This window comes from Strix uralensis, chromosome 4, assembly GCF_047716275.1.
Source record: "Strix uralensis isolate ZFMK-TIS-50842 chromosome 4, bStrUra1, whole genome shotgun sequence".
Classification (NCBI taxonomy): domain Eukaryota; kingdom Metazoa; phylum Chordata; class Aves; order Strigiformes; family Strigidae; genus Strix; species Strix uralensis.
In genome coordinates this window covers 17,983,244-18,127,422 of record NC_133975.1, presented here as the reverse complement: position 1 = coordinate 18,127,422, position 144,179 = coordinate 17,983,244, and the positions used below count along the sequence as shown (strand labels likewise).

Here is a 144,179-nt window from a genome sequence, read left to right as displayed (position 1 = left end):
AAGCAAATATAAAGGAAAGAAAGTTCACCTTTGAAAAACCAAAGTCTCTCACACTGCTTCTTAAACAAAGAGGCTATATTTTTTTCACTGTTATTTAGAAACAATATTATTTTATAGTTTTATGCTTCCATACCTTTTTTTTAAACCTTTGAAGCCATGCTTTTGTAAGGAAAGAAAAAAAATAATTTTCTTCCCTCAAGACAACAGGAAGATATTTCTGTTGTGTACCAAAGTACAAAGTTCAAGCTCAGAAATAGATGATATATATTTACTTATTTATAATATTTTACCTTCTGCTGTGTATGGACTAAAATTACCCTCAGAGTTCTTGCACCTTTTAAACACTAGAAATTGTTCACATATTATGATATTGCTTGAATGGCCTTCTAAAAATTGTTTTAGAACTTCTTTTATAAAAAGTATGTGTCATTTTTAACTATAAGAATGTAATAAAACATTTAGTACAAAATTCTGTAGTTCTTCACTGAAAGGAATTATGAATCTTCAAAGGTCAGCTATAAATACCTTTCCTAATGCCTTTGTGACTGAAAAGAGCTTCATAATAATGAGTATAATCTTTGTCTGTCCAGATTATTTTTTTCAAGGAAATCACAATTTGGTAATTTCTACCTGTTAAATTGGTTTCTTTAACTCTCTTCTTTACAGGTGCTCTGCAAGATTCATCCTTTCATAGCAAAGGAATAAAAATATGCCTGTTTAAAAGGAGTAGCTGACATCATTGCAAAGTAGACTGGAAGTCTATCTTCAGGAGGACAGACTTCAGGAAAAAAAAATATCAGTTCTGCTTCAGCGTGTGAAACAAAGTGAAACATTTCTGGGTTAATATAGAGAAACACAGGAAAACCGGGTTAACAAGTAGGATTGCTGTTTTCATCATTTCCTTAGATGGACCTCACCCATAGTTTTTCCCAACACCACAACAGACATAAAATAAGTCCTGAAGGGCAAAAGAAGTTACTGATGTACCTTTCAAAATTACAGTCTTCAGCAGTTCTTACATTAAATCTATAATAATACAAACAGGTAGTGAAGTTGAAGACATTTCAGAGTTCTCATGCAAGCGTATCTTGTCTGCCATTTAAAAGATCTCATGGAGTATGTCTTTCTTCAGTTATTTAGTGCTTTCCTTAATGCAGTAAACCAAACAAGACACTGAAATATGGAGCAGAGTAGACCAGTAAGGTCCATGCTACATACAAGAATTCCTAACATCTAGGGTTTGGAGTCGTCTGAGTTTTTTTAATTATCAACCCTTTGTTAATATGGAGTGTAAAAATGTTATTTATTTCATGGCAACTAGCAAAGAGAGACAAATATATTGACATTTGTGGAACAGAAAGCTGTACTGGGATAGAACTTGCCAGTAGTCTTACTGGCTATCTCATTCTACCTTGGCTTTCTTGTGAAGCAAAAAATTCTTTGAGTTATATACATATAAATATCTTCGAGCATTTTCCATATATCTCAGATAAATATATACATATCTCATGTCCTTAGTTAAGATAACTATCACCAGAAAACAAACTACTAGATGCTTCTTGGTGACTCAAAAAGAACACTCCTGAAGGTTTTTATAACAAAAAAAAGGACCTATACAGATAAAAGTGACAGAATTAGAAGCCTGTTTTATGTGAGCTGACACACTGAAAACAGTTCGTTTAATCTGTATGTGAAGACATGGAAGAACATAATTTTTTATGCCTCAGCTACTTAGCCTTTAGACCCCTAGGGTATCAGGGTCTCTTTCAGGGCACTGGGTCAGACTTCAATGAGAATAGAAATCACCCTTCAGGTAGTTGTGATATATACATTTATCTGTGATATGTATATTTATCTAACAGTAACCAAATGAGGAAAGGCAAGATTTCTGTCTCTCCCCTTCAGTCTGACTCAAAACTAGACAGAAGAGTACAGCTGTTTTTTTTCCCCAGAAGTATTAGCACAAGTAATAAGTTGGCCCAAAAATCTTGCTTTCAAAGGCCTACTAGCAACAAGTGGTTCTTGAAGGCTGTGTAATGAGCTAGATAGCAGCTCTCAACAACCTGCCCAAGGAATGACAAGGATATAAAGCCAGAAGCAAAATAACACACCTCAAGGTAACGCACAATGCAAGCGTTGTAAGGGCTGAGTGATCACTGATCACCACATGATGCCAGATACAAAAAGAAAACCCAGTTACAAACAGATCATGCCCTATCAGAGCTGAAACTCTGGACATGTAAAAAACAAGCAAGGAAGTGCAAAATCCTGCTTAAGTTTTTAAGTACAAGCAATGGGGGCTACAAAAACAGGTTAACTCTTGCTCTTCCTTGAGATGGCTTTGAGGCATTCAGCACGTGCAGCTCTGCTACAGAAATCTCAGGATTTCATGTCAAGGAACTGTAAAAGGGTAATAATTTTAAGAGAGTACTAAATACTGATGTTTCCAGTGCTTAGGTCAGTGCAACAGCAATTTATTCTGTGTGAACCGTTGCAATTGGGAATGCAACATGATGCTTTATGTCACAATTCCCCAATTAGTTTAATTCAATATAGATCCACACTACTGCTGAAGGGGTTGATCCTGTCTCCTTCCCCACTTCCAAATTCCTGTCCCCTGTCTTGGGCTAGCACTAGCACTCAGGAAGATACATGGTGCACCAGAGATCTCACCTCTGTGAAAATTACATTTGGGGTGTTGGTTTCTAACCTGATCAGTGCCAGATCCAGTTCACCTTCCAACTGCGTGAATGCTCATGTCTGCTCAAGGGAAGGGGCAAGAATAAACAACTAAGGCTGTGCCCTTCAGTAGCAGTGATGATTTATGCCAGTTAAACTGCTGATGGATCCCCAGGTAATGGTTTCCACAGAAAACCTTAAAATGGAGCAAACAGACTGTTGCCTACTGTAGCTTTGCAGAGGATCAGTGACAGTGATTCCTCAGTCACGTCTCACAGTTTCTTTTACTGCCTGGCACTTCATATATTTTTCTGTTATTTAAGCTATTCAATTGCAGTAATAATAGTTATTCCAGCCTCATCAACTAATGAGAATTGCCTATTGTTATCTTTATTAAATCCCTCCTTTTAAATACTCATGCTTCTTACAGTGCTTCTTTCCCCTAAGTTGAATAGGATGAGTTGATTTCCATAGTGTCTGCTAAAATAGAATGTTGGTTTAATAATTATGGATTAAATCCATGTACAAATTAAATCAAAGCATCTCTTTCTTACTGCATTGCTCCTTTGATTAACCCAATGCCATTCAAATGGAAGAATTCTGCTAGAACTCCAAGCCTCTATTGTTTTCTGTCTAGGAATCAGTATCCTTACTTGCGCTGTAACTTCCCCAAGTCAATGCAGACTTTCCAGTGCCTCTGACCTACTGTGAAGGGAGTTGTATTTTCCACCCCTCAAGCGCACAGATCTTCCCTAGCTGCCCTTAGACTGATTTAAGGACGTGTGGAGAATTTGGCAGAGACTTTTACAGTGCAGTGAATGGAACCACTGTAGTTAGTAAGGGCTTCATGAGCAAGCCCATATTACAGTGTCATAATACAAATATATAACTAATTAACTAAATAATGAAGGGGAAACATAAAAACAGTTTCTTATGCCTGGGGAATTATAGAGCCTAAGGCTCAAATGGCAGCTTTAAATAAGTATTTCTTTGCTTTTGTTAAGACAGGTTATTTTAAAATACATTTTATATTAAAATTAATTATAATGTATATTGGATTCTGTGGTTATAATTTGTATTTTCTGCTTTATGTGTCACTCACTCATTAGTTGCCTAAATAACAGAGAACACACTTAGTCAGTTGGCATTTTCCAGTGTTTTAATTGCCTGCTGTGATATAATTATTGTGACATTTTGGGATGTTTTTAACATCCTGAATTAAATATTCTGACATCCCACAGAGCACTTCATGAAAACAGTCAAACTGTATTCAAGTCATTAGGAGTCTACAGTTGTCCTTTAATATTAAAATAATTTTTGACACAAAAAGTGCAGATAAAATTATTTAACAACTTCTATCTTCTGTCAGTTTTCATCTTTAAAATTGTAAAATGTTGTTGGAATATAATGAGTAACTATGGAGCTCAAAATACTGCCTTAATTTGTATTTTCTTTTCTTTTTTTAAATAGCTATCAAGGAACGTTACTTCTGAAATCCTATCTACAAAGCTTAATATTTGGTGAATTCTCACAGTAAAATATGCTACACTTATTTTTAAAAATAAAATAAATAATTTATTCTGATTCTTGTTTCGCAATGGTTGTGAAATACTGTACATCTTTAAAAATTATTTTACTTCCCACAAAAGTAGTTTACGACACAACATAAAATGCTTTGACTTCCAGATTAGACTTCATTTCTGCAAACATTAATTGTTTCATGGATTAAACAATGAGAAAGACGTACGTCAAATAAAATTTTGTGAATTAGCTCCTAACAAGGTACAAGAATACCTGAGAATAAGATAAATTTACACAATAAACAGCCATTTCCCTGTCTTGATCTTTTCATCCCTGTTTTGCAAATGGATTGGAAGTTTCCTGCTATGTGCTAGGAGAGCGTGGAAGAGATTTTGGGAACCACAGAGCCAATAAGGTCAGCTCTATTTAGTCCTCCAGTCCAGCCCCTTCTGTCTCTACCACCACCGCTACAGAAATGTGTAGGTCTTGTCAGGGATAGAAAGAGAAGTCAGGAGACTGATGCAGGGTGATATTGCACACTGGCAATCTCCAGTTGATACCCGGTCCCTAAAGACTCATATGCACAGCACTGTATTAAATTACACTACAGTCAAACTAGAAAACCAGGCAGACATAACCTGCCACTTAAGAGTATGGCTCTAAGACACAAATTGTGCTTGTTTATTAAAAATACTTTTAAAAAGTGAGTCAGTGTTTTCATATAGACTTAATGTTTCATTTATACTTAGCACTGATACCCCAGCAACTCAACAAAATCCTTAATTCATATTATCACATTTTAAGGCCTAAATAAGGATTTTTTATCTTAACCACAAATTTAGTTAGCCTATAACATTAATCAATTAAATTTCAAAAGATTGCCTGAATTTTCCTGTAATAATATTTAGAAATAAAGGCAACCCTGTAACACTGAAGTAGTATTCCACAAGTCTTAAATGTAATTATGTATGTTTATACAAAAATATATTGGGCAATTGAGTGACCAAGACATGGTCCATGCAAGGTGAGTGACAAGAATTTATACCTTGTGTGGAAAGACAGTAGTTGCTAGTTATCAGAACTGAAACAAGAAACAAAGAAGCAACAGTAAACAGCCCTATACTATGCTGGCATCAGTTTGATAGCAAGAATACAGAAAGAGAAGGGTTTTTTTCTATTTCTTAGGCACAATACAGCAAAAATCTTCTAAATCAAATCAATTATCTGATACAAGTGAAGAAGATGACAGCATTACTGAGCGCAATGCATGCAAAATTAATGTCCATCATAACTTTAGTGAGAACCTGGAGAGAGAGATAATGGAGTTATGACTAGGGGACAAATTTGCAGCAAGGATGTTACTTTTATGTATACGATTACCTGTCTCTTCTATGAGTTATAGCTTTACTTATATGAGTACTTATTTACTTTATATCTTTCTGATAGTACACTGATGATTCGTATTGACTTGAGCATGCCCTAGCGTATTTACTACAATCAAATGCACTGAAACACTCTCAATTATATGATCAAAATCTTCAATAACCCAGCTGACATTTAATGCTGACACTCCATCCTCATGACAAACTTCTATGCAGACTTTAGAGTCTTTTTTTTTGTTGAAATCACATCTCCACTTTTTACATATCTTTAAAACACTTTAAATGAGCTAATTACAGTTTCAAACAGGAGATGTGGGTTTTCACAGCCATAGGGTTTGCACTAACAGGATATCTGAGCAAATATCCTGTTAACTTAAGCAAAACTAGCTCTCTTGCAGAGCAGCAAGAATACGGAACCAAGAAATAATATATTACAAATAACATGGTTAAAATTAAGCTCACATAAACTCTGTCTGCATTTATAGCCAGGAGCAGATCAGCACTGGACTTATTTAACCCCAGCTCTGATTCATTTTTTAATATGTTATAAGATCAGTGTAAGTGTCCTCAACCTTACTTACTATATTGAAGACAAAAGTCCTACTACTTCATTTTAGCTGCTGTTTGGCCAGGCATCTAAACTAACTGTGCTAAATGTGTCCCGATCCAACACAATATTTAAGTACATGCTTCATGCAGCTGAACACAATGTAGACTTAAGTGCCCACTTATAATGAGTATGGTAATACACGGCCCTGAATTTGTTTTCCCTTCTACTTCTAAATATTGCCAAGCATGAAGATGGTGACAGATCACTGAAACTGGGAAAAGATTACCCAGAACAGCTTATTCAACTGGTCATTTTCAGGCATAAAAACTGAGGGGACAGAGTTGTTTAAATATAATCAGCTGACATTGTACTCCATTGTGGTGTAGTATTAAAAACCAAAGAACTGTTAAGTGCCAGAAGCAAGCCTTTAAAAAGGCTTTCCAAAAGTTTAATGAGAAATTTTTTTGTGGGAATATCTACTGAAAAAAAAAAAGTGCTTGTGTGTTGAAAGATGCTAAAAGACCATCTCTTCACTTTATTAGAAAATAAGCACCCATCTAACACAAAAACTTAATGCTCTAGTCATTTAATTCATGACTTGCTCTGAGATAGTATGGAGTTAACATCATATATTTACTTACATAGTTCTTTCAGATATATCAAAGTGACACCTGGGGTGATGAGTAAAATCACACTCATGTTTCACCACTGTCAGACAAGGTATTTCACTATTAATAAATTGGAATTGGATCATTACCTTTACTGAAGGAAAATTATATTGGGACAACCTACATTAGCATTTTAGTTCAATCAAAAGTTAGTGATTTCAAGCATGTCTCCTACTCATCACCACTTACTGTGCTCCACTTCACATTACAGAGCTGTTTTAGAGTACAAAAGGTGCATTATTCTCAGATGAAGCTAAGCTAGAAAGTATATTCCAGAAACACACCTAATAGTGTCAACTCCTGGCCAGACAACTAGTCCACGGGGCCAGACTACAGCAAGTCCCAAGTAAACCTCCAAAAATATGAATAATGGGGACATAAGACCTGGTCACCAGTACATAACACCACAGGTTTGATGGGTGAAGCCACTTGCTGGTGTGAACATAGCCATTCAGAAAAATGTCATGGGAGGTTTGATGTTTAAATGTACAAACCACTCAAAAACAAGATTTTGAAGATAAATCATAAGCACTACAGTGACTGAAACAGATGGCAGGAAGTTTTTCTCTTCTCATGAAGCATATAATAATTTAGTGGAACATCATGTCCTCCCTTGCTAATGGTTCACTTTCTAACTGGTTTCGCAAAATATCCAGTGATAAACCATCATTGAGACTTAAGCTTCCAGGTTATCTCTGACAAATCCTTCTTGTCAATGTATCTTCACCCCTTATTTAAGAAACCCAGCAAGGTGATCCAGACTCCACTGTTGGCTCCATCTGCAGGGACTTAAACCTCTCCCTATCAATAAATACCTATAACCACAAATCTCCGAGTAATTTGGAGGAGAAGGTGCTCTCTATCCATCCTACTGACAATACAATATCATGCAGAAAGGAATTTGTGATAAATTGCATAGTAAAGAGAGAGGACAACTCTCTTATTGATTAGGACATTTCCATTAAAGACAGGAATACTCAGTGACAGTCTGCAGGCAGTTGTAGCTGCCATTACAGAAAGCAATCCCTAGCATTGGTTTCAAAAAACCTTACAACTGCATTTTGTCAGGGGCCTAATCCTGTAGTAAATATTAGGTATGCTCCGAGAATGCCTCTCAGATCAAGCTGCTTAGAGGATTTGGTAGAGAGACAGTTCCCAGATCTCTGCCAGACTGAGGCAGAACATAAGCAAGCTCCAAGTAGCCTTGGACATGCACAAAAACAAAAGCCTAGACATGTTTACATCTTTAAAGGCAAAGAAACAAAGAAAGTCAAGTGCATCTAGAATGAAACTGCTACTGAACGAGGTCTTTCTGGATCATATTTTAAGATCCATTATCATAAACCCTTTATTTGAGCTACTGATTCTTCTAATTTTGAGGTCTATTAGTACTTTCCCTACAAAAGAAATAGAAGGACCTTGGGAAAATAGAGAGGCAACTGCTCTGCAGAAACTAGAGCAAACTAACAGAAGGAAGCGTAGACTCCAGGCTTCATAACATAACAGGCTTTACCAAGGCAGCTTGAGCACTGGAAGCAAGTCAGTGAAATCACCCCGAGTGCCAGGCAGCTGCGGTTATAGACTGTTTCCAGCCCCTGAGCAAGCTGCTTTCAAACTAGCTCAGATAGCTCTGTGCTCTGCTGTAGTCAACAGGCGTAGCATAAAACCAATCCAGGAAAGAACTTTTGGTATGTGCTTAAGTTCATAATTAGGAAAGTGGGTAAGTGGATGCTTGAAGTTAATCACCTACTTAAGTGCTTTCCTGAATTACAGCCATACACTGATATAACCGATAACTATATCTTTACGTAGACTCCATTTTATAATTCTATACAGAAGCAGAGAAGGAAAGTATTCAGATTAAAGGAAGAGGAATAAAGCTGAGTAAATTCTATTCATGCTAGTTTTGTTTAGCTTTCTTAATACTGTCATACAAGATTAACCTTTATTTAAAAATGTTTGATTTTTGTCATTTGAGATTGATATGTTTCTAAGCAATGGACTATTTCTGGAAGGAAAAACATTTCTTCCTTTCCCCTTTGCTTTTTGCTTTTCCTCGTATTATAACAATGCATACCATTTCTTACTTCTATTGCTAAATAGATGCGGTTGTCAGGTTTGCAGTAATTCCAACCATAACTGTTCAGTGTATACAGCAGAGAGCTGTTTCCTGTCCCTCACCCTGGTGAAGCAGCTTTCTGAGTAAATATTTACAAAGAAATAATTTCAGTATAGTTTAATTAAAATGTTAATTTTTAAAGAATGAGAAATACATAAAGTTGATATGATTAAATCAAATGAAAAATATCAAAACAAATAAGAAAACATGAGCTAGAGTCAGTATAATCCTTTTGATCATTGTAAACAACAGAACATTTATTGTTTAAAATGATCATTCAGCACAGAATATTTTATGTTCACTGAACTCATACAAAATCCCTTCCACACCTTCATGTTCAATAAACATTATCCAACATACTTCATATAAAGTGGAAACAATGTTGTTAGCTATTCTGAAAAACTCCCAGGTTTCAGTAAATACAGTTTATTCTACTCATACCAGAATCGATCCAGATGCAGCTTTAACATCAGCAGGGGCATCTATTAGTCCAAAGTTTGATCTTCACTCTCTGAAAGTGTTGTTCAGGTTAAGTACTCACTGCATTTTCTTTCAGGGACAGGAAAACCATCCCTGTACAAATTATATTTCAGATTTGGTGCTACTCTTTTCTCCAGAGCAAGAAGACACCATATATATAGCCTCAGTCTTACATATTTTAAAACCAAACTTTATTAAAAATTCACCTGGGAAAGAGTGACCAGAAAGTGACAGGGTGACAATAAAAATAATTATTTTGCAGATATAGATACAAGTAACACAAACAAGAACACAAATATCTTTATTTTTTAGCTATACGTATATCCATTTATTTGCAGTCAGATAAACTAGGGCAGAATTTTTGGAAGATCGCTACAAGAGCAAACACTTGTCCACATAAATTGTTTTACAGGATCAAGGCCTAAGCTTACTCAAAACAGAATCTAAATTCAGCCAGTTAGCTGATTAACTGAGCCATTAGCTCAGTTTCACTTTTTTTAAAGATAAATTCACCCAAAGATGCTACAGATTTATAATCCCTAAAAAGAGGTTCCATTGGACAAACAAGAAAGTAGAACAAACTAATCCTGTAACTAGAGCAAGATCAGAAATATTGAGACATACATTTAAAAAATGGTTTCAGAACAAATCCATCCCCTACCTGATGAGCCCTTTAGAGGCTACGACCTCCTTTTCAGTCCATTTTTCTTATCCAGAAGTTCCCCAAACTGAATAGATTCTGTATAATTTCCTCAAAAAAAACAACTTCTTTCTATTCTCTCTAAGACTTAACTCTTTGAGTGTTCACACTACTGTAACTTCACCCTAACTCTTTTACAGATTTGTTTCCAGGTGCAAATTCACAACATTCTCTGACCCAGTCTCTTTCTCAGCCTCCTAAAAACCCAAGATTTTTTTCTCATAATGTAGTAGGGAAATCACTTATTGTAACAATCCTATTCTTTCACACCTAAACCTTCTCCCAGGTGAACATCGTTAACTGCTCCCAGGGGAACTACCTCCCTCTCCCCTATGGACTTCACCTGAGCAGAGTGCAACAGTCAGAGCAGTACAGATAGGTAGCTCTTCTCTCTGTGTCAAGTCATGGATTTTTAACAAAACATAACATAGGCAAACAGTGTAGAAAAAGTTTCACTATCATAATAGGACTGGTTATAACTCTAAGCTTGGGTGATCAGATTAGATAAAAGTAACTTTTGTGTCCTATTTTCTAATCTGAAATATGTCTCTTTTACAGAAAAACAAAAAAGAGATGTTGATTTATAGCCCTCATTTGGGGAGTAATTAGCTTGTGTTTTGCATTATTCAGTGCTTGTACTGGGTGAGTATTTAAATATTTTTTTTCCTTTGCTCTGATTCTTTTTAAGATGGTATATTAAAGTTTTTTGATTCTGTTTTGTTTTTTAAAAAAAAATAAATCTGCTGATACTGTCTTCAAAGCCCATAGTATGTGCTGGAGATAGAAGTATTGGTTATGTTAGAGGCAAGTTAGAAGATTCTCAAGCAACCTTTCCATAAACTCCAGGATCCTTACTCCTTCTCAGGGAGAGAAGCAAGATGATTACCAGATCCCTTAATATTTTGAGGAAAGGTGATATCTAAGTCAGCATTTCTCAAGTGAGCTATATCAAAATGAAATGAAATCTCACTAAAATGAAACCTCAAGAAGCTTATGTAGGTTTGTAGTTTGTATCAAGAGGATTTCCTTACAACCTCTTCCTCTAGCTACTCTTGCCTGTCACTTATACAAAGAAGCTAAACTTGTTCTCAATATACAGTAGAAAAAAAATTGTCATAATGACCCTTTCTCTATATTCTTTTGCTGAATTGCTAAGACCATACTCACCTGTCTATCTGTCATTTATAAAAAGCAATGTGAGGGAGGAAAAAAGTCTAATAATATGTTTCAATATTCCTTTCTTTTTACTTTCATTTTCATACTGAGCTTTGCTTGCCTAATGAGGGATTGCTACTTGTTTATGTGTGCACACAGGGCTATGTGTGTGCGTGTATATATATATATATGGCTTTGTTTCTGAGAGAGAAAAATCTGTTCCAGATCATCCGGATTCTGCACAGAGTTGAACTGTTTCTTCACCTTTAAGGTTTGTTAGTTTGTTCTTAATGTTACAAACTGGCATTTTAAGGAAGCATATTGGCTCTGGAAGACTGGTCTTAAATGCATTCCCCTGCTCCAAGGCATATTACTGCTTGACTGAATACCTTTGTAAATAAGAGGAAATGTCTTTCCAGATGACAAAAAGGGTGACTGTTTTCCCATGTCTAGAATCACCACCATCACTTAAGTTTATATCTTTAGATAGGCCTACTAGATCATCTTTTTTGCTTCTAGTGGGAGCATAGCTTTGCTTCCAAGAGTAAATTTTAGCTGTAGATGGTATAGCCAATTCCTGTGTTGGCTAGAACAGTTGCATCACTGTATGAAGGGTCACTGTGAAATGTACAAAAGAAAAACAAAGTCAAATTAGATGTGATGCTTAAAACATCTCGAGTATATCAAAAGTTTTTGACAAGGAAGAGATGTAATAAAGGGGAGAAAGAAACTTTACATGCCTTTAGAGGAGAAGGTCTTAATGGATTATAAATTTATTCACCTCATATTAAGTCCAGAAGCCCAGACTTTCAATGGTGAGTCACTTAATAAACGTGACTCCAAAATATAAATCAATATATTTCAAGGTGAACTGTATTTCTTTCTGTATTTCTCTGAAAGTTATCACTGTTTACTTGTTTAAAAAATACAATTTTGAGGACTATCTGAAAAATCTCACAAATGTCAGTTATATCCATCCAGTATTTTTTGGCCTGAAAGTGATGATGGTCCCGAAATGATGCCTTCATGCACTTTTAACAAAGGCTGAGGCACAGAGGTAGGAGGAGAAAGAGCAGCCCTGCCTTTTGGTCATGTTTTCCTTCCAAAATAGTCTATGATGTTCACCCAGATCATGGGAGACACAAAACACATTATCCTCTGCCCTAGGAAGTTAGAATGGACATCTCTGAGTTCTGAGGAAAGCCTGATAGTTATCATACCACCAAGGGCTTATGGCAAGGCTTCCTTGTCTGCTGGTTCACATGCTCTTTCTTTTTACAGCTGTCCACTTTGTATGGGTTAGATAAATAGTCACACTGACTATTTGGGGACTAGCTGTATGTCCATGTAGGGTCTTACCATGAGGGCTGATCTTAGTTCAAGCTTCTGCTTCATTTGTTTTTCCAGCTTGGTTTTGCTTCATACCTTTCCTTTGGCTTTTTGTCCTCTATTGTGGATATGTTTATCATCTTATCCTAGACACAGTTCTTGTATCATCTATTACATCACTAACAGCAGCATTGTTTTACTAGCAAACTCCAAGGTTTCACTTCTGTGAAATAAATGAAATGCATCCCAAATAATATATGCTATACAAATTGGTGATAGAAGTGGTATAATAATTTTTAACACTTTTTTAACTCTCTTCATATCAAGACATCCTCGGGCAACATTGATTTGTCACTGGGTCACATGCTGTATAAGACTTTGTTTATGACAATTTTGATCAGAAGTACTCAAATTTAACAAACAATCAGGCCACAGATGGCAGTTAATATAGTCTTTGACTAAATTAATTGCTTTCATAATTGGGTACACATGGAGCTGTTTAAACATTAAGCACAGTGCTCTTCGGTATCTTTAACAAGAGACAGTATTGCTGTTTTAACCAAATGTTTTGAGCAGCTGAGAATAACGGGACAGTGTGTGTCATAGGAAGAAAACAGAATGCTGCGACTGCATTTAGCTCTGCGGAGACAAGAAACAGCAAGATTAGAATTGGTGTGTTTTGTTAAATTTGAGAAATGTTTTGTAATCGCACAGAGGTAGGAAACTTGTTATCCCCTCACTGGGCACAGAATTAGCTCAAATGTTTTGGGAGATAACATGTTTTATCAGCTTCCCCTACACTTAAGCAAGTGCCCGCATATGAAAACAAGGGGAGAGGAGTTTTAGTTGCTACTTGCACAACCTTTCCTGTGCTGAAGTGAGCAAATGTTGTTGAAGCTCTGACATATCTAGCCAGGGACCCATTGTGGGTAGAATGTGGGTGAAAAAATGATAGCTGCGGTAAGGGAAATCTGGTAAGTGCTAGAATACCAGGGAGTGGGGATTCTGTGCCGGTGAATTTGTACACTTACATAGCACTCTACATGTAAAGTTACTTGTGCATCGTAGAAAGTTGTGCTGATCTTGACTGGTTTCTACCTGACAGGCCAAGTTCTGTCTTAGCTCATCAGGTTGTTTTGGGGAGATCATTTTCATATATGCACAAGCTCCTGTCTAGCAAGCTACAGATCTATACAGAGCTACACAGGAATTCCCCAGCAGCAGACCAAGCTCCTGTCTTGCAGGCCACACCTGGTATGGCTGCAGCAAACCGAAAAGCATCTCCACTAAAAGTCCTAATATCCGTGATAGCAGCACAGTGAAAATTCTGTCACTTAGACTCTATTTATACTCCAGCTAGTATGCTTTTCCTATCCTTTCCTTTTCTACAAAGGAAAGGCAAGATGTTTTAAAATATGATATTTTCACTGATAAGAAATATTGATCCTGGCAGTGAAAAGATGCTATTTCCAATAATCTGTTGCCAATAATCATGCAAAACAGTTGTACAAGGTCAATGTGGAAATGGAGCTGAGATTTATTTTAGAAGTAGCACTTCATGTATAAAAGGAGCATTCACAGGGGACAAGGCCACTGCTGAGGAGCTTAATGAATTCTTTGCATCAGTGTTGGAGGTGGGAGAAGCTAGGGAGATCCTCTTGCTGAACCCTTTATTTCTGGGAGGAGGGAACTTGGCAGAGGAGTTGTCTGAAATCAAAGTGGCTATGCAAGAGCTATGGAACAAGTTGCTGAAATAAACACTAAAAATAAATCACCAAGACTTGAGTGTTTACTTGAGTTCTAAAAGAATTCCAGATTGAGATAGCTGAATTACTGGTGGAAGCGTATGACCTCTTATAGACTTTTTGAATCTGATGACTGGAGGTAGCATCCCTAGAGATTTGCTACCTTCAAAATAAATAGAATCTTTTAAAAAGATCAAAATCAAGATCAAAATTGCTTTGGATTTTAAAAGCTGATGTGCTTTCTACAATGAGTTTGTAGCTAAATCTATTCCAGTTTCATAGTCCTGTAGATATAATGATTAGATATAAAGATTAGAGCCCATTTTAATCAGCAACCGATGCTGTTGGTTTAAGACATTGCCAGCTCCTCCTTTGACTCTCCAGTCTGAATGACTAGTTAAATCATACTGGAATCTATTCCATGGAAGCAACACCTAGTTGACAAATGCCAAGAAAAGCTGATTGTGAGACTGCCTAAAACCCTAAGAATATGAGAAATAATCTAAATGGGGAGGGTTTGTTACAAGGGTCTGAAAAGGACTTGGTATGAAAACTTGTCAACCAAATCTGATGAAGTGGTCGTACAGCCTTGGCTTGTAACACTTAAGTCTATGGTTATTTTTTTGTTTTTAATAGAAAAACACTACAGTTAAGATAGAGTCCCTACCTTAAAGAACAAAACGTTGCCAGCTCTCACACTCGCATTACAAATTTTGTTCTTTCTTTATGCCCAAGACTGTAGAATCAGTGAAGACAGGAGCCTCTTGGCTTCTTTTGAAAGAAATTACGCACATAATAGTGCAGAAAAGGTTGAAAACATACCTTGATTCAAGAGAAGGTAACAGAAAGTCAAGAAAAATTGCACAATGGAAAGTAATACAATAGATGACTGGATGGAGAAGGAATATGAGAAGGAATATATCTGAATCACTGTGGCACTGTGCCCAAACTTGAAGGTGCAGGATCCCAGCACTGTTCTGAGGTGGTTATAGCACTTTTAGATCCACACCAGTCTCTTAGCCATCTTCATCTTCACTGTGGGGAGGCATTGCCAGGGAATATAGATATCTAGCTGTGAAAACATCCGTCAAGGCAAATGGTAGAAACTTAGACACTTAATTCTTTAAACAAGAGGAGGAAAGGGAAGAAACAAATGTTTGGATTTTTAGAGGAAGTGGACTTGCTTAAGAAAGAGAAGGAAAAGATTAATTCTGTTTGCATCTGAACTCATGAATACTCGGAATGAAAAAGGGCTTTCCAAGCATGATCAAATTATGGGAAAGGACAACAGCAATGTTATGCTTTTTTTTATGATGATCTGCAGTAGATCTATTCTGCCGTCTGCTTTTCTCAGCAGGAATCCAACGAGGAACTGTTCACTCTGTCATATTCAGTCTAGTGTAACTTCATTTTTTTATTAGCTGAGGGAATTACTTCATGTGGTCCCAAAAATAATATTTAATGTGAATCTATAATTGTTCTGTTAATTCGAATTAACCTAATACAAAAATAGTCTCTAAAAATTAATGTGAAAATGGTCACACAATGTAAGAAAATCATAAAATCGTTTTTCAAAAGCTACTTGAGAAATAATATGAACAAAAAAAATCATTCCATGTGTTTCATTTTAAAATCTAAGTATGAAAAAGGGGACAATAAGAAAATATCTTGGTTATGTTGAATTAACTGCCTTTGCAAAATAGAAATGTTCTTTTCAGTCCTTTTACAGCACTACTGAGATTGATTAAAACCACATGAAAAGATACCTATCGAGAACCAGCAGAAAAAACCCCAAACATTTCAAGAATGCAGTTATGTGAAGAAATATAAGGCCATAGCAAACTAAACTTCACAGCACTGATCAATCTAGTGAAATGGTTGCATTTCAAGAATAATCATGTCCTTATTTTCAAATTATTTTGGGTCTGAGAAATCATATTGCTCTGTTTTACTAAAAGGGTGGTGAATTTCATCCACAGTGCTGCTTCTTTCTTTTTCTTCTACTTTTTTTCAGTTTGAGATGCTTGGCTTGAAAATGGAAGAGATGGAATTGGTGGGAAAGGAGGGAGAAGGGAGTTGAGAGGGCATTCAGAAGATAACCTAAACCACAGACAATTCAGCTAAAAGAAAGGTTGTACATAAAATTGATAAGATGAATCTTACAGGTGTAGTAAAAATAGTTGTTCTAAATCAAACCATGAAGAGCCCTACTTCAAGAGGCAATAACTCTGTAAGTGATGTTACAGAAAATAAACTGCTTCACTCAAGTGACCAATGAGCCATTCAGTCTCATTTCCTACCACCTCCCATGGTGGATGCTGGTTAAGTTGGCTATAAAATTGCAGCCTATGCTGGAAACTACAGCTGGAAAGAGGGGCAAAGGACTTCAAAACATTAATTTCTGCAGTAAAAACAAAAACCAAAAATCTTTTACAGACATACACCTTCCTCCTCCTAGAATCACACACACATCCACTCCTCGGGAGATGCTAGAGACCTAGGAGGTGGTACCCTGTGCTCTGCTTCCTGGGTAATGACTCTATCGGAGCAGTCAGCAGTCAGCTCCGATTGGGTGCTGCTTATGTGATACTCTCTATCTAGACTGTAATCCTTCTGGGAGAAGGAACCATGTCCTCTGTTTGATGCTGCATGTGTGTTGCATCTTGTCACATGCTCTGTTGGCACTACTGTCATACAGGGAAACCCATCCAGTGTAACGTTTCATGCAGGGGAGGGTAGGTTGAGGGGAAAAACTTCCTCCTTAAATAATAATTGATCTGTGGTCTGCAGCAGAACTAGCAGCCCTTGTATTATTTAGCTTTAGCAAGTTCTTAGCTAGTGTAACTGTAAAAGTCATTCATGAAGACAGTAAACAGTTCTTTGTCTTTTCAATAATAGCATAAGTTTGGATTACCAGCGCATGCTCTGATGGCTGGCTCAGTATTTCATGTCTATCTCTAATATTAAGCCGCAATTAGTGATCTATTCTCTCTGGGTTTAATAGCAGTATATTTTCAGCTGCAGAGTTGCTCTGGTGATGGCATACTTAAATTACTTGGCCACTTGGGAAACTTTAGAGAGAGTGAGTGACATTACTCAGCTGTGTGGAACATAGGATAACAGTTTAAATGGAAGGAAAAAACAGCCATATCTGATAGATAGCTCTATGGAGACATCACTTAGGAGTATATATCAGATTTTACCTTCCTCTAAATTTAATTTTAATAGCCAAATAATGACATGTTAAAACAGCAGTCTAATCTGTAGAAGACTAATTTGTTATTTTTTGGCATTTCAAGTTGGCTCCTTTCACTTACACACCTTTTTCTGTCAGGCTAGTACTGAAACATAGGATATATCATCCTCATAAGAACACTTTAAGAATAATAAATGTTTTAAATTAGTACCAAAAAAAATTGCTATATTTCTAGTTGCAAAGTATTCTAATTGTTTTTTATAAATTAACACCATAGTCTTTTATGCAGTTTGCATATTAGCATCTGATTTCACCTTACAAGCCTGTATTGTTTAAAGACCTATTTTTTCTACCTTACTGTGCACTGAAATGTAGCTCTGCTTTGAGCAGTGATTCTGTAAAGTAACATTTTAGATTCCACTCTAATCAAACATACTCATCTCACCATAGAAGTTGTGTGATTTTTTTTTTTTCTTTTTTCCTAGCTCTAGGGGTTTGTCTAAATGTAATGAGCCTTCATACACATGTGCTCTTGCATAGCAAAACATGTGTGTAAGACCATGGCCCTTTGGCCACAGTATCATCAGACTCTTAACCTCTAGAGTAGAGATAAACAAAGATCTATGAAAATGTCACTGTGTATTCAAAAATAGTATAAACTGAGAGCTTTATTCACGTTTTAGTTTCCTATGTAAAGGTGAGTGCATTGATTTTTATAAACATTTACTGTAGACTTTTATTATAATGCTTGCCTGGTACACACAAGGCTAGTTTGATACATGAAAGTGACATCTCAAATCAGCTAGTATAGTTAAAGTAGATGGGACATGAAGAACACTAGTGTTCTTGAAAGCTTGGTTGCTTTTCACTAAGCTAATTAGATGGTCTGATAAGAAAACATCCACTGAGATACAACTTTGTTTTACCTATTTATATCCTCACAGCTTCAAGAGCACTACTGCTAGAACATATGATAAGTAGTCTTTTCCCATTTTTTATCTTTCTATGCAAGGGATAAAGATGTTTGTGAAAAATGGTCATCTGCCTGCAATAATCATGTTTCATGTACTTAGAATTAGGTCAGTAATGGGGCACAAATACAGTGCTGACTTGATTGGCTTAGTGCTGCCTTTCTACTTGAGGAAAGCTTCACCTCATTAATTTCCTGGTACTTTTCTCTAGGTAGAGATTCAAGGAGCAGGTTTTGGCTAAAAATTTATATTGTACACTTAGAAATTCACCTTGGCTAGCTTTCTATTAACCTGTGCATAGATACATTGTGCACATATGTTGAAAGATAGTGATATCAACTAATGCTGATGAGATTCACAAAAGCAGACCGTGTAATTAGGAGACAGCAGTACTTTTCATTGTATATATTGCTGAAAATGCGGTCACCGAACACCAATTATTATACTCTGAGATTTCAGACGTAAACAAGTGCTATTTCTTCATCTGTAAGATACTTGTTATTAAATTATAGCCTCTCCACACATCACCATTTGTAAACTATTTCGAATTTTATACGCATGCAGGAGATAAAAGGCCTAAACCTCAGAGGCCTGGAATGCTTGCAAATCTTACTTCTTCCTGGTGATCCAAAAGCCAATGAGTAGTCCTGAAGTTGCCTGACTTTTCTGCCCTATTAAAAAGATCATGCTTTCACCTGTGTGTGAAATGGAAACTTCTCCAATTGCTATTTGAGTCTGAGCTTTCATTTTCACTACTAGAACTGATGGCAATGCAAGGAAATGTTTTGGGTTTAAGTTTCAAGGATCACAGGGCCCCTAACCCAGATGTCAGCAAATAACTGTGACGGATCTTAGCTTTAAAAAAAAAAAAAAAATAAATCTGGATTTTAATGATATTTTTTGTGTAACTGATTGAGGTTGTTATGAAAATTCAAAGTCTAAACTATTAGGCATAATCCTTTCACCTGGGTTGTGATGCTTGCCACCACAGGCAGGGAAGTGGTAGATAATGGGACAGCCCCTCTCTCACAGCATTCTTGCTGCACTGCACTACAGTTGCTGGTCCAGCTTCTGCTGGAGGTTACCTTCCTCCTCCAGTGGAGGAAAAAGAATAGGCTGTATATCAAACTTGGAATAGTGGAGATATCTGCTGGCAGTAGGTGAAATAGTAAGTGGAGCAGTAATGCCTCAAACCATACAAATCTGGATGAGGTGGAAAGTAATCATCATTCCCTAGCTGTCTGTACTTAACTCTCTTTTGGAGGTTGCCAGCCTACTCAGCCACAGTGTTTTACAGTACAGTGTATCAGTTTAAATCTCTGAAATTCATGGTATTCAAGCTGATGACATTGTGCTCTTTTGCATCTTGCCAGACTCTCCCAAAACCGTTATCTGCGCTGGCTGTCCACTCATTTCAGCCTGAATCTAAGGATGAGATTGTGCCAGAAAAAATCCTGTTGCTTTTGAATACATGTACTTTTCTAGGTCCTGAATTTGAACTCTGCTTTATGCAGGCAACTCTAGAGCAACATAAATACTTTGTATGAATGTGCCTTTAGGAGTGACCACAGGGATTCTGCCTTCAAAGCATGAATAAAAGCATATGCAGATTGCTGAACATAACTGGAGGGTTTTCTTCTCAGAGCTTCTTCTATGGAAGCTATGCGCTAAGTCCCCTAGCATTTTTTAAGATTAAGTGCTCAATGCTTAGTGATGAAAATATAGTAATTTTTTTAAAAATGGGAAAATGGCCTATGTAATAGATTGCTTAAAATGGCATTTCTCCTACCTCTGACACTGCAAAGAAAGTGGCGTATCTTATGAGCATCTCTGAATTCTTCATAATGTGATAAATTGTTAGAAAATGTATATCGCAAATAGGTTTAAGTAGTCATGTATTGGCAATCTAATATACATACTGATTACTAAATAACCCTTATTCACTTTGGCTAGATCCTGTATCTAAATGATCATGTTAGTGTTTATGGTGAAATCTCCTCTGGTGTCATTTTTTTTTACCCTTCCATTTTATGCTGTGGTATATCTTTCAAGTATGAATGATTCTCTGCAATACTCATTCATAAAGCTGTCACACAATTCATCATTTAACTCCTTCTGTTTTACCAAGACACTGACAATTTCCAGGTTTACAAATTCCATTCATGTGAGAGAGACAGAGCTCACCACTTCAGGATGTATTCAAGATAGCATCTGCAAAAGGCTTACTTACAGGGTTTTGACTGTTCAAGTTAGACTATTTTAATTACACTTCATCCTTACCCCCCATTTCTGCAAAGCAGTACTTACGTGACAAAGAGCCATGCAAAGCTGTCTGTAGAGGAGTGAATTCACCTTTGGGGATTAATTATAAAGAGGTTTTGGTGATGAACAATTTTGCAATGTTTCCATAAGATAGTTAAATCTCCCCAATGTGAGTTCAAAAAAATTAATTCAAAATGTAAGATTTTGATGGGATTGTGGTATCAAACCGTAAGCATCTGTGACTATTTTAATTTCTCTTTATCCCCAAATTAATATGAGGTGAAACATACAGAAAGAACAGCAGCAATAATTCCTGTAGCTTTAAACAACAGCTCAAACAGAGCCATTTCTAAGTAACTGACTCTCTGATCCCATAAAAATTAGCTAGGATAGGCAGCTAAAATTAACTAAATCAAAATTATCCCTCACTGCTCCAGCTTCTGCCCTCAGCCTTGGAGTTTTGATCCAACCCTTGTTCAGAAAAGTGGAATCACTTGTACAAAATCAAGTACTAATCCATGTAAGAAGTGACCTCTTGGCTGGAAAGTCATTTTCACAGAGAAGGAAAACCAGTACAGCTAATGTAAAAATAACACTCCTGATAGTCTGATGAAGCAGGATCCTTGGGTTACCTGGTTCAGTTTTAAGTTTGGAAGAATGAACCATCTCAAAGGGAGGGAGTGGTTCAAAACCTAGTGTCTAGAGCGTATCTGATGTCTAGGCGTATTTTCAGAAAGACTAGGGTTCAAAATCTAGGCAACTAAAATTTCAGTTTGAAATTCTTTCCCCTTTCTTCCTCCTGCTTTGTGAAATCTGCCCACCAACTTTGTTAGCCTGGTTTACTTCTTTTTTTCTTTCACACATGATGAGGTCTCTCAAACAGGAGGAACCTTGAAACTACAACAATTAACAAAAGCAGGGGGGCGGGGGGCAGTGTAGTTTCTTCTCTTCATTTAATCATAGATATCTCAAAACAAAACTCTTCAGATGTGGGGCATTTGTGTCCCTACAAAACTGATTCATGTCAGATAACCTCAGGGATTCAGTTAAATGAATAGTGTTTAAAATTCCTGTGTGTTGAATTTATTAAGCTCAATTAGCTGTTTTACAGGAGTGACAGTTTATTTTTATGAAATTTCTTTACAAAAAAAGACGTGACCTGCCATCTGTTACCAAAGTTTTGTTCATTCCAATGGAAGCAGAACTGATCTTCAGGGCTGTGCTCTGCAAGCAATCCCTGAATATGTCCTTCACCCACAAAAAAGAACATCTTTAAGAAGTTCAGAAGGAAATATCCATTGTGGAAGGTTTGCAGGAGAAGGAAATGCACAACAGACTTTTTTTTTTTAAGCCCATCTTATGGCAAAAAAAAAATAGTTTTTACTGGAGGATATTATTAGTTTGAAACTGATGCATTCTATCCAAATAAGGTTACATTTTAGTTTGTGTGGGTTTTGACAATGCCTTCCCAGAGTTGCCTTGGTTTTTGACATTTCTCTGAGGGAAGGCTGATGATTTTTGTTGCTGTTTGCAAGTCCGGTCCAAATAAGAGAGCCAAGGTACTCATGACAGATCTGAGGTGAAGAAAGAAGTAGTCAGGAGACTGGCAAGCTGCTGCTTGCTATTTATTGCTGGCTGCCATGATGAGAAGCTAGAAGAAGCAATAGGCTGCACTTCCAGTCTTGCCATTATCCTGAAATGCTCTACTGAAAGATAGTAGGGGCTCCATTCTTAAATAGCCCTGCTTCTGGTTGCACTGACACTCTACACAGATACATAGAGGGATGAATGAGAGGGAAAAGGTTTCCCGTTCTTTGTTCAAAGTTGAAGCCACTCTGCAGCTTTGACACAGTATCACTGTTAACTCTGCTCATCCCCTCTGCTCTAGCACAAGAAAAAAATTGTGCATAGTTAGGGGTGACATGATTCTTTCCAGTTTCCAGCACTGCTCCTTCAACCCTTATGGGGGAAGAAGGGGAGAAGCAAGGGTGTCTTGTTTTCTATGACCTTACAAAATCCTGTTTTCTATCACAACCTGCAAATAGGCACAGGAAATGCCATTTCTTGCTGAAGTAATGCTGCATGCTTAGAGAGAGAAGGGGAGCATGGGGGAGGAGGAGGCAAAGACACACCAGGATCTGAGAAAACAGCAAGATCTTGATTTTTCTGTCTGGGGAATTCAAGACTGCTAATTGCTCTCTTGCAAGGCACGGGTAGCAACTGTCACATTAGACTGGTGCTGAGGGATGTCTGTCTTGTGCTGGAGTCTGGAGGTACAGCATGGGGCAGACTCTGTGCAGAGCAGTAAAACCGACTGTCCAAGCTGTTGTCAAATGCTCCAAATAATCCAATCTGACATTCGTGTGTTAACTTTCTTGCAGTTACCTTAATCTGACTTTAGTTCCGAAGTCATTGGTAGGTAGATAGCAAGCTTTCTCAGGCATGCTCCCAGATCCTGAACTGAAGTGGCTTGCTTCTAGTTTCCATGCTAGCCTTTTCCAAAGAGGTGGTGGGAGATAATGCTGTGTTTTGTGTGACACCGGTCCCCAGCTCGCCTCCCTGTCCGATCAACACCCTTATAAAAAGCAGACTGACAGCAAAGCCCTTAGAAACAGTCTGGTGAACTGAGCAGTAGTTTAGAGAACTCTGGAAAATCTCCATAGAGTGAATGTGGCGAGCTAGTTAGGAAGGCATTGTGCCTTCGTTCGTGTGACAGCCACGTCCGTGCAGGTGGTGGAATAAGGAACGTAAGGGGGAGCGGGCTGCCATGATGGGCAGCAGCCCCGCGGGGGGAACGGAGGCGGCTGCGGGGGGACCGCGGGCCATGAACAAGCCCCGCTCCAAGCAGCACCCGGGGCAGGGCATGGGACGAGGGCGAGAGCTGCGCCGGTTTGTGAGATCCTCTTAACCCGGAGCTGCTTCTGCCCGAGCTGCTGCGGTGCTAAGAGGCGCGGGGCGAGGGCCGCCCTGCGGTGCTGGGGCTCAGGCAGCAGGGAGCCATTGGAAGAGCGGTGGGGAAAGCGCCCAGGCTGGGCGCCGATCCCCCGCCCTCCACGAACTACAACTCCCGGCGTGCACTGCTGCTGCCTGCCCCGGCTGGGCTGGGGCGGGCGGCGCGCTGCCCTGCGGGAGGTGTAGGCCGGGGGTACGCCGATGGGGACCGGGGTGGTGGGGACGGGGCGCGGCGCGTCCGCTGCCCGCCCGTTACCGAACCGACCCGCTGCCTGCGCGGGGGCCGGGGCCCGGGGGGGGCCCGCGGCGGGGCGGGGCGGGGGCGCCGCGGGGAGCGGGGACACGTGTCCGTCACCCCGCCAGGCGGCGCGCGCTCCCCGCCCCGGATGCTGAGCGGGGGGGGGGGGGGGGCGGGGGGGGCTCGGGCACGCGCTCGACGAGGCAAAGGGGGGTGGGGGGGAGGGAGAGAAGCCGGGGGAGCGCGCGCTCGTATGTAAATGAGCGGGCGTGAGGTCAGAGGCAGATGGAAAAGGGAACAGACAGAATGGCCGCCGCGGCTCCCGCTCCTCCTGCCGCCGCCGCCTCCCAGTGCCGGAGCCCCCGCTGCACGGCGGAGCGCAGGGGAGTCCGCCGAGAACTCGACTCCTGGCGGCACCGGCTCATGCACTGTGTGGGTAAGAGACGGGGGACGACGGGCTATCCCGGCCGTGGTGGGGGGGACCGAGCGGCGGGGAGGGGGCAGCGGGGCCCTTGAGGGGAAGGGGGCGGCCAGGCGGGGAGCGGGGTCTGCGCGGGGGCAGCGGGCGAGGCGCCCCGAGCGCGGGTCTCTGGGGTGGGTGGGGGGAGCGAGGATGGAGGAGCGGCTCCAGCGGCTTTCTCGGAGGGCGGAAGCGGAGACGGGGTCTGTGGGGGAGAGCGAAGGTCCTGAGCCGCCTCCGGGCAGCGGAGGGTGGGTGTTACGGCGTCGGCTGGGGCCGCTCGGTGCCTCCCTTTGCCGCCGGCCGAGACCCTTTCTCGGCTCTAGTCCTTTTGTCTCGGCTTCTCGTCGTTGGCGCGGCGAGTGCCGGTGGCTGCCCCCCTCCTCTCCTCCTCCATCGCCAGTGCCTGGGGGGCGGAGGGGGGAGGGAGGGAGCCCGCCTGTGTGTGTGTGTGTGTGTGTGTGCGCCTTTAAGAGGGCGCCGCTCCTGCACTGACGGTTGGGATTTGAAGTTTTCCCTCCCCCTGGAAGTTGTCATGGCGACGGCAGTTCTCCCCTCGCACTCCCCCCCCCCCCCCCCCCCCCCCCCCCCCCGCCCCGCGGGCTGCCCCCATGGCTCTCGTGCCGCCGGGGTGTCCGTCGTCCGTGTCCTCGCGGTCACGTGACCTCCCCCCTCCCCGCTTGTCGCCTCGGCGGCGTTGGCGCGCGGGGGGAGCCCCGCCGGGGGACGGCGCCGCGTGAAGGGCTCGCGCCGCTGCCCTTGGCCCCGCCGCGCGGGAGGCGGCGTTAGCCCCGGGCGCGGGGGGAGCGCTTCGGTGCTGGGAGCTGCTTATTTGTATCGTTTCAACAGCCACTTCCCTTCTGAGGGAAATAGATAAAATCTTCAAGTAGTGTGCTAGTGTCGGGACTGACCCTCCCTGATGGCTGAGCGGTGGAAGCACAGCTAAATGTGACCGGGAGGGTAAAGCAAGCAGTTCAGTCGGTGTTTCTGCGTGTGCTCGAGACGAGATCAAAGAAAGAAGTAAATACTTAACAAGGAGCTACATCTATAATTGCAGGAGATTAGCTTTGTCCGGGTTTGTGGGGCTTGTTACATATTTCCAGTAACTTGGTAGCTGCTTCATGCACATATGCTGCTTGTTCTTGCTCTGTTGCCCCAATAACACTTTTAAGCACCTGTTATAACACCTGTGTGCATATTATGATACCTGTGTACGCTTGCACCATCTTTTTAATCCTTCAAGTTACAATATGGTTTGGGAAAACAATGTTATGTATTTCCATGCACTAATGCTTCTTGTGGAAAGAATGCAGTTTAATTAGAATATATAGGGAGAACTAGTTTATTGGCATAGCAATAAACTGTTAAATCTGATGGACTGATAGCTCTCACAACATATAAGTGACTGTTCCTCTGGCTACCCGTTATGTAACGGCATTTCAACTTTAAATTTAAACTAAAGTCCTAAGAGTCTGCTTGACAATTGACAACTGAAGGGACTTTCAGGTGTTAGTGGTGTGCTGCCAGATGTGTTCGGGGAACACAATTGCACAGCACGACCAACACTGACAAGGACTACAAAGAAATGTAATGAATGCTCTGTAAGACAAAAATTCACCATACATTGGGTCCTCTGCTGGGCAGATCTGTTGTGTTTAGGGAACTTCTTCAAAGTCATTTTTTGGGTTGCTCTTTCACTGAGAATTGCAAAGTATAAAACCATAACATAATGACTTACACTTAAACAGATTGCGCTGTGGTGTTGCTTTTCTCCTCCCTGGAATAAAAGTTATTTAGGATGTGATTTCTCTGTATGTTCACAATGCAAAATTCAGTTAATAGAAAGAAGCCCTGAAATGATTAGCAACTGCTAAGGAGGAATGACATTGGTTGTGGTTTAATAGTTAGTCAAGAGCTGTCTTAGTTAAGAACTGTTACTTGGCATGCCTGTTGAGCAGCCCTTATCTGAGAGAAAGTGTAAACAAAGTGGTGAGAAAGTGAGTAGTCAGGATAATGGAGGTAGAGTACCCTTAACAGGTTTGGGATGTTTTTTCTTTACTCCTTTGAAATTCTGTAGCATTAGCTTCTGTAAAATAACCTCCTCCATTAGCTCAAATTAAATGCCAAAGTAGAAATCGGTAATTATTCTCACTCAGCATAGTATTCCTAAGGATTTGAAAAGTCTAACTAAAGTTAGTATTAACTGGAAGGTCTGAACAATTGTCGGGTTGATGGCTGAAATGGCAACATAGTGTGGAGAGGAGTGGTGAATATGATGGATTTGACATAACATTTTTTCTTTCTCCACCCTTCTCAAGAGTTATATATTTCTGGTAAAGTGTGGAGAACAATGTGGTAAAGTAGTAGCCCCCCAATTTTTGAATTAGCTTCCTGTCAATCCTAAAACAAACAAAGAAACCCACCACCACCAACAAACTCAGATGATTCTACCCTTAGCATTTTTTTAATTAAAAAAAAGTTGAAAGATGATATGGTTCTGTGGGCTATCATTTGTCAAGCATTATGTTCAGAGAGCAAAGCAAGAACGAACAGACTCCTTGAACATGTCATATTGTTTCTGCTAAACCCTTTGGATGAACAACATTTGTATTACTTGTATCGCTTACTGTATTGATACTGAATTTGGTATTTGTATTGCTGTAGTATAATCACTTGAGCACTTCAAAATCCTTTATCTGTAAAGGATTCCTCATCCACTTACTTTATGGAAATGGTAAACTGAGGCAGAGATAATACCTCCAAGACAGTGATTGCCCAGCTTGAGGCTCACAGTCAACAGATTGTTCATATCCACAACAGTGAGACAGAAGTAATACTCAGTTGCCTGCGGCATATCGTTTGCATGAGGGTCAGTGGTGGTTAGGGACCTCTACTTGAAGGGCTCGATTGCTTAATTGTTTGTTTGTCAAAACCTGAATATTTGCATGGGCTTTAGAATTAAAAGCTTGGGTTTTGCCAGCCTCTTATGTTAATTAGTGACCTTCAGAATATGATTTAAAGTCAGGTCAAAATGTTTAAGCATTTAAAGAATTTGAGAAGAAAAACGGTGATAAAATTTCACTGACATTACTAAGAATTTTCTTCTTTGGTATCTAAACATATTTGAAGGTATAAAAGACTTCACATTGTAAATGAATGGAATATATTCACAGAAATTCTAAATAGGTGTTCAGTACAAAATGGCTGTTCAGATGGTAATCTTTGTGTGCGTTATGTTGAGCACTAACATTCCTAAGATGCCTAGACTTGTGCTTATGGATGTATCTAACTCTTGTATGACTTGATCAGAGTTCAAAACCCCTGAAGATCTTGATTCTGTTGGTGTTCATACAGCATGCATAATATGGGCTAACAAGTACTGTTTATAGCAGTGCTCACTGGTATGTTTTGTCCTAGGTACAGTCTTTGTGACAACTAACAAACAGACTACCCTAATTCTGAATTCTGTGTTTATGGAAAAGTGCCAGAAAGCTCAGAGCTGAAGTACCTAACTTAGCCAGCAATTGAATGCTGTGGTGGTTTAAATTGCAAGGTATTTTATAGAGGTGAATACCAGAATGGTTAAAAATTGTTCTTTGGTGCTCTTTGATTAAAACTTTGTAATGTGAATTGGTTAAATGCATTCCATTGGATTGAGAGGCTTTGGTAGTAGTCTAGCTTCATACTGTGGTTAGCCTTAAGAAACAGGATTTATGCAGTTTTTCCAAGCAGTCATTGATCCCACTGACCGATTTCATTTGAACTTTACAGGTAGAGCGTTGGCAAGTACATAGAGTCCTCGTAACTTTCATGAATAGGCACAGAGGAGAGACCTAGTAATTGCTGGGGTGCAAGAAAAAGCTTCAGCATGAGGTGGTGCATTTTACTGTGTTATCACAGTATCCTATGGGTAAAGTTTGGAGCAGTAACTTGAGGCTTGGAAAGTACAAGGTAGCTCCAGTTATGGATGTTGAAATCTTCTTGCTAGGGCCTTGCATTGTATTGTGAAAATAGAAAAGCCTCTGAATAATCTTTCATTGTGGAAACAAAAGTTTAAAATATTATTTCAACAACTTTTAAAAAAATAAATACGTTGCTATTTGGGGGAAGGGTAGAAGTTTTTACTGTTCTCTGCTGCAGCCCAAGGGCACATATTTGACAGGAAATAGCCTTGGTATTGCTTTCTTATGAAAACTGAAATTTGATCAAAATAAAAATCCATTTTTGTATGCTTGTGAAATCTAGCATACAAATACTCCTTAACTCCTGTTGTATTTTTTCAGACTTTTTTCCCCTCTAAAATAGGATACATTGGTGTATCTGATTCTGTTTTGATGGATCTAGACTTCTGAGGGTTTTTTTTTAAACATTTGAACTTCTGCTCAAGCTTACTGTTTTTGAACAAACTGTGTCTCAAGTGCATTTTCCATGAAGAGGAATTCCACTGCAAACAAAAGATTTGTGGCTACTGCATTTGGTATTATACCCATGCTTGCAGCGCTCCTGCATGAAGTACTGTGTATCTTTATTCCTACAATATGCAGAAGTGTTCTGACTTTCACTGTGGCTGTAAGTACTTTGCAGTAGGTTAGTGTCACTTTCTTTGTAATACTACTGCAGCTGTAGGTGATTTTCTATAGCTGCCCCCAGTAGTAGTGGCAGAACTAGTTATTTTACTATACATGTATAATGTTCTTGTCTAGTGATTAATTTGATGGCTTGATGCTCTTATTACCTGTCAAGCCCCTACAGACTGTATGCAAGAATGATTTCAAACGATACCTGCTTTGAACTCTCTTGGTTCCTTGGTACTCCAGCCTCTTTAGATGGCAAACAAGCTTGCTGTGGCTGTAGTGCCATCATCCAATATGGTGCATCCAATATGGTTCCTGTGGATCTGTCAAGCTTTGAGCTGTGATGTGAAACTCTTGGAGTGATTCCAGTGTAAAACAGATCAGGGAAGTAATCTCAGTGTTACTGCAAACATTGGAAGAAGAACAAGAATTAAATCTAGATCAGAATCACAACACAGGTTCACAGGCAGTTTTTGATGCAGTGGAGGAAGATGGTATCATGTAAGGGAATAGCTCAAACGAGTATTGCAGAAGCAGGTGTGCAAGTCAGCATTAGCATTGAACACTTACTATGAAATCACAATCTAAGAATACAGTAAAGTGCCATCTTGTATCATCAAGTTTCATGGAACTATTACCAGAATGGAGAAATTGCAGTCCTGACTGCGTGCTCCTGATGCTCGTATGCCTGCATCAGCACTCATCGGACCCCTGTCTGATCTGCTTTAACTCAGCAGCTGGTCAACTGTCTGTTGAGAGGAGTTAGGGGCTTGCAAAAAAAAAAAATCTCATGGATGCTAGTGCTAGCACAAGGACAGGAGTGGGACTGTGCGACAGAAGGAGGATGGGTAATAGCAGAAATAAGCCTTTGGATTGGTTTAGCTACTTATGGCACTTTCAGTTGTCAGGAATGGAACACAGCCCTAAACGAACTGTCGCGATTTCCCCTGAAATAAACAGGTTAACAAAAGAGAAAATAATGGTCAGTCAGTGTGTGTGTATATATGTCATTGCAAGTTGCTGCTGTGTATGTATCACATTAACTGTCTTTAGATTGAAATAAGAGAAAACACATGGGGTTTGTTTTGCTTGTGTTGGACTACCTTTGTTTCAAATATGTAGTATTAAATCAGCCGCTTTTCCATGTCCTCGCATAATCCGTTTCAAGTCATCAGCTTTTCTCTCAGAAAGAAGTAATTGCCTACTGCTGCCGTTATGTGTTTTTGAGGGGATATCTCATGTTCGACTCTTGAGAGAAATTTTTAGTTGGGAAAACAGTACAAGAAACATTAATGACACCCAGGGGGTTAGTCTGAAAGGTAGGGGGAGAAAGTTCTGTGTATCTAGCAGTAGATGCAGTTCACTGATCTCTTGTGAACCTGCAATTACACAGGCGTATGGAGCATAATTTTATGAAAGACAAAACTGTACCTGCTACACAGACTAATCTATGGACCATGCGGGATGCAAGCAATGCTTTGTTTGAATTCTTTGCACTCGGAACAGAAATGTGTTGCAGAGCATGCAAGTAGATACATATCTTCAGTAGCGTTGATTAAAACCTGTGATTATGTTTTTGGTGCTCCTTGTATCTGGATATTGGTATGTGGAAGCAGTTCAATTTTTAAGCGTTCCAGGAACTATCATAATCTTTGTCAATGTTTTTAGGTATAGCTTGAACTTTCTTATTGTATGTTCTTATATGGTAGCTGTTTACTTTTTATGTGGCTGATAGTGAGCTGAGAAATTTAAGCTCTGATAGTCTTTCTACATTGTAGGCACTAAGAGTTTCCTAAGCTGGAACTTGTGTAAACCAAAAACATGGAGTATAGATATTGTCACTGCAACTCAGTCTCAGTTCTTCCCTTGAATTGGCATTCAGTAACTGTATACTAATGCTTGAGGTTGGTAACTTTTTTTGTTTATGCATAACACAATTTTATTGTCTTTCTTTCTGGACTCAGTGTACCTACCTTCATGATTTATGTCGACTGGTATGAGCATTCATTTATTAAACAGTTCAACAAACTAGACTGTAAAACTAATCTATCTTAACACTAACCTAGAAAACAGGAGGGGAAACGTGGCAGGAGGAAGAATAGGAAAGAAAAGGTCAGATCTAGTTTAACTTGGATCAGTTTCCTAATCAGGTTTACTACATACCTGCTTTTTCTCCCGAGTCAACTATAAGTAGCTTTACTGGAGAGAACAAGGCTTCTGAGTTTTAGTAACTGCCTATTTTAGCAACAGTGTTTTGGGGGTTTGAAGTGAGCTGGAAACTCAGTTGGCTGAATAGCATCCTAATCAACCAGACTGTTGACAAGAGCAAGAATGCAGTACCACTAACAATGACATCTTTCCACTTCTCCCTTTGTAGTGGAACTTGTCTGATGTAACAGTGAACTGCCCTTCTGTTTTAAGTTAGTCTGGGGGGCCTACTGTGATTATTTTGTCATTGTTGTTCTGGGTTGGTTTCCTGTTAGTTGAGTCTCCTGAACTGTCTTGCTGTGGTAATAAGTACTAGTAGTTGTGTAAAGGAAATAATAATAGGAATGTGTCACACTGATCAATTTATCAGATCAGTGTATGCTGTTGAGCTGTATTCCAGCGACTGGCAAGTAGCCAGGGCTTGTACTGCCTACAGCTAAAATGGGAAAAATTAGTACCTCTTCCCCTTACCCGCCCTCGCCTTTTTTATTTTTCAGCTGTATTATATGGGTGTTTTGAATAGGTAGTTACAATGGATCCCTTCTTCTTGAATATGACTCAAGTATCAGGGCTTCAAACAAGGTTGTTATTCTAACCTTTAGAGTTCAGTGTGTTTATGTAAAAGTGTAGAGGTCAGCCAGAGATTTATAGACTTCACTAACTTAAAATTCCTCGTCCCACTTAGGACCACTGTCTTTTATGTTATTGTTGAACCTTGCTTTCTTCCATGTGCTTGGAAGCTTATCCATAAGATAGGTTGGAACACTGATAGAGGTTGACATAGAACTGAATTTGTTTGATTCATGTGTCTAGTATCAAACTTCTGAAAAATAGGATGGCTTTATAAATTTAGGTACCATACATTAAAAAACAAAAACCAAAACACGTTGTTTGAGGGTGTAAGCTTACTATGTGATACATCCTTTTTTTCTTCCACTGCTAATCTACCACTTTATCCTTCCATTCACTAAAGGCACAGAGAAGCCAGAAGAAGGGAGGAGAGAGTAGGGAGGTGAAGGTGGATGGTAGTGGTTCATCTGTTTGAGCCTGTAAGGGCTCAAAGATGTATTGCAAAGAGTAGGGGGCTCTGAATCTGCAGACATGCATTGAGCGGTAGGGGTTGGATTCCTTTTTATGCAGTGTGTGACTCTGCGGATCAAAGACCTGTGTGTCAGGTTGTCATCTTTCTTTTTGTTTCCACTTCTGGCACAGACCAGGTTCCCGTGTAGTATCTTGAGAAGATTAACCCATTCTTAGATAAACATTTTATTATTTGCAACATCCTTCTGGAGTCTCAGCTGCTGCTTTTAATCATGTTTGGTTCTCAACATCCATTCAGGCTTGCATCTCCATAGCAGCATGGGTGTTGCATTGCAGTATTGTAGTGAGAGATGGGTAAAAGTCACTAGATGTGAATTATTTTTTTTTAAGTCTTGGTAAATGAAAGCTCGCTGAATTTGTGACCTCTAAGTTCCTCAGTTTTCAGTTTTCATATAACTTGGTAGGGTCCTGCTTTCCAATTATGAGACATCCTAGCTTTTGTGGCACCTGGGGATTGACTACTCATGTTTAAAGAGGTATTCAGTGGAAAAATTTGTTGTTTTGCGATGTGTTGTTTTCTAAAATGCTACTGCTTCTAAAAACGCTCAATTTTCGGATTATAAATATTTATCTTTCTCATTCCACAGTTCCCAGCTTCTTCAAATCATCTTAATTGAAGGCTAGTTAACAATCTTACATATGAATAATAGTACTCACCGTCACAATTCCACTGCTTTATAAACTAGCTGTAGTGCATTTCTAGTCTGCTGAGCCACCGGTAGGTCAGAGGGCAGTGTAATTAATCTAGGGTTGAATATGCTGCTGCTTTTCATAACTTCTGTCAAAAAGCTTTGCAAGTCTTATTTAAAAGTTTTATTCTCAATTCAGAAAGCATTACACCATTTTATAATGCCAGCTTAAAATACTACTGGTGCAAAACTGCTGAACATCTTTTGATTAACAGTGAACTAATATTGCTGCCATATATGATGTAGATTATAGAAGACTACTTTAAAGGACTCCAGCTTGTGATTGCAGCTGTCAGTTTGGCTCACAGAAAACAGAGCATGCCACAGCAAGGCCCAGTTAAATGTGAAGATTTGACTTTACCTAAGTGTAGTTATTAAGCCCCCTAATCTGAATATGGGGGAGGATTATGGCTACTGCTTTGTGACCTATAGTTCAGATGTAGGTCATTCTGGTGTTAGCCATCTGATGAGGGGGAAGAAAAATAGGATCTACTTAGGATCTACTGCTGCCTTAGACTGCTCTGTATGAGGGATCTAGTGCTCACAGTGGCGAACTCCGTCTCAAAAGTTTGCTGTGCTACCAGCTGAATAATGCAGTGACTGTGGACTTACCTGTGATTCTGGTTCATGCTCCTCCAATTTTCTTATTCTTCCTGGACCACCCTATCTCTCCATCCTTCAACATTAATAAGCAGTCATTTCCTATCTTTGACTTCTCCTTAAAACCACCCATTTGTCTTTGTTTCCAAACCTTTCCTTTTATTTATTGTCAGTGATATTAAAGCATTTTTGACAACTTTATCTGTCTCCACAAATAGTTTTCTCTCAAATTTTGTTTTTCATATGTTTCTGTATAGAGTATCTTCATAATTGACTTGCATTACACCAAAAACATGCTCACCAAGGCAAATTATACTTTCCATCTTTCAGTCCAGGAGACTTATACAATGTCCTCCTCTAAGTGTCTAAAATTCCATCTGTTTCTTTCTATATGTACTGCTGCTAGATACCCCATCTCATGGTGCTTGAGGAAGAGGTCAAAAGAGTCCTTTATCCTATCACTTTATTCAGGAAGTGTCAGTCTCGGGCAATCTTGCCCGGTCAAGAAGTTTGCTACCTTGTTATCAGACTTTCGCCTACTAATCAGTAGCCATTTGGAAGGACTTAATTGTTCTTTTGTTTTAAATTGATCCCAAACTCATTCTGGCTAGAAGTTAGGAGACTTCTAGCCTTAATTTATCCCCAGCTTTTATGTATTGTGGCAACACTGTCATTTAGGATTTTTCCCTTCTATTTTTCCCCTTTCCCCTTCCATATTTATTTCTGTTCAGATATTATCGCTTATTTAACATAGTAAAAACTGAGTGTTAATTGATAATGAGCACTAATGACTCAAAAGTCACTGTAGTGGATTTGAATTTTAAACAAGTAGTTCACAGACAAGTGAAAAAAATGTAGCTGCAAATGTATAAGCTAGTGCAAGCTGTTAATAGTGGATATTGTCCTGTCTGCATGGTGGTACAATCCCAGTTGCAGTGTAGAGGCTATAAGAAGTTCTCTGTTCTTGTGATCTATTTATTTTCCTTTCCTCCTGTTCCAGTTTGGGTTCTACAGAGTCATGCTAAACAGTATTTTAAAGTATAGTCTGGACCATGTTGAATGAAGATCATAATAATCTGTCTCTGCATCATCAGATAAGAACAGCTCTACTAGATCAGAGCAAGTCTGTGTAGTCCAGGATCTGTTGTCTGCAGCCAGTGGTGGACTGCTAGGGAAAAAATTATTAATACATAATGATATTTCTGAAATAATTTTCAGTCTTCAATGACGCTTGTGTTGATCCTTGGGAGAAAAACAGTTTTCTTGGGTTTTATAACTGATTTACTAGATTATTCTACCATAAGTTATTTTGATTTTGTGTGTGGGTGTGATTTTGAAGCAACATAAAATTTCAGTGGATCTCTAGTGTCCCTTGGTTATATTGTGTTATGTGAGTCTTCTGTTTGTCCTAAAATAAGAAGTGGAAGCACCATATGAAACCATTACTTTAAAAAGGTAAGGGATGGCAAAGGTGTTTCCTATTCATGTGGTTTTGGGGTTTTTCTAATTTTCTTTTTTTCTGAAGACCTGGCCTATCTTCCCTTGGCTGTCTCTTTCATCCCCCAAGGTGAAGAGTTCTTACATGTTCCTTGTAGAGAAGCTGTTTATTAAATTTGATAATTCTTCCCTCCTTTCTTATGTTTTCTTAGTTCTGCTCTCTTCTTGAGACAGAAAAACTAGAACTACATGTATTCAAGATCACATCAGTGTGAGTTTATGTGGTGACAAACCAGAGAACAATGCAGAAGATCTATCTTCAAGAAGTCAAAGCATTTGACATGCCCTTTACAGAGCTTATCCTTTCACAGAACTCTGTACTTGAACTTCAAGATAAAACCTGAGTGATAAGTCAGTTCAGAACCCACTACTGTCTATGTAATATGAAGATTTGCTTTCTCCACTATTTAACTTAATATGTACTTGCTTTTGGTAATCATCTTCAATTTTACCACTTTGATACCTCAGTATTTTGAAGTTCCCCTGATGTTCTCTTGATTTTCTTTGCTGTTAATACTAGACTGTACTGGGCAGTGGATTGTCACTTTATTAGAGCATCTCTTTGGGTGGAAGAGCAGAGGCAACCCTGGGACACTCTTGTTTGTGACCTGCTGTGAAAACTAACCAGTTACTTCTGTCTTTTAACCAATTACTTATCTGTGCAAGGACTTCACCTCTGCTTGGGAAGTTTTTAAAGCTTTTGGAGATGGTTGTCAATAGATGTCTTTCTGAAATCTTGATTTAGTGTTCCATGTCTACATGCCTCCTGGCATCTTCAGATAACTCATTTGTGTTTGAAGTATGACTTTCCTTCACAGAAGTTGTATTGCGTCTTCAGCAATATAATATAATTCTTTATGCTCTGATAATTCTGTTCTTTGGATTTTATTTGCTCGGTTACAAACATTTGACTTGCCGGTTTGTGAAATGGCCTCAAGTTGTGCCAGGGGAGGTTTAGATGGGATATTAGGAATAATTTCTTCACTGAAAGGGTTATCAAACATTGGAACAGACTGTCCAGGGAAGTGATTGAATCTCCATCCCTGGAGATACTTAAAAAGAGGTGTAGACATGGTGCTTAGGGACACGGGTTAGTAGTGGACTTGGCAGTATTAGATTTACAGTTGGACTCAATGACCTCTAAGGGTCTTTTCCAACGTAAATAATTCTATGTATGCATTTGCTGGCATATAGTCTAAGCAGGTGTCTGTCTGGTAGGAGTATACAGGCCAGTACAAGGTAGGCATACGCAGTTGCTGATTGGTTTTTGTTTATTGGTGTTAAGTTTTGACCCTTTCCTGTCCTCTGGTGTTGAGGTAATTAGCTTCCTGACTTCTTTATACTGAGTATTAGTTTAGGTGTATCATCCTCAAGTTCTTCTCAATTTTTCTTCTTGTTGTTACTTTATTTTTTTGTTCCTGTCAACAAGAGGCTGTTATTACAAGAAGCATGTTTTATTTACTCCTTAGACAAACTGATCACGGTATGACTGGGTCAGGCAGGCCCTCTGAGGAGCAGGAGAGGCTGCTCCTTCCCTGGCATCAACTGAACTTGCTTGGCAGAGGGAAGGTCCTAGAGACTATAGGGTGTAGCAGGCCATCATAGGAACAAGCTGGGAGCTTACAGCTTAAGCTGGAAGGTGAGTTAAATGGGGAGGCAAATGAAGGGATAGAAGGAAGGGTTAGCTGCTCAGCCTGAGGAGTTGAAAATGAAGACTTCCATAGATCAGGCTGTACAGAACTCACAGGTAGTATTTAGCTGTCTAAAAACAAGCTCGGAAGTGATATAGTACAATGGCTGCTGGGGAAATACGGCTTGTAAACTCACTTTTACCATTTTACCTATTTACTTTGGAATTCTGCCACCTGTTGTGTGTTCCACGCTGTTGTGGTACTTGGCTTTTGAGGCCAGAGATCTTCTGGTGATGTTTAGAGAGTTTTGTCCTAAGGAAGAGGTTCTGCAGGCTTTGTTTCAAAGCTCTCCTGATTGAGATCTTGCCACACCTCTTTTTGTGATCTATCAGGAAACAAGATCCTTTGGTCAAAGTAATTTCAGCTGTGTAACTCTTAGTGGGTTCTTTACTTGTTTCCAGGTGTATGTTCCTGCACTTCATATAATCAGATGTGAAATGAAATGTCATGTGTTTATCGTTGAGGTCTACATCCTATTCTGTGCTGGTGCAATCAGTCAGAACTTCAGGTATACTTACATGCTGCTTTTGATTGTTGGTAAGATGTATTTAGCAAGGTAAAACTTACTCCTAAGGAAATCGTCTTAATAACACTCCTCCAGGCTGGACCATCTCCTTCAGCTTTACTTGTTGTCTTTCTCCTTTTTTGTCAGTTCATGCCTGTTTTACATGCATTGTGCAAATTACCCTCAGACTTGACAAAGTTTTGTCTTGAGATGTCCATTCATATATCTGTCCTAACTCTTAACATGTATATGCCATAGGCACTTGGTACCAGTCTGCTACAGCGGTGTCCAAAAACATGCACTCCTCTTCCATGTCATCAGGTCCTCTCAGCTGTCTAAAGTGGAGCTGAGAAATGTGAGATGGCTCTTGATTTTGGCCTTTCCCTTTTTCCTTAGGTGCCTTACCATAGTTTATTTTAATCCCTTAGTGCTTTTTAAAGGGCAACAATAAAACCCTCTCAAACTGATACTGGCCTTCTCTGTTGGAGTGCTGAATGTTATACCTTCTTGGAGAGAATTTCTTCAGCAAGACCATCAGACTGGTTAGGATATATTGGAAAGTAGGTTTGTTTCCTGTCTGCGCCCTTGTCCAAGTTTACTGACTCCTGAACAAATGTGTTCTGCCCCAAGGAAATGGGATTTAATAAGAAATGCTCAGTTTATAACTTGTGGCATCAGGAGTTCTTATCTTGAAATGTTGGAAATGTCCAGAGTGCTCTGAGCTTAGTGCTAATATGAAAAACTGCACTTCAGCACTGACCCTAGATCAACTTCTGTGCACAGTCCTCAGAAATAATGGTAGATTACTTGATTCCTGGATACTTCTGCATTTAGTACCTCACTACCTCACTTGCACAAAGCAAGGTGTTTTCTTAAAATTAGGGCTTCTCAACAAAACATGAGGGTTTCAGTGGAGAATTCACATTAGAGAGAAACTGTTTAGTAAATCCTACAAATACCAGAGTTTTTGAGGAAACATTTGTCTGTAAATTGGTTATTGAAATCTGTGGTCTTACTTGCTGAATATGCCTTTTAATTGATGACTTTAAGAATACTTGTCTGGTGGTTCGGGAAGGGGTTTTGCTAGTCCAAGCCCAACTTTGTAAGCCCTTTACTTCAGGTTGTCACATATAGCGGTATTTTGAAGGCTGGTACTTGATGAAACTTGAAGTCATTTCTGCTCTTTCATATTGTCTGAGGAGATCTTGGTATCTTTTTAGAATCTCTCTTCTGAGGTATCAAATCACTTAATATCAGTGGAAACTGATATTAACAGAGCATCTTAAAGGCAGTAGAGCAACTGCTTGTTCTTTTGAAGCCTTTTTATTTATTTCCTAGGTAGGAACAACAGATTGCCCACCTTCTGCTCCCTTTGTCTCCTTCAACCACCAGTATCACAAACCATCACAAACTCAGAAGAGCCATAGCAGCCTCTCCTATTGTCTGCAAGAGTAGCTACTTGGTAGTGATTTGGATGGTGTATTTGAAGAGCTGTTAACTGTCCTTATTCTGTGTGGTGCTGTACTTCTCCACCTGCCCTTTATCAACCAACTGAACTGATTATGTGGCATACAGAACGATTACAAACTGGATACTCAACAGCTTCTGCAGTGGTACACCTCTAGTGGTACTCTGGCATTTTCTCCTTCTTCGTTCTCAACCTTGCAGATTAGTAATAAAGGGTGTTTTGCTCTTTGTGTGGGATATGAGTTACCATGACCTATAAAGCTGATTAAGAAGTTTGGTACCAGATAAGTAACTTCATATGAAGTTTTCCAGAATGTTGGAACTGAGATTTATCTGGTTCCTGCAAGAGTTTCCCTCTTGCTGGACATGCAGTCTGTAATCACACCTTTCTTTTAAGAAGTCCTGTTCTTGACCTTGGTGTTCAGTTGGCTTCCCTAAATGGTTGCTGTTGTTTTTCTAAATTGTTTCATTAAGAGGGAAAAGTACACTGCTTACATATCAGCTCAAAGTACTGAAGTTTCCTGTTTTGCCTCACATAGGGCTTGTGGGAAGCAATAGGATATGTCTGTCTTGGGTCAAAGAAACTCACTAGATTGTGAATGGAATGGTGAAACCTGGTAAAGATTCTACCTTTTCTATTTACCTTAAAATTCATGGTCCTTCTGAAAAAAAAAACAACAACACAACAAAAAACCCATCTGTTTTGCTTAAAGCTTCTGATTCAAATGATTTTTTTTTTAGCTGCTTAAACTTAGTACAGAATTTATGCTGAGTGTTTTAAGGAGCAAAGTAGGGACACAACTTTTTTCCTTTTCTGCATAGTATAAAATGAAGAGGTATCTCTTCTCATTATTTTTAAAGCAGACTAACATATTTAGAACTGACTGTCTGGAAATAATGCGTGTTTGTTTCTGCTAAGGAAGAGCCAGTGCTGGAATACAGAAGGAACAGAGTGTTTCTAAGACAGGATAGCCTACTGTTTAAATCCATCCGCCTTGTGTAAGAGCTGTTGTCTGTTCTCCACATGATTAAAGTATTCAGAATCTTGCCACTAGGTACTTGAAATATGTCTCTGTTTTTCTTTTGTGGCGTTCCACCCCCTGCTCCCCAGGTCAGGTTGGACAGTTGTTAGTAATGTGAGTTTTATAGAATGTAATCAGAAATTAACTACAGAATTGTTACAAAACATATTATCTCCCAATAAATTCTTGGAGCTGGTATGTGGTTTCATTTGAGTACTATACAAATTCTCTTCCGCAGTAGATGAAGAGTCTGAGTTCCACACTGAATCTTACCGGTTTGTGTTTTGTCTTGTGCCATTTAATGATTGGAAGGAAGTTTATCAAAAGTTTGTACAAATGTGTGCTAATTGCTTTAAAAAAAAACAAAAAACAAAAGAAAAAAAAAAAAAAAAAAAAAAAAACAAAAAACCCCACCCAAACACACCTGATTAATCTTTGAATTGTGTCAAATGCTAAAAGCAAAAACAAGAGACTAATTATCTTGTTCTCTTCTAATATCTGACCTCTTTTATCTGATGAGAGTGCCTAATGTGAAACTAAAACTTGTATTTAAAGTCTCCGTTTCTGTATTGTTGCTTTTTCAATCTCCAGTGGTAAATGAGGGAATTCAGCCCTCTTAATCAAATGTTAAATGATTAGAAACTTGTGTGTATTCTTTTCAGTATATATGAAAGTTCAGCAGAAGTACGCTTAGAAGATGTAGATTACAGATTGGTTGTCCATGATGTGCAAAGTGAGATACACTACTTGCCTACTTTTCTTTTATGCACTGAGTATGTTTAAGAAGTTATTTGAAATCACAGTTCAGCTGGATTTAGAGTCCTTCCAATCTAACTGGAGCATTTGAAGCACTTGCAATTTTAGCCTTGAATTCCAGAAAATCTTTTAGAGAAAGGAGGCATGGTTAATACTTTTCAAGTGAAGTTTTTACATAGATAAGTGTCCAATCCTTGTTGACCTAGTTGACATGTTGCCAGCTCTAAATTTTATCTAATATGCCAAGCCAAATTTTGGCTGGATACAAAAATTATGGCTGGCTGGGGGTTTTTTGGGTTTTGTTGATTTTTTTTTTTTTTTTTTTTTTTTTAAACCAGGTATTGATAAAAGTAAGCTGTAATTTAAAGGTGAAAATACATGGCTTAGGTATAAAATGCGGAAAAGTAAATTTATGACAAACTTAAATTAACTGCTAGTTTAAAGGCATGTTGCACTCATTTATTGGTAAAATTGTGGTATGTCTAGGATTATTAAAAATATTTTTTTAATAAACTAGTTTCAGCATTTCTGTTAATAATATGTTTGGAAATCAATACTTCGAAGAATACAGCACTGAGATTTATAGGGTTGATAGTTCACTTACTGTGTTATAATTTGGCACCTAGATACAAGATGCCTTTCATTCTGTAGGTTCAGCAGATAAGAGATAAATGTCATTTGATTTCAGGAACCACCATATTGCAGCCTAGTTGCAGGATTTCAATCCATTTCAAACCTTTTATTTTAAAATAATAGAAACCAACAAATAGTTTCTGAATGTGAAGGAGTTGGATCTACTGGGAGATAAGAATGACTTTTCTCTTGTTCATCGCTTCAAAACAACTTGCAGTTTGCAGAGAATAGACAAACTGTTTGAATGATGCAGAAATGATAATTGAAAAGAAACCTCCTGAAAATTCCCTTGGAACTCTGAATCCCTTAGAAAATTCCACTTGTTTGTTAAACTTACTGTGAGGCATCAGTTTCATGGAACACTCCTGAAGGCTTGCAACTTCATTAGCTTGCAGTAGACCCATGGCGTAGTACAGAATCTTAACCTTCAGTTTATCAAAAGCCCATCAGGCTAGGAATGTTCCGAATTAAATATTTTTTTGGCTCGGTGAACTGGTGTTTTCTGATAACTGTTTTTCTCTAACAGCTTTTAGCTAGCTCTCTCCTTAGCAGTAATCTTCATGTTCTTTGATTCTGATAATCCAGGAAGCATGCCAGACCTAGTTACTCCTTAGTTGACTGCTAGACTTTATCCCAGATGCTGGTTAGATGTGTGATACTACATAGTAGTAAAGCAGTGTTGCGACCTGTTCATTGTTACAGATTTGCTGTGAACTTTACTTTTCCATGATGATTTAGTGAATGTCCGATTAAGCCTTTATGTAGAAAAGAAACCTTTGTCTGGTAATCCTGAATTTTTTAGGTAAATAGCCAAACTTCTCAGTCCTCTTGTATGTCTTAAAATTATGGTTAAGAAACAAGAACATGTTTCAGGAACATGGTCTTCTGAAAATGACAGTTGTTTCTGTGTTCTTGTCTTAGGCATTATTCTCCTTATGTTGTAAAATGCTTAAATTGTTACCAAATGAGGAAGTCATGAGCATTTTTTCAAGCTGGATGGTATCTTTTACAGTGACTTAGTCCCTCTGAATTTCCCTCTTCACGTAGAAGCATTTTTCTCTCCCCCTATCCACAAAGCAGGACAGTCACTTCTGAAGTGTTTCCCTTATGCCTTTTAAATTATAAATAACACAAATCTCTCAAAAATATCTTGCTACTACATTAGAAATTAAATCTAATTTTAGTCTTGACAGTGTCTGGAAGCTACAGTGAAAGGTGTCATGTGGGTTCTCCTATTTACAAGTTTGCAAGGACACATTTTTACTGGCATAGAAGATTGCTTCGGAGTGTAGAGATGCTTCCTTTATTGAACCTTATTTTTCTTACTGTGAATTATAAGTACCTGAAAAATAGACCTGAACTCAGAATTTATGCTAATCTCAGTCTTTACTTAACCCACAAATGTTTGGTTTTTTTTTTTCCCTCTTGGTTGCCACCCTTATCTTTAAAATTGTTGAACAATTAGGGGGGAGGCAGGACATTTCCTCTTTTTGTTGTGCCTCTGAGGTATGGCCCATGTTGGCCTCCCTAGAACTGGACTATTACTCCCTCTTTGCATTCTGCGTAATGCTTATAACTGTTTAATGTTATAGTTATTTCTTTTGATGTATTTTGATGTTCTTTTTGGAAACTATGTTTGTCACTGTCTGCATCCCCTCAATAAAGCACAGCCTAGAGAGTTGAAAGCAAGGATTTTCATCCTAAGTGAAAAGTAGCCAGTTAGAACTAAAGATGTTCTGTAGTCTTATTTCATTTTTTTGGTTGCCCTATCTCTTTTCAGTGGCAGCAGCAGTGTCCTCAACTATATTAATTCTTGAAGTAAAGATTTGCAGAGAAGGACAAGTATCTTCTTAGCTATGGTTCAGAATTTGTATTGGAGTCTAAATAGAGGATTTCCTCCCTTTCACATTGGAATCTCTGGTATGTTGGTTCCTGTTTGCTCAGGGATCTGAATCAATATGGTAAAGAAAATGAGTGTATTAAGTTAAATGTTTAGAACTTTCTATTACAAGAATACTTTTTTTAGTGTTATAAGCAAAAAGTGGATTCAAGCTAGACAAGGTATTCAACAGAAGCCCTATCCCTACCTTACCCTTATGCAAAATTTGTGCTGAATTATATCCCAGAAATTTTTCTGCAAGAAAAATGGGCTGGTTTTTACCTAAGAATCTGGCCAACATTTTATTGAATAATGAATTTTACTGAATAGTTATTCTGTAGTGACATTACAAACAGGAAAAGGCAACATTTGGATCAAGATTTATTAATTTTTGCTTCTGCTGTCATACTCTATATCTTGAGTATTTTGCCCAGCAAGCTAATTTATTTTTTCTTACCATTTGTATAAATGGCAGAAAGATGATTGTTTTGAGTGTTTGCTTCTTTTCGTTTTGGTGTTTGTTTTGTTTTTTTTTTTTTAAACTCAGTGCTTCAGTGGTTTCATAATGTTGTTAGAGTAGGTATAAAAAAAACCCCAACAAACAAACCCACAAAAAAACCCTGACAACAACAAAAACCCTGTGAATGGTGTCAATATATAAACAAGACTAAGATTATGAATCCATCTATGGCTGGGGGAGAGGTGGGAGGTGGGCAGAGAGGACAGCTGCTGACCTGTGGAAGGAAGGGAGAGGCAGAAGAAACCGGGATGTTAACATCTAGTTTAAGTTAATTTTTTAAACACACTGATAAAATATGAAAATAACTGTCTTCTCTACAGAATATTCTCTTTTAACAAGTTGTAAGGGAGTTGCTGCTTGTATCCTAATGGTGGGATAAAGGTAACTAGGTGCAATAAAAAGATTGAAATAACTACTTAATGCTTTTCAAAATTTTGAATTAGTGCTACAGAAAACTTGGAAAATGTTTTCTAAATCAGTTGAGAGTGGTCTGATGTATCAAAGGAACTTGGTGATGGCTGATTAATAAACACAGATACTCTTAAGGGGTTTGAGTTTCTGATGCAATTTTTTTTTTACTGTCACTTGGAAGCAGAAGACCATTTCTTTATTTGGAGACAAAAAAATGCAAAACTTACAAGCAGATAACCATTTTTCAGGGGAACCAGTGACCTTCTGCAGTGTCAAATATGGTGGAACACAGAGTGCAAGCAGCACCTGTAAAATGGGGGTGTATATTTCAGAATACTGTAAGTTTATATGATCAGAAACTAAAAAATGACTGAACATGAGCTCCAAGTCCCTTTCTTATGGAAGGGATAATTTGTAAGAAAGGCAGATGACTTCTTTACCTTTTTAAGTAAGCCGAAACAAAATACTGCTTCCTACTCTTGCACCTGTATTTTAAAATAAATATTGAAGCACTGTTGAGAGAAAATTTGAAGAGAAGTGAAAGTTTTTCTTTCAGAGAAACTGAGACTTGGTGCTCTGTCTGCCTGGGTTACTTGTTTAAAAAAAAAATTAAAAAGCAGTTCTGATGCTTGACGAAAGTAATGAAGCTGGATTTTGTCTGTGGTATGATTGTTTAAATCCAAGATAGCTGGCTTAGTAATGCAAACCACAAAACTTCCTTCAGATATACTTCTGTACTGAGCCAAACTAAATAATGCGGTCATGAAGCTATAGAATGGGGAGAAGTAGGACTGAAGTCTGTCACTTTTATATAATACTTTTCTGAATTACATGTAGTTTTCAGAAGGGAATCACTTTTTAGTTGAGTGAAAGAGGGCAAAGTGCCAAGGAAAAATATCTTTTAAGTCCTTACTCTGGTGTGGAAGAACAAAGCTTAATGTTTCACATATGATGGGAAATTGTCACTTCTCATGGTAATGTCAGTACATCATTGAGTTTTAGCTCAGAACTGCATGTTTGTGTGTTGTACCTTGCCATGAAGTTACTGCTACTTAAATAAAAGTGTATGGGGCAAAGGAGGTTAGCAATTAAAGAGGTTACCCTATGGGTTAGGACAATAAACTGGGGTGTGCAGGATCTGTCTTTTAGTCCTTACTTGTCCATAATTTATTTCCAATGAGATTTTAGTTTCTGAGTCTCCTCATACAATTTATGTAACGGTTCTCATAGGTTAAGAAATACTGCCTCAAAATATGGGCTGTATGACTTCAGAATGGGAACACAATTTATATGAAAACTAGATTACAGTGCTCCTATGGTCAAAGGAAGATGAAGAAGCAGGAATTGAACTCTTAGTTGTAATTAAGTCTCTTTAACAACTAGGTAAAGTAACACTAACTACTATTAGAGAACACCAAAAAATAAAAGAAGGAAGTTTCATTTTAATGTCGTGTCTGGTGGTACTGTGCCCAATCTCAGAAAATGTAATCCTGTTCTTTGGATTTTCCTAATTACATTTTAAAGACCATTTGTTAAATTTTACAATCCTCTAAAATTGAAATCAGCAATTCTGAACCTACTTTCACATTGGTTTTAATTTAAAAAGCGGCATTAATGGGCTAAACGCACTGCTGAGGATGTGCAATTTTTTTCTACTTTAACTTTTCATTCCCTTTACTCTGCTTAGAATATTGAATAAACTCAAAAAACAAGGAGACATGAATCTTCCTTGCTGACGCATGTTACTTAACAGCATCTTTTTCTTAAATAGGAGAAGGGGTGAAGCCTGATTTTGCTTAAGAAGCTGAATAACAAGTGACTTGGACTTCAGTAAAACAACTTGAACTACCATAATTCAGATGTGAATCTTGGTATAGTAAGCCACAAAGTGGAGGGTGATGGGAGTTCCTGTGATAAGTTAATTTTTAGGCACGTGGAAGTTGTGAAGATTCCCACATGTTTCTGCTAACTTTGTTAGGTGGGTTAACAATGTTTTACAGAGCCTCAAGATCCCTTTTTTCCTGTGGTGCCTCCAGAGGCTGTAGTGCTTTAAGCCAGAAGTCTCATTTCATTGTAGTAAAATACGCATGCATGCCCTGTCCTTCAAAGCAGTGTGCAGCAGTATTACCCTACACCTAACTGAGGATATGATGGAGAAGAAGGGAAAAAGCAAAACTTAATTTGTATGCACCCGGTATTTTCCAAATTCCTTAACACATAGTTAGAACAATATGATCTCTTCTAATGGGTAACCTTTCAGCATTAAGATGAAAAATAGAGTAGTAAATCTGAATCAGATGAGCGGTATTGTTAAGCATCTCCCTCTTCCATTGAAATTCTGTCTATCTACGTAAGGATTATTCATCTACCATTTCTGGTGTATGTCCAGAGATATGAATAAAATCGTCTTAATGGCTTTAGTGAATTTATTTAGTAATATTTCAACTGAAAGCTTTCTATCAGCTTATCTGCTCATACTTTCCTAAACTGTAAAAAGCTGCAGGAGATCAGGGGAGCGGAGAGCAAGTATAAGTGAAGGGTTTTTCTAGGTGTCTTATTGTGAGGTCATTGGTCTTATGACAATTTGAATTATAGGGTTTTCCTTCACCAATATTTTTTTTTTTTTTTAAACTCAGTGGCCACAGTGTGGTAGCTAGTTACGTGGATTCCCAGTTATCCTGTTACAAGTGACTAGGCAAGTACCTCAATATGCCCCTGCATCAATTGCAATTATTTTAGTTTGCCTAAGTCTTGTGAGGCCCCTCCTTGAGATCTAGTATTATTGTGTTCTAGCACTGGGTAAAAGAAAAAGGCTTCTTTTTTAGTAGAAAGGATTAAATTTTAGTAAAATGTCTCAAATACAGTGACTTTAACAAAAAAAAAAAAAAAAAAAAGCCTTGTAGCTAAAGCCCTGGAATTGGATTACTTCTGAAATAGAAACATACACATTAAAAAAAAAAAAAAAACAAAAAAAAAAACCCACAAAACTACTTGTGAAGGAGTGAAGAGTCAAAGGTGAATGAATGGGATTATATCTGCTTTTTTGAAACAAACTTTCTTATGAAAAGAAGATACAAATACTGGAGTTAATATGGCCATAAACGAGGCTAGGGGTATCAAAAAAATTACTATGATGTAGAGTGTACCAAACCTATCAAAAACATTTTAATATAACCTGCACATATACTACTGTTCTCTTTCCCAACTGTAATTACCTCTCCTATCTTCAGACCTGCCAAGTGGCGCATTAGAAAGCAGACTCAAATGTCAGGTTCCATTTATTACATGATATTTATTCTTTTTTTGGCTCTTCTCCTGACATGTAGTCTGAGTCATTCAAACAAATTTGTTGCAAACATTCTTGCAGTCTCAGTTGTGATCACCTAGAGGATGTGGGGAAGGAAGGAGAGGGGTGGTTTGAGAAGGTATTGAATTGGAGTCAGCGGTGAGGCTAAAATAACTACTTCTTCTCAAAACATTATGGAGATACAGCTTTTGGAAAAACAATAGCCAATGTGTAATCAAACCTGTTTGACGTCAATTTGTATTATAAAATTGTTCAATTGCAACGTCTGTACAAAGTTAACCTAGGCCAATCTTGTATTAAAAATACTCAAGTTCCTCACTTTCCTTGGGATCTTAAATTCCGTCTCATGGGTGCTGAGGCCAAGACCACTGTTAACTGTCACATCACTGATCAGTTCTTACTTGAATAGCAGCTCTAACAGAGTGCCTCCCCTATTGAGCTTGTCTACCACCTCAATCAGGTTTGTCCTCCAAGCACTCTAGAAATCTCTCAGGTTGCTTATGCGCTACTATGTTGTGTTTCCAGCAGATGTCAGGGTGATTTGCATTTTTGATGAGAGCTAAGGCATGCGATTGTGCAGCATTTTCTCTAGTTAGTTTTTGAAGGCTTCATCTACTTACCCTTGATTGGGCAGTCTGTAATAGATGTTCGCCACGACATTCCCCTGGTTGAATCCTGAGCCATGGATTTTCAACTGTCCTGTAGCCTATTCCACACTAAAGCTTCATTTGTTGAAGTTCTTTGCATAAAGTATAAATACTGTCCTTGACTTCCTCACTTCTCCTTTCTTAAACACCAGTATGCGTCCACTGCAGTTCTCCACTTGTGTGAACTATCTCACCATACTGTGTACTCCTAGTGAGATTGTTATGCACTCTGGTTTCTAATCTCTTGTGCTTGCTTCCAGTGCATTCATGTACAGTACTTAAGATGTGCCCCTGCTTATGCCATTTTTCCAGGGGGACTGTAAGATCCTCGCTGTTGTGTTGTCCTGTGCATTTACCCTCTTGCCATTCTCCACTTTTCTGGGCTTCAGTCTCCACTTCTCTGTCAAACATAGTTTGAAGTCCTCCTTATGAGGCAAGCCTGTTGACAATGATGATTTGCGTTATCAAATGGATCCTGTCTCTCTCAAGCACCCTTTGTTTCTCAGAGGATCTTAAGAGCTGAAGTTCTGCCTGCAGCCATGTAGTCAGATGTCGTGTATTTATTCCTCTCAAAGCCTTTCCTCTGGACCGACACCTGGGCTCTGATGTCACTCACCATTGTCCCTGGACTGCTGTAGTTAGCTGTGATCTGCTGAAGGTCTCCTTTGGCAGTATCATGGTGGCCATGTAGATGGACAACACATGATAATATAGCACTGGCCAGATAAGCTGTAAGGGTTTCTCTGCAACATTCCAGATTTGGACCATGGGCAAGCATCAGCGCTTTTAAGACAGCTAGTCTGGCTGCTGTGCAGAAGCCTTCATCTCCCTGGGAGTCTGCAATTACTGTTACCCATTACTGCTTTTTAGTGACACTACTGTGACCCATGGATCAGGCTTAGATGCCAAACCTGACTTAAGGAGCTTGTTCCTCCTCATCTCTTTCCTGGGCTTTGTGCCTTTTTAGCCGAATAGCTACCAATGGAAAAAGACACCCTTTCTGTTGCTGGAGGTCACAACTCCCAGCCTTCCTGGTCCTGGGAGTCCTCATCCTAGCCCTGAGGGAAGAAAGCAATAGACTTGGTAGAGGGTGGTTGTGGGGCAAGGGGAGAGTTAATGTGAGGAAAGAACTGGTCACAACTTTGTTCAGGAAAGCAAACTGTGGAAACTTAACTGGGTTAAGAGACTAGATGTATCATGAGTTTCTGCTTTTGAAGACTGTTGGAGGAACCTGGCTTGGATTATAAAGGGTGTCAGGTAATGAAGAAAGCTGATATCCTTTTTACGTGAAGATACAAGAAGTAAGACTAATAACAGAAGAAATTTAATAGAGGTAAAGGGAGTTTGACAGATTGAGGCATTGCAAGTTAATAGAGACAACCGTGTTTCTTTTCAGTTTGGAGCTAGAAAATGTCAGGGCTCAAGTAACAATAATTTTGAAAGGCAGTTTGGAATCAAGGAAGCAATTGGCCACCAAGAGACACAAAAAATTCTGTAAAATTAAGAGCAGATTTTTTTTTATTGGTGAATCACGAGAGGTATAAACAAAGTATATTTCTGACTGGTATCTGTAGGCTCTTAAGGTTCTGAAGATTTTCAAAACTACTACCGCTATTTGCTTATGCGTACTGGCTTAAGTAAAACAAAAGGTTTATTAAACTGCCTGGGTTCACATGGTCACATTTTATGAAACAGTGCCATATCAGTAGCTGTACTAGAAACTACTAGAAACCTGTTTAGGCTAAATTAAAACTGTATCAATCCTTCTGAAAAGCAGCAGCAGAACTTTGTAGAAAACCGACAAAGTGGAAGTAAAACACATCTTTCCAGGAAAAAAATTCTCTCTCTGTTGTTAGGTTGTACAAGTAAACTTTTTTTTAAGAGGAAAGATCAAGTATCCAGAGGTGAGGAAGCAAATGTTCACACTGAGTAAGACTAAATTGTGGGTTGATGGGGAAGTTCTGAGAGGACTTGGAAGAGGAGCATTGCTTTGGATGGGTGGGATGGAACTAAGTTTGGTGAACTAGCAGAGAAGTGGGTTGATGTGTACTTTCCTCAGGGGGAAAAAAAACCCCACAGGCTGCTAATTGCCATCTTTAATACAAGCTGTATGGAAGTCTGTTTGGAAATTGCATTCTTCCTTAAACTGCTGTTTCACAGAGCTGGATTTTCTGTGCTCATTTTTTGCATGGGTGGGAGCAGGCAGTAGGGGAAGCAGGTATAAGTAAAAGGCAGAAAGAAGTAACACCTCTCACACCCAGGGAGGAGGGAAGGAGAAAGTAGGTGTCCAAAAAACAAGGAGGTTTTGGGTGCTGATTGGAATGGTAAACAAGCTTCCTGTTGTTTGATTTACAGAGTGTTAAGAAATGGGAGTTAGTGTTTGTTCTTTTGGAATAAGTACAACCGTCTCTAAGAGATACTTCACTCCATTTGTGTCTTTACTTAGTGACAATAATTTCAAGAACCTAAGTATTGGCTATCTGCTGAGCTAAAGTGGCTTGCAGTTTATAACATTAATGATCATTATAATACACAGTGTGATTTATATTTCTAGACTGTTGTGTTTGAGGAATTGCTATCTTAACTTCAGACTTCTTCATCTCTCTTGCTTTTTTTGTCCATAACCCTTTGAAGCCAGAAGAACTGGGAATTTGTGCAATGCTAATATGATGTGAATTTATATTACATTGAATCTAAGAGTCGGTGGATAATGCTTTAAGGTAATTTTCAGTGTATGCTTGGGCCCTGGATTTTTGCTTTATAATTTTTGTAGATTGTGTTTAAAAACTGTGTGTGTGTATATATATTTATGAGAGGACAGTGGTTTTGTCACTTAATTTGTGTTCTCACGTAGTACTATATTTATTACAAAGTAGAAAATTGAAATAGTTACATTTATAGCTGAAATCATAGATTTATAACAAGTATAACTATAATCAATTTGATTTAATAATATGAATATAATTCATGTATTAACCTTTCAATTTTGTATTATTTTATAATTTTAACTTTAACAAAATGTGACCTGTGAAACTGAACAGCTCCTATGTGATAAGATAGCTTCTCTTGACTACGTTAGGATTTTCATATATTATTTAACATCCTACTTAAGATATGGTACATATTTATTGTTCCTTATACTAGTGTACATACACTCTAAACCAAAAAGTAAATGTTATTTTTGATAGGAGAGTAGTATGTTGTGTTGTCTTAAAGGGCATCACAACTGATGAGCAAATTTTATGATTCTAAATGTTCCTTGTTGATGGTAGTTAGTTGTTTCCTGAAGATATTGGTATCTTTTATGTGGTGTGGTGATAAAACAAAGTACTGTAAAATAGCTACATCTTTAATATAGACAGGTCTTGAGTATGATAAATTAGAACCCTCAAATGCTGCTTTGAATTATCCTCTTAATTGAAAATAAGATTATTATTTGGAAGAAGAAAAGAAGGGACACTTGGAAACTCTTTCTATATTGAACAAAACTTCTGTTATATTGAAAATGATGTAAATTCTTACCATATTTCATCGGTTGTCATGCATCTCTTCTTCCGTTTTTTTTCATTGGGTTTTTTTGTTTGTTTGCCTTTCTAATCATCTGGTTTGCTCTGTGTCTCTTCACACAGTATGTGATTTTACCAAATACCTAAACAGACTAGCTGGTAAATCTGGAAAATAATTGGATTTATCTAATCCTCAATTTTAAAATGTTTTTGTACAGATACAGAGGACTAGAGAGAACTGTTATGATATCAGAAGCAAAATAAGCTTGCTTTTTTATATTTGTGGAAATATTAACCTATCAGATTATGTAATTTCAGGTGATCATACATGAGAAATTTATGATTTTGAAGGCTTTCTCCTTTTTTCTTTTTTTCTCTCCCCCCCCCCCATGATTCTAATCCTCAGTGTAAGAGAGAGACTACTTCGCTTGTGCTATGAGGCTAATCCTCCCACCTTTAAGATTCTGTGGTAGTTATTTTAAGTCTAATGAGGTTGTTGGGGCATGGCTTAATAGGCTGATTGTGTGCAGATGGCAGTTGCCTTATTTTTATCTTCTAATTCTGTTGAATAGTACTATAGTGGAAGGAGTAAATACTTGTGCCATAAATGTAACAATTTTTGGAATTGCTCTCAGAATTTGAGAATACTAGTTGCCAATGTTCTCGAATTTGCTTTCATTAACGACACTTTTGATTTACTGTTTTAAATGTTTCTTTTGTCTCCAGGTTTTGAAAGTATCTTAGAAGGGCTTTATGGACCAAGGCTACGAAGAGACCTCAGTTTATTTGAAGGTAAATGAGCCAGCTTTTTAGTCCACTTACCTTTATTAGTTTTTCTTTTAGCATATATTGAATTCTGTATTGTATTTCATCATGTTCTTGTCAATACTGTGTGCAGGCAAAACACTAGGTAAAAATGGTACCTAGGTTTTGTTCCTGTGTGGGGAAGTTTTGGATTGCTAAGCTTACCTGAGAAAGGTTTACTTACTCTCATGAGAAAGATTTACTTTTCTGAAATACTGCATCTCCTACTTCATTTTTTGGACAGCTTTTAGAAAGGGAAGACAAGCTGCTCTCAGGTTCTTACCAACATTAATTGGGAAAATTAAGGTAATGAATGCCAGTTTGGTTTTCTTGTAGTGGTCAAAGAAAATTAAAGCTTTGTTTTACAACTTTATATGTATATAAAAAAGTTAAGCTTTTTATTTTTGTATATTTTTATATATAAGTATATACATAAATACAAAGTATATTTAAGTGTGTGTGTGTGTATAAATATATAGAAATATATATTTTCCATTACTGTTATAAGACCTATCTATATTCCAAATGGTTTTGGTTTTGCTGGAATAGCTGTCAATGACACCTGAGTGTTTAGTTAGTTAAGTATGAAATAATTTATCTGTCTTTAACAAAAGCAGAGGAGGAAAATCCAGCACAAAATTGCTTTGAAATGTTCTGTCAAGTTCTTTTTCATGGCTTTAAATAAGGTTCTTTCTGTTACCGAACCTTCACAATGTTCCATTTAATTTCTTTACAATTTATTATCTTACAGTGTAATTCGTAAAGCATGTAACATACTACTAGTACATGAGGCAGAGTGGCATATACTGTTTATGTTTGCTTAGAATAGGTTTGGAATTACTGCTTTAACTTGTTTATGGTTTTGTTCATACTGTGCAAGTTTCTTAGCCTGTATCATATGCATATTTTCAAGGGAGAGGGGGAAGACTTGAAATACTACTTTACTGATGTTTTAAGAATATTTTTTCACCACTTACAAAGCTAAGCATGCCACTAGTCAGACTTAAAAACATTTTAAAAGTGTGTAAATTTGGGTTGAAGCTTATTTTCATGAGTAGTACTCCCATCTGCTGTGATAAACAAGCAGGGAAGAAAGCATTTTTATAATAGTGTACAGTATCTCTTTTTTTTCTGTTTGTAATTGCAATGTGTTCCTATGTATTGGGCTTTACATTGTTTAGTGATTAAGGCTTTGTTATTCTTTTGCATCGAAGAGTTTACATTTTGAAAGAAAATTCAGGACACTTTTTTTTTCTTTTGTGTAAGAAAGCAGAAAGTACTGAGCTAATGACCAGAATATGTATTAAAGGAGCCTGACAGTGCACAATAAGGTGTTATATTGCTCCTTTAGAGTTCCTGCATGTATATATTTCAGCTGTCTTGAGAAGTTTTAGTTAATTTACTTCATGCTCTTGAAGATTTCCTGTAACCTATTTAAGATCTGCCATTTCCATTGCGTCCAGAGGACCTTTGGTATTTGATGCCTCAGTGACTTTGTCCTGCCAATTGAATTCATGTTTATCTAAAATGTAAAGTTTTAAAACTATTTTTTTTCCAATTTGCAAGAATGTCTGTCAGTAATGTGCCTGGATTTTTCAAATGTTAAAACTTGTTTCCATGTTTGACACATCTGTAAAATTCATTTTATTTCTGGAGCAACTGCAGAAGAGATGAAGGAGTGTTAGGTTGGGATACCCACCTTACCTTACTATTTTTGTTTCATTTTTATAGATATAGTGTCTGTAACTTCAGTAAACCCGTTTGAAATGGCTACGTTTTGTACAAACACAGTAGAGGAGGTAGACTTTCTAGTATAGGATGCAAGGCTATTTCTAATTTGAAGTCTGAATTGCATTAGATTTGTTATCAGTCTTTTCCACTGTCTAATTTAAGGACCATTTTTCACTTTACAGATAGTGAAACTAAGATGCAAAGTAAAAAATTTGCCTTAGTTGACAAAATATATGGTTGGCAGAATCCGAATCCAAGTTTTTAGACTCTTAGCAACATGCCTAAACCACTGCTTCTTGTAAGGTGTCCATTTTTCTTATCATAACCACTGAACCAGTACTGTCAACATGCAGCATTATGCCTAATTAGCAAGAGTGTATGTTTCTTGGAAGAAACCTCAAGAAATTATATGGTTTCTTATCCAGAAATGTGTGATAATCAGTTGAAATACATGCCTCTTATCTACAATAGTTTTAGCTACAACAGCATTTTCTTCTCTTAAATTGCTTGTTTTATGTGTTTTTAACATAACAAAAAAGAATGTGTATAGAATGTAGCATGTGTTAATTGATATATGTCTTCCATAGTTCTGTCTTGAACATAGTATTTGATCTATAGATTATTGTATTCTCTCAAAGTTGCCTGAGAGAAAAATTGTAATGACCAATTTAGATATTAAAAGGTACACTTCAGTTTTACTAGGTTTTTTTTTTACTTTTCAAACCAAATATCTTGCAAACCTCAGAAACAATCTTGCTGAGAAGCCAAACTAATTAAACTGAAATAGCCACCTACAACAACTGATAGTTACCTGAAGATGGCAAGATTTCTTCAGTTATCTTGAAATTCTTATATGATATATAGGTAGGACTTACCTTGGTTTGCTTAAACGGTTCTCATCATCTCTGTTATTCAGTACCAGGTTTTTTTCCCTGACTGCTTTGATAGTGCAAGGGTTGCAAAGGTGTCAAGTTCTATATCTTGGCATCTGACCTTAGTTGTGCTCTTAACCAAGCCCAAGGCTTCTTCCGTCATTGAATCCTTAGGGCTTTCTAATCCTTCACTTATACCCATTTTCACCCAAGTAGATTCACATGTAAATTGTTATTCTTTACATTCTGCCTATGGATAGTTAACTAAACTGGTAGAAAGGTTTTCCTCTAATCATCTGCTGTGTGTATATTTCCTTTTTTGGGATTATATGCTGAAGTTCTGTTCTTTTATGGACAGAGAAAAAACAGTGTGTTGTGGGGAAAAGCGGCTCTTATCATTCTTTCTGTGCTAGGAAACCTCTTTATACAGGATGAAAGGTTTATTTGAAGGTGTGATTTATTTTTCCTTAGGTGGTTCTGGAATATTTATTCTTAAGTGATGGGGTGAAAAATTATATTAGAAATACAGATCTCTAATATCATTCAAGTTTTTATGAAATTAAAAAGATGAAGGAACATGATAAACACCTCGGATATTCTAATGTACTTATTAAGAAACAGTAGTGCTGTGTAAAAAGGAAGGGAGTGTTTTGTTCAGAATTGTGACAAATAGCTGGAAAATTTATTGGGACATTAATGTAGAAAATACTGGAAAGTAAGTTGACTTTTTAAAGCTATTTCATGTTTAGATTTACTAGACAATTCACATTTTAAAGAGGTAAACATGGAATCTGTTCAGCACTACAGATGTCTAAGTAGTTCAGCATGACTTCTTGGGAAAAATTGGGGAAACAAAGATTTTAATGGCTTAAGAAATGAAAAAAGGGAGTAGTTTTTGTCAAAATTCACCATTTTATTCTTAAAAAATGGAAATAGGTTTAACAGCTTTGTACTAAATGGTTTCAAGTAATGCTCAGTATTAAAATCCTCTTTGCACAGTCTTTTTCTCATGGGCTAGCCAGTGTTATAAGTTGTCAGCAAATCTTTCTTCAGCTGACCCCGAGCAAGGTAAAATGGAGAGGGGAGATGATCATGATCCCAAACTGAGTGCAGCTAAGAGAAAGCTTGTTCTGCTTAAACTGCCATCTGTGCCTCTGATCTTTCTGAGAGTATGGTTGTCTATCTGTAGTTAAAAGCTAATACTGGTCTTGGTATGTTTCTTGTGGTGGTGACCTGAGACTGTTGGATGCCTGGTATTTGATATATCCTGGTATGTATGTGCTATCTGATGGCAGTTTTCCTTAGTTCACTGGCATACTTAATGTGTTATGTTGTACATGGCTTATACTTCTTTGAATAAATTTGGTGTTATGCAGAGCTGATGTTTCTCAAGGTTTGCTTTTTTGGTAACACACAAGGATTGTTCTCTAGTTAGACTTTTAACAGTGGAACTTCAGGATTCCAAGGCAGAAGAATTTATCTGAAAATATAAAACCTGTGTTGGAGTTATGCACAGAATTCCAACATTCATAAGGAGATGTACAGTGGGTGCAAGGAAAACTGTGAAAACATGATCTTGTTATAAAAAAATAGTGTGTGGGTTTATTTCATCTGTGGACATCTTAAAGAAATAGTTCTAACAGGTTGGGATAGCTAGATTAATTCAGCAAAAATAACTTGTTATCTTTTGTTACTGTCCAGTCAAGAAAAATCCCATTTCTGGTTTTAATCATCAGCTGTCTGACCTATCAAAACTGCTGGTTTGCATCCCTGGAAGCATATAACATGTTGTTAATACAGAATTCTGTTCTAAATTAGTATTTTAGAGTTGAGTAAACTAGACTTAAATAATAATACAGAGTTACTTGGGTTATGTCACACTTAGCTTAAGAACCTGTTTTTCAGATTCATTTTATTTCTGATGGTGCCTCTGTAATATCTTTAAGAAAGAGTAAAAGCTCAGCAGTGGTGGGGCCGGGGTGGGGGATGCGTAGTGGGAAACAACCCTGCAGACAGCAAGGTCAGAGAAGAAAGAGGGGAAAGGACATGCTCCAGGTAACAGAGCAGAGATTCCCTGCAGCCCATGGAGAGGACCATGGTGAAGTAGGTAGAACCTGCAGCCCATGGAGTACCACGTTGAAACAGATACCCACACTGGAGCAGGTGGAGATGCCCTGAAGGAAGCTACAGCCCGTGAAGCGCCCATGCCAGAATAGGTTCCTGGCAGGAATTGCAGCCTGTAGAGAGGAGCCCACACAGGAGCAGGTTTTCTGGCAGGAAGTGTGGGCCTGTGGAGCGGTCTCTTCCTGAAGGAAAGACACACACTAGAGCAGTTCATGAAGAGCTGCAGCTGTGGGAAGGACCCACACTGGAGCAGTTCATGAAGGCTGTAGCCCATGAGAAGGACCCAACACTGGAGCTGGGGAAAAATGTCAGGAGGAAGGAGCGGCAGAAAAGAACTGTTATGAAGTGAGGACAGCCCCTGTTCCCCATCCTCTGTGTGCTATTTGGGGTGGGGGAGAAGGCAGAAGAGTCAAGAATGAAGGAGTGAAGTTGCAGCCTAGGAAGAAGGGGTGATAAGGTGGTTTTAGTTTTGCCTTTCTCATTATACAAATCTATTTTTATTGGCAATAAATGAAAATCATTTTCCCCGAGTCTGGCTTGCCTGTGACAGTAATTGGTAAGTGATCTCCCTGTCTTTATCTTGACCCACAAGTGGTACAGAGAAAAGGAGGAAACATATTTGGTAACGAATAAGGGGGAAAAAAAGGTTGTTTAGGTTGTAAGCACATGAATTGGAAATTAATGGGATGGAGAGGACCTTGGTGGTGTAGTTAATTAGGTTCGTATTCATCTGCCAAAATGCTGCAAGTAGGATACTGTAGGGAAACGTACTGTCAACAGTTTAAAGAAGTCTGGTGTAGATGTAAAAGAAAGGCATCATCTTGAGTTCTTGGTCACCTCTGTTCAGGAAACAGGCATTCAAGTGAGAACTGTGCAGAAAAGATGGGGTTGAATCTCAGGAGAGAAACCCGGGTGGACTAGATTAACCTAGCAAAATGAAGTGTAAAGGAAGGATAATTATATTCTCTGTAAATACATCAAGGTACTAAATACCTAAACAGTTATTGTTCATGGGTATAAGAACAATGTTGTCACAAGACCAAACTGGAATAATTTGCCGTGAGTTACTTTAAACAGAATATTAGAAGGTTAATTTTAACTATTAGTACAGTTGCTTTGGGAAGAGCTTTAAAGCAGTTGGTGGTTTGGGAAGAGAAGGGTATATGGCGGAAAACTCTTAACTTTTGAAATTGGAGCTTAATAACTTGTTTAAAGAAAATAGATGGAGTGTCTCCATTCAGTATGAGAAGACTGGACTTGATATAGGTAATCTGTTTAAATCCTGTGTTCCCTCAAGACCAAAGTACATCTTCTGATAAAACATATAAAGTTACTTCAAAGTTTTCTAAATGAATCAAGTGCTACAAGTGAATATAGTGGTTTGGTTTACCTGTCATGATGGTATCAAATCAATTAAAATATTGCAAGTACAACACATATAGCTCAATGGTGAGGAATCCATATCCTAATTCCTAGCTTAGCTTGCTACAAGTTTGCACACTTTTTGTTAAAAGTGTGACTAAAAATGACTAGAATTCAGAGCTTTATTTACAGTATTTGGATGCCTCTCGTAACTGTGATAGGTAATCAACTGAAATCTATGAGTTTACCTTTCCTTTTAAGAAAAGTGTGCTCTGCTATTTGAAAGTTGAGCCATGTGAGCCAGACAGGACTTTGGAAATATCTGAAGAATTGGATACTACTAACTATATTGTACCAATAAATACATGTTATATTATGACGGAATTTATTTAAGAGAATGTAGGATGTGTATTTTGTTCTCAAAATGCATTTTTACTTGTTTAAAACATCTACCTTTTTTTCTTCTTTTAAGACTGTGAGCCGGAAGAGCTGACTGACTGGTCTATGGATGAGAAATGTTCCTTTTGTAATTTACACAAAGAAACAGTCAGTGTAAGTATGAACATGATATCAAGAATGACTCCCCAGTGCCCAGTTTGTGGTATGAAAGTAAGAATTGGAGAACTGAATTTTGCAAATAGGTTAATACTGCATTTTGACTCAAGATAGTTTGAGAGGGAGTGAGGTGGTTTGGCTTTACAGTATCTTTTTAGTGATTCTTTTTCACTTAATAGCTCAATAATAGAATTGTATATTGTACTATCAGTAGACTAACTTCTGAAAGATATTATAATCTTCATATATCTTCCAGGATCGTGCATCAATTATCGGTTCTTCACAGTCAACGCCTACAGAGGAACTGTCATCTCAGGGCCAGTCCAACACTGATAAGATTGAATGCCAAGCAGAAAACTATCTAAATGCACTCTTTCGAAAGAAAGGTAATAAAAGCGTGTCTCTTACATCAAGGGATATGACACAAATTTAGAAGAATCAAATTATTTAGGGTTGATTTTGATTCTTAAGTAGTTTTTATTTATCTACCGAATGTTGTTTCTCTTCTTTATTCCTTTGGCTTTTCTTAATCTTTTTCTATGCTTACTTGAATCATCAAAGGAAGCACTACTCTTCCTACTTGCCTATTGCATTGTGTGTTATTCTCTTGATTTCCTTTTCATTATATTTTATTGGGGGTTTTTTAACCATGAGCTGCTACTTTGTTTTCATGCCAACTTCAGGTGCCATTCTCTGGAACTTTAAGCATCTAAACATTTTCTGTTCCTAAACTTTGCCTTCTAGTTTTCAGCAGGAAGACCATTTTACGTGAGAGAATCTCACAGATGACAAAATGGGATTTGGGATCTTCTCATGCAAAAGCTGCTACTTCAAATACATCCAAGTCAGAGGTTGAAACTTCTTGTCAAAATATAGTATTTAGTAGCCCATTAATTCTTTGACTGTCCTTGTTCTTTGGCACTCAGCAAGTTATAACAGTATGTGAGTGACTGACAAGTCAGCTTGGTTCACATAAGTTACTTAGCTAGTCACTGTCAACAGCCACAAAAATACTCATTTTCTTCCTTAAATTTCTGTGTGAGGAATGTGAATGCAGCTCTACTCAGAAACTAAAACTTTCACAGGTTTTTCTTGGGTTTAGTAGGTGTGCTTGGATGTCAAAATATCTGAGTATGACTAGGGTGACAGCCCTCTCTTGCTCTAACAAAGAATTAGAGGGAGTCAGACACATTCTCTCCCTTCTCATAGGTGAGAGAAAAAAACAAAGTTAATTTTCTCCCCTTTATGTTGCTGTAGCAGGAAGAGATTACTATGCCCTTGAACCTAGGGTGAGTGGAATCTTTTTCTGTATGGGGCATCTGTCTGTTCAGCCGAAGTTTTGCTTTAGGGTTCTAAAGAACTTTAAATGGAGTGCAACAGCATTTTGAGTCCATTTTTGTTCCTTAACTTTCTTTGAAACCAACTGTTTTACATTTGAAATAAAACATCCAGTGAAGTTGCCACCTCATTACTTCTGGAATTCTTACTATATTTTCATCACAGGCCCAGCTGCATGGCATCTCCCTAGGCAGGTATTTTAATTCCTTCAAATTTCTACTTTCTCAGATCTTTTCTTGGTCTTGATGTACAGGTTTTTTTTCAACATTTGCCTGCTTTATGTTTCTGCTGGAGATGCTGTCGTTTGATACTCTTTAAGAGGAACCTTTATCAAGGGAGAAGTGAAACTTGGTGTGACCTCACCTTACTGGAGTGGGTGACTTCTGTGAAGTTTTTTGCAAAGAGCATTTGGCTTTTAGCATCTTCCTTAGGTTTTTTGATCTGCCAGATCAGTAACACTAGGTTAAAAAGGTTTTCTCTGAAAAACAAAACCAAAGTCTTTTCCGATTGTTTTTGTGATTCTCTGAAGTATTTATGTATTCTTGCATAAGAGTTACTTTGCTGAAGAGTTTTCTAAGAATATTGTTTCAGTTCAGGTTCCAGCAACATTTCTTAAGTTGTTCAAATTATGGGAAGTGAAAAGGAAGAAAAATTTTGTATCTGGAAAGGGCATGTGAAATCACTTTATGAGGTATTTAAGTAATTGTCTTGGCTTTGTAGGGGGAAGATGAAGAGTTTTACTAGGAAAATCCCAAGTCTGCTTTCTTAATTTTTGTAGGTTTTTATTAAGTTATCAACTTAAGAAAAAAGGAATAAAAAAATTTCAAGTAATTGTTTGGCTAGGTTCTTATACCTGGTACTAAAACAGATGCCCTTTCAGTGTCAAAAAAATGTAGAATTCTTGGTTGGTTGTCTTTAAAATGGAAGTAACACTTGTTCACTTGTTTTGATTGCAAACTCCTTGAGATCATATACTGTCTCTTACTATAGCTAGTACAGTTTCATTTAGGGCCTCTCTGAACAACTTCTAAGACTGGTGAGCAAATTTGAGAGTTGCATTTATTGGTCTCATTATTCTTTTATTTTAGAACAAGTTAGTATGTGGCTGGGTTTTATTTTGCAGACTTTTTTGGGTTTGGTTTGTGTTTCTTTTTTTTTGATGTTGGAAATCTAGTTCAGAAGATCTCAAAACATGCAGCCATGTTATATCATTGTCTACAGTATACAACCTTCAGGCATTCATAGATGAGGATTTATCTGTAGAATCTAAGAAAAAGATAATTCCTCTGTCCTTTTAAGAGGATGATAAAATTACTGCCAAGATGGGTAAACTCTTGAGAGGCTATAAGGCCTTCCTATGAGGAGCCTATCTTCACTATGTGCTAGCGAAGGACCAGTTTGGTAGGTAGTTGTCTGTAGGAAAACCCTGTCATCAGCAGGCATCTCAGTAAAGCCAAAGTAATTTTTGTCATCGAACATTGATTGTTTCCATTAAACAACATATCTGAAACCCAGATGCTTTCTTCCTAAGTATAATATCTCTCTTTACCCCTTTGGTGTTGTAAGCAGAGTAGACTGACAACAGAAAATGGATGTATTTTAATGTTATGTAAACGGAAAAGTGTCACAAAGAAGCAGTTACAAGGAAAATCAATGATGTTCTTTAAAAACCACATATTAGTCTTTTTTTTTTTACTATGAATATCATAGAATGTGACATACATGATCATCATGACATGGCAGAACCGTCGTTTAAGAGCTTGATGAGACATTTTGATAATGGATTATTAATTTTCTGGGTTTCTAGTGATCCACACTGTATCTTCTTGAAAGTTTTTTTTCCATGCAGTATTAATGTGACCCCTTTAAACAAAACAAAAAGAAAGGTAATTTAAATACTTTCATGATTGTGAATCAGATTCTATCTTCAGAATATTATCCACCAGAAGAAGATAGAAACCTGGAAAGCTATTGTAGAAATTAAGGAATTGAGGCACAAAATTGGAGGGAGAAAATTGTCAGAATGACTCGAATCTTTCCAGATTCTCTGGGCAGCTCTGTCAAGTATCTTCAGTGCCATGTTTTCCATACCAAAATAATTTCTCTAAGTTTTTTGAGGTTCTTCCTTGTTTCTAGGTATGTCTCGTATTCTAAAATATTTCCATTCATAACTATGGCTTTCTTACCCCATATCATATACCTGCATTTAACTCTCAGTTCTCCTGTTCTTTGCTTAGTTTACACCTCAGGCACATAGATGTCACAAGCTGATTACGCTTCTTGGACAGTGTATATATAATTTGGCAGACCTATGAAAATGTAATCTTGCACACATAGTTTCAGACTACAAAAGAAGCGTTACTTTCTGAGGTGTAGTTTTCAGATGTACACACTACTTGATCCAATACCTGCCATTTCTTTTTATTAATAATTTTAAGAACTCTAATTTTTCCTGTCACAGCTTGTGGAGTAAACTTCTGTGGCACCCTTGCTATTCCTCTTCCTCAAGTTCACTGGGAAGGAATGTTTAGCAGGTTTTCAGCTGCTTTCTTGCAGAAGTAAAACACTTTTTGTGTTTACTGCCCACCTGCCAGTGTTACTGTATTCACTGACTTAAGAATTTCTTGGTCATTTTCAACTTAGAGATATGACTGTGTATAGAGTAATGAAAATTACCATCTGAGTAGAGGAAGGAAAAACATTGAATGTTTACAAGAACAAAACTAGAGTGAACTAGGCTCTTATTCCTTCTGTTTGTTGATCAGTCCAGTTAACTAAGCTTAATCATGATACATGGCTCAGAATAAATTGCTGTACTGTGTTTTTAACTTGCTGGTGATCTAACAGTGAGGTGGACAAGTTTACAGGTAGAGCTGAGAATATTGCTGTGATGATTTGGCTGTTGAAGTGGACTCATTCTAGAAAACGTGGCCTTTTTGTGAAAAGGGAAGAGCTGGAGTGAATACAGGAAACAAGCCAATAAGCATCCAGGTGTTCTTAGTTCTGCCACTCACACAACAGGGTTGTAAGGTACAAGGGGGGTTGTGTACCTGCCTTTTGGTATTGTATCAGAAGAGAAATTAAGTCACTATTCTGACTTTTTAATGAAAAAATACTGTTTTTCAAGAATACTATTGTGGAACACTGTTATGGGAGCTTTTAACTCCTTGTCTGTTGTCCTGTGAAATACACGTGTAAGTATGGAATATCAATTAAATTTGTTATGTTGTGCATTGCAGTCTAGTGATCACACATAGTGTTAATGTACAGAATAGTTAAGAAGATTGATTTGAATAGTTACAAGGTGGTGCAGTACATAAACTGAGGAAGTCTTAATCCTAAATATGAGCTTTGAATAAAATCACTGCACATCATCTTTATGCAAATTAAATCATCTTTATTACTGCCTTCTCTTGCATTCTGACTGTAATCCTGACAATCACAAGCAGAAAATATCATTATATCATACAAATGTGTCATTTAGCCTTCTCTTATCATAATAATATCAGGAGGTCTACAGTGATCTGAGAGAAACTAGAGGAACATCAGAGCTACCTTTTACTCTATATCCTTAGAGACTGTTCTGCTGGGTTTGAAGTAGTATGCATGTGCGTACATGGTCCACAGAGTAAAGCAGGCAAATCAACTACATGAAAAATGGAAGTTTAAACATATGTAGGCATGTAGATTTAAAACTCTATAAGAAGCTATAATCATGACTCCTAATAAAACATCTTAGAATAAAAACCTTTTAGGTAATACAAAGTATATCTGGTGCCATCTGCTGATAATAATTATGAAATATTTGCTAGTGATACTAAGTTCAGAGACCTAATACTTACCCTAAAATACATTAAACTACATTTAAAAATTTTATGTGACTAATTACAAATTTCTCTCGTGTAGTGAAACTTTACCACTGTGAACTTAAGATTACAGGTCTCTACATGTTTCCATTGCATAGTGTAATAATACAGACTTACAGCCATTGAATGGAAGCAATCAGACTTTATATATACACTTCAAATGTGTGTACTCAAGAGTCTTATAGTGATAAAACATTATATAAAAGTTGCATTTACCCTTAGAGTACTTTCTTTCAAAAACTTACAGTGTTTAAAAAGAAAATAGTATATGAAACCATATAACCTTTTCTTTTTTCTTCTGAATAACATCTTTCTTGTTTCGTTTCTGTTCTGTATCATTTGGAGAGCTGTGGGAAATTATTTCTGACTTCAAAATACTCTGCAAGTTAGGCATCCACAGCTTCATTCTCCATTAGGAAGGAAAGCAGCATTAATAGGAATGGATCAAGAGCAGCTTTCAGTACCTCTGAGGAGGTTACTGAGAAGGCAGTGTCAAACTCTTTACAGTAGTGTATAGCAGTACAATGGAAGATTACAGACAAATTGAAATGAGTTCTTTTCTGTGTAAGGAAAAATGAGGACAGGCAAGCAGTGGAACATGCTACCCAGAGAGGTTGTACAGTCTCCGTCCATGGAAGTATTCAAGACCTAACTGGATAAAACCCAGAGCAACCTGATTTGATCTCATAGTCGACCCTGCTTTGAGCAGGCCGTTTTACTAGAGACCTCCCAAGGTCCTTCCAACATAAATTACATTTTAATGACTTACACAATAGAACAGTCAATGTGATAGTGACACAATTGGCATTTATGGCAGTTAATCTTAGACTGTGTGATTTAGTCCTGTAGATTGAATATACATTAGCAGTAAGAGCACTTTGGATGCACCCCTGGAACACATCTTCCAAATTATATGCTCTGAGATACCTCCCCATCTCCACCCCAGTATTACCTTTTTAGAGTAAATTAACTTAAAATCTGTAAACTGCCAGTAGCTGTAGAAGCTGAATAGATGAGAAATTTTGCTGCATTTATTCTTCCATAGGGAGTATTTGGAAATTATTAGAAAAAAAAATAAAACTAATAATAAAGAAAATATTATAAGAACAGAAAAATAAATCCTTTGTTATCCAAACTAGGTCAAAAGATCAGTTTACTCCTAATGGAAAAGTGGGCTTCTCCTGCAAGTATCTAAAAGCAGTTCATGTGTGAAGGGTCTAAAGTGGAACAGAAAGGCAACAGAAACTTGGCAGTTCTGGAGGAGCTTTGTTCTTGCAGTTCTATAATAATTGATGGTGAGGTTGGTGGTTAATAAGCAGATATTTATTCCAGGCTGTTGTGTTTTCCAGCTAATGGTAGGTGTACCCTGTGCTCTATGACCTTTTGCTTTTTAAATGCACAGGATATAAAATACCTGTCTTTCCCATTTGGACTGATGATCACCTGTTCTTTAAAAATCTTTGAAGATGTTTTTCCTGTGTGCATGCAACAAACTACTTTCTCTATATAAGCAGGGTCATTCCAGACCAGATAGCTGGTAGGCTATTCAGTGTTGATGATGTTTCATGTATCTCATTCTGTATGAGTTTCTTGATTACTGGCTGTCAGATTTTTGTTTGCTTGTGTCTGGGTTTGTTTTGGCTCTGGTGGTTTGTTTTGGTTTTTTTTTTTTTTAAGCTAAGCTATTGATCGGTAGTTTTCGTTGTCTAGACCTAAAATTCCCCTGTCATGCAGACATTTACTTTTGTTCCTAGATAATCCAGTTTTTCAACTCCATTGCTTAACTTTCCTTGTTCTTTTGTTATTTTTTGCATATACATTAACATTTTTACACCTGTTGCCTTGCTGCTTCAGTATCTTTTGTTGAGTTTTTTCTTTCCTTGTAAGTGTGTCTCTAGGATGATAAAATTCCAGTTGAACACTGATTGATTTCATTATTTAAGAATTGGGGAATACCAATAAATAAAGAATACCTGTGCCTGGGTGTTACATGATGGGGAGACATTTTTTCTTTGTAGGTATTCTCCATCATTTAGAATTTTACCTCATACCTTTCCTCTAGAAACTCCTATCAATTGTAAAAAATTTTGTTAGAGATCTGGTTGAAAGATTGTCAGAAGATGGGGCTTCAACCATAAGCAGAATTGTTTTGTCATGCCTTAGATAAGGTTTCTTGAAGTCAAGAAATCTAGCATATACTCAGTGTTTGAAAATGGTGGAGCTTCACGTATATCTTAAAGCATTACTGAAAGGGCGACCAAAAGGTATTGACAAGAAGCATCTGAACAGTAGGCTGCCCTCTTGTATGCTTTACACAGCAGATCGCATATGTGCATGCTTGTAATTACTTGCCATACTCTGTTGGTGAAAATGAAGTCTCAGAATGGAATATGTTTTGAATAAACCTGAAAAACAACAACAGAAAAATCTTTTACACATTCATCCTAAACTTGAGCAGCATTCTTTGGTCTGTCTCAATGGTCACTTCATTACTAGTAGATGGATAGTTTCATTGACATAAAATGCTTGAGCAAATACACTGTGTGATCCTCCAAGCTACCTATTAGGAAATTTACACTTTGCGTGCAAACATCTACCTGATCCAGTCCTTTTAGTTTCTCTACCTCCTTGAAAACAAAACTCGATTTATTGTCTGTCTTATCTGTTTCAGATGAATTTAAGTATCCCGGTAACTGACACAATGTCATTTGGCATTTCTTTCAGGCAATCAAGGCTGACCTAAAAGCTAATTCTGCTGTATCACATTCACACTTACTTTTAAATCTTTAAATCGCTGTCCCTTCTTGTTGAAATCTGTTTCAGTCATTACGTGTGAACTCAAGGATGGGCAGTGGATGGGCAGTGGTTAAAACATTGAAAGGGATATTTCTGTGGGGTGTGTGTAGAGACGAAGAAGAGAAGGAAGAGGGGAATAGTGAAATGAGTACTACTACTGCCACTTTAAAGAAGAACATAGATCTTTGAGTATGGGCAATTGTGCTTGTCTTGTGAAATGAAATATTGCAGTCATCAATGCAGTATTGCATTGATGAGCAGCACAGCTTACTTAAATAACAATGTAATTAAGAAACTATGCTAAGTTACATATCTTTATTTTGTTGATCTTTCTGGTACTTCTATTTATATTAGGGTTCTTTCTTCAGTGATTCACAAATGTAGTTTCAGGTATGCTCATTAATAAGAGGTTTAACTTTTTTCTAGATGACGGATAACATTAAAATAAAGTCATAGGTATCTCATGTTTGATCCTTTTATATTGTATTTTTCAAATGCTCCTTTCTATGGGACTGATAACATACACAAACAGAAAAAAGGGTACATACAGTTTAGCATAGGCAATAAAGATTTTCTTCCAGCTGCTTTCGTTGGTAGCACTTTGAAAATGTCCTAGAAATGTCCTGGAAATCCTGTAAGATTTTACAATAAATGTTTACAACTTTATTGTAAAATTGAATTGCTTGTATTACTGCAATTTGTATGGGACATTTTAAGTAGCATAATAACAGTTTTGATATTGCAGTCCTGAACCTAGAGTGGGGATTATAATCTGTAGATGAATATAATATGTAGGTGAAACAGATTTTTTTTCCTTTTTTTTAAGATCAGCTCCTCAAAAGTCCAACTGTTCTGTTATGAAAAGGACTAATCTATAGAACTGTGCTTTAAAATTATAGTTTCTTATAGTTGTGCTTTGAAAGTAACTTCTTTATGTATTAATTCATAGCTTTATTTAGCTGTCACTGGTTTGATTCAAAATTCTTTATTTTCTAAACTGAAAATGAACAGTCTGCAAATGAAAAGTCACTTATTTATCAACAATAAATACAGATTCTGACTCCCGTACTTGCATTATTTATCTACCCATATAGTTTTACTTGCATGCTATGACAGAGGAATAAGGTAAAAATTACTGATGTGTGCTAAACATGTTCTTCCAAGTGACCTCTAGTTAGGAATGCTCATAAGAAAAACTTAGACATCTGAATTAATCTGTTCATTACACATGTACTTATTACACACATTTATTGTGCTTATAAGAAATATTTATTTAAAGAAAATTAATTAAATTTAGTTTTTTTTAATATATCTGTTGCCTGTGTTGTTCTTTTTTCATTCCTAGATCTTCCTCAGAACTGTGATCCTAACATTCCCCTAGTTGCTCAGGAATTAATGAAAAAAATGATCCGTCAGTTTGCGATTGAGTACATTTCAAAAAGTAGCAAAATTCAAGAGAACAGAAATGGTTCATCGTTTGAACCAAGTCTGATATGTAAAAGTATCCAAATGAACCAAACGGAAAACTCCCTTCAGGAAGAACAGGATAGCCCTCTAGACCTCACTGTGAATCGAACTCAAGAACAGAACACTCAGCAAGGTAAATTTCTGTATCTGCTTATCTGTGTTTTGCTGTCATTTATTACCTTATTACGTCTTACTCCCTTTAAAAAAAAAAGTGTCTGTGTCAAATATCTATATGTTTTGTCTTTCCAAAGTAATAATCAGTATAAAGGGGGGAAAAAAATTACATTATTAAAATAAGGTTGAAGGAAAATTGGCATTGCATCAACTTAACACCTAAAGAAATAAAGAAAACTCATACATTTTCCTTTAAACACCAGGAAAAATGTTATAAGGGAACTGGGGGGGAAAAAATAAAAACAAAACCAAAGCAAACCAAACCCATGTTCTTTCTAGAAACATTTTTCATATTGTTTGTTAGCAGATGAATATTCTCATTTTTGAATGCCTGCGTTAATTAGATGGCATCGGAACTTCTCAGCTTTAGAATACTGAATCTAAGACAGCTCACCTGTGGCTGTCACAAGTACCAGTGGTTCAAAATTTTGTTGAAGTGGCTGTTAAGAGGCCTTCTAAGAAAAGGAAGAAAGATACTGGAATTTCAGAGAGCAAAGGTCATTCCATCTGTGTCAGCCCTTGGACACTTTGATTCTTTAAATACAGAGTGGTTAGAATGATGGAAAGAGAAGATTAATTTGGGAGGAAATTTCCATACTTCATGCCTTAATCATTATAGTTCAGTGCAACTTTCTCAATTGAGAGTAAAGCTAGAAAAAGAAAAATAAAGTCTTATTTACAAAAATAATTTCTTTGCCTCAAGAAATATTGCTATCCAAAACTGATAACAATATAATCACAAGGGTGGTTTGGACTTTGAACTTGATTTGGATTAGCAGCAATTTTCAGGAAGGGTTGTGACTGTCATGTGCAACTAAAAGCAGTGGCAAAAGCAGCTTTTGTCTTTTATACATAGAACGGTCCCTGTTAATCCAATAATACTGCAGACCAAAGGGAAAAGTTTACCTGTATGTCATGTACCATACTAAAAAAGTTAAAAGAAGGTAGAACTGCAGAATTAAGTTTATAAAAAAATTATACATTGGTCAAAATGAAAGCAGATTTCATATGTGTGTACTTAATGGTGCAGTCTTTAATTAGATGACATTAAATTTAGGGCGGGTTGGAACTCTGACATGGATTTACCTTGCTAAACATACCTATTCTAGATTAAATTTTAAGCATCCTTTCTCTTTGACAGCAGAAGCATTAAGAAATTGTGGAATTCCTGCTTTTATTCTGCATGGTCAGCAGAAACCAGTTCACACCTGGGTTTAGCAAATACCTTGTGCAGATTAAATCCTGAGAAAATACCTGCTATGCTTTGACATACCTCTGCTATGGATGAATTACAGATTTTAGAGATATAAAATTGGTGAAGTTTAAGCACATTTCTTTTTCAGGGGCAATAAAAAGTACTTTCCTGATATCGGCACTATAGCCTGTTGTTTACTTCGACAGCTGGTTATAAAGAATAACTAGTATAAAATGTCTGTGAGGGAGAAAAGTCCCCAAAGACAAGTTCTGGTCCTCTCTGAGCCCAAATAAATCTTTGAGGAATGAAAGGGAAGGCAGATGGTGAACAGGGCAGGGATGGGAAAGAAATTCTGCTGCCACCCTCAGCTATTTGAAAATCCGTTGATCTTTTGTCTGAGAAAAAAGTATAGAGAAATTGAGGTATTTTCTTTATTTTAATTTTTCTTATGATGAGGCTAAACAGCAAGTTTAGAATTGTGCATCTTCAGCAAAAAATCTGAGGCTAAAATAGTTGCTCAGCATACATAGTTTACTATGTAAAACTTGTATACCGTGTAAGATATTGTAGATTCTCAGAAGTTACACTGCCATGTTTGCTGGAGTGCTTTGCCGATGTTAAAGATACTAGTTTTGCTGGGAAGATTAGAGCTACTGAAATGAGAGGAAGTGTTAAAACAAGACTGTAGCTAGAGAAAGATTTCAAGCCATCTTATCTTATCTACCAGGGAAGTTGTATTGTGCTTCCTGTTTCCCATGAACATACCAATTTTGAGCTATCTTAGCTTTCCACTGTAGTGGTAGCAACACAAGCAAATAAGATCAAGATGGAATAAGTCAGCCTGCTCTTTTTATTTGCATTGTGTTCTAGGTGCAATGATTCATGAAAAGTTCTTTCAATTAGCTGTTGTCAGAGACTATGTATTATTATTCTACCTACCACTTACTTCAGTCCTTTTCCTGAGGAAAGCTTGGATGTATTGAAGTGTTATATGCTTACAGTAGGGAATTGTGAAATTTTTTTAATTGGATTATTTTTTAAAATATATTATTCTGTCTAACAGTGTAATTCTTCAGTCTGGAGACTTGTAAAAACTATACCATGGTTCCCTTCTTAGTAGCATCTTTTAATTGTCATGCAACTCTTTATTATTTGCTATTTGTAATTCCTCTTACAATTTCCAAATGAAGTGGCAGTAACAGAGTAGGAAGTTCAAATTTGTACATTGCTCTGATGAATCCTCGAAGCTGAAATTTTTTTCATTCAAATCCTGTGAAGCAGATAATGACCTAAATATAAATGCTTCAGGTTCATTTTGTATTTAGGCAGGTGCTTTATATTTACAGTAGTTGTCTTTAAAATTAATGATCTAAAAACAGATAATCTTGTTCTTTTACTGTATCAGTGATTCTTGGACTTAAGTTGAGAGGAAGGTGTAAGCTTTATTTTCCAGACCACTAGAAGCATTTTTTTACACCGAACAGATCTAAGCGAAGTGCTAGCTCAATACTGGAAAAAGATTCTGCCAGTGAAGATGTCTGGATGACCTTATCTTCATTTAAGAAAGCTTCTTACTTTCCTCCCATGTGTGTGGGCCATCTCTGAAGTACTCCCAAAATACTCAGCTCTGACACGTCCAGACCTGATACCCCTGTGTATTGGGTTTACATGTCAAGGTTTTTGTAGTTGGGGAGGACTACAGGGGTGGCATCTATGAGAAGAGGTCAGGGGCTGCCCTGTGCTAGGCACAGCCAGCTTTGCAACAGGCCCACAACAGGCCAAAGTGGAGCACACCATTGAGGTTTGTGGTGTCTCTATGAAAACATGTTTAAGAAAGAGCAAAAATGCTGGGCAGGCAGAGGAGTAAGAAAGAGCAGGGTGAACAACAAGGTTGGAGGAGAAGGGGGAGGAGACACTCCAGGCACCAGAGCAGGTATTTCCCAGCAGCACATGGAGAGGACCACAGTGGAGTAGGTATTCCCCTGCAGCTCGTTGAAGAGACTCTGGAGCAGATATTCACACTGCAGCCTGTGGAAGACCCCACATTGGAGCAGCTGGATATTTCCAGAAGGAACTGTGGACTCTGGAGAGCCCACAGTGGAGCAAGGGAAAAGTGTGAGGAAGAAGGAGCTGTAGAGAGGAATCGTACAGACTGTAACCCCCATTCCCAATCCCATCTGTGCTACCTGGGGATGGGGGAGAGAGGTAGAGGAGTTGGGAGTGAGGTTGAGCCTGGGAAAAGGTGGGGTGGGGAGGTGCTTTAATTTTTGTCTTTTTTTCATTATCCAAATCTGTTTTAATTTGCAATAAATTGATTTTCCCTGAGTCTGTTTTGCCCGTGATGGTAATTGGTAAGTGTATTTATCTTGATGACCTTTTTCATCTTATTTCTCCCCACCCCTCTGTTGAGGAGGGGAGGTGAGGGAGGGGCTGGGTGGGGGTCTAGCTACTGGCCAAGCTCAACCCATTGCACCCCTGGTACTGAATCATCCAGTACTGAGTATTTTAGCACTGGCATCCAGTTACAACCAGCTGGCACCTGACTGATAGCAGAGTCCCAAATGATGCTCTGCTTTTTTCCACATGTGGAAGTGTGATAACTTAACAAGGTGCTTTAATTCCTGTGCACCTTGCTGGTAACTAATTGGGCGATTGCTTCACTGTTGGTCAATTAGAAGCAGCCATCTCCAGAAATACCTGTATCTTGCTCCTTTTTGCTAATCCATGTAACTCTAAGGCTGTCCAGGCCTTGAATAGGAAAGATGATTTGTTTTGTGTGCACTGCGTCTAACAAAAAAGGGTGGTATTGTGTATTTTTGCAATATTACTTGTCCTCCAAACTAAGCCAATGAAAAAGCAACATTCCTGCAGAATAAAACATTGAGTGAGGAATAGTCTTGGAAATATCCTGCAACTTACTATTTTCTTGTGCAGCCATGATGCTGAGCTCTTTGGGGAGTGTTCCCAGCAGCAGCTAACTTTGCAGAGGCTTCTTTCCCTTGATAGATAACGGGAGACTTGATTACTCTCAAGCTGCCAAGCTTGACTTACAAGAGGCAGAAGTATAAACTGTACAAATAATCTGTTAGTTCAGCTACACAAGCTTATTCTTGTTGCTGTGTCTTCTAGGAACAATGATAGTGTGTAAACATAGCAGAAAAATGCAAGAGAACTGACAGATTTCTTTGTTTCATTGATCCATCATAGATTGGAAGACATCAGAAGGTAGCTGGCAATGTGTGACATTTTGCTGCATGAACTTTTTACAGCAATCCTGTAGCTTTGTCATTGTTGGCTATTATTGAAGAAGTAGGAAAAGGGTAATCTAAGTCAAAAATTGTTTAAATGATTTAAAGTAGCATTTTACTATGCAGTTTAACAATGTGCATGTCATTTCACTAAAATTTATAGTAAAATAAAACGATTTCTGAATAATGGACAAGAATTTGGAAACCATTCTTGAATTTTGAAAAGTAGTTTCAAATCTCTTGAAAATCCACACTGAAGTTAGTATGGCAACTGGGGTCACAGTATGTGTGGCCTCTTGATCACTATGTTCAGAGCTACTGACAGAATTCCAAAGAGTATATTAAGAAAATAAAAGGTTATTTTCAGTACTGTTCTTACTGTATGTATTGGGTAAAATACTATGCTTTTTGAAGGTACACGTGCTGTGTTCACAAAGATAAATTGTATGATCTGTAAACATATACAAGAGACAGTTTAATATTTGTACCTCTTTAGGGTGACCTTTTAATGCACATTTTTGAGGGGAGTAGGTATTTATTTCTTCCTTGGCTGCCACGGTGGCTAACAGCCAAGCTCCTTGTCAGACACTCACTTGCTTCCCTCTCAATGACACGGGAGAAAATGGGAAGAACAGGAAAGAGAGCTCATGAGTTGAGATAAGGACACAGTCATTGCTTATCATTTGCCATCATGGGCAAAACAGACTCTGCTTGGGGAAAATACCATCATTTATTACCTATCAAATATTTAATTACCGATTCAGGTAGTGGAACCAAATAGACACATTACAACACCACCTTTTCTCCCCCCTTTCCTAGGCTCAGCTTCACTCCAGATTCCCTTGTGACCACTAGCCACCCCAGTGTGGGCTGTCCACAGTCTGTGCCTAATGGTTTCTCTCTGCTGTTTTCCTCTGCCATTAGGCTTCCTTCTGCTGTTTTCTCATGCATTTTGTTTCCTCCGCGCTCCATCGGGCACTTTTTGCCCTTTCTTAAATATGTTTTCCCATTGGGCTCAGCTGTGTGCTGGAGTGGGTCTGTGGAACCAGCTGGAACTGTCTGTTTCCAGCACAGGGCAGCCCCAGCCTCTCCTCACAGATGCTGCCAAGACCTTGCCATGGACTCCCAATATAGAGCCATATATTTTTCATCTGGCAGGTTTTCATTTTATGAAATAACACATCAGGTTGGCAAAAAGGAGCTAGTCAAAGCAGTAGTTAAGAGTTAATAAAAGAATTTTAAAAATTAAGTTACTGACAGTTCTCTGAAAACATTGTTGCCATGTGCAGCAGCACAGAAAATAGCCAGCAAAAAGCAGTGCATCATCAGGAAAGATATTGAAGACAAGACAGTGTCATTTTTTTGCTATGAAAAACCTTAAGGTTTACCACAGTATGGTGGATAAGAGAAAGGCAGAGTTTTTACTAAATCTCACGATATTAGAACTAGGCAGGGCTTGCTGAAACTTCGATGTGAAAAACAGATAAGGGGCAGCTTTTACACAGCAGTTTGTTGACATCAGGAACTGCTGTGACAGGAGGTTGTGGAAATGGACAGTGTCACTGGGTTCAAAAAAGGCCTTGGACAACTTGTCATGTAACAGAACCAAGGCCAGAAATGAAAGCTACGGTAGGCAAGGGTGTATCTCTGAGATCCCTAATCCAGTGATAGCAGCTGCTGGGAGAGCAGGAGAGGAATGAGCTGCAGGTACTGTCCAGGCTCATGTGCTCTCCCACACTAGGAGTGGGGTTTTTCTGATGCCTGGAGACTAAGGACTGGGTAGAGTAGGCAGTCTGGCCTACTAAGACAGTTCATAATAGCTAGTGAGAACTTTCCTGACACCTAGAAAAAAACAGAGAAGTTTGCTAGAATCAGTACAGAAATACCAACTGTAGGAACTCAAGGGTCACCCAGGCAGTTTCTGTTACTTGCTCTTACCACCCCTGTTTCTCTAACATCACTAGTCTGGAGAAGTTTCAAGTGATTGTAGTCCTGATTATTTTGAAGATGACCTTTGATCACAGTTATATCCTGGTACTGCTGTACCTGATGATCAGATGCTGAGAAGCAAAGGCCAGAGGTTGAACCATTTCTATGAAGATCAAAATAATTTAATTTGCACAGAAATAACTTCATCAGAAGACCATGAGCAGCAGACCAGATTTTTTTTTTCTGTTTTATCTGGTGTTACATAGTATTGTTTATGAAGACTGTGGTGTTGGTAGTCATGGCTTCAGCTGAAGAGTAGAAGTAATTCCATGTCTTTTATTAAAACTACCTTACAGAGTGGTTTTTCTGTTCCTGATACCATTCAGTTCCTGTCCAGAATTCTTGCCTAAATACCTGTTTTGAGTGATTTGATAGAAATAATCGAAGCTTCTGGCTCAGTTTGAAAAAAACCTATTCCTACCTTGCAAGTAACAGATTTTCAAGGTTTATTGTGCACCTGTAGGATGCCTCCTTGCAAACTTTTTGCTCTGGTACCTAGTGAACCAAAGTGAACATCTCTACAGTGTATATATACATACATTCATTTCATTAGGTAGCATTTCATTATGTCTTAAAGCTTTATAGCAAATGCTCTCATTTTCCTACCAATTTTGCGTGCTTCGTTATAATAACAATAATTGATAGTACTACAAAGCAGGAAGATATGCCAAAACCAGGAGCTACTCTGTATTTTTAATGAATCTTTTTGACTTATCAGTCCTTTCTGCATTAATTTGGGGGGGTTTGTATTGTTTGGTTTGTTGGGTTTTCTTTTTTTAATTTGAGTGAAATCACTGAATAAAAGCCTCGTGTGTGGTGACTTTATCTGGTATTTCGTATATACAGCAAATCTCTCACTTTTTACTGAGGATTTTCTTCCCATAACACATTGTCTTCAGAGGGAGGTGTCATATACTTAATGAATGTATTTGCTTTGGTGGAGGAACCAACTGTCTTGAACCTGAAATGACTCTTCAGTTCTGCTTACCCTTTAGAGGCTTAAAATCTTATCTAATTTTTTGTTTCAGGAGCCTACATTTTCAGTACTGTGTACTTTTTAGTCATTTTTCAACTTACTGATGGCCTTGTGTTGTCAAAGCCAATTCTCAGAGATTAGAAATTAAAATTAATTTGCTTTGATTTCGTTGTGGAATCTTGCGAGAGTCTTTCATTTTGTTTGTTGGGTTTTCCTAAAAATCTAGTTAGCTTCATTTTTTTTGTAGCGTGACTAGAGAGATGGTTAGCTCTTCATAACTTAATGAGCTGTGAACTTTGAGGTAATTTTTTCTCCAGTGACTTTGTCCAGTGATCTCTTCTAAATTTTTTTTATCATAGTGCCTATGAATATCAACTGAAGATGGAGAAACTGTTGTGAAAGGGAACACACAAACGCTTAAGAAAGGGAGATGTACTTTGACTGATGGGACACAACAGATGAAATCTGTCTGTTGCACAGGACTCAGGGACATTGCAAGCTTAGGTACTCAGGATACTTTACAGCTGGGTAGACCAGATAGTCCCTGTAGAATATTTCTGTAGTGTTTTTAATTGGCTTTTCCTCTGGAATATCACTGCATCGGAAAGGTTGATTAACATACCTAGTCCTTCCTTTAACTTTCTTAGAGTTAAGGAAGACTGTGAAAGAAACATATTCAGGAGAAAAGGAGCATCTTTGATAAGTGGCATATTTATAAATATTTTTTTCCCCTTATGCTGACTTATGATGCTACCTTTTCTCTCATTACCCTTCTTCAAATAATACAAAATAGTTGGGGAAAAACAATCCAAAATTGTTAAAAACATTCCAAAACAAATAGCTGGATTTGATTATTACAGAAAATTCTATTTCTTTGTAGTATTGGTATAAAGGAGAGTTACCCTAACCATTTTTCTGACTTTTTATTTGAGTGTTGACATTTGGATTATTTGGCCAAAGCTTTGTGTCTGCGTCTGAGGCTGTGGGAAAATATATATAGTTGATTGATATTTTAGAAATAATATGCAGTAACATGAAAATGACACTAATGTAAAAAGGGCTAGCATAAGGTTGCTTGTAGAGTTGAATGTTGGGCTATATGTTGAAACTCAAAATTGGATTTGCAGAGCTCAGGCACACAAAACAGCCCAAGTTTGAAACATAACGAAGGAAGAAAGGTATGAAATGAAATATATTTAGGGGATGTAGCTATAATTTAAATGTGATTTTTTTAAAAAAAAACAGAAACTTAAAATAGAAAGAGTATTTCAGGTGCTAATTAGTTTCTTTAATTTTCAGTGTTCTTAAATATTGATTTTTAAAAAATACGGGTTTCTATTTCAGCACTTCATAGACTTCAACAGCCAACTATAAGTCTGGAATTTTAACATTTGCCAGTGACTTAATAGATCGGACTCCCACTCTGGTTTAGGTCTTTCCATTTCTCTAGTTTCACGAGGTGGGCAGCAGGGGGAATATGTATAAACAAATTATTAGAACCTTTAATGATATAGGTCTCATATGCTTAAAACTCTATATGGAGTTCGAGCTTGAGCTCTCTTCCCAGTTACTGGGGTACTACTTTCTCATCCAGTAACCTGTTCTGGTCTCATAGCTGATCTTGCTCGGAGCAGGAGGTTGCTCTAGAGGCCTCCCAAGATCCCTAGTAGCCTAATTTATCCTGTAAGCCTATGATTTAGTTATGTCAATTTTAACTTCAGTATCAAGCTTGTTTGTTTACAGTATGTAAATATGAATATATTAATAATATCATGTGCATTGCTTTGGTTGCCTTGAAAGTAAACAGTGCAGTATATATGCATATGTGATTTTTAGGAAAGCAGTCACATGTTTCTTCTTTTATAGACAGATTCTTCTTCTATATTTTATTATTTCTGAATGGGTTTATTTTTTACCTGTTTCTTAATTTTAAAAAGCTTTGTTACGAATCAAATATATAAAACCGTTTGCTGACAGCTGATATTGTTAAAGGAATAAGATGTCAGAAATTTTTCAAGAGAAAGTAACTGCTTAAAAATTGTGCCATAGGTACAAACATTTGCTAACAAAATTTCTGAGATCATCCTTAAACAACTGCTATCATCACTACTCGTTCTTTGCAGGGGATGGAGTGCTAGATCTCTCTACAAAGAAAAGCGCAAGGTTGGAAGAACCAAAATATGATCCATTGTGTTCTGAAAACTCAGTGTCTGGGTAAGCAATGTTTAGGACTCTCCTTGGCTTACGTAAAAGACAATCCAGGTTTCTCTTCTCTGAAGTCAGGTTTTATGTTCATAACATATTTGTATATACTGACACACACGTGTGGTTCCTATTTTGCTTTCAGAAGAATTTTTGTCACTCATAAGTGTGTGTCTATGTATATATCATATGTTTCATTTGTCTTTTTCCTTTTTTTCTGTTTAAAGAAAAGTTATCAGAACAATCACCAAACTTTAGTTCATGTTACTAAAAATGAACTGAAAATTGATTACATAACACCTTAAGAGTAATAGGATGGTAGAAGAAAATGTAAATACATTCTTTCAGAGTTTATTTAGGAAACTTCAATTTTGCACAAAAATGACCATGTTAATATTTAGATTTAAAATATTCTTCAACTAACATGAACAAGTTAAATGACTATTATCTATAATATTCCTTAATAAGAGAGAGAGAGCAAGTGCGTGAGAGAGAGAGCTCTTAATCGTCATACGTATACTTACATCATGGTTCTGACTATGGTGTGTGGTGGCAAATGGTTAAATTTCTTCATTCAGCAAGAAAAACATTATTGCATCTGCTGAAAGCTACCACAAAACTAGCAAACACATTGTTTTGTTGGATTTTGTTATGATCTTGGCATCCTCCCATCCACTAGCCATAGCAGGACCCTTTTTGTCACCTGTACGTCTTACCAAATAACTTATTGCAAATAGGACTACAATAGCAGTATTTGTTGGATGATGTAAAATTGCATTTTATTAATTTGCTGATATGAAGAAGTTTTAAAATGGATGACTTTGTAATTAGAGAGCTGTAAATAGTGGCTAGAAGTTTTTTAAACTGTGTTTTATTTTGCCAAAATGGACTTGATTGTTAACTACAGCACTTTATCTTATTGTTGTAGAAAGCCTAGTTTTGTGTAAGTCTGGGATGTTTGTGTGTAGTTATGTACTTATTGCTGCAAATTTTCTATGAGGGGGTTGACTCTTTTATTACTTGTTTAGCGGTAACGTCACGTTTCTACTAACAAAAACTCCTTCAGGATTTGGGTATTAAACAGAACGTTAATTGTATAACTAAAATTATAACACTGTTGCTCTGCAAGCATGTGAACAAGGGAATATAGCAAGCACATGAGAATATTATCAAATACTGAGCTAGGATATAAAGTTCTTGGAAGGGCTGCTGTAGAAGCCACCGTATGATTTTTGATGCACTGTCCTACCAGAACTGTAACATTTTGCTAGGATAATCATTTAACTACCACATCTCAAAGGCTTAAAAGTATCAGAAGCAGTGATGTTACCGAAGCAAGGAGTATAATAAAGGAGTGGACCCTTCCCTTCCATAGCTGTGTGAGAGTCTCTCATACATCAGTTTACCATCGTTTCATTCCATCCATCCAGGAGACTACACAGACACAGAGAGGACTATGTGGAAAGAAGTGCTGAGTTTGCAGATGGTTTGCTCTCAAAAGCTTTGAAAGACATTCAGTCTGGAGCACTGGACATAAATAAAGCAGGCATACTTTATGGCATACCTCAAAAAACTTTACTTCTCCACTTAGAAGCCTTACCAGCAGGAAAGCCTGCACCTTTTAAAAACAAAACTCGAGATTTCAATGATAGTTATTCATTTAAAGACAGTAAAGAAACTTGTGCAGTCCTACAAAAAGTAGCCTTGTGGGCAAGAGCTCAAGCAGAGCGCACAGAAAAAAGTAAACTCAGTCTACTTGAAACCTCAGAATTAAAATTCCCAACAGCTTCCAGTTACCTCCACCAGTTAACTCTACAGAGAATGGTCACTCAATTTAAAGAAAAAAGCGAAAATCTACAATATGAAACTTCAAGTCCTACTGTACAATTAAAAATTCCTCAGCTAAGAATAAGTTCTGTGTCCAAACCACAGTCTGATACTGCTGGTCTTCTGGATGTTATGTACCACGTTTCTAAAACCTCCTCAGTCTTAGAAGGATCAGCTCTTCAAAAATTGAAAAATATACTCCCTAAACAGAACAAAATTGAATGTTCTGGACCTGTAACTCACTCAAGTGTTGACTCCTACTTTCTGCATGGGGACCTCTCTCCTTTGTGTCTTAATGCTAAGAATGGGACAGTAGATGGAACCTCAGAAAATACAGAAGATAGTTTGGATCGTAAAGATAATAAGCAACCAAGAAAAAAACGTGGCCGCTATCGGCAGTATGATCATGAAATAATGGAAGAAGCAATTGCAATGGTAATGAGTGGGAAAATGAGTGTTTCCAAAGCACAAGGAATTTATGGGGTACCTCACAGCACTTTAGAATATAAAGTAAAAGAAAGATCTGGAACATTGAAGACTCCACCGAAGAAGAAACTCCGATTACCAGATACTGGCTTATTTAATATGACAGATTCAGGGACTGGCAGCTGCAAAAATAGTAGCAAGCCTGTGTAGAATACTTGTTAGCAAATTGTTTTGTGTGTGTGTATGTATGTCTGTATACACACACTGTGTGAGAAATACATATGCTCACTCTGACAGAAGACGTGAAATTATACAGTTCAAAAACCACATACATGCCTTTTGAAAAATAGTTTTATTCAGGGTTTTCACTGTGGACAGAATTATAGAGTTGCTCACTTAATTCTGATAGTGTGTATTTAATATAATCCTTGTATAAATAGGTGAAAAGATTCAGGTTTTATTTAGTAGTCAATAGCATAAAGATGTTTTGGGAAAACAAGTATTTGTCATGTGAAGCATAATTTTTAATTGGTGAAGAACCACTCTACCCGTTCAATAATCCATCTTATTATGGAAATACACAACCAAGGGTTAGCAGACTTTTATACTTCACAGAATACTTGCAATAAATTGTAAGTAACTCAGATTATACAAATCAAGGGATTTTTTTTAAAAAGCTAGTTCCTTACAAGGAAGTGGATTTGTGAAGTATTAGTAGGATATAGTACATTCTGTGAAAGAAAAAAAGTTCATCGTTACTTAAATATCCAATACAAGTAAGAAAAACATTTCATTACTAAAAATGTGTGTTTAGCAGGCATAAACTGCATTTTTTATCATTTTAAGAAAATTTTGTTGTTGGTTTAGAAAGAAATTGGTGTTTACAAAGTGTACACTTATGAAACCTGAGAAATTACTGTAGTTATAGAATTATTAAATATGAAATAAGATGGAATACTAAGAGCATAAAATAATTTAAACTTTAACATAATTTTCCTTTTTAGTTTGACAAATAAGGTAACTTGTAAGGTTTAAAAAGAAGGTTGGAATGCAATTTAGCATGTTCATAATGTGCACAGAATGAGCTTGAGAATGGTTTGGGTTTGTTTTTTTCGTTTAAACGTGCTGGTTAGTTGATGTTATGACTACTTAAAATTTATTTAAGGATTGTGTCACACTCCTATTGAAAAACCTCACTGTAACTGTAATGTATTTGCTGCTGTGACATTTCAAAACTTTTTCAGTTTATCAAAATGAATACCAAGTTACATTATCATTTTGCTAATAACCAAATTTGCAGTTCAGGGTCTTGATAGAAATACAAATATTAAACAGTGAAGCTGTTTTGAACTTTCAATAATATAAATTCTTTATAAATTTGGTAGTTAGAAGTTAGGCAGTTCACTTTAAATACGTAACTTTTAATAGAATTTAAGGGAGACCAATTACCTTCATATTGCAGTTTTTACATGAATTTCAAAGTACTTGCATTGAACTTTATATCATACTTAATTTTTTTGTGTAATATCACAAAGTATATGTCTACATATGAAGAATGGGGGCTTGCTTCATACATTCAATACTGACCATCAATGCCCTTTTCCTCTCAAAATGTAATTTTTTCTGCATGCATCTAATTTGGCATAGAAAAATACTTTTCTTCAACTTTTGTACATTTGGTACGCATGCATACATTTTTTTTCCCCACTTAAACTTGCTTGTGTATAGGTTAATTATATAAATGAAACGGGACATTAGATACATATGGGCCACATCAGGTAATTTGATTTATAGATAAACTTGCCATTAAATTCAGTGGATAGCATACTGAAATATTGATGGCAAAATCTAGCCCATACTTATTAACGCTACTAAAAAGTAACAACTTCCATTTTAAAACAGAATAATCCTTTGAAACTGCACAACCAGTGTCTCAGTTCTTTGGTCTCTCAGATCTATACTGAATCTTCTTCAGTGGCTAAGGTTTACTTGCATATTACAGAATGAATCCTTTTTTTAAGCGGAACTGTACCTGATAACAAGGAGGTCACAAAACAGCAGATGTCAGGGTCATCTTTCGTTTTAAAAGAATTAAGCCATATTTTGTGAGGGCCAGAAGGATTAATTTGTGAATATATCCCCACTGAAAAATGAAGTTGAAAAAACCTTAAATGTTTCAAGATCTGTCTTTATACAGTTTTACTTGCAAAAATTTTGGGCTTCAATTACATTGCCTAATATTTGTACCATACTGATGTTTTCTACTCCTCGGACAATGTTATAAACTTGAGTCAGAAGTTTATACTGAAGGCAAGTTACAGTACTCTTTTTATATCATTTAAAAGATGACCTGACCAAAAAATTAACAGGATTCATAAAATCAGGGATCATTTTACTATTGACTTAACAGTACTCAGTAGTTTTGTATGTAATATTATAATTAATTTTCAACATTTTAGTACTTGTATTTATTTTTTGGTCAGAAATAGTATATTAAAATATTTTTTGATAGTTTATAGATGATACTCAACCTGTAAGTGTTTAAAGGAACAGAGTTATTTGTTTCTAATTATTAGGCTAACCTTTGATTATACAACTAAGGAAAGGCAGGGAAATGTGTAGATTCTCCTTCCCCAACCCCTATGTATTCCATTAAATGTCATTTAAATTACACATTTTGAACTGTTTTATAAATTCAGTTACCAGTCACTACTTAGTAATTGACAAATTTCTGAAAATTCCTGTTTCAGCAGAATTTTAAATGAAGGCGAAAGCAAGCCCTACATGCTTTCTACTTATTTGAATGTTTCTCAAGTATTTTATATTAAAAAACAGTGCCTCTGTTTTTAGAACTACTGCTCAGTAAAGCTGTTTAAACCATTTCTGGTAGCTAATGACAATTTTATATTAAATTGTATATTAACTTTAGTGAGACTGATTTTTTTAGTTGTTTACAGTACAAATACTTGTATTTGTTTTTTAATTGCAGTATTTCCATTGTCGCAGTAATTTAGTAAAACTCTGTGGCTGCCTTGATTTTTGACAGATTTTTGTTAACAACTGATTTTTAGGCAATTAGTTATATTTATGCATAAATCAATTGCACTATAATTCATGAATTATTTATTACAATATTTTCTAATGAATTCCATGTATTTGTCTTGTGTTGTAAATGTACTGTAATTCTGTTTCTTCTTTGTGTTGTTATATTCCTAAATCTGATTGTATGAATTTAATTGTTTAGTTAACGTGTTTCTACGTTGTAATTTGTAGTAAAGCACTTCAATGCTTTTGCACATAAATTTACAACACTGATGTGTGATTGATTTGCTCATTCAGTAAAAAAAAAAAGAAAGAAACAAAAACCTGTACACTGACTCATTTGACTTACTCCTGAGGCATAAGTTTATTAGCAGTGGCATAAGATCAAGAACTGTACAAATTAAGCACATAATGACTAATTTACGATGAGAATTTTATGTCTCAGAAATAGCAGCTTTAAGGAAGCATGATTTTTCAGAATTGATGCATTACTCATAAATGAGAAGAAATTCAGAAAACTAATTTTGTAACAGTTACATCCTTTAGTCTGCAGCTAAAAATTATTTATTATATACTACAGATAATATATAGCTTTTTTGAGGGATTTATTTACTTAGTAATGTCAGAAAACAAACATTTCCATAAGATAAATTTATATTTGTATAATAGTTCTATGCTGTTCATATAAGTACTTGAAAGTATGTTGTGTTCCCAGTTTTGTTACTGTTTCCAGTCTGCAAAGAATTTGCTAGATTGATCCATCTTGTCTGTGGCTGAGAGGCAGAGGGTAGAATGCTAGGGGAGTCTTTTGGGAGTCTTCTGATAGCGCTCTTTCCTGATAGTTTTTTGGGTTTGTGGAGGAGGCAGAGGTTTACTTTTTCATACATAAAATAATACGCTGAAAGGCTAGTGCTTAACCTTATCACATCTCTGCCTTAGTGGCAGTTTTGGATTCCAGTCAGTCTCCACTCCATGGTATTAACTGCCCCTGCCCTCCAGGAGAGAAATAATGTCATTCCGTGCTTAACTTTAGTCTTCAGAGATACTGTGCACCAAAGGTACAGGGGGAACAGTGCGTATTGATCCTCTCACCTCTCAACCCCTCCATTTCTTACCCACTTTTTCTAGCCCTCCTTTTGTGTGTGATTTGTAGGAAGTGTAAGGCTGTTCTGTGAAGGAAGTATGCAGTTGTGACTTCCTTTTATGAAACTATTGTTTAAGCCTTTTATCTTGAGGATAGTCTAAACTACTGTGTGACAACGCAGATATAAAGGGCTATAGGAAGGAAATACAGAAAACTGAAATCTAAATCCATAATTGTATTGAAAAGCTACTAAAAATTAGTTTGTTTAAATATATGGACATCTCTACAGAGAGACACTTCAAAGAAAATGTGTTGCTTTAATATTTTAATTTGTTTGCATTCCCAAATGGGTGACTGAGTAAGGGCTTGGTGTGTTTTCACGACCTTGGAAGATCATTTGGAGTGTGGTACTATTACAATAGAATAGGTGAAGTTAAGTTGTCCATCAGCTTTAGAAACTAACACACGCTAAGGGAAAGCAGATTACAGATGTTGCACAATGGTAGATAACCAGGAAGGAAATTGTATTAGAAGAATGTCCAGTATGTCTGTGATAACCAAGATACTACTTTGTACAAGTTGATCTCCACATAGCAAATTCAAAGCAGTTTTGAGGCCTTTGGAAGTTTTGGTTACTGACTTAAGAGAAGGCTTTAGGGCTCTGAAAGTTTCTTCCACCAGTGAGCATATTTTAAATAGCAGTTAGGAGTACAGGTCGTCTACAATTAAAGCTCTCCAGTGAAACTCCATTAGACATAGCTTGCAAGTCTAGACAGACAGCAGGATATCTGTCTAGAGATTCAGTCTAAAAAGACTGTACTATAGCCATCTTTTTAGCAAATTAATACTTAAAAAAATTACTGTGATTTACAAACAAAATACTGAAGACCTAGTGATGTGTTGAATTTTTTCTATCTGGCCTTTCAAAACATTATTTAATTAAAGTCATGGTGGTGGGAAGGGCAATTAATTATTTTTTATCCATAGTTGTATTACTAGAAGAAGCTTTGTTTTCACAAGTGTAGTGGTACATGTCAACACCTCGTGACTCCTGAGTTTGTTGCACTAACACTCAGACTCTACGCAGTGAAGTGGCGTTTCAAAAACAGTTAAATCCTGACAATGACATGCCCTTGAATAATGCTGGTTTTACTTTAGATTGCAAGTGCAAAGAGTTTTTTTTTTTCTTTTTAAGGCTTTAATTATTTCATTTTAAACATAATTTCAACTAGTAGTACCATCACAATTATCTCACGCTTTTATGAGTTAGTATCATCTAGATGCTTGATTTTGAATATATACCATTTCATACTAAATATTACAGGAGAAGGAAAAAAACTGAGGAATTATTAGGCATAGTTGGCTGTCTTTGAGCTCTAAACTTTAAAATCCATGTGGGACAATAGAAATACAGATTTGTATGTATAACTTCCAGTAAGAAACCTGAAGCTAAAAGTTGTTATTGATGCCAGTAATAATGGGTATGAGCTAGTTAATGAATAGGTAACTTTATATAAATACAGCATATTAAATTTTAAATATGTTTGTTCCTTGATCAATACAGTTGTAAACCCAATCAAAATGAATTTTTTCCAAAGTACAGGCTTAAATGCAAAAAATCACAGGAGATAATAGGGTAAAAAGTTAGTGTCATGTTCAGAGTTTGGTGATATGTTTAAACAATACATACTTTTCTAAAACAGAATTCTTCTAACATTTTCTGCTTATGCGATTGGTTTCAGTAAAACATTTGAATTAGATGTTAACTATCTGTTGATAGTTGCTATCCAACATAAGGATTTTGTATTTAATTGAAGAAATATCTGTATTAATTTCTACCATGGAAAATTTTCAGCTTTTCAGTATAAATGATTGATTAGGTAAGTAGTGACAATAGCTTTAATAATTTATAAGAAATTAATTAAATAGTTTAAGATAGTATTTTATAAGTTATTTTATTTTGAGTTAATATTTTTGAGAACAACTGCTCAGAAGTGTTATTTAGATATAGGCCTACCCTGTATTTGAGATTTAAAGGATATTAACCTTTATCACGAAGTTATTTATTCCAGTGGTGATTATCTCTGTTTCTGTTTAATGAAGGAATCCATGTGTGTGTGTATGTGTGCGTGCACATGTGTGTAATATATTTCAATGAAGAGCCTATGATACACCACTGCAATTTATTTTAAAACTAGAAGGGAAACTTTTATCTGCAAAGAACAGTAACAGTAGCAAGTGGCTATTTTTTCCATCTTCTGTTAGCCTATTAAGTGTTCTTTAAAAATAAATATATAAATAAAAATGTCTTTAGAAGGATCTTTAAGAGTATCCTGAAGAGCATTCAATACACTTTGGTATATGAATATATCTTAGGGTAGGATTCAGGAGAGATGGATCTATTCTTGCCTCTGCCACAACCTTGAATTGTGACCTTAGGCAAGTAATTTGCCCTCTCTGTGCCTCAGTTTGTGAAATGGGAGTAATAGTAAGCTCCCCAGGTTCTTGGTGAGGTTTTCCTTCATTAATGACTAAGGTAGTTTGAAATACCAGAAAGTTAACATTATTGTAATTACATTTAGATATGAGAAGCTCTGTTTCAAACTATTCCTTTTGTCCATTAATTTCTTCCTGATTATTTTTCTTATGGTAGGACTGTCACTGCTATAGATAAGATGCATATCATTGTTAGTGACCCTTGCAAGTATGATTGAATAGTGCAAATAGAACAGGACTGTTTTGCAGACTTCAGGTTTTTAGGCTTGAGTTTAACCATTATAACATTAGATATGGTATTTTACTGTAATTTATATTTTGTTTTGATTTGTTTTCATTTTCAGTTCAATCTCAACAGCTGATGCAAATTCAGAGGAAACAGCTAATTTGGAAAAAGGAAAATCAACATTAAACAAAGTTTTGGAGTCTTTTTGTTCATATCACTGGCAACAGACTTTGGCTATGTTAAAATTTTTAATACAAGATGAAAATGTTCCTATAGTTTGCAGTTGCAAGCAAACACATTTGTTCCACTCTGAAACTCCCAGTTCCCTTACTGAAGAGGATGTTCACATTTCATTTTGCAATTGCAATGGACATATGCTGACAAAAAGGTGCTGTTTACAAAATCAAAGACCAAACACTAGTTTACCACCTCTGTCTGTTTGTATTAAAGATTTCCATTCTTTGTCATGCCAAGCTGTAGCAATTGGATGTATTAAGACAATGGTGAACAAAGCATGTAGTTCTCATAAGTATTGTGCTGAACAATTGCAAAATTATAACAGGCATTCTGTGAAAGCAGCAGCATGTACATATTCCACTAAGGACTGTGATCTCTTGAACAGCATTAAAAATTCAACTAGATCTCGCAGCCCATCACCACCTCCACTCTCACCTGTACAGAGTAAAGAATTTGAATCATTGGAAGGATCGATCGTAGATTTTCCAACTTTAGACAGTAACAAGCTTGAAATATCCATCAATCAGCCTCCATTCCTCTTGCCAGCCGAAGGAAGCAAGGCAGAATCTGAATATGAAGGTAAAACACGTAGAGGAAAAGACACCGAATATTCAGATGGAACGTTGCTATCAACAGACCAAGAAAGCAACAATTATTATATGAATTCTGAGAAGGGTGAACATTCTGCCATTTTTCAAGATTTAATGGACCGTATTAATGAAAAGTTAAAATCAATAGACACTACGGATATAGCAACAAATCTTGTAAAACTTCCTAGCAGTGACAGAGCACCAGAAAAGGATGTCAAATTAGGAGACTTCATAACCTCTCTTTTGCATAATGCTAAGGCAAGTGATTACAGCTTTATGGAATTACTTCGCCAACATGACAAACAAATGGAAAGTAAAATTATCCAAACAAGATTTCGCAAGCGTCAGGAAACTTTATTTGCAATGTATAATTCTCCTGATTCACCATTCATTCGACGACAGTCTTTGCAAATCAAGAGGGAGCTTGCAAGCCTCGATGAAACTCTTGTAAGAAAAAAGTCAATTTCTGAGAGAAATGCAAAGAAATCTACAAAAAAAAATGATAAAATATATCCAAATAAAAGACACAGTTTCACTGTGATAGAAGATGAGGCTATGCAACATCTTGAAAGTAATCCATGCATGAATTGCCAAACCAAACCAATGTGCTTTCCAGTACACCAAACAGAGTCCTTCAAACTACCTCTTAATAATTTTCAGACCAGCTCCGGCTTTCTAGTTCTTTCAGAAAACAGTGCTATTGCAGCCAGCCAGACAAAACTCACAAAAACACAAGGAGACTGCGCAACCTTGGAAGACACTGATCAGACTCCCCTAAAGGATGAGAGTAATGGAATCTTGGGCAGAACTAAACGTAACATTGTGCCTCCTGGATGGTACTCTGTGTATGTAACGAACAATATTGTGTTTAGAAAGTCGTCCAGTGCAAAAAAGTCTTTAGAAAGTTTGGAAAAAATGAAAATAAATAAAGATGTTCATGCTGAAAGATGCAGTGACATAAGCAAAATTGTGAGAGACACAGACCTGCAAGTTGTTGTAGAGCGTTTAGAAGATACAATAAACTTAGCCAGAAAAACTAACAACTCATTGCTGGATAGTTACAAAATAAGCCAAAAATTAAATGATAATACTTATGAACAGATTATGAACCCAGCTGCTAGAAGAGGCCTACCTTTCACTCTGAGTGAAATGGGATACACAGGACAAAGCTTCCTTTCACATTCACATGTGCCAAACAGCAGTAAAATCAAAACTCTGTGTGTGACAAGCAAACAAGAAATGGTTATAGATCAAGAAATTAATGACAGCCTTTTGAAATCTCTGACCTTTGATCCATCCAGTTCAACTGCACGTAATGGGGACTTGCATACAACTTCTGAAGCTGGGGACATCTCTTCTCCCTTAAACTACTCTAGTCCTATTAAGCTTATGTTTGTCTCAGAAGTTAATAGTAGTGAAGGAGTTAAATATACTTTGACATCTGCAGCTGCATCTTCTAAAGGAAACACAGATATTTGTTTGTTTCAGGGGCACACAAACACTTTGTTAGACAAACAGGCCACCGGAGATCTTCCTTGTGCAATCTGTGTCAAGGATTGTGATTGCAGTGAAAATGATACCAAGGAGGAGTCAAGTTGTGTTTATGCGGAAGCAATTACAAGCTCTTGTCCAGTTGGCCAAACTAATTTAAATGACTCGAAACAAAATGACAAAGCTGGGGAGAAATCAAGCAGTAGCAGTGAATCAGTTTTAAAAAGAAAACCTGGTAGACCAAAGAAAATAGGTCCTCAAGTTGTTAAGCAGGTTAAGAGACCTATTGGACGGCCTCCAAAACCAAAAATAGACATGACTGAAAGCACAGAACCTAGACCTGAACTTAGCAGTGATGGTAGAAGTACCAAATCTGATCTGACAGTAATGGAAGAAGTTAACAGCAACAAAAACATTACTGTGACAGTTGTTTTTGGAAGGTCAAGAAGAACGAAGAGACATGTTTGTGAAGGTAACCTAAATGTAATCAGCATTCTACCCACACAACACATTGATTCGAATTTTGCCAATGACCACAGCAAAGCGAGGCACAATGCAGAAACTGAAAAGGCTTTGACTGAAATGGTAGAAGCCTTAGAGAACTCTTCTACTGAAAACAAGGTCTCTGGTTATGACTATGTCAGACCTATCAAGAGTAACCTAGCATCACCACATCCTTGCAGCAATATTATACGGCCAGTTAAGAAACCGTTAACCACCATTCGAAAACCTGGTAGGCCAGCAAAAGTAAAAATCTCTGGCATATCAGTGACTGTTAATAGAGTTTCACCTCAGGAAAGAAAAGTGAGTATTAGCAACTGTTTGCCTCCTTTACAACAGCAGAATGTATTAGAAAAAAACATACCACAGGAGGGAAAAAATCAACTGTGCAATAATGTGGGTCAAGTAAATAGCATGCAGAAAGATTCTAGAGAGGATGGATCAAACAATGTTCTTACAACAGTGTCAAGAAAACGTGAAATTCCATTGAGACATTCTGCTAGAGACAGAAAACCCTCACTGCATTTTTTGCATTCATTAGCATCTTCTAGTGCATTTACTTGTAGAAGTGCCTTACTCCATAAATCTTACAAACTCCATTTGAAAAAAGCTAAAGATCGAAAGGAAAAACATAGGCAATCAAATCAGAGCACAGTATCCAAAGATACCTCAGAACTGAGAAATTCAGGAAATGCAAAAAAGGATCTTAAGGATAGTGAATTCAGGCCCATGAATGAAGTATCATCAGATCCCATTTTTTCATCGAATCCCTCTCTCAGATGGTGGGCTACTTCCACTTCAAGTGACACTTTGTTAGAAGAACTAAATAATAGATTTGAACAGATAACTAATACCTGGTTGCGAGTGGGGGGAAATGAGTTTGATAAATGTGTATGTGGAAAAAGGGATCCCATTGAACAAGACTGTAATACTGAAATGTCAAACCCTTTAGACTCCTGCCTTGTAGAACTTGAAACATCACCTATAAAAATGCTTTTTCAGAAAAAATGTAATATGAATGAACTCTGCACCTGGTTTATGCAAACTACAGAAACACAGTCTCTCTCTCTGGTGAGAAAGGCAAATGCTCGCAATCCTTCAGAAGTAGTTAGTACTAAAGAGATAAAGATGGAAACTAAACAATCTGATCTTAGTACTTGCCCTTTCAGAAAGCACTTTAAAAAGTTTGCACTATCCTCTCCTTCAAAACCAGCAGGGAAATTACAAATATTACATAACATGGTGAGGTCTCCAGTTTTAAGCATGAAAAGTAATTTCACGTTAGCCAGATTAAAAAGAAATGAATTTAAGAAGTTACAGCGTGATAGGTGGGAACAAACGAAAAAGCTCTATAATCAGGCTCCTGGAGGCTGGAAAGCAAAAAAGAAAAATTTGCAGTACTTTTGCCAAAGCCAGTTGTTTAAAAGTACAGCTGAGGAAACCAATGATGAAACGCCCAAGCTCCAGGAAAAAAATACAGTAGAAATCCAGCCCACTCAGACTTTGGTAGAATCTCAGAGTAGCCTCTTGCCAACTGAAAATGAAGCCAGAGGTGCATTTGTTCAACAGATGATGGGATCTTCTGACTTTAACCCACATCCTGGTTTAGCAAATATACTTAAGTCACATGCAGAGACAAATGGAACAATTTGTTGCCAACAACATGTTAGCAAAGAACAAAGCCAAGATAAACTGTTTCAAAATACTTGGAAAGCCAAAACCTTTAAAGATTGTAGGATATTTCTGAGAAAAATCAACCATATTGAGCAGCACAACTCATTTAAGTTAAATAATGTAATTTATTCTCCTGAAGCTGTTGAAAGTAAAAGCAATCAGGCCTATATGGAAGAAAAAAGACATCCTCTCTTAAGGTCCCATTCTACTAAGCAAAATGCATTAAAGAAACAAGAAAATGAAATGGAAACATCTAAAGGATCCAATTCTTCTAAAGTGACTGAAAGACTGGATGACCAGTTTCACAGCAGAAAACTAAGTACTGGTGTAAACCATGATGATAATAATCCTGCTGGTAGTTCTGAAGTTCTTATCAGAATAAACAAAAGAAAAAGTCCGCAATGGGAGACCACTGATACAAATATAAGAAAAAGGCATAAGAGACAATCATGCAGTAGTGGACAAATGGCAACTTATTACACAAAGTACCAAGTAGGTAAGTTCCTGTTCCCCCCTTCATCTTAAGATTTCAATCTTAAAAGAATTGGAGAAGTCAAACAACTAAGCACTTTGGATTTTTTTTTTTTAATTGCATGATACTCATTTTAATTTCAGAGAAGTCATGAAATTAAACATTGTACAGCATCAGAGTATTGCAGAAAGTGCAATTTAAAAATGTATATAATATTTTACACAAATCTTTCGGCTACAGTAGTTGTGTTCCATACTGTTACGGTTATAACACACCAAGATAAAAAGAACTAGCTAATATAGTTCAGACAGACAACAAATTGAGTTCTGACATGTCTGAAGTCAGTCACAACTGGTGATTGATTTCAAAAGGAACAGAATTTCATTTCACTGTGTAGTTTTTCATATTGTGAGAAAGAGTATAAAATTAAGCAGAAATTCAGTATATTAACATATAGTTTTAAAAAATTGTTATTGAATGATATCTAATACAAATCTGTAATGGTTTTATAATTATACAGTAAAAATAGTACGATGTACTTCTGAGAAGTATTCAGTCAGAGATCCGTTTTAGTATCCATTCAATGCCAGATGAAATCTGCTGACTCTAACGGGTTTGCGCATTGAATCCTTATAGAACAATTTAAAATGCAAAATTATTCTAGACGAGTACAATATATAGTTACTATGCTAAAATACATTGGCTTGGAATCTTTTTAGGCTAGTGTGAAATTAAATCCATTTTTGAAGCTAGATGTTTATAACACATTTTAATACAACTGTGACCTCAGAAAGGCCATTACATTACTTATAAAGAGGGTACACTTGTGAAATGATTTCTTCTCTTGGATGGAGAAATCTCCTTAAACTGGAGTCTCAACTCATTTCAATGAAATAACTAAAGTGAAATAACTAAGGAAATACCAAGTAAAAAAAAGTTCTGCAATAGGAATTAAATTACTGCAGAAGTATTCATTTGTAGAAACAATATTGTATTAGCTAATCTGATTATATTGCCCAAAGACTAAACAAACCTATCCAAAATATCAGAGCAAAGTCTTATGTCCCCCTTTGTATTCTATATTGTAGAAAACTATCCCTAATAATAAACTGAAAAGTTAATTTAAGTTGTAATATAAACAATATCATAGCTCTTGTATACTTTATTTCTTTTGTGCTTTATGCAATATATAAAATTCTTCATATTAAGCTCATTCAGTGTAACCCTGTTTTTCCGAAGTACATAATTTTTTATCTTTAGACTATTTATTTTGTATTTTAATTCACTGATTTGGGGCCAAACTCAACATAAAAAACATGTTTTTAAGAAGTTCAAACCTTGACACAATATTGCTGTAAAAAAGCCAGAGAAGTAGAAAAGGAAAGTGTAACATCTATCTGTTTCTTTTTTGCAAATGAAGAAAGAGCTCTCTCATACTTTTATTTCATAATTTTGACTGTAGTTGAGAAAATTTTGCATTCAAATCGTATTTATCTTTAAACTTTTCCTCGCTACGGCAATGTAAGGCCTATTACTGTGATATGGTCTCATGTTAGTTTTAATTTGGACTCAATTTTATTTACCTGATAACTTTCCTCCTTTAGTTTTGGATCTTCAGGAAATCTGATAACTATTTTGATATTTTACATTATTTCATTTACAATTTTTGTTATTTTCCCTTTTACTCATAGTTTCTCATATCAATCGTTGTCTTTAGAAAGGATGACAGGAAGTTCATTGATAAAGGAAATGTTAAAAGACAAATAATTATTCTGGAATTTTCTCCACACTTGTAACCCCATACCTTTTTTAGGGGTGCTGTTGCAATATCAGGGGATTGTCTGATATAGAAAAGGATGTCTTACTTTGGCATGGTGATTCAACATTGTGTACTGTCCGCACTAGCCAAGGAAATCATATAAACATTTTTAGTCTAAAGTATAGCTACTAGCTAAAAAGAAGGAACATGATTTCTAGCTGTGCATGCATATGTTTTCAAACATAATTCCTGCATCTGGAAGTTTAATGCACATGAAAACATCATTATTCATTCATATGTTCTTTGGACTGTATTTTTGTTGATATGGTATCATAAATTACATCATTGTTCTGTTGTCATGCTTGAAATGTTTGTATATAAACATTTACGGTAAATATTTAAAGTTTTTCTTCAAGTTTTACTGATCTTAGTGTCTTACCAAATATTCTTGAAAGAAAGAGGTGTTGTGATGCTGTTTTATTGTGAAGCATTGCGGCAGGTAGGCAGAACGTTGTTATCAAATTTTTTTGTATACTCAGTTTTTGTTAGAATGTGCAAGTGGGAATAAAGCAATTGAGTTCTTACAACTGAGGGTAGTATCAAGCAACCAGAACTAGCCATGTACTCATTGTAGTAACAGAAGAGAGTTAATCACTTTTTCATATTGCCTGTTTTATTCAAGACAAGGTGGATGGTAGATACATTGGTCTGTATGCTGTTTGTTACTACTTGACTTCAGAACTGTTGCTTCAACAATGCATTTGATGTGTTGAGGGGCAGTTCCCTTTTACTGTAAAGCTATGTTCTGACTATTTTAATTGCTTTAGAAACACTGAAAAATTATTACTCTCTGTGGTGGCAAAGAAAATTACGTAAGCATGTTTTTAGGAAAGCATTTTTGTTTTCTTTCCATGAGAGTGGTTCAGTGTGTTTCCTTATAACACTGAAGACCATATTCATGTGCTTTGGACTTGGCCAAACTAGATCCAAAAAGGCTTTAAGAGTGCCAAGCTAAAATAAGAGAAACTATTATCCAACAGTAAAATGGGACACTATAAAAGGCTCCATTTTAGGAACTTACAATGTACTGAGTATTTTTAAAATCTACTTCAGAGGGGATGGTTTTATCACAGATGCAAAGGAGGCGGTGGACCTACTACAGTAGCAAGCAGTACTGCATGCTGTGAGGACGTGACATACCTTTTACTTACTCTTTGTATCAGGGTGGGAGTTCACATAGAAAAGTTTTTAAAAATCAATTCCAATCACTTTGAAGCTAGAATATTTTCTTCATCTAAAATGAACTTTTTCGTTTTCTCCCTTATAATTTGGCTTTTCAGGTAGTCTGGAGTTTTAGAAGAAAATCTATTATTGTATTTGTTGGCAGAGAATAAAAATTTCCAAATTTAATTTTTCATTATATTTGAATGCTGGTTTTCAATGCTGCCTTAATGAGATCAGGTTAGTGAAGTACTTAAAATGAGAATTTGCTAATCTTTGTAATCATTTCAAAGTTGACCACAAGAGTTAGGAATCTCTTGGTACTTTTATGAGTCTAATTGGTCTTTTGATTGTGCACGTTAAATACCATATATATTAATATGACAACAGACAAAACTTTTCTTAAACTTGACTTCCATTGCCATAAATTTTCTTGAAATTGGGAGGGAAAATTTTGTGAACTCTTCTTACACATCTGTATTAGCATGGCATTAATATTCCAGTATTGTTGCTTATTTGTCTTATGGTAGTGCAATCCAGTAGCGATAGGGCTACACAATGTGAATCGCTTTCCTACTGCTGTGGAAGACATTAGTCTCACCAATGACCTAGTGACAAAAATGATTGTTTTAGCAAGTCTCTTCAGCTTTCTCTCTCATGAAGAAGCACATTCTGCACTCCTAATGGGGAACAAATTTAAAATACTAGGTTAGGTAAAATGCAACAGTCATTAAATCTGTTGATTTTGAGAAATCCTTTTCAACAGCCATGTCTTAGCTCTTTTCACAAAGGCATTTCATCAGAAGGTTACTTGGCTTCCGAATAAGTTTCAGCAGTGATGCAGAGTAAGCAGATAGAAATTTTCATAACTGTAATTGCCAGACAAGAAGTTACTTTTTCACAGCCAGCCATAAAACAAAGTAAGAAAATTAATAGAATATGTAGGAACAATATTGGAATGAATGACTCTTCCCAGTAAGTGGGCCATTTTTAATGCAGAATTATAAAAGCAGAAATGTAGACTTGATATATAGTTGATTATACATGTATAATAAATCCTGCTCATTTAATGAACTTAATGGTCTCTGCCTCATTCTCCTTAATGCAACAACAGCAGCTCTAATATCACAGTCTAATACTCCATCTTGTTTTACACTCTGGAATTCCACTTGCCAGATGCAATTATATAGTCTTTCTTTCCCTTGTCTTTTTCTCCCATCATGTGATCTACTGTGAGGTGTATAAATTTTGAGTGCCATTTTGTTTTAAACTGTGGTCATTCACATACTGCCTTATGGTATGTTGTTCCTCTTGTTCTTTTGAGGGTTCTGAGCTAAGATTTTTACTTTTGTTTATTCAGATAGTAGACTTCTTTGAAAGAACTCAACTCTGAAGTCTTTCATTTCATTTACCTGCAAGGAAATTTCTGGGGTTTAGTGTCACGACCATTAAGTCTTTGTGTAGGATTTATATATGCAGTTTTATATGTAAATTGGGGGTGGGCGGGGTGGGCATGAGTGTTCATCAGTTTATTCAATATTGTTTTGCTGTCTCTTTTTTATTTCCTCAAAAACTGAGAAACTCATGCTTTCCTATTTGTCATGCATCCTGAGGAAATGGTTACATTTTTCAGTTTTGTTTAAGGAACTGGTAATACTATATATAGACAGGCTTCTGTCTTTCTGCTTAAGCCTTTCTCTAGAAAATAATAGTTTTCCCAGGCTTGCCTAGGCTTTTTAAAATATAACAAGTACACATCCTTTTTAAAACTCTCTCTTCTGTTAAGAGCTTACGGCCTTAAAGCAGAGCTTGGTTGATGTTAGATAGAAAGGGATAAAGGTCAATCAACACAGCCTATGATGACGTAACTTGTAAATAAAGTATTTATGTAGTCTGACCATCACAAAGAAGGTTAATTATACTGAGACAATTCCACATTTTGTTGTTGAGCTCTGGAAAAATATTCCTGTTCAAGAAAGATGCTTTAATTCATAGAGGCACGTGTGCTCTGCCTTAGTTTGCATTTCTCTATCGCATATACACTAAAGCTAGTGGTGGTTTTTCTTCTTTCACCAAATTTTTGTAAAGTGTCTTATACTAGAATCTTCAGTTAGTTATATTTAAAAAGTGCAGATTCTGGTTCCAGAATTGAGGGGAAGATTTAAAATGGTGTGAGATGACTGGGCTTGGGCTGTTGTTTGCATGTATCCTTAGGTAGATTTTCCTTCCCTAATTCCTGTTTCACCCAGTCAAGGTAGTTGTAGTCTGTCCTGTGATGATCTGACACCTTCTTCAGATTTTCAAGCCAAATATCATGCTGCATTTATTCATTGTTTATCCTTTTGCTGGCGGTGTCCTTTCATTTTGCTATAATTACACAGTTGTGCCTTAAATATATTGTTTAGACAAGATTTGAGACTAGTAGAAATGTTTTCATTATTTTAAAGTATTTCAGGAGAAAGTTAAATATTTGTTTGCAGGGCTTTATGGAGTGGTGCTAAATCTTATCTGAAATTTTGTTTCAAATGTAGGTAAACATTTGGTAGCTGTTAGAAATGATATTTCATTTTTTATCTTCCTTGTATTCATTTGGTAACTGGATAGTAATTTAATACAAATAAGATTTTTGCCATATGTTAGGGACTGCATTTTCTTATCGTAAGGCTTTTTTTCTCTGGTGTTTCCTATGGTCAACATGAAACTCTGCCCTTTAAAATGGCCTTGAATCTTGAGTATTCCCAAGCATACTGAGTGTTTCTGAAAGCTGTTGACAGCCTTCAGGTTTTAATTAAGCCAGATATTTTTACAGTGGTCAACAACTAATTAGGTGGATGTATCTGAATGGAAATTGTTTTATATGGGAAGCCCAAGATTTTAAGAACAGCATTTTGCATTCACATGCACACACCACTACAACATCACAGCTTGACGCTTTTACCCTTAGTGGTAATTGAGGCAGGGCCATGCTTTGTGGTTTCAGTGTAATATAAAACATGATGATGTTCTTGGGTGTGTAATCTAGCAAAGAAAGTTTATGGGAGTCCTCATTAACAAAGTTTACTTCCTAGTTATTTAAAAGGTACTATTAAATATTTTAAAATAAATTAAAAGAAAATGTTTGGAAATCCAAGTTATTTTTTTTTAATAAATACAAGTATATAGAAATGTATGATTTATAAACCTGTACCTATATATATTTGTATAGGGATATGTGCTACCTATGAACTGAGAACATTCCTAATGCACCATTTTAAGAGAAAATCACCCCTTTGAAATACTGCATATAGAACCTAGATTGAGGTCCCAATTTAGATAACTGGAGTTTTTTAATTACTTTGTTGTTCGCAAGGATTTTTTTAATATTGCCTTACAAAAAGCTAGAAAAGAAAATAGAAATTCTTTCACTGCTAATCAAATATTGAAGTTCTTGTAACTGAGCAATAATTAAAATGTACTCAACACATTTTTATCAGGTTCGTAACCAGCTTATGACTCAAAGTAATGTTTTGATTGGTTGCAGTATACCGTTATAAAATAACGCTGTTCTTGAGAACCATCTTTCTCCATCTTCTCCTTTCAATGCATACGGTATCATTTTGAATTTCGTATCTCCTCCCATCTGGGTTTTTTTTTTCCTCCAATTGGATTGCCATCTTTCAGCTGACTTCTCATCTAAATGCTTACTTTATTTTTTTTCTCAATGTGTGATTTTTGTCAACACTATTTGTTATGTTACTCACTTTAGTAAGTCAGACTAGCTATGTTATAGACCTGCAGCTTTCTACCTTTTTTCCTCTCTCACAGAAGCATAGAAAATGTGCAGAGTTTTTCAGGGAGGCTGATGAGCCCAAACAGGATGTCTAACCACTTCCCATAATGGCTTAGCTCCCATAATGAAAATTACACCATTGTCATTGGCTATCTCTTCCAGTGTTAGCTGTCCCACTGCTTTTTCTATATCATTGATACTTGTATTTTTACAGCTATTGACTTGTGCTTCTTACGTGATCCACTATAGCCACCTGTGCCTTTGTTAAAGATGCCTGACCTGCATTAGTACTTTGCCGTGGTCTCTGCTGAACTGTTGTTTATTTCATGTCATTGCTTTTATTCATTTATTTTATTCAGACCTATGTCTGAACCACTGTTCAGACTGTTCAGACCATTACACTCTGATTGTTTAACATTCATCTGCATCCTCTCTTCATACTTTGCTCTCCTTTAGTACCAAACTTTAATTGATTCTCAGATCATGCATCAGCTTTCTTTTTTTCTAAGCTGTGTGTTTGTGAGTGCCAAAGCATACTCTTAAGGAGTGCTGCAGAATGAGTGCAGCCCAGTTTCATTCCCTGTTTTGTTTTTTACTCTATATTTATCATGGTGTAGTTCTGCTGGTCCATACGATGTCTTACGCCTAAGAAGAGATTCTTATCATATGAGCAAGATGTCAGTCAGCTTTTGTTGTAGATTTCTTCAAGCCCACGCATGGAAAATCTTTTCTAAATAGCCATGCCTAACTTTTAATCGACTTTTTTCTTCTTGAAGACCAGGCAACTTTTAATTTTTTTCCTACAGTGTAAAGATAAATGTCTTTTCCAAAATCAGGATGTATAAGCAGACTTTGTCTTCCTAGCTCCATGCTTTTGTGTCAGACAGCTCTGGACACTTCATAATTCTAGAAAAGTTACTGTTTCTGCTCCCATTCTCATGGCAAATTGCACATTCTGTTCTTGTGGAACAGGTCGAGCAATTTGTATTTCTCTTTCCATTTTTTCATAACTGAAGGAAGGGGACCTTTTTCTGATGCTGATTTCTCTCATGTTCTAGACATCTGTAAAGGCTGCTTAGATTATTCTTCAATGTTCTTTGGAGTACAAACAATGGTATGTCTTGCTCTATTAAGAGGATGTAAATCTTTAATGAGAAACTTCATGCTTTATGGAGACCTAGGCTTTTTTCTGTATTCTTTTGTTTGGTTTTGTGTGTCTGACAGATATTACTGTCTGATTTGTTCTGTCAGTATCAGAAACTCACCTGACTTACGTCTGCGTTCAGCTTTATTGGTTCCTTACCACAAATTCAGTTTAGACAGGAGATTCACAAACTTTCCCTTCAGTGGCTGTGCCAGCTCACCTACTCTCCATCCTCTACTTACTGCCACATGCTCCTGTCTCCCCTTCTAGGCACACATAAAAGGAATCTGTGCTTCTGTCTTTTATCGTGGTTTATCTGTAGGTGAGCCAGGTATCTTAACTTGACTGGAGCACTTTTTTCAGTGATGATTGACTTTAGACCTGCTTTTCTTGCTACATGCCTACCAGTAGAAATGGCCTTAATTTAACATTAGCTTAGGACTTAAAATCCTTTCAAAATTGTAAGCCTATGCATTTCTACTTGGTTTTGAATGTATCAGTTGTCAAGCCATTAGTGAGTAATGCGACTACATTCATGTTTTTCCGAGCAGGTTGAGCAGGTCTTATGTAAGTATTCTTTGTTTTCACTTTGCAGCTCAGGGTTGAATATTTCTAAATTGTGGTCCCACTAGGAATTAGAATGACTTTTACATTTTGTCTTAAAATACATGCATACATAAAATTTGAGACGCTTAGGAAAGTCAGTCTTTTCAGATGGATCTTGTCACAGGTTTCTATTATGTAAGGTGCGGATTTTACAAATATGCAGAGATTATACTTGATATTTTACTGACACAGGGTTGCTCTCAAAGTTGTCTATTTCAAACTGTTGAAATCTTGATTATTTGCTTCAAATAATGGATTCTTTTCCTGTATGTGAAATCGAAGCCTGGCTGAAAAATTGTCTAGAAGCTGTAAGAATGCCATATGATATTTTTCTTAATCCAAAAAAGTATTCTTATACTCACTTAGATGGTGCTCTTTTATTTCTGTGTCATGTTTTTCATTTGGAATGGAGGCTAAACTTTGGAAAAAAAGTACCTAAAGTTAGGTTTTGGTGTTTTTATTGGGGCATTTAGCATAAATTTCAAAACATTCAGCAACAATGTTTTTTAAATTTAAGAAAATCTACAGTGCAAGTAAAGATTTAAGAGCTATGCTTAAGGTATCTATTCTTAAAATTGTGGTGGTTGTTGTTACCTGTGTTTCTAGTTTAAAGTTCCAGAGATGTGTTCGAAGAAGTTCTTTTGTAGATCATATTTGTTGCTGAGACATTTCATATTTATCAGTTTACTACTCACAGCTGTTTTTAAATTATATTTAAGTAGTAGAAATCTCAGAAAAGGAAATGACTTATTTGCAAATTATTGTTTGACCTTCCTTAATTCAGAAGTCTGGTGGGTTATAAACCACCCAGGGACTGTCTCATCCTATTTCTGAGATGATGTCCCTCCATAATGTAATTGCATTTGTAATGTCAAAAAACCATTATGAATTAAAGATTTGAGATTAATCCAGCACAAATGACAAAATCTAGATAGCTGCATTCATCACAGTATTGAGATGGTGGCATTCTGTTTCCTCTGAGAACAGGTTGAATCAACATATGTAGTTCTGAACCTCCAAGCCTTAGCTTTATTGTACGTTGTTCAAAACCATTTTTTATTATGATTAAGTAGAATAAAAAGAGCAAAAACTTTTTTCTGTTATAGTATGTTTCTAAGGCAAATGCAACAGTACTCATCAGCACAACAGGTGTTTAGGGTTTTTTAAATTTATTTGCATGCTACTTCTTCGAATAATGTGTAGAACTTCGGTAGTTTTCTTTCATGGAACTGATGATCAGAGGCAGACTTGTTTCCCAGTGGTGCCTAGATGCTAAGAATTAATTGTTCATCATAAAATTAATGGTGCTCCCTTTCAACTGTTACGTTATTAGCTGGTTTTTGTTTCCAACATCTTTGAAGACAGTATGCTATGAACAATTTGAGATCATAGGGCTATTTTTTTCTTTTAACAGGTTTAATGCTATCATCACTAGTAAATTATGCTCTAAAATTTTATCACTTCTTCGTGCCCATTTCAGTGAGAGTTTACATTAATATTTTGCTTCCTTGTTCTTTAAGAACCCTGTGCCTTCTGTGGACTGCTAAATAATCTGTATTACCACAAAACATAGTGATTCTTGTGAAAAGGATCACAGTTCTAAATAACTTAGTAAGTCTGCTTTGAATAATTATAACCGAAAAAGGAGGCAGGAATGTTGTCTATATTTAAACTTGACAACATCTGTTCAACTCTGGCCTGTATTTTGGGGAGCCATCAGGACTGAGCTCTGTACTTCCATGACTGCACAAGTCTGATTAATTAACTTTTTTTTTATACTAGTTTCAGTTCCATATTTCTGTGGTGAAGTTGCAATTTAAACCTTTTATATTGCCTATGATCTGTTGTGTTTAAGGGAGTGAGAACATTTTCTATAGCTGACTGGTTTTGGGGAGAAGGTCATGTTATTTCTGTGACTGCACTCTGAAACTGTTGTCACCTATGCCACTTGCCAAACTTTTACATGAAGATGCATACAATATGCTGTTTGCTTTTACTGTTGTGCTGTGTTCTTTGAAATGAGTTAGTGATGTGAAAGGTGCAACAAACATCCACTGCTATATAATTTTGTCTCTGTGCAAGTTAATCTTAGAGCTTGAACAGTGTGTGGATATTTCAATATATAGCTTCAGGAAATAGCTACCAGTAAGTAATCCTCTTTCATTGATGTGCTGCAAGTGCTCAGCAAATTCCTACTAGCCTCTTTTAGTTATCTTTCTCATATATTTCATACATATTTTATTCCTATTTCCTTTCTTCTTCCCATCCTTTTTTTAACTCAAACCAAGAAAACATTTCTGAGTTAGTGTGAAGAGCAAAATGAACTTTTCCACCACAATTTCAGTCTGGGACTATGGCTAGTTCTGACTTCAGTCTTTTTGTCTCCATTCAGTTCACCTATTGTCTTGGTTCTGTCTTGTGTTGTTTTATTTGTCTTAGTATTCCAGCTGTGTTAAACCCAGTACTTATGTCTAATTTTTAAAAGACTCCCTGGATATTGCTTATTTCTCCAGCTTGCTTTGATCTAGTTGAGTATGCCATCTATTTCCTGGGCATTTCTTTCTCCCTCTCAGATTTCCAAACGGGATTCCGTCCACTCAGCTGAAAAATGTTATTTCTTATTACAAGAAGAATCCATCTGATAAATGGAAATGAGAGAGACATTAAAAAAAATCTCTTTCTAGATTTCTTTGTTGTTGCATTTGGCATTGTGGAAAGATGAGTTTATATTTTAGAGACAATAAATTGTGCATGGTTGGTTTACTTTAATTTCAATGTATGTTGCATTATTAAATCAATCTCTGTTGGAAGGCATGCTGGGGCTACTATAGTCATTGTAGATTTTAACCTAATATATTCCACTGTTTACTTTTCCTGGAAATGTTTGAGTAGTTTGTACAGAGAAAATTTTTTTATGCTGCTAAAGTTTTATTATTTCTACTCAGTACCTTTGAAACCTTTCTGTAAAAGCCTCAAATCAGTGCTATATATCACAAATGCTTTTACACTTTCCAGGCTATCAATTTGCACATCATTGATGATGGTGTTTAACAAATGCAGTTTGCAGAATTTTTGTCAGACAGGAGGGTAAAAAACAGTTTGTCCTAGCTCTCGGCTAGTTGGGAAGGAGATGTTTTTATCCATGAAATAAGTGTTGCAAAAGAAAGATTTAGAGAACTCTAACCCTACAGTGATACTTTCATAGTCATTTTACAGCATACAAACACACAACACTTGATGGTAATCTCTTTGATAGGAAATGCTGAGGAGACACCTAACAGATAAGAAACATTTATCCCTATTCCTACTTTTTCTGCACGGCCTTGACTTGTCGTAGACAGATTAATTCAGCAAATGTATGGACTTGAGCTAGCCAGATTTTTTTTAACTTTGTCATTTTCATAAGGCAGGTGTCAAATTCCCATTTTTCCCGAAGAACACAGTTCCAAACTGCACAGAAAATAAGAAGCTCAAAGAATATTATTTTCTTGTTGTGCTTGGCAGCCTATCAACTTCTATAGTATTGTTCTCACATCTTTCTGTTAAAAATCAGTATTTCTGTTATCATAACAATGATTTAGGTAAAACTAAAGAAAGAAATGGAAAGGACTGTTTTCTTCTTTTTCACTGGGCTTTTAGCATTGTTGGCCTGTCTTCAAATTCAGTAGTGAAAACTGAACTATTGAATATGCCATGGCTGGAATTTATGTTCCATGTTACAGAAGCACCTGTACTTGACTTCCACAAACCACATGGGATTGACTGTTAATCAGCTTCCACACAAGTGAATAAAAACAAAACAGAGGATAATTGCTGGAATAGTAAACAGATGGCTTCAGAATTGGAAATTCTGATCTTTTTAGGACCATTATATAAGATCTGTAAATGCCCGTTGTCTAGAAAGCTAAAGGGACCTCCATCCCCTTACTGATGCAAGCCTTGGTAGTGGAGAACTCCAGAAGGAGGTTGTAGATGCTCTACAGCCTAATTCCAGGCTCTACTGAAATAGGCTTCATGGCTTCTGGTAGTGTCAGGCTGTAACCTCAGTTCTTCCTGACAGGAGGGTTGCTGTATGAAACACCTCTTTGTTTTGCTAGGAATGCTTAATGCACGATGCACCTTTTGTAAGCAGTGTGAAATAAAATTTAGAGTAGAATCTGTTGATGGATCTGGCTGGAGAAATTCAGCTGCTTCTATTTAATTTTATGCCTTAACTACATTCTCTGCTTTAAAATTACTATTTATATACACCATTTTCATACCTTGTTACATCAACAGCTAGAAAATAAATCATACAGGTAAAAATGAAAAGCAAAATGAAAGATTAGATTCTTCTTGGTTAGTAAGTATATTAATGCAAATCTCTAACCATATTATTTTCCACTTTATCAAGGTAAAATTCCCTAAAATACTTGAGGCTTTATGTTGATGTAACCCATACTGGGGAACTGGAAAGAAAATAACATTTTTCTATTCCTGTGTTTATGTGTTCTCTTAAAATGCCAACTCCCAAGTTTCCTAAAGTTCTTCTGGAAGAGATCAATTACTGCATGACAATTACCAGCATATACTTCAGTTCTAGTTTTACAAATTCAGTCCTGCCTTTTACACCTCGTAGAGAAACCTGTACGAAACCTAAAGAGCAGAACAGTCCCTCAGAGAGTCGACTGCTCAGAAAGTGCTGTTTTGTAGTATTACAGCACTCGGCATTTTCATTTGCAGTCCAAGCAAATGGGAAGGTCACAGTAACACCAAATCCTAGTTTATATACAGAAGTAACACACCAAATCATTTGAGAAGTCTGAACCTTTAGCTTTTTGTCTGGCACTTGCCCAGGATTAAGCAAGGTTTGTGTATCTACTGCTTTAAAGACAGTAGAAATGCTGGTCTGTAAAGCACTTTGCAAGTATATACTGCTTCCTAGTTTGCAATTTCTTGATTGCCAAGGCATTTATGTTCCTTTTGGATAACAACCACCACCATAAAAAAAAAAAACACCAAAACAAAAAAAAACCCACCCCCAAACACCAACACAAAAAAACCCCCAACAGCGACTCCAAAACAATATTCCAGCCCTGTCTCTTCATTTAGCTGTTGATTATTTCTGTTAAGGGTTGAAGTTTTGCTACTTGGCCATGCGTGGAAAGCATATAATCAGTAGGGGTGAGGACAGCTGCAAGACTTCCGAAGTCAGCCCTAGCACCATCTCGTATATACACTTAATCCCATGGTCATAAGAAAAGGCTTTGACTTTCCTCACAGCAAGTGAGGGCAAAGGTTCAAGTCTGAAGGGATTGTATATTCAAGAAAGTAACCTTGCTGACTGAAGTCTTCTCTGTCACTTACACTTGCACCCTGTGTTTCCTACAGCAGGAAAAGATCAGAGCAACAAGAGTGTGTGCAAACCAGAAAATAATGGAGGAAAAGGGTACAAGGCAAAAATAAGACAAAATATAGAGGCAGAAAAATAAGGACACAAGGAAATGCAGGGCATGGGAGCAGCACCCCAGTTACAGAGGGTTAGGAACTAGGGTTAGTAAATCAGAAATGCCTGTTTCACTACCATGTCAGCAAGGCACACAGCCTTCAGGAGAGCTTGCGTAAAAAGTAAAAGAATGAAAACTGTGCTTTAGATGATCTGTGAAAAATAACAATGAATTCTCACTTTAGCTGTAACACAAGCTGTCCCTCCCTCTTGACATAAGAAAAAGTTTAATCAGAAAGTCAGACAATAGTATTTGATAACACAGGCTAATATGTTTTAGGTTATAGCCTTATAATTACTGAATGTCCTCAGCTAGACTGTTCACTCATGTGACTGCTATACTTAGCAGATCAGTCTGATTATCAAGATTCATAATTTGCACCAAAGTCCTGTGATGGACATCGTTTCCTGAAATGCGGCAAGTAAGAGCCATTAAGAGACACTCTTTCTGCTTAAACATCTCTTTGATAGGAAAAACTGTGTGCAGGTGGATTAGAGCATGATCATTACCTCCTACCCTTAATTACAATACATAGAGCTTTATTTTTAGTATCTCGGGAATTAGAAATATTTCTAATTTTATATCATTCTTGCAGTTCTTGAAATCTCTGAAAAGGATGGTGAGAAACAATGAATTGTACATAGGACACTAATCACTGCAGGAGGTAGGCAGTAAAAAAAAAAAAAAAAAAAAAAATAGTAGGGATGGAGAGTTTTGAAATTAGGATTTCCAAACTCTACCTTCTTGTCTTCTGAGCGTGCACAATTGCAGTGCTTTACATATCAAGGAAGAAATTTTTTACAATGAGGGTGGTGAAACACTGGAACAGGTTGCCCAGAGAGGTTTTAGATGCTCCATCCCTAGAAACATTCAAGTTCAGACTGGACAGAGCTCTGAGCAACCTGATCCAGTTGGAGATGTCCCTGCTCATTGCAGGGGGGCTGGACTAGATGACCTTTAAATGTCTCTTCCAACCCAAACCATTTTATAATTCCATTCCATGATCCTATATGGCAACAATGAGGGTATGATTCAATCCACACTTAACGTCCTAGTCTGCTTAGTGATCCCCACAAAGGGCTGGATTTGTTTCCCTCCTTTGTATTACTTATTTTCCTGGATTTGAAACAAAACAAAAACTGTCTCTCTATTAGTGCTTTCGTAGCTGTACTAAATTAACAATGTCAGCAGAAAAACCCAACCCCAAATTCTTGCTGGGTTCCTGTTGTATGGTTTTGCAGTAGTCGGCTGGACGCAATGGAAAGGCCAGCCTGCAGCCACACCTCCTCTGGGCCAAGGCACAGCACTAGCAGGAGACCGACCTAGGGCAGTCTCTGCGAAGTAGCAGGACCTCGGCAACACCAAAAAGCCCGATCTGCTTTTACAACACGGGCAGCACAGCACAGTCAGGTTCTGATCTCAGTGTTTCTGGAACATAGTGCAGTAAAACAGCAAAAAAACCCCAACAGTACACGCAATCTGCCACCACCTCATCTTGCCTCTTAGCAGTTTGATTGTTTGCAGGGGAAGAAGAAAGTGTACTAAACTTTTTCTCATTTTTTTCCCTCTCCCACCCCCACTTCTTTTCTCACAGCACACTACAAGTGAAAGTCTCGGAGCCGCAGAATTCAATAGACATGAACACAGAAAATGAACATTTGAAGTCCATAAAGATGTGCCTTAATCAGCCCACTGAGTGGAATCTGAGTTTTTCAGCAGCATCTCTCGCCAGCTGTAAAGTTTTTAACCAAAATCTCAAAACTGATGAGAACAAATAGATTGCAGCTGTTCTTGCACTATTATTTTGTACATTGTTCCTGATTTTTTTTCTGCTGAATAATAAGCACTTATTACATTGATCTTGAAATGATCTTGTGTGATTTGGCTTTATATTACTACTAGCATTATTCATTTTGATGTACTTTTTCTTTTTTTAAATATGAAGTTTCACATCTGACCACCATGAAATTCTTGCAGTACAAATTTATATCAGAATCCGATGTTCCCCTTCAATAGTATTGTGATTTTTCTATGTTAAGTTTAATTATTATTTCCCGATTTTATTTTTGTGCACGAAAGTTAATATATTATGTAATTTGTGGCATAGGTCACCATGTAAAGATTTATGGTAATAACAATTCAAACACATCTGTAACAGGTGGAGACCGACTACCTCGAAGCAGAGCAGTAAAAAGGTAAATTATCTGAGGATATCTCCTTCACAAATGGATTGAAATGTACTGAACAAGCAGTTTGTTTCTGCAGTAAGCCTTCATCTTCATTTATCTTGAGAACTTCTGTGTGACAGTGTTTAATGACTGTAATGTCTAAAAGAAAGGCCAAGGCTGCAGGAAAAGCTCTTGAAAGATTGTCATTCAACAAATCTGTATCTGCACTTTTTGAGGTTTCTGCTTAATGGTCTTTCTTCCCCTTTTGTTTTTATGAATTTATGCCTGCCACCAATTAAAATGGATGTAAATGCTCTTCCTATTTCATTTTTTTTTCCCCGTGTACTTTAGAAATTCAATGTAAACATCAAAATTTTAAGCTCTACTCAAAGTAGTAAATGGTTGTAGCTGACTACATTGTAGACATTCCGTGCTTAGATCAGTTTTAGCAAGGTTCATGTACTTTATTCATCACAACTTCATTAATAGAGCTATAACAAAAGTGTTAGAATAAAACCATATGATATATTTCTCTTTTCTGGAGTCATACATTCAATAGCTAGAGTAGAGGCTGCTTAATTCAACTTCTAGGTTGTCTGTCCTTTACTTACCAAGGACTAATTTTCCAGAAGGAAGTTTCCTTGGACAGACACTGTATTTTATAAAACACAGGTTTTAAGGATTCACTTAAAATTATCTTACTTAGAAGTGGAGATGCAGTTCTTCTGTGAAGAAGTTTGTTGGTTTGCTGGTACAATCCAGTAACTGAAATGAGATTATTGTGAATTCCGGTAAGTTGCACAAGATCCCACAAGGATATCGAGTCACTGAAGTATCAGACAGTGCAGAATGAGTGAACATTCATCATCACGCCACACTGTCTAGAGGGTCTTTACAGAGCTCAACTATTTAATGCACTTGGATTCTATGCGGTAAGGAAGCCAAAAAGAGAATTAAGTTTCCTGGGGGAGAGGCACTGAAGTGAACTTCAGGGGGGCCTCACCAACGCACAAGGAACAGTAAGGAGTCAGGGCTATCCAGAGAGGAACATAAAAACAGTCTTACAAGCAGTAGAACTAATGCAGCCGGTATCTTGTGTGCCTGAAGGAGGAGATGCCATGTGAACTTTCTCATTTGAAAGACCAGGTAAATACCAGAACCTTTCTGTTACAGACATGTCTCACCTCCAAGCAGCTGTCTGTTTTCATCAACTTTAACAATTATGATCCCTTCCTTTGTGGCACAGTGAGTTTCAATGGGCTGCTAAGTTTCAGATGGGAGTCAGATACCCAAGCTCACTAGCCACTTCTAAAGTCAGACAATAAACAACAAAATTAGAAAAAGAAATGTTCTTGGTGCCACACTCACCCTTTGTCTTGAGATAGCAACCAGCAAAAGGAGACTAATCAAGAGAAAGTCTTTTAGTCTGTAGTCTGAAGAGACTGATTAGACAAGCAAACAAAAACAATCACAAAACTGGTTTTAAGAAACAAAAACTAGTGTAGAAATAAACATGGGATCATTTTAAGTTTGACAACAAATGACCACTACTATTTTATTATCATTTAATATTGAATCAAGTCTAGGTCTAGCGTGGCTCATGTTTGACACCCTGTTGTGTTTAGCCAGCAAAAAGAGAGAGGATGCACAATAATTGGTTCAGAGCAACAAAGAGGCGGTTTTTAAGTCAATTAGAATATTTTAGGGATTAACATTTTATTCCTTAATTAAGCAGCCAACAAGTTAGGTACTTTCAATCTGTAGAAATAAAGTAAATAAAAATCAGCAACATTTTTTAGCTAGAAGGATTAATGTATTTGTCAATTTTTTCACTGCAGGTAGCAAGATACTTCCAGACTTGTCTCCTTATCCCCTTTGGATGTACTCTATTGCTACCACATGTGACTTTCTCAGTCAGTTTTGTACTGACTGAGAATACGTTGAATGTATTGACAACTGATAATTGATAACTGAGATAACATTGAACCTTGAATATTGATAATAATCAGCTTTGAAAAATACAACATGCATCTGATTATCCTATCCTGCAATTAAGCAGCCATCCTTCTCAAAAGATCAAGTAATTTTGCAAGAGCATACCAAATTTCCTATTGCACAGAAGGCCCTTCCCTTGACAGGGAACAGGGCAGGGAAAGAGCCCAGAGAGGCTGGAAATTACGTGCCAGTTGCTGGCGAGGTTTCTAGCCCAAGAGAGGATCACAGGGTAATTGAGGCACAGAGGGACGTCAGGAGGTCTGTACTGCTACAAGCCAGCTGTGAGGTCACAGCAGGCTGTTCAGGACTGTACCCAGTCAGGTCTTAAAAGCCTCCTCAGACAGAGCCTGCACAGCCTCTCCAGGCAACCTGTTCCACTGCCTTTTCCTCCTTATATTCTGGTCTGAGTTTCAACTTACACCCACTGGTTTTTGCCCTCCCATCATATGCAACAAAGAGCCCGGTTCCATCTCCTCAACATGCTCCTTGTAGGTAAACTGGGGGTCCTCCCAACACCCACAGGCTGAACAAGCCCAGCTCCCTCGGCCTCTCCCTGGAGGACAAGCGGTCCCACCCCCAGCAGCCTGGGTGCCTCCACTGAACTCACTCCAGTTTGTCAATGGCTGCCATCCATTAATACACACCAGTGAAGTCACATCCACAGCAGACACATCCACCGACTGAGGGGTGACTTCAGGGAAACCTGATCTTTTCAGCACAGCATTCCTAAGAGATGCCAGAGACAGAACCTGCATGTGTGGCAAGGCACGACAGAACAGCAAGGCAAAACTTCACCTTATTCAGGAAGGCATTCACAGAGAAGCCTTTATAAATTTTTATTGCTCCTGCTTTTCCTAGAAACTCATTTTAACTAACAATAAGAGTGGACTAGCTGTTGAAAGTGTATTAGTGGCAGAAGAGCAAACCACTCAAGAGTGAGGGTGAGAGAGAACTTGTAACTGAAATTTAAAAAAAACAACCCAAACACCTAAACTTTAAAGCACAAGTGAAGCTCTGATTGACAGTCAGCTGAGAAGAACTGAAATATACACTTCACCCTTTTGAACTATGCTCAGGCAACATTCAAGGGGACAGACACTGTCTCTGATCTCAAGTGAAACTCACACTAGAACACAAATTGGGGATTTGAAGAAAAGAATTATCAAAAGAGGGAGCACAGGACTTCAAAGTTCTGTTTAAAAAGATGAATAAAAATAATTCACAGTTACATAAGCTCCTGAATAGCAAATATCAGCAGAAAAGTGTGTCATGGCATTCTGTGGTTTGACAAGTTTCCAACAAAAACTGAAAGGGAGGAAAAGCAACACAATCCTGCCCATTTCCTATATGCAAGCTTGAAAATAGCATAATAGTTTGGGCACTACACTTTGGGAACGCTGCTTTTTCCTTGGGTCCCTAAGCCATTTCTGAGAATTACCAGAGATCATTTACAGTATAGTTACCTATTTTAAATGCAAATTCTTCAGAAAGCTATGGTCAGCATCAGTAGCTGACACGCACACATCAAGCAATCAACATGAGTTTTCTCTGACTGCCTTGGACAGTTTGTAACTATATTGTAACAGACAGACATGACTGGCTGTTTCCAAACCAAAAAACTGGCATTTCCAGAGTGAATCTGCTCAGCCACCAGTGACTACTACATGGACTTTAATCTTCTATTGTCTCTGTAAAACTCATGACTATTCCTAGATACGTCATTAGAAAAAGGGTTGTGCACTTCAAAGCTACAAAGAAATCTCAATTGTATGCCACTTTAAAAGGACAGCACACAGACCTTATAAAGTATTTCATTTTTTGCTCTTTCTGTACTTAAGTATTCCTTATTGGATCTTATTTTGTACCACAAATATTTCTATGCTTTTCTAAAAGCACATCACTGATTTTATATAACAAGGTTAAGATCAGTAGCAAGCTTCCAGGCTTAGGTTTGTAAAATCAGTAACTCAGTTTTACCATTTTGACATTATTTAAAATAAAGTGGACACATATCTGCAGAAAGCAGAATTCACAATTAAGATTAATTCTATTTTATATTAACATGAACCATAAAAACCTGGTCAGCAGATGCACGTGCTAATAAATGAAGAAAGTAGGTGCATTAAAGGTAGGTACATTCAAAATTGCTGCCATCACAAGCAACCACTCTAGGTCAAACGTTCTCTCTGAATGATGTTAAACATCAAAACAGCATTAACTATTAAGTACTTACCACCAACAGCTATTTTTATTTGCAGACAAAAAGCATTCTCCTCTATAACATAAAAAAAAATCCAAGTTTTGTTCAGGTAATATTTTAATATGTTTTTGTTACATGAATGATGGACTCCATATCGGGAAAATCATCAAAAGCATCTATTTAACAAAAAAATAAAAGTTCCTAAAAATCTAAAATGATAAATGATCATATAATAGAGTTAAATATGACTAACAACAAAACAAATCTTATTCAAGTCTGATGTTAACTACCAGCATTAGCAAAGGATGCCTTCTCTCCTTTTGTCTTCGTTAATCTGCTTCCCTATTCAAAAGTTTTGAAAGATTCATTCTTGTTTTTTCCAGTGCCACTGTTTTTGCTCGCCTTGAAGGTCTTGAACTTGACATTGGGACCGATTCTGGAATTTCATCACCACTGAAATGCAAAATATTTTTAAGTAAGGCCAAAAAGACTAAGCAAACTGAAGAGTTTTTATATTAACAAATTTGAAACATGGTCCTTAAAGAGCAAAAGTACTTCTTCCTAATGATAAACTTTATTTTTTGAGAAAAATAGATTAATGCTTTCCAAAGTAATACAGTAGTAAAGATAACCAAGTGTTAGTAGTTGCAAAATATGCAAAACCCCCAAAAGATTACATGCTATCAAAGGAAATGCATCAAACAGGCAAACAGGAATGATTGGCCCTGGTTACCCTAAAGCCTGTGGATTACTTGCTTGAGAAAGAGTGAGCACAGCTGAAAATTACAGAGAATGTCATTTTAATGCTTATATCCTACAAGATCCTAAGGGAAGGAATGCATTGTATATACTCACTTATCAGTCATTTCTAGAAGCTTGTCAACTCCATGTTGAGAAACAAGCAACAAGAATGTGGAGGGGGGAAAAGGAATTTAAATAAAAAAATCAAAAATCTGATTTCTCCACAGAACAGTTATTAAAAAAGCAGAAAGAGTGATTGGAAGAGTAATAATGTAAGCCAAGAATCTAACTTTTGTCAGCTAGAATGTATGTTAACTCTATGCACAAAAATATAAAAAAAGTTACAGGCTCTTAGGCAATGATAATACAATGTGAAGCTGTCAAACCTGCTATTGTTTCAAAAGTACCAGTTCAAAGAAATTTCTTTTGTTAAATATTTACCTGTGTATTAGGAATAGAGGATGTTAAAGATGCAGGTTTTGGGAAAGAAAAACATTTTAATTAAACGTCCTTGCTAGAACAAGCATGATTTTGATGGTGGAGAGAAATGGATTTACCTTTCACTATTGCATTTTACAGCTGTGCCTGTTTTTCTTCTGCTCACAGACCTCACTTCTGCCGCTGCTTTCCGTTGTCCTAAGTATAAGCAAAAGCCTCTTTACATACCATGATAGCATTTATTTTCTTAAACTAGTTTTGTATCTTTCAGTGTTTGATATTGCATTGAAACATATAAATATGCAGTCACCACAGATAGAATGTGGTGACAAAACGAAACGAACAACAGAAAACCCTCAGTGTACCACTTCTCCCATAAACACCTGTACATTACTGTAAATGACTGTGGCCAAATTATCTTGAAATCCTGTAGTCGGACTTTTTTTTTCCTTGAACTCTGTGTTGCTGGGAGATGCTAACAGCACAAAAATTTCCACAGACAGACTACTTTAATCTTTTAAATAAAATTTAAAAATCTACAATGGAGTATGAAGGCTGAATGGTTTTTATATCTGTATGTTCACAAAAAGTTAGTATAAAATTTTATTATTAAAGACAATGATGATTGGAGCCAGAAAAAGTTAGTGCATACCTTTGCCAGCTTTGTTTCTCGTGGATTTCGCTTTTGCAGTTGCATTACTTTTAACTTCATTAACTGGAGTACGAAGAACATCTTTATTATCTTCTGTTAAACAGGATAGCACATGCAGAAGTCACAGATAATCAACTTTAAATTTATCTTAAGTATCAGCATTTTAAATTTTGGCTGTTATATAAAAAAGCCACTCAATTTTAACCCCATTTTTCCTTAAAGTAGGAATTAGATAATAAGCTAGAAGGAAGCTTAAAATGTCACTCAGCTATAAGCCTGCCCCAATATAGATCAATCGCATGTAAACTGTTCCTGACAATTGTTTAGCCCCTTCTATTGTGTTGTAAGTCAGGCAAGTGGGGTGGAACACCAGCTTGGCGGAACAGGGAACTCCTCGTGGAGCTCAAGAGGATAAAGAAATTGCATGATCTCTGGAAGCAAGGTCAGGCTTTGCAGGAAGACTACAGAGCTGTCATTCATATATGCTGGGAGAAGACATGAAAGGCCAAAGCTTAGAGTTGAAACTGGCCAGTGTTGTGTCAGAGAGCAAGAAGGGCTTTAAGTATGTTAATAGCAAGAAGAGGTCTAGAGAAAACATTGGACTGATACTTGTTGAAGATGGTCACCCAACTAATAGGGATGAAGAAAAATTGGAGGCATTCAGTGCTCTTTTTGCCTAGGTTTTTAATAATACTGATGGACCTCAGGCTGTCCAGTCCTCTGAGTCAGAGGACCACAGGAGTGGGTACAGTGACTTTCCATTTGAGGACAATGAAATTGTAAGGGACCAGTTCTATCAGCTGAATGTCCATAAGCTGAACACGAGCCAGCAGTGTGCTCAGGTGGCCAAGTGGGCACAGGTATGAACTGGGAGAGGAGTGGCTGCAGAGCAGCTCTGCAGAAGGGGATCTGGGGGGCTGGTCGGCAGCAGGCTCAACACGAGTCAGCAGTGTGCCCTGGCAGCCAAGAGGGCAAACCGCATCCCGGGGTGCGTCAAACACAGCATAACCAGCCGGGCAAAAGAGGCCATTGTCCTGCTGTGTTCAGTGCTGGCGCGGCCTCACCTGGAGTGCTGCGTGCAGTTCTGGGCCCCACAATTTAAGAAGGATGTTCAGGTACTCGAATGCGTCCAGAGCAGGGCAACAAAACTGGTGAAAGGGCTGGAAGGCGTGTTCTGTGAGGAGCGCCTAGTTTGGTTAGTTTGGAGTGCCTAGTTTGGAGAGGAAGAGGCTGAGGGGCAACCTCCTTGCTCTCCACAGCTTCCTGAGGAGGCAAAGTTGAAAGGGAGGTGCTGAGCTCTTCTTCCCAGTATCCAGTGACAGGATGCGTGAGAATGGTTCAAAGCTGCACCAGGGGAGGTTTAGACTGGACATTAGGAAGCATTTCTGTACCAAGAGCGTGGTCAAACACTGGCACGGGCTTCCCAGAGAAGTGGCCGATGCCCCAAGCCTATCAATGTTTAAGAGGTAATTAAGGACAAGGCCCTTAATAATATGCCTTAACTTTTGCTCAGTCCTGAAGTGGTCAAGCAGTGTATTAGATGATCCTCGTAGATCCTTTCCAACTGAAGTATTCTATTCTAGTCTTAAAGTTTCAAATAATTTTAGGACATTTCTTTCTTCAGCCATCTCTGTTATAGCTAGGAAGCTTTCTTCCTAATGTCAAATCTAAATCTCCTTTGCAGCATTTGAAGGACAAAAATAGTGTCTGTTGCCCTTCTTGCTCACAGCCATCATTTACAAATTTGAAGTAGTAAATGCTGTGTTATTTTTAATGATCCCAAATGTATTTGGGGAGCAGTGGGAGAGGGAAAGGGGGAAAGGGAACAATGTTTTCCTCCTACAGCCTGCTTTTAAAAAGTGCTCAAAAATCCTCTTTCATGAGAAATTCATACCAAGAAGTATTATCAGATATTAGGAGGAAACAGTACAACTATTTTCTGAAAAGCATACTTTCAACTTCCCATCCAATAAATACTTGAAGATATAAACATAGAAGATATAAGAAATTAAAGTATTTGACACTTCCAGAAACAATGGATTAAAACCCTGAAATAATCCACTAGAAGATATAAACAAATAATTAAATGTTAAAAGAAAACATGATCTGCTTAAAACAGTTGCATGTCAGTATCTTTGCTTTACTGCTGCAAGCAAACCTAAACAAGTTTAATCCAATTGCTCTTCTGCTGAAGAATGTAGGACTTCCTATGCCACCAGCACAACGTACTCTGCTAAGGCACATACAGCCACATAAGCTGCGGAGGCAGTGGAAAGTTTTCCAGCTACTTCTACTTCAAGCTTTTAAATAGAAGTAAAACCAAATCTGTCTCCAACATAAGAGCTCATAACAAGGACAGACCAGTGTCAACTTTAAAGATACCAGCTCTATATTGCTATGATACAGTCTGCAAGAAGCACAGTCACAGTAATTCCAAGACCCCACAAAGTACTTGTTTCTTTCTCCAAGTTAGCAAGTCACATTCTAAAGAGTTAGCTGGCACTAGTATTTGACAGGCACACAAGTGTGCCAAACAGCTTAAAAAAAGCGCCCATTTTAATACTGTCTTTGTTAAAAAGAAAGAGCTGCAGGGTAGAGCTTAAGACCCAAAATACAGCACTAGTTATACTAGAGCAATATGGAGAATAAGAAAACACAGAATCTGATCAAAAAGCAATAAAAAATGCAAAATACTTCAGTACAAATGTTTTAAACTGTATGCGTATTTACTAGATGTTACCTTTTCCTGTTTTTCCAAAAAGTAGATAAATTTAATGGACAAAAACTAAAACTTATTTTCATAATATCTAATCAAGTCACTCAGTTGTACACCTACTACTAAGCTACACCTCTCCTGAATTACCTTCTTCATTTTGAACAGTATTTTCAGATAACATGACATCAGTTTCCTGTGTCCTTTCAGAGAGGCCTGTTTCCTCAGTCCTTTCAGAGTGGTCTTTGGCCACATCAGGATCTTTGGTCAAGTGCATCTTGATCTTCTCAATAGCTCTTTGACAAAGTTTATCTTTCACTTTCTGGAGAAGAGACATTTGATGTTAAATGCTACTTAATTTTACAACCATTTCTTTTATCCATTAAAATTACTCACCGATAGGATTAGTTAAATTTACTACACGAAGGATGCAATGCATGACATGAAGATGATCAGTCAAGTTGAAAGGAAAAACACTTTCTCCATCAACACCAGGGACCAAAACCCAAAAATACTTTTTTTTTTTTTTTAAAAAGGAAACCTAAAAAACATTAAAGCAACTGGACCTTTCCAGCCAAGTCCTGGAGCATAGCTACCTCTGAATGATATGCCAATAGTGGATCAGCATTCTTTTCAACATTTCTATATAACATTGTCTTCCTCTGTCATGCTCCCAAATCTTACTTTATTTTTTCCATATTAATGAAAGCATCAATGTAAAAACTTTCACATCACTCTTGTAATTTCTTCCCACTTCATCTTAAATCAAGAATCCTTTTCATGTTGCCCAATGATCTTAGTTACATTGTAAGTTTTGATAAAAATTTCAGCTGCTAATAATTAACTAAAAATAAGCCATTCAAACTGTAAAAGACTTAATACCGAATTTTAACATTAAAAAAATTAACCACACCACAGTTATCAAAAGAACTTACTGAACTAAAAGGTATCAAGTTAAGCACACTGTTTCACACTTATTTTACTATGTATGGTAGCTAAAAATATGAAAATTATACAGTGATATCAGCTCAGATTTTCGTAAAAGACTCATCAAAAATTAATTTTCAAAGACTGGTTAAAAGAGAAATTCCAGGCATGCTGTCATAGTAAAAAAAAAAGGCACTTCACTTTTAAGCGTATCAGAACATTAGATTGCTATGATTAAAAGAGAACCTTGTTATTTATGTACTACCTCTAGAATCTCATTGAGCAGAACCAGAAGATTCTCTGTGGAAGAACTACTGAGTTCTAGTGAATTTAAAGCTTTTGCATAAATACGAACATCTGGTGCAGTTGGGTCCATCAAGATTTCATTGCAAATTTTCATTGCTAAACTATCATGCACTGTTAAGTCCTGTAAAAGAAAAATTAGATATCAGAAATTTTGCTGGGAACTGTTTACAAAAAGACATCAACGAGATCATTGGTTTAAGCAGCTAATGACTAATTTTAGAGAGTAAACATTTTCCTAAAACGCAGTATTTTGAGCACATGCATGAACTGATTTTTATAAATACTTTTTCCAGTATAGACAGTTAGCTATGGTGCAAGTTCCTATTAGCATTTCTGAATTGTAGGAGGAAGGGGAAATTGGGGGTGGTCAAGCTAAAATATTTCATTACCCGAACAGTCACTGATTTAATCCAGCTTCTGACACTAGGAATCTCAGAGAGGCCCAGACAGCTAGCAGTAAGTGAAGGGGGGTCAGTTCTTAGTCTCTAGATACAAATACTATTTTTCTCCAGCTTAACACACTGTACCTGATAGTCCTGAGACTTTTTAGACTGAGGTTTCTGTCCACTTGGTCTGGTCAGGTCCACTAACAGTTCAGAAACATTACTGATATCGATTTCAGCCAAAGGTGAAGTTGCAGGAGCATTTAACAGTGTTCGCAGAGTTGGAAGATAAGCTTCTTCAAAGTATTCTTGGTTAGACCTGTTTCAATTAAGTCAAACATTAGTAGCATAATGAGACAAAATTAAATCTTCGTTCACCCTTAAGTTTCTCTTCCATGATGGAAGTTCACTGACCCATTACAGTACATCAATCAAAGCAAAGTGGGAGCAGCCAGCCTCAGTAGGGACAGCCAACAGGATCAAGATATCAAAAGTGCTTCACAGAACCAATTTCTTTTAAGTTTTAGCACATGGTATTTCAAGTAAGTTTTAGGTAACACTTCCTGCCTCTGAACAGTTTGAAAGTTCATCCTTACTACTGAAAACCTAACTGATATATAGAGACATATTCTCTCTTAAAGGACAGAAATACATTTCTCTAAATCTTTCATTTAATCTGTCTTCTGCTCATTCTTCCTTCCTGCTAGCACTTTTCTTTGGGGATACTTTTCATTGTGTAAGAAAGCAAGGAGCCTGGCAAAAAAAAAAAAAAAAAAAACGCAGTGGTTAAAAAGATTTTTGGAAGAAATAGTCCTGCTTTCTTTTCTCAGAAGAGTTAACTCCTGCCAAGCAAGCCTAAAAAATCATGTTTCACTTGGTTCTGCAGCAAGTAGTCTAAAAGTGTAGTTCCACAAGACAAGTCAAAATAATTTAAGAGGCAAGGTGTCAAAAAGTGCAAGGTACTAGGTTGGCAAAGTGAAGCCTTTTTTGTTTCTGATACTTGTTAACCTCCTATTTGAACCCAAATAACTACAGGAGAAAAACCAAGAAAGTAAGTAATTTCAAAAAAGCAGATTGTTTGCTGCTGGGTTGAGCCAAATCAGCTGACCAAAAGACCTTTTGAGCACTAAATCTGGGGCAAGAAATAATGGAAGCAAGAACTCTCCCTTTTGGCAGCTTTAAGGCTTTAGATTGGCTCAAGCATAACTGAAGTCCCATTCAGAATATTTCCTGTAAATTAGAAAAAAAAAAGTCTAGTGGCATATAGGCACGAGACAGAACTTCCTCCTCTTAGGCTGCTAGAGAGTTTATTAGTCTTTAGAAAACATTCCGTGAATAAGGATTGCTCACTGGTTACAGGATCCTGTCCCTGTTATTAGTGTGCCACGCCACTCTATTGACGTGACAGAATATTTATAGAAGTCAGCATCAACATTTTTTTCCTCACAGAGTTCAAATATTTAACTTCAAAAAAGTAAGCCTCTTCATTATATCTGTGACCAGATGGAAAGGTTAACAGAGCAGCACCCAGTAACAAATGGAATTTTTAAATTCAGTGAGAGATCAGTACCAAAATTAGGTATGAACCTCAGCCAAACCTCATTCATTACTTGAGTTTTCCTTTTCTGAATGGCAACTTTGCAAACAGTTCCCAATTATACGTGGTAATTAATAATTCTCTTCTAAAAATACAGTATTGGTAACTAAAAACACTTCATGATTCATCTTAAAGTGACCCATTTGTGATCCAGAATGCAGATGTTTTGAGACAAAAAAAGCAGTGAAGTTTCTTAACTAAACAAAGATTTCAAAAATCGATGAGCCAGACTAAGCCTTAGGATTTTTTCTCCACTGATTTTTCCGATTTTTGCTTAAAGCATGCACCATGTTTTTCTTTTCAGAAAAAGATCTATGAGGTGTCAGAACAAGTTGCCGCATTTGCAAATGATTTTGAAATACACAGAATTACTCAGGTGGGCAATCAATAGAACCCATAACTAAAAAAAAATTCACAGGGACAGAAAGCAACATTCACAGGTAAAAGATTATCAAATGTTAAAAGATTAAATTCATTACTCAATATTAGAGACACTGGAAGCATATGAAATTAGTTTTTCTGTTACTTATTTTCAAAATAATTTAAGTAGGGAAAACCCCATTCTGGAGGAGACTAGCTATATTTTTCTCAGTTTTTTTTTTTTTCCTGACAAGAGCAAAAAATATATTTGTCTGGGTTTTTTCCTCTTCAAACCAACTCCTCTTTGAACTACTCCTCTTAATGTGGCAATTTATAGACAAAAAAAAAATGTAATTCAATTTGGTTTCGAAAAATAGATAATATATAATATGCCTAACTTAAATCTTAATTATTAAAAAAGCAGATAAAAACTCAGCTAGTTCAGACTGGCTAAAACCACTAGCAGCAACTGAAAAGTTAAACATTTTTTTTATTTGAGGAGGTAAAAGGGGATGAGAATTACTATTTAGGTTCCTATTCTCTTACACAAGCTCTCTACCTCCTTTGACCACTACCAAAATAAAGAGGAGATTTTGAATCTGCCATGAACTTGAGTATTATTTGGTTAAAAAACAAAACAAAAACAAAACCCAAACCACAACCAACTACCCTGCTGCTTTAATATCTGCTGGGCACTAATTATTCTTTTGAAGCATTTCTGCTAGCTACTTTTCAGTGATACTTCAAAGTCTACCTGTAGTGCACAACAGCATAAATAAGTAAAGCACATCTTTTTAAATTAATTTTTTATTCAGTATCTTGAAGAACAGTTTCAATTATAGGCTTAGGAAAGAAAAAAAGTGGAAGGCCACAAGGGTAAGAGGGAATTAATGGAAAGTCTTCAGAATAGTCACAGGTTGAGATTATGTACATTCAAAAGTAATATGCATAGGAGGCTGAACTAGACCTTTAGGTCTAATCTGCATTTGTGCAATACTGAAGAAGGTTCCTGAAGCTGCTAGAACAATGTATACTTTCACATAGTAATTTACAAAGGACATACCTATTTGCATAAGCAAATAAAGGGAAGAAAACTCCTAGACAGTGTCTAAGCCGGGTATCTTCTTCAGTCACAGGATTATACCACAACAAAATAAGACGAGAAAGCAGCTTGGCACTCTTCAGCCTCCCAGAGAACATCAGTTTGGCTATGCCTTCCGCAGCGTCTGTCCTAAGTTCTGAAAACTGAAGAAACAACTGATCATATACACAACACATCAACCACAGGATTTTTCACTATGACTTTATAATAACAGTCTACATCCTATTTTGCCAATCAATTTTCTACATTCACATATTTGCACCTGCACAGAATTCAAAGCTAGCTCAAGAGTAGCATTCATCTGTATCAGTGACAAAGTTGCGGTCATTTTCTAGGACAACTATTTGAACATGACTATTAATTTCAATTACACATCATGTAATCTTCACATGCAACCTAATGAGATGGTAAACCTTCTGCAAAAGTCATTAAAACATTTTAAGGCAAATTTTATAGTATTTCTTACCTCACTGTCTAAGAAACCAGAAAGAAGCTGCAGGAGTTTGTGAATCACAGCAGTCTCTTCTTCCTTCTCTATTGTTTCACTTTCTTCCTCAGAATTTTCAGTTCTAATGTTTTCATCTTCACTTTGAGAGCCTCTTCTGGCTCTAAATGGCTCAATCCCAAACAGCATTAGTTGATCAAAGATTGCTTTTAAAGCACTGAGCTTTACCTTTATATTATCTATTTGTAAAACCTAGGATTAATAAGGAAAATACACACATCATCTCACAGGAGACCACCAATGTTAACAGTAAGCATAATAGAGTTTTTTGCTTTAATAAGATTGTTTAATTTAGGAACGTTTTTATGATACTTGAGACAAATTTCAGACTTTAGGAAGGTGTGATACAAGTTTAAACCTGAATTTATAATACAGTCTGGGAAATAATTTATCAAGTCATCTATGCAATTTCCATTACATAAAATTAATTAAATCTCACTCATGGAGTGAGCATGCATGTGTGAGATGTAATTTTATTGTTCAATTTCTAAATAGACATTGGACAAACAGAAAGTCTGTTTGCCTATAGTAGCTCCATAGTCTTAGGCACTACAGAAAAAAATACGTAAGACAATCCCTGCTCTGAAATACAGTACAGCTTTATTAAAATAAACTATGTAAAAAGACAGCAGGGAGCAAGATAGTAATAAAAGTCAAAGTTGTATAGGTTACTATATGTACTGTAGTCCAAATTAACATGCAAATAAAGCCACACATCGATCCTGGATCTGTTTAGCCCAATACTCTGCTTCTGACAGCAGCCTACACAAAGATTATGGGGTTTAGTACCTACAGAAATTAATTACTTAAGTCTAAAGTCTAAGTTGCTAAAACATCTGAAATCCTTCCTAAACAAACAACTGATTTTTAATGAGACATACTCAAACTAAAAACAATAGTATATGATAACTTTTTAGGAACCCAAAGGTATTGGTCTATGGTGACTGACAGCTCTATCATCTTGGCTGAACCAAGCATATCATCTCAGCACCTGCTGTCGGTTCTCAAGTGTGTACATGAACATATTCTTAATAAAGTACGATGGCCAGCTACACTTCTCTCAAATCCAGGGTCTGAGAAGTTAACAGTAGTGTCATCTTTTATATAATTAGCTCAGCATCAGAACGTTTACTACAAAGGTGGGAGATGTGGGTATTATGGCATCCAACATGTTCCATATCTATAGATGTTTGGCCATGCTATTGTTTGTTGGTTTGAATGTTGCTTTATCCTCTAATTAACAACTCTTCCTTAATCCACACAAAATTAATAATTCAGAAATTAAATTGGACACCCAAGATCACAGGTAAGTGTGTCACAGAAATGTAAGAACAGAGTCACATTTTCAGTTTGGTTTCCCAAGGAAGGCAGGCTTACAGAACCCTACAGCTTCTCTTTTCTCTTTGTAATAACATAAATACATGACTGATTTCACCCAGATTCAGAAGAGAAAGTAAGACCTGACAGATAAAGAATTCCTATAAACTTCAAGACAACAGGTGACCTTACAAAGGAAAGACATGCTACTACCAAGACACAATATAAGCTTGAATATTATTAGACATCAGAAAAATCTACATGAAACTACACTCTCCAGATCCAGATCTTTAGGAAATCATGAATCACTGGTTCTCAAGTAACCTGACTATGTAGAATAGCTTGTTATAGATGCAAGACTAGTTTTATTTACTAAGTCACATAGATTATCATTCCATTTCCCATCAGACATTTTACCTGTAACAGCAATGCAAGCTGTTGTCGGGCAAATTCTTTGTTCTGAAGGGCACAACAACCCAAACACAGAACTGCCATATTTCGCACAGCTGGATGGACATTAGTTACACCAGGAAGTATCTGGAAACAATAATATTAGACATTATAGTTGAAATACACAAACTGAAAATAAAAAAATAACTACTAAAGTGTGCTTACCCTGAAACTAAAAATAATTTGGTTTGATGCAGGATTGGAAAGTGGTAACTACTATATACTCTGTTGATCTTCTATCTTTATCTAGACAGAATATGCTGTTTGAAATCAGCAATGGCAAAAAAAAGCACGAGTGTTTTGCTTTGTGTTTGTTTTTAATAAATATTTGTTTTCAAACAAAATTGAGTTGACCACTCATTGTGACATTTAAAAAAAATCCCACCACTACACAACAAACCTACACATTTCTTCATAGAAGACATTAGCATTCTTGCAGAGAAACAATACTCAGTTCCAAGATGCAAAATACAGATGCCACTTTCACGTACTTGGAATAGTTTTGAGAAGACAATCGTAACAATCTACATGAAAGAAAAGCCAGACTAGATACAGGGTGAACACTACAACGGCATCATTTTATATTTTTGCATTTACTAAAGAGTTCAAGTTTAAACAACAACAAATAAGATATCCCAAATCATGTAATATGCGAAAATCCACTGGAACAAAATACGAAAGAAGGAAGTTGGAGATAGAAAAGTGGAACAAACAACAAATGTGAAAATTAAAGCAAGACCTAATGAAAAAGAAAAGGTTTCTGGGGGTCACATCAACCCTAATTAGGATTTCTAAGAATACTTCTATACATCTGAAAGAAATCAGGTGTGGTTCCACTACATTTAAGCTAATTTAAATTTGTGGTGTAATTTTCTTTACACTTGGAATTCTAAGAATGCCCATACTGAGTCAGGTCATCTAGCCCATTGTCTTGTTATCAAAAAAAGATCAAAACCAAATTCCTATGAAGTATTACTTAAACAGACTAAGTAGATACTTCCGAAGAATTCTTGTTAAGGTCCCAACAATTTGCAGCTGAGACATGTGAGCTGAGAGGCTGGTCCTAACTACCTAATCATTCCATGTTTTCCTTGAACTTGCTCAGTCTTCCTTGAAATTTATGCAAGTGTTCACCATGTACACGTTCTGCGACAAGGCATCCCACAGATTACATATTAAGTGAAGAATCAACTAATTTCATTTGTTTTGAGCTTGCTAGTTACTAGCTTTACGGGGTGATCAACCAATCCTTATTCATTCTCTCCATAACACTCATGTCTTATGACTTCTGCCCTCTCTCCGACACTACCCCCAAGTCCCCTCTTCTCCAGGTTACGAAGAGGTAACCTATTTAGTCATTCTTCATACAGAAGCCACTCCATACTTTTCCTTGCTGGCCTTCTCTTGACCACTTCCAATTCAAATATACTTTGTAGATAGATGGGATTAAGAATTGCAAAGAGTTTTCAGATGTGGATGCACCATTTATACAATGGCACGTTATTTTTTCCATTTTGTTTGCACACTCAGTAACAGTTAGAAGTCTGTGATATTTAGAAATGTTCATCTTAAAATCCATACTCTTCACAATGAAAAGTAGGAAGTATATCTTGCAGACTATAGGAGGCCTATAATACCACTGTCTTATTCTTCAATACAGAAATATTTTGCTCTTCAAAGGCGCTAAGAAAACAGAAGGGGATGGGGGGGGGAAATCCCCCCAAACATCTTTCCTTCTACATGGAAGGGATGAAAGAAAAGGTCTGAATTCCACCTTTTCCTAGATAAAAAGCTTTTGACTTGCAAAAAAAAAAAATAAAAATCTTAAAGTTCTCTATTAGAAATCTCATAACTTTGGCTGATAGAAAATCCAAGTAATTGAAGTACCAGCAAGGGTGGTAAGCAGATGCCTAAGCATCACACTTGGCACAGTGTAACTCAGCACTGCCCAACACTGTCATACATCAGTCAAATATTCACCATATTCCTGTTTTATTTTAGTATCTCTCCGCCACAACCGGTTGTGGCATCGGAGTGTATCTGGACTGCAGCTCCAAGACACTAGGTTCTGGGAAGGCTGAACAGCACCAGACACAGCACTGCAGGTACAGCAAAGCAACTGTGAAATAATCACAAACCATCCTGCCAGCACCTAAGGGTCAGCTATGATGTATCCAATATAATGTAAACAGTATTTATTCCTACATACCAGAGATTCAATGATTCCATTAATGGTTGGACCAATTCCTTTAGAAAGGGATATGATCTTCAGAAGCTCATAACACATCGTCAGACATTTCAACAGTGTTTCAGGATCATTCTTCAAGTGGATCAGGGAAGAGAAAACCAATATAAATGTGATAAGGAGAATGAGAACATTAATCATAATTTTTCCCTACCCAAATAAACATTTCCTGTCCACTACACATTTGTTGTGCAAAAATATTAGTCAAAATCTGTCTATAAACTATGATGAAAAGAGATTCAGGTTTGTGTTTTCAGTTAGTTAAGAGTATAAGCAGTAAAAGAGACTAATTTAGAATTCTTTAGTTACTCAAGGACAAAAGAATAACTGCAATTCATTTTTTGCTAGAGCATACCATCACCTTGTACACATGCAGAAGGAGAATACTAATACCATAAATGCTCATTTTCAATTTTAAAAATTTAGATGATACAAGGCCAAAATACGGTTTCTTTTAAAATGATGAATAAATGTCAAAACATAGCCAGCACTTGGGAACACATGAAGGGAAGAGACCTTCTCCACATGCATTTCTTCAATTTCAGGTTGCTCTGCTTCTTTTATCAGATCATTTTTCCTCTGTTCCAACTCAGTTATGCTCTCTTTTAATATTGATGCTGTTTTAAAATCCTGCAGAGTAATGCATTCTTCTAGAGCTTGTTTTGCTTCAATAAGTTTCACTTTTATTTCAGCCAACTGAAATGCAAAGTAAAAATAAAATTAATATAATACCATAACCTTTGTGGTATTAGCCAACAATACACTCTTGACACTAGCCAATAATACACTGCTATATAAAACTCTTACTATGCTTAAAAAAAATATTTCTCTTGTTAACTACAATCTGCTTACCTTAAGTTCCCGCTTTCTTATTTCAGCAACATCGATAGGCTGGTCGACCGTAACAATCGGCTCAAGGACTTCTGATATAATTTCTGCAATCTATTGTTACAAACAGCATATTAGCGCCATTAATTTCAGCTCAGGTATCAAGATAGTAAGCATTTCACTTTTCCAAATTTAAAAATACTATCCTTCCAAAAAAGTATTGAACATCCACAATTTGACAATACATAGTCTAACCATGAAAGTCTAGTGGTTTCTACCATTTAGCTAGGTAAACAAAAAAATGGAAGACTGTATGTATATCCATGAATAAGTCAAACAGTTTCTATGCCAACAGTTCACAGGTACCATCTCCTCTAGATCTGAACACATGCTTTAAAAAGAATTACTGGTAATAAGAGTAAGGCTTTTCATATGTTACTACTTCAATCAAAATACAACTAAGAACACTATAATTTAAAGGTCTATAAACCACTGTATAAGAAGCCATGTAAGCAATTTAATTTCAAGCCAAATACATGCTTAGAACTAGAAGAACTACGCTGAGAGTTTTTCAGTTGGTTAGGGTTTTCTTCAAAGTTAGACCCATTACATAAATAAAAATGAGATGAAACATGAGGAAAACTAAAGACTGAGACATGATCGTCTTAATTTGATTTATCTTGTATCAGATCACCTCAGTTTAGCTTCCTCTCAAGCTGTACCAAATCAGCAGAATGTATTGAATCAGTGTATTTCACTCTAATAACAGAAATGCACGCATTTACTATTACTATTGTACTATAATGCTAAGATTACCATAGTTCCTCCATCATAATCATGTAAGAAACATATATAATAACTTTACCCACTGGATTGAGGCTTTCTGAAAAGTGGTCTCTGTCCTTAAGTCCAGGCTTTATTTAAAATGTTTGAGCAAAACCAATGGTCTGTTTTTCAGGAGTCAAATTTAAATAATTATGCTGTATATAAAAGACTCTACTACATAAAATACTTTTCTTATAAGGGTTTTTAGTAGCTATCTCAGCTAAAAGAAGGGAAGAGAAAGCTGAAACCCAGAAATGTACATTATCCTCACTTTGAATGTTTTGGTCAAAACTGTTTGGAACTAATATGACAAAGGATTCTGAAGCACTGGCTGTCAAACTGTAATACTTTCCTAATTTGAGGGTTACACTTCCAACACCAGTCAATTCTGTAAAGACAAAGATCTTTAGCCAACCACAAAAATACAGCTATGCTTATTAAAAAAAAAACGGGGGGGGGGGGGGGGGGGAGGAGGGGTGTGGTGAAACATCAATGCTTTTCCAAACTAAAAATATTTTAACTGCTGATATTTCTGTTCCAATGCTTCATAAACACTGTTTGATATACAGGGAAGGCAAAGTCTAGAAAACAATGAGCCTTTAGAATTACTTACAATTTCAATTCTTCTGTCATCATCCTTAACAATATGAAGTAATCTTTCCACAAGCAGAGATATAAGGGCTGGTGAAGTTGCAGGTAGAGTGAGAATCTTTTGTAAAGTAACTACCAGATGCTTTCTGCATTAAAGAAAAAAAAACAATCTGTTTGCTTATTCAAGAAAATGGAAGACATAAGAGTTAATAGTTTACCCACTTTGAGTTAGTGTGATGAAGACTTTATAACACATTGTAAGAAAAGCTTCTCTATAGCTCTATTAACTGCTGAATATATTTTCTTAATTAGCAAGTAAGAAAACTTGTTTACTTTGTCTTTTTCTCATTTTACCTGATTTCTCTTGATTAGGAAATGCTGACTTTTTTAATCAGGTGTCACTACTGTCCAATTAAAGGTCATACCAACAGAAAACAGAGTATCAATACTGTAGAATGCTTTCACAGAAATTATCCAGCTGGAAACTAGAAAAAATTACAAAAACTATTCTGCCAGTCCACTGAGAGTTTGGAATTATTGCTGTGTTTGTACTGCCATTACTGCAATTTTTCATAAAGTGCCTGTGATGGTATGAACTTCCAAATTTATTTACTCTTATTACTTCACATCAAAAGGCTGTTCAAATTCTAGGAATGACTCAGTTAACACAGTCCAATTCAGCTTGGCATCTAAAATATCTGCAACCTTTGGGCTTAAAAACATAAGAAACACCCAGGCTACTTGCTACAAGTCATCTGCTGAGAAGTAATCCATTTATCTCCTATCTTTTTTATATATTACATTCCAAATGAACAGTCTTGTAACTTCACAATCTCAAGAATACATTATGAAAACAACTGAATTTGTTCTCCCCAAACAATATTGTACCTGCAATGAAACTCATTTTTCCATAAAAGTAAGCACATGATATTTGGCACACTTTTGGGAACAATTCCATTAGAGACCATGCCTTTTTTTCCAGCTAGCATTAGAACTGTATTTTGTCTGTTTGATCAGGTTATTTTCCCAACAGAGACTCTGTGCCTTCCACAGGCATGAGTTCCATAAGCTTAATAACACAGATTTCATATTTCAGTTTACCTTCCTCCCTCTTCCATGGTATCCATGCAGCCTATGATAAGTATCAGTTGCTGGCCTATAAATTCTTTCGTCATCAGGTTTTCAAAACAAGTAAAGTCTCCTCTTTGTTCTTCACTAAGAACTGGCATATTTTGAAGGTAACTGAATCAAAACAGAACAGATATAATTATCATTCAGAATCATTGTTGGAAAGAAAAAAATTTAAAAAAAACAACATAAAAAAATGTCACAAATAACCAAACACACCCCCCAAAAAACCAAACCCTAAACCCCACCACTTTCCTATCCTGCATAAACAAGTGGTTACCTTAGTTACAAACCTTACAAATCAATGTTTGTGTTCTCCTTTTCATAGATTAATAGTTCCAGAAAGATATTTATACCAAATAATGTACAGTTTAAAAATAATGTAATTCATTGAAAACATCCCTTGCTTGGGAATGCAAAACAGTATGAAACAGAAAATGGCAAGTTATGTTTGTACATGTGATTTCAGTTTTGTACCCCTGCATAAAGGCAGCATATTAGGAAAAAATGTATATGTGTACTATTTTTTATATATTCAACTATTTTTCTTCATATTTAGCTACTATGTATTCTTCTACATGTTCAGAAATGTTATCTTGCCTACAAAGTGAAATACAAGAAAATCATTAAAGTGCGCAGCAAATTTTAAATTCTTTATCTGATCAACTGTGCCATCACAGAAGAACTGTTATCACTCAGCCACGAAGCGTGGAAAGCATAATCAGTTTATTCTGGTTTTTTATTTTTCAAGAGTCATTGTTCTTTTACCAAAATTTTATCCATCAATGAAAGCATGCATGTTCAGAAAATATGGAGTGAAACATATCATGTACAAAATTCAATACTGAATATAATGTAATATATAAAATTAAAATACTGATATGAGCTGTGAAAAAAATGGTTATTTTTACCACAGCTTTGCAGATACTTCTCAGCAACAGTTCACTATATTTAGCACATATTTTTAAAATTTCTTCAAAGTTAGGACAAAAACTTTCCACGTAGCTAATATTCAAGAACATCTGAAATTACAGTGTAGACAGCTGGTTTTGATCATTTAACAATAATGTTACCTGCACCAGATAATAGTGAAATACCTAAATGAAGCTTACAATCCTGCATTTTTTTCTTAAGTATCAATGACTTGCAGTTTCTTGCTCCTCCTAACCCATACACTCACAGTGCAAATAAAGATTTGGATTGTACAATTGCAAATCTTACCCGAAACAACTCGTGGCACAACTCGCTAATGAGTAGCTTAATAGTTGACAGTACAAGTACTAGCAAACCTAATTAATCTTACTCAGCCTCTTCCTGAAAGAAAAGATGATTGAAGGCATTTTGAGTAAGATTGGATGGAAAAAAGAAAAGTTTTTTTTCTGAGAACTGAAGTTTTATGGACTCTTAAATTAATTATGAATGAATAAATTTACACCCACCAGACTGGATCCACATTTCAAAATCAAGGAAGCACAGACACTTCATTTATTAAATGTTTATGAAACATGTCAGCACATTCCACATTGAAAAGTAGCAATGATTTCTGTAAGTACTACTAGTATACTACACCCACTGAAGTGAGAAAAGAATATGTGTATTTTTAATTAGAAACATCTATCAAACCAATGCATTTTTCAGCAGATCTGATTTACAATAATTTCAAAGTTTCACTCTACATTTTGCAATTACAATACCTCAGTTAAGATTTCTCAGCATTCTCCATGCTCACAAACATAATTTCTGTTCAAATTTTACATTAAGACTCCAATATCCCACTGAGACAAAAAAAAATTTACCTTTCTTCACTTTGGTAAAAGATTGAATTAACAAAACATTCTCTTTTTCCCCCAATTAAATGTTCTCACTGAATTGGCTCATTTAGCAGTTCTGTCACTGCCTTCAAATATAAAAGTTTTTGGGAAGCATGCCTACCCAAGCAGGGGAAAGAAAAGGGAATGAACTTTCAGTTTCAAAATCACTTCTCTTGGGGACAGCAGCTAAATTTTATCTATTTTCACAAATTATAACAATGAAAAAAAGCATGTTTCCACAAGCTCTAAAAACCTCTTTCTGCAAGCTCTTTGCAAACACACAGCAACCTACATAATAACAGATGGACACAGAATAGCTGTGTATGACAGAAAAATTATCTTAAATGGCAAAGAACTATATGCTATTGATCTAGCAGTTCATCTTGCTGATAATTCATCAGAAAGGACATTCCAAAAGTTGTTTTCAAGTTATAAATTTGCTTTTTAAGTTTTTGTTTAAAAGAAAATCCTCTCAAAAATCTTAAAAAAAAGTTTAACAAAACTTTTTAAAAATCACTGTTCAAGCACAACTTCAGCTTTGAAGGAAACCTGAATAGTTTAATAAAAGAAATATTCTCTTCTTAAAAAAAAAAACTCAAACTAATCTATTTTAGTGGTAAGGGATTTATTTTTAAATGCAATGTACCTTAATAAGTAATCTGCATATATAGCTGGTTCTGGCAACATCTTTTCTAGCAAATCTTCACCTTCTTCACCTTTTGATTTTAGATATTCACAAACACATCTCCAATAAACCACATTCTCAGCTGTTAAGTCTTCCAGTGGAATCAGTTTTCTAAACAAAAATAAACAAACAAAACAGAATCAAAGACAACAAATGCACAGAAATAGATAATGTCTGAAGATGAAAATCAAATCCTTATCAAAGGTATTCCCCACAGAAATACTTAGGAGACTGATAAAACTAACTTCCTCTTTCTTAAGTGAGAACACAGATCTCCCTGACCCTCTCACTACATTGCACTTCTCAGTATTCTGAATCAAGGCTGTTCACAACAGTTTGCAGAAAGATTCTCCTCAGCCCTTCTGACCTTCTAGAGCAACCACACAAGTACTTTAACTCCATGAAATATTGTTACCACTGTACAAGCCTGGAAAACTGAACTCCATTAATCCAAGAAATGCATCTGTGGCAGGTGCACCCACCCAATGAAAACAGAGCTTCTTGGCTGCTGAGGTGTGGCAGCTCCTGACTGCCTTTGTTCTCAGGGCTTCACGGGAGTTGGGGCCTTGGGCCAATGGGAGCCGCTATTGACTACAGGTCAGATTTGCCCTGGGTATAAATGGAGTCCCCTGGGGAGCCATTTTGAGCTCGTCCCCTGGAGCAGCACACTGTGGTTGAGGACTCTCCCCTTGGGTCAGGACGCTGCCCAAGGAAACTCCTTGAGGGGCCTTGGGTTGGGACGCTGCCCTGAGCAGGTCCTTGAGGTTGAGAGCCCTCACTTAGCAGGTGAATGATAAAGCTTTTTGCATTGTTGTTAAACCCTAGGGAGTGGGGCTTTGTAAAGCGTTTTGGGTTGCCCTTAAACTCTAGAAAGTTGTTCTGATCTCCTCTCACAGACATTCGAACCTGTAATTTACAGAGAGCTAGTTAATTGTGTTAATAATAAATTTTTTATTTTTGGTGGTTTATTTGAGAGCCTTTGTAACAGCATCAACTGCATAAAAATAATTTTCAGCTTCTGTTATGAATTGTTTCTTCCATTCTTAATACAAGACCTTCACACAATATTGAAGTAGCAATCATAGTATGTCAAATAAGAAAAGTAATAGAACTGCTCCGCAGCATCTCTGTAAGCTCATCCTCTGTTTACCAGTCATATGACCCCCATGCCTTTTTATAATCATAGTCTTTTGCATGCTAAGCATGGCATAATCTTTGTGTTTTCAGAAGCCGAACATTAAGTTGTGCATGAATTCTACCTCAAAACAGAAATCAGTATCACCATCAGTGGTACTTCATGCCCTTGAATCCAATTTTACTTGCAAGTTATCAATAACAATTTTGTTTTTCTTTTAGGTCCCTCACACACACACAAAAAAACCACCCAGCAACATGTAGATAAAAACTGATCATTTGATGGCTTTCCATTAATCTGACAAGTATTTAAAAGTAAATTGTACAAACAGAAATCATAGACTTCAAAAATCTAAGCATTTATCATAGTGATACTGCATCACTCAAGCTGTAGTTAGAAACATCATGCAAGAACAAGCCTATTATTTTCCATAAATCAAATAACTTCATTACAAACTGAATAATTTCACTCACTTCTCAATGTCATTAGTCTAACAGAACCTACTACTTAAAAAAATTCTCAGTCTGGTCTTTCAGAATGGAAGCCTTATTTTGTGCAGGATCAAAGTCAGACTGACAAGTCCATAACTACATAAATTTTACCTTTGAACCTCTTAAGATATTGGCACATTTCCAGAGGCTGTAAGTTACTTCACCATTACTGATGCTTTTTAAAGCCAGACAGGCCCATATCTATAGCTCTGGAGTACAATGCATGCAGCATCTACTGATTTCAAAACACATCATAAGCTACTACGAGAATGCAAGACACTTCATATGATGACATTACACATTTTCCCCAAAAACACAGATTTTGTTATCACTTTTTAATCAGTGACAATTTGTCATTTAAGTTTAACATCTGAGATTAGACTCCTACCACTGTTAACAATCATTCCACTCTGGTTGCCTCAATTAGACCTGTTTCTTCTCACACCTTTTTGCCTCCCTTAGCAATTTCCTACAACTTATAATTTCTTGTTTTCTTCTCCCCTTCATTTTTGCTTTATGGATCTTAATATTCATCACACCATCTTCTTCATAGCTTAGGAACTCAGTCAAATTCTACCAACATTACCACAGGAAAAGAAGCCTCTGAAGATACCAACTTCTGTCAAGCTGTGTTAATACAAGTAAAATACCTCCAAAAGAAGGCTGAAACACAAGCCCAACAATTCCATTCTGATTGATTCCCCAAAAAGTTTGTGGATAACTGAACCAGCCCCAAATTGTGCTGCCCCTAGCTCAGCAGAAAGAATAGAACAAAGTCAAAGAGGACTAGGAAATGTGTGAGAAAAAAACAGAAGCATTATTGAGAGGGAAGAGGAAGGGGACAAAAGAAGCTTTTCAGTACCACAGGTTAAAAGAAGTGAGGAAATTAAAGTTGTGGGGGTAAACTAGAGCATTGCCTTTATTGTAAGCTGTACAAAGAGTACAGGAAATAAAACAAATTCGACTCTTAAGTTGTTACTCATAGAAAAGCTAGTTTAGTTGATTAATTAACTGCCTCCTCTTAAATTCTAAAAGAATAACTTTTGGGGTGTTCAGGAAACAAGTCAAAAGACATTTTTCATTTCTTCCTCTTGCTTATATGGCACAATCATTTTCAGCTTTTTTTTAAAAAAAGAAAAAAGCACATCCAAAATATTTAAGTACATAAACACCAGGGAGACATCATGGTTTACACCACAATATCAGTCTTCCATCACAGGTAACGGTTACTCTGCTCCCCATTTAGATATAACCTTTAATTTAATATTCTGATATAAAACATTCATCTTTTGGAAAAGAAACTGATCTGCATACCTGCTGTCAAGGTTTTTACCATTCTGAACAACGTCATGAAGTGGAGATAATGAAAACATAGCATTTAGTACTGTGATGGCCACTTCTGGGCAGTTTTCCACATCCAGTCGATGAAGCAATTCTAAAACATCCCCATCAGTCAGTTGTAACCAGGCTTGAATCAGCTTCTTCTTCATTACCTCCTTAACAGCATCTAATAATACAGGAATTTAAACGGTTTAAAACATTGAAGGCTAAAAACTACCTGAAAGGAGGCTGCAGAGAGCTGGGGATGAGTCTCTTTAACCAAGTAATAAGCAATAGGACAAGAGGTAATGGCCTCAAGTTGCACCAGGGAAGGTTTAGCCTGGATATTAGGAAGCATTTCTTTCCAGAACGGGTTGTTAGGCGTTGGAATGGGCTGCCCAGGGAGGTGATGGAGTCCCCATCCCTGGAGGTGTTTAAGAGTAGGGTTGACATAGCGCTTGGGGATATGGTGTAGTTGGGAACTGTTAATGTTGGGTTGATGGTTGGACTGGATGATCTTCAAGGTCTTTTCCAACCTAGATGAATCTGTGATTCTGTGAAATAAAAAGTTTTCAACATAATTTCGCTAATCATTTTACCACAGAACGCTTTTTGGGAAGAAGTTACTATACAGTTGAACTTAACGTTACCTTAAAAAAGAGAAAAAACAGTTAAACAAGAACTACCTATGGAACACTACCACATTTTTGAGGCAGTGTATTTTTCCACCCTGCCCCAGGAGTTAAAAAAAACCTGCTATCCAAAAACTATTACATCTAAAGACAGAACCTCAACCCAGGAAATCTATAAACCATGAACTCTTGTAAAGCAAGGAAATATTCTGGGGAAGCATTGTTACATACTTGCTCTCATTCGAGCATTTAGGAATTGGCCACTTCTGGAAGCAGGATGACAGAATTCTTGTGTTAATTCAATTATTCAACTGGATTATGAAATTTACATAGAGATACTTTTAAGTCCCTTCTCCCCATTGTCACAATGAACAACTAGTTTCTGGATGAACAGAGTACTATTTAATCAAGGAAAAAATTAGTATGGGAACATCTAGAATATGTACATCATTAATACAGACACAGAGATTTAAGCAGGAAAGTAGAAAGGCTAATAGTCTGGTGGAAGTAAAAATGTAGTTACTAGGGAGTGATACAAGTATGTTCTTATAACCTTTTAGAAAACAATATCCAATATAAAGGAAGCAATGAAGTCCACACACACTTCACAACATTCATCCTTCCTCTTATGTGTAATTTAAATATACTCAAGAGTTCAAAAAGAGCTGTAAAAAGGCCTTGAAAGAGCTAAATTACGGTCCTAAGAACGAGAAATCTCTCCAAGAAGGTGAAAAGTATAAACTAGTAGAACGTAGTAGAATGAAAGAGAATGAGAGCGGAGAATTGACAGTAGAACTAAGCAGAATCTGGATTATGCCTTCTAGGTCTTGTTCTGGAGGCAATATGGAAAAACATCCAACATCGCAACCTTGTACAAGTAGGTTCCTCTCTTGTTAGCTTGGGAGCTGCTCAGAGATGCAAATTCAATAAAGACACACATATTCAAGGTTATAGAATTTACAAAACAGATCAAAATGAGGGCATACTAGTGGATGTATATATAAATGCAGCCAGTTTGGAATATAAACCTCTTTTGCCCAGCAAAAAGCATATGATATCAATGATATCAGTGAGACTACATACCCTGGCAGATATTTTCCCTTGTGATTCTAGGTGTCAAGAAAAAGAGCAAGTTCTCAATAACTGAGATGAAGAATCATCCTAAGGAAGAGATTGACATGAACAGAGAAAGGATCTGCTCTGGATCATAAAATAAGGCAGTTCTTTATGTTGAACACCTCATCACTGAAATACAGGCCATGTACAAAGTCTGTACTTTCTCAGTAAGGGAATACAACAAAGCCTTGTTCTTGACAAATGAAGGATCACAGGAAAAAATAGTGAAGGCAGTTTCCCCCCCAGTTTTGAAACATTACTAGAACAGAAACGTGTTCATCCTAGGACAAAAGAATTATCTGTCAAGACCAAGTATTATTGGGGCTGGGGTGGCAGCAGCAGCCAGCAGACAAGAAGCAGCTAGTTAAGTCAAACAGCAAACTAGTATACTGATAAGAAATAGTAATTCAGAACATGGGTTTTTCAGTGCTAGACTTCAAAACCAAAACCTGACAAACTTCATTAGACTACTATAGAAAATTTCAGAGTAGGTGGGGAAAAATGCTAATTAACTTATTGTACAGAAGGATGACTTCTTTTTAGGTGTAGATCTCTACAGCATAAGAAAATACTCAGCTGATCCTCTCTTCCTTTGCTGTCAAGAACGTACTTAACATGATCCCCAACTAGCCAAAAAGTACATCAACAAAAACACATGCATACATTACACATCTTTAAGAGCTCCAGTTACCAATGAACACAGTACTTCTGTCTTGTACTCTTGAGTATCCACATAGGTCACATTTCTTATAAGTTCACAAGCAGCACATCACTAAGCAAGGAAAAGTCTCAGAGTAAAATTCAGCAGGGCTTAGTACAGACTTTCCAAATGAAGTATGTGGATAACACAGTAGCACTTAGTAAAACTGGCAGCTTTTATTGTGAAATTCATGTATAAATTACTATTGTTGAAAAAGAAAAAGCCATCTTCTATGTAGGCAGGCCAAAATTGTCTCACTCGGATGCATGGGACCTTTTGATCTTTTGGCAACAACATGACACACAATTATGGGTACATTCTGAATGGCTCTTTATATAAAAAAGATACAGTGCAGAAGACATCAAAAAGAATAAAGCTGTTTCATTATGAAATGAGGGTCAATCAAAAATTCATTTAAAAAAAATCAGTCTAGTTAAACTAAAAACTAACCAGATGAGAAGATTTCTTTCCAAAAGCTCACAGGAAACACTCTCAATTACCAAACTGGTATCAATGTTTACATTTAAATTCTTTAACATATTTATTATTACAAAAATATCTGTAATGAAACATGCTTTAAAATACACTGAATTAAATAATTACATCGTTGTTTTTTAATTTTAATAGCATTTGGTCCTATTTTAGAGCTCAGTGGCTTTCAAGCTTTTTTGAAAGCACAATCCTTTACTTGTTTGTCCACTATAAGGGGACTGGAAAACCTAAGCAGCAAGGAGAACGTCTTGCGCTTGAACATTTCCTGGTAACTCATGACTCCCTTTGAGCTCCTTATTATAGCCATTACAGCTTCCACATAAATCACACCCAAAACATTAGGAAGTATTCGCTCTTAAACATTTGTATTAAGATGTTGAGAAAGATGATCTCTTACCAGATCTGTCATTAAGTCCTTGTTGCAACAATTTTACTCTCTGTGCTATTGACAGTGCTCTCATGTGAACTTTTTCTGACAAAACCTTAAAAAAATTAGGACATTAAAATACATTTCTACAAATTATAACAACTGCATTCATTAACTACCTGTGGCTTTAAACACAGTTCTATCCATCCACAGAAATCATAAGTCAATAAGACCCTGTAATACCTACGCCGTCAGCATTGTACCAATACATTAACAGATTCTTGTGCATGGAATAAAATGTAGAATAAAATTAAGAATAAAGTTAACAAGTAGCTTAGAAGCTTGGCAGCTCCACTTGAATGCCACACCTGGATATGAACACTATTCTTTAAAGCTCCAAGAATAATGAATACCTGCAATGAAATGACCGAAGTGTGTACTTTTCTTAAAGCCTTCTAACACAGAGATTCAGTTAAAAAACAGGATGTAATCTAAGTTAAGAAAGAACACAAGATGGTTCTCCATGAAAAAAAAAACCTGAGTATTTTATTTTGAAGATCTTGCCTAAGATGCCTGCACAAGAAATATACATGGTAGCACACCTTCTTGCCCTTACCTCTACATGTAAGCATAAGTAATGGTTGATACTTCTTCAAAACTGGAATACCAAAAACAAGCAGATTTTTTTTACACTAGTATTGCTGTGATCCTAACTTTACTTAATTATCTATTACATAACAGAGAAGAAAAATTGCTTCACAGTCACAAAATTCATATATAGAAAACAAGGGATTGTATACATAATTTATACTTTCACTGTCTGATCCTGAAGAGACAAGTCCTATCACAAAAGTAATTTCTATCTAGCAAGTTCTGCAGTCAAGTTCAGGGGTTTTAACTTGAAAACCTGTATTAAATCATCCCCTCAAAATTCTGGTAAGTGAAAATAAATTATTTAACAATTCTTATTGTTTAACCAGTGAAATATAACAAAAGATTTAAAGCCTTTTTCCTAAGTCACTCTTTGAAATTAATATTAAGTGATCAATTTACCTCATATGCCAGCTTCCTGACAGCTTCCTTTATATCCATAGTGCGGCCTACAATTTTTGGCAAAGTCCTTGCTGATGGAGCAATACATGACAGCACTGCACGCCTCACTTCTGAATTTGAATCATTTTCAAGCAATGTGTTGTAAACTGAAAGTAAAATAGTCATAATAATGTTTTCATAAGAGTTTGAAACATTACAGAAAAACAGAAAGTACTCAAAAAAAAAAATCAGCAGCTGTTATTAAAACCCCTCCTCCACCCCTGCATAGCTCATACAAACTTAGGGAACAGTTTAGGATCACAACCCCATGATTTTATGGCAATTACATGCTGAGCTATGATCTCAAAGGAAATTCAACTATGAAAATAATATTTGCAATCATAAGTAGGAACTTAATTTAATAACTCCAAAAATTGCTACTCTAGATCCCACCTATAAATAACTACTTTGTCATTTACTGGACAACAAAAAGCTTCCAAATGTTGGCTCCTTAAGACCTCTATTCACTAGCTATACATCCTCTGGATCCTCAAATTTTCCTATAAAGGGAAAACTGCAATCTCCAAAAATCAAATGGTAAATCTCTCTCACATAATGCTTTTTGTTATGTTCTTGACCCTTCTTCAAAATTAAAAGCAACAACAAAAAGAATTTAATGAGAGATTACTTGAATTCACTTTCTTGCTCTGTGAGATAATGATTGACTATGGAATTTGTGTGCTCCTAAATAAGCAACTTATAAAGAAACAGCCAGAAAAATATAGTTTCAAAGAAGGTACATTAACAACAAAAAACACCCAACTAAGTCTCTTCACAAAAGACTGTGTGTAAAGTTTAATCAGGGCACAATTTACATAACAGCTGAGCTGGTACAAACCTACAGTTTATCTACCTTAAAGCAATGGAAATAGAGGCTTAGTCAAGAATTATACCATAGACAAAGAAACCCACAAACAGCACAAAAACAGCACCAAGAAGCCTGGGTTCCAGAGGTGCTGATCTCTTAAAGAAAAAGGGCCAAAAAAGCATAGATCAACAGTGTCACTAATCAGTTTGCCTCTCAAGAGGCAGACAGCCATAATTTGACACAAAATTATTTTTTCTATTATAATCTCTATTCCTCTAAGTGTTTTTGCACAAATTCAACTCATAGTACACAATGGTCCTTAGAGGGTAAGAACTGAGCAAGCACGTATTGTATCTCCATCCCAATTCACAACACACCGTTATTCTCACCATCCTTCAGTTCATAGAATAGCCTGAGCCCAATACGATTTGGCTCTGGGTCTGTCATTTAATCCCCAGTGGATCTCTCATTCAAGCAGTTCTGTCTTTTCCCTTTGAACATACGTAACTCTTGCACCACAACCTACCCTGGCAAAGAGCTCCACAGTTTACAAATTATTACAAGTATCATAGAATGGTTTGGGTTGGAAGGGACCTTAAAGATCATCTAGTTCCAAGCCCCCTGCCATGGGCAGGGACACCTTCCACTAGACCAGGTTGCTCAAAGCCCCGTCCAACCTGGCCTTGAACACTTAATACCCACTTGAACACCCTCTAGGGTTTGTTTACTCGGTGCCTACAAAAAAAAAATTCTCAAAAATGTTTTAAACTAATGTAAATCAACAAATGTTCTTAGACCAAAGAAAAAAGTCGATACTACTTACTATTAATAACAGGACAGTTTTCATCCTTAGGATCTTGAAGTCTCGACAGGGCCAAGACAGCTTGAATTCTCACATTCGAAAATTTATCTTTAAGTCTAATCAGCATAGCTTCATTAATTTTATCAAATAAGTCATCATCAATCTGGGCATTCTCTGGCATATTTCCCAAAATCTTATTAACAAGCTGACATGTTCGAAATCTAACCGCATGGCTGTTTGCATTGTGAGACTTGGGGAAAAAAAAATAAAAATTCTTACAATCACACTTTTCTCCTTTCCAACATAAGGCTATTAATATGCACATGCAAACAGTTAATATTCTATACAGTACATGAAATATGCACTTCTGTATTTCAAAAGCTTTTCCTATTTAAGTTTATTTTTAATAAGATTAAAAAGTCACAGAACTGGAAAACAATTATGGCCCATCATCTATATCGGTGGCTCTTTACATAATTAGCAATGCCTTCACAAAGGAAGAAACATGTTTATCACTTAGTGTAGACTACAGTACATTAGCTTAATTTACCGCTCTGCCTCCATAAAACATTAGAAGAAAAAGAAAAATAATAGCAATGATGACTAGTGATCTTGGCCTGACCAATAATTTTTCCATGTCAAAACATGCTATAGGAAGCGTTGATCTTCTTTCTCTATAAGACTTGCAATAAGCAGAAGGGAATAATACGTATGCCAACCATACTTGTATGAAAGATCTTTTAATATTTTTAATTATCAAAGAAACAGTATAAATTCATTTCCGTAACACTTCCACAATTTCACACTTATAAATGCACCTATAGTAAAGCCTATAATGACACACCTGACAGCCAAATAAGAAAACAGTTCATATTTTTCCACGAGCTTAACTTCGTGGGTTATTTGGTGGGGTGTGTTGAGGTTTTTAGGGTTGGGGGCAGTGGTGTTACTTGTAAAGCACTAGTTTTGCCTTGCTTTCACTTTTTAAATTCTAGTTTCTAGGTATCAACTCCAACTGCCAGCAAGTTTTCCCTACTGCATGAAGTTTCTATTTGTTAAAGATTTAATAAGTGTTACTGTACCTCAAGCAGAAAGTTAAACACATAACTCAGAAGTGAATTTTCTTCTCCCTCCTCACTACCATCCTCTTCCTCTGCTTGATAAAATGAAGTAACAAATTGAGCCACAAAATTGATCACTTGTTCCACTGCTGGTTCCCGTCTGTAGATTATCATAGCATACTTAAGGAAATGAATGAATTTTTCATTAAAATCTTCCTTATCTTCCAACTGGAAAAAAACAAAAATCAAACCCTAAGAAAGATAACTACCCGGTTCATCTTTCAAAAGCAGTACCACTGAAAAATAAAATAAATAGTTTTATAAGTGACAGCTTTCATTTAAATTTTTAAAGCGCTAAAGCCAGCAGGTAGAACACACCCGCTGCTTTGTCCTCCTCACTGAATTTTAACTCCACAGCAGGCACGCGTCTTGACCGCGGGGCTCCATTCTGGAGTTTACATTTAGCTGCTAACAGGTTTCAGAACGGCAATCGACATCCTCATCCATTATTATTGTGCACACCTGCTTCTCGGCTATCCAAACACCTTCCAGCAACATCGTTAATACCTACCGTGGGCTGTTCTTACACCCATGTTCGCAGGAGACAACTGTGTGTAACATCTTAGCACACAGCTTGGGGTTTTTTGTTAGTTTGGGGTTTGGTTTTTTTTTTTAAGTCGCAGGGCTCTTCTTAAGCATACTGGCCTCATCGCTTGGTTTAGAGGGAAAAAGCGCGAAGAGGGCCCCTACCCTCTGAAGGAAAAGCAGAGCAGTTGCCGGCCGCCCTGCTCTTCCCCTCAGCCTGGCGCGTCCCCGTTCCTCCCAGCCGCTAGCACGCCCCGAGGGCGAGCGTACCTGATTATAGGTGTTCTTCAAAGCCACAACAAGCTTCGCGTGGTTCTGGTAAGGCTTCTGAGCCAGCTGAAAGGCTTCTTTGATTTGCAGAAGCTTCTTCTTTGCTCCCATGGCTGCAGAAAAAGGGGACAGTCCCGTAACGACTCCCCCCACTCCAGACTCCGGTAGCGCAGAGCCGTGCCGGGAAGGCGGAGAGCCGCTGCTCCCGCACAGGGCCCTGCAGCCACTGCTAAGGGCGGTCGGAGCGCCCACCGCAAGCGGGCCGAGGCTCCCGCTCCACGGCCAGGCCGCTGCTCGCCTTCTGCTCCAGCCACGGGGCCGCCTCCGGAGCCCGCCCGCCGCCAAACGGCCGCAGCGCCCGCGCCCCCCGTTCAAACTCGGCGCGAAGACCGCTCCCAGTCTCGCGAGACGCTCGCGGGCGGGCGCGTGCTCGTCGCCGCGCGCTGGAGGCGGGGCGGGGGTTGGGCCGCGCCGCGCGGCTGAGAGGGCGGGCAGTGGCGGGCGGAGCGGCCGTCAGCCGCGGGGCGCGCGGGGAGCGCCGCGCCGCCATCTTCCTCCGGGGCGGGCTCGGAGGGAGGGAGCGGGGAGCGGCGGGGGCCTGCGGGGCTGCCGCCGGCTTCGCCTCCGCCTCTTGGGGCGCGCTCACAGCAGGAGCGGCTGTTTCAAAGCGGGCTCGGTGTCAAGCCTGCTGCGGCTGAGGAAAGGCGTCGGGCCGGAGGATTTCCGGAATGTATGTTGGTGCAAAACAGTTGAATAAGCCTGGCAAACTCTGCCGTTGCCCTCAGCCGCTCTTGCAAAGTCCTCTCTGGACGCGATCGTTGGAAAAATGAGTACAGTTGCATTCTGTAAACGGGAGCCTTAGACCGAACCAATTGGGGTAGCAAACCAAGAAAGTTCAGCCTCTGTTTAAAAGTAATAAAGCCCTTTGGAAAATGGTCATCCAATGAGACAAAAAATGCTCTGCTACTGTATCTAGAGCAAGGTATGTTTGCCTATTTTAAAGTTCACCTTTGCTTATTTTAAAGGCCTAGGCAACAAAGGGGATTAAGTTCACTAGATAACTGGTTAAGTAACCAGTTACTTCACTCCCTGGATGAACTAACTACTTAAGCTGAATCCAACTTGCAGACTGTGTTTCTTACTGAAACATCCTGTTTTCGATCAGCTGTAA

General features: G+C 37.0%; 2 protein-coding genes across 12 annotated transcripts; one reads left to right on the top strand and one right to left on the bottom strand.

Annotated features, from left to right (window-relative positions):
* Positions 1-24,160: 24,160 nt before the first annotated feature.
* Positions 24,161-108,653, top strand: LCORL (ligand dependent nuclear receptor corepressor like). Of its 9 annotated transcripts, XM_074865873.1 has the most exons (9): positions 24,297-24,383; positions 50,549-50,634; positions 52,147-52,212; positions 58,786-58,865; positions 59,125-59,254; positions 68,214-68,468; positions 78,041-78,131; positions 87,339-92,205; positions 107,765-108,653. In XM_074865873.1, exons 4-9 carry the CDS (start codon positions 58,818-58,820, stop codon positions 107,822-107,824), a joined length of 5,451 nt encoding a protein of 1,816 aa, XP_074721974.1. In that variant the 5' UTR covers positions 24,297-24,383; positions 50,549-50,634; positions 52,147-52,212; positions 58,786-58,817; the 3' UTR covers positions 107,825-108,653. The 9 variants fall into 9 exon arrangements, with proteins under 9 accessions (XP_074721972.1, XP_074721973.1, XP_074721976.1 ...); XM_074865871.1 differs by lacking the exon at positions 50,549-50,634 and having other exon boundaries at positions 24,161-24,383; XM_074865872.1 differs by lacking the exon at positions 50,549-50,634 and having other exon boundaries at positions 24,161-24,383; positions 87,339-92,209; positions 107,765-107,896.
* Positions 108,654-112,562: 3,909 nt separating this feature from the next.
* NCAPG (non-SMC condensin I complex subunit G) lies at positions 112,563-143,373 on the bottom strand. Of its 3 annotated transcripts, none has more exons than XM_074865867.1 (21): positions 143,009-143,373; positions 142,175-142,381; positions 141,114-141,342; positions 139,444-139,589; positions 138,421-138,505; positions 135,078-135,270; positions 132,099-132,248; positions 129,615-129,755; positions 128,536-128,659; positions 127,122-127,211; positions 126,786-126,965; positions 126,234-126,344; positions 123,992-124,111; positions 122,219-122,449; positions 121,714-121,895; positions 118,838-119,012; positions 118,270-118,431; positions 117,228-117,399; positions 114,365-114,457; positions 113,832-113,910; positions 112,563-112,986 (listed from the first exon to the last, which is right to left on the bottom strand). In XM_074865867.1, the coding sequence occupies exons 1-21, from the start codon at positions 143,117-143,119 to the stop codon at positions 112,863-112,865; spliced, it is 3,105 nt and encodes a 1,034-aa protein (XP_074721968.1). In that variant the 5' UTR covers positions 143,120-143,373; the 3' UTR covers positions 112,563-112,862. The 3 variants fall into 3 exon arrangements, with proteins under 3 accessions (XP_074721968.1, XP_074721970.1, XP_074721971.1); XM_074865869.1 differs by having other exon boundaries at positions 114,365-114,454; XM_074865870.1 differs by having other exon boundaries at positions 114,365-114,427.
* Between the last annotated feature and the right edge of the window lie 806 nt (positions 143,374-144,179).

Bases quoted from the DNA above. Each gene is read 5' to 3' on its own strand.
- LCORL (XM_074865871.1), top strand. From the start codon at position 24,233: ATGGAAAAGGGAACAGACAGAATGGCCGCCGCGGCTCCCGCTCCTCCT. The intron at 24,384-52,146 runs GTAAGAGACGGG...TTTTGTCTCCAG, and splicing joins CCGGCTCATGCACTGTGTGG to GTTTTGAAAGTATCTTAGAA. The intron at 92,206-107,764 runs GTAGGTAAGTTC...CTTTTCTCACAG, and splicing joins CTTATTACACAAAGTACCAA to CACACTACAAGTGAAAGTCT.
- NCAPG (XM_074865867.1), bottom strand. From the start codon at position 143,119: ATGGGAGCAAAGAAGAAGCTTCTGCAAATCAAAGAAGCCTTTCAGCTG. The intron at 141,343-142,174 runs GTACAGTAACAC...TTTTTCCCCAAG, and splicing joins TGTTTAACTTTCTGCTTGAG to TCTCACAATGCAAACAGCCA. The intron at 112,987-113,831 runs GTAAATCCATTT...TTTGCATTTCAG, and splicing joins GTAAAATGCAATAGTGAAAG to TGGTGATGAAATTCCAGAAT.